We start from the raw sequence: 144,179 nt of genomic DNA on the forward strand, positions 1-144,179 counted from the left end.
GCTAATACAGGGTGTGTTAGCTAATACAGGGTGTGTGATGAAAAAATAGTGAGTCTGCTTGTTGAAGTAGAACATTTGGACTTCTGTTTAACCTGATGCTAGTCTGCTGCCACTTGTTGCACTAAAACTGGAAAATGTTCCTGACAAATTAATTGGTCCTAGACCTGGATCTGATCCATTTGCCAGAAGGTCCTGGACTCCAGGCATGGCATAGCAAATGCCTGATGTATAAAGAAGAAAACTTTAATGTGTAAATATGTAAAGCTTAAGCTAACTTAGACTATGTGTTAAAATTTAAACGGTTGTCCAAAGATTGGCATTGCTGATAGAAACAGTGGCTCTAGCAAGATGAGAAATAAAGCTGTTTTCTTACAAGCAACTGTGAAAGACAATGTTTAACCTCCACTCTGTGCTTTTAGCTGAGACTGTACTCTCCACTAGCTGAACTAGTAGGATAAACAGAAGTGATGGTAGCTCATTCGTGAGTCTCTTGAAGCTTCCCAAGTGACCTTTTTTTTTTGCTTTACTCTTAGCTTCAGGCTTACAGTTGAAATGGCACTCGCCTTTATTCTCATGTATACAGCAAACTTCAGTACATACACAGTGGAACCATAGCCTTAATCTCAAAGAATGTCCCTGTATCCAAACCAGGGTTTCCTTTAGCTTCTCCAAATTCATCTGGAAACTTAATGATTCTTAACATGAAAGCAAAAGTAGTGAATGGTAACCAAATACTGTAAAAATTCCACATCTAAATCTTGCCCTAGAAAAGCCAAGTGCATTTAACTGTGGAAAACACCTAACAGGTATGCACAAAAAGTACTCTTTGAGAACCTGTAGTTGTCCAAAGGACATGTAGTTGCTTCGTCAGTGTGTGCCTGTTTGAAGGCTGGGGCTAGTTGAGCTGACCATAGTTCTTTACCTTTCTCTTCTGTGGCAGGTGTGCTGTAGACTTGGCTTACGCTCTGTCTAACAAGTGTTTAAAAACTGCTAATCTGAACCATCTTCTGTGTGGAAAAAAAGCAATGGGTTTTGCTAACAGACTTTTAGTACTTGACGGAATAATTAATATTTGCAGTAATGGTGGTGTGTTTTTAAGAAAGACAACTTTCTCAAATTGGGTTATGCTGAGCAGATGTTCTGGGCTTTGAGATACTGAGTATATATCCTTCATCTCATAGCTGCCCTGCTCCTTCTTCCACAGAATCTTAGTTGTTCATTTCCACTTTGTTAATTGATTTTAAAATACCCTGAGTGACAGGAATTGGTCATAGGGTAACTGTGGGAATTCCCTATGCTCCCCACTAGGGAAATACGTTTCCTACTGGAAGCTGGAGCAAGCACCATGTAGGACAGCAAAGATGTAACAAAAGTAAGCAATGAGCTCATAGTTTAGTTTGACCTCCCTTTGATGGCCCTTTGGGCTATTAAAGCCTTTGCTCCAGTTGTTCTAACTGCACATCTTAATTATTCTTCCCTGGGGCAAGCTTGTCTGATAAGGAGGAAGGGAGGAGCTGTATGCCAGAAAAATTAAGATCGGCTGCATCTGTCCGATATAATTAGCTTAACAAATATTAAAGTTGGAGCCAAGAATAGCCTTTCAGTTCACTCCATGCTAACCTTGCTCTGTATGCTGCTGTCTGTCTCACTCTGGGCTTTGCTGGCCCATTTGCAGGGACTGTGGAGTTCCTGCTCCTGCTGAGGCTGGAACTCACTGCATTTCCTGGCACCGTTGATGATGGTGTTGGTTTTCTTGGGATCACTCATAAAAAGAGAGTAATAACTAAGGCAAATACCAAGACATTTGCCTGAGGTGGCTTCTCATCACCACATTCGTCTTTTCTGAGCAGTGAAGCAACTTGAGCTCTAAAACAGATCTAGCTGAGACCTTATGTGAGTCCCCATGTGGCTATACATGGCCTGTACTGGAGTTCAGCTGACATTCTTTGGTGCAAAGGTAGTTTCATACACCAAAAAAGTTGAGAAACACTGATCCTCTGAAATTACACCAGATGGAAAATCAAAGGTGGGAATGTTTTAAGGAGAGGTTGAATAATACTGAAACAGACTGAGAGAAAGTAAGGGCTGAGGGGAGAAGTTGCTGATGGCAGTGTACTGTGGGGCAGGTTTTCCTTGTCTTGTTGAATAAGCATTTCATTCACATTTTAATTTTTAAGCTGCTAACTTGTAGGCTACAACACAGGCCTTGCAGAAAAAGTGTCAGTGAAGGATTCCCCTTGGAAGAGTCAAGTCTGCCTCACTTTCACCAGCAGAGAAACAAAGAGCTGTGAGCAGTGCTGAGCCAAGACCCCACAGTTCCACCTTCAGGAGCAGGAGCTTCAGGAACGAGCCTGGGGCTGGAGAGAGCTCTTCTTCCATAGACCTTATCCTCAGAAAGTACTATCATTTAAATAGCTAAACACAGCACCAAGTTGCACTAAGATTGAAGTGGACAGCTTGCTTTCCAGAGCAAAACTAACCCTCTTCCACAAAAAAATAAAAAAATCATTATCCACAAGTATTGCAAGAGGAGCTTAGATGAATCGTTATTTAATTGATGAATTTAAATGTTATTTAATTGACAAAAAGTAAAGGATCATCAATCATTGGAATAATTGTTTTTCATTTTCTGTTGGAAGAAGCACTGATCAGTACCAGAAGAAATGAGAGTAACTTGCTTTGGAGAAGTGTCCCTGATTTTGACATGCGTCACCTGGTTTTCTTTACAGTTTGAAGGCAGTTTCAGTACCCATGTCACAAATGCCTCTACTTCAAATTTGTCTTTAGTAGTTAAAACACTGTATTTGACTACCCTGAAAGTACATTGAGAACAGGGAGCATATACAGGACTGGGACTTACATTTTGGCAAGCTTTGCTGTTGCTATTGAGCTGGTTTGTAGTCCTCAGTACAGAAGTTGTTAAGAGCAGTTAAACCACAGCGGTGCCACTTTTGGAAGGGTGATGAGGAGCATCCAGAGAGGCATGACCACCAAGATGTTGCCCTTTGCAGTGTGAGTCCAAGGGCTAATGTGAAGCTGAGCGTGTTGTTCACGAACAACACTGGCCCCTGAGTCCCTTCCATTTCAGTAAGGAGAAGCCATGAGTATTACAGGCAAAGGCTTGAGCACTGGCAAAGGATGGGAGCTCCCTCAGGGGAGCACACTGCAGTCTTGTATGTGTCCATGTAGTCTTGCAAATATCCCTACAGTCCAATAAATATTAGACCCTTATTTGCATGTGTTTCTTGATGCTTATACTGCAGCAACAATTTGCCTCCATCTGTTAGTCTGTGCCTAAAGACAAAAGTATTAGCATGCTGAATTCAACCCTTCCTTTTCTTCTCACTTTAGAGAGCTGGTCCCAGTCTCACCCACAGTACTCCCACAAAAAAGAAATGCCTTCCAGTTATAGTCTCTTCAATTCATGCTCTCAGAGTGCTTTGCAAAGGACTAATTGGTTCACCCTGCGTTTGTGGTACTGAGCCAACTGCCATGTTCCAGTTCAAAAAGCAGCCAAAGACAGGCTGTGCAGCAATTCAAGGAAGGAAGGAAAGGCAGAGACACTTTCAGACCAGTGCTTCCAGCTGGGTGTCTACCAACACCTTATCATTGCTAGGGAAATGGAGAGTCAGAATATGTAGCTTGAGAACTCAGCAAGCACTGCATACGAGCTGAGGAAGGGTAACTCCCAAAGTACTTTGCAATCACAAGTATTATTTCATCTGTCTTTAAATGGCTGTTCCCTACCTTGTGAGAAGAACAGGATCTGGACATTCAGTGAGCTTAAGCATCACCCTTTTATATTTGGCTACTAAGCTCACTAGCTGCGGAGGAAAAGATACTGACAATCTTGCAAAGAAGAGGATTGCAGTGCTTGAACGGGATAACGTGGATGCAGTTTTCAGTAAGAGAACAGAGGTGCTGCTGCCCTCAGTGTGAGGATAAGAATAAAATAATCTATTATGTTCATAAATTAAAGAAAAAAAAAATCCTGTTTAAGAACTCCAGTCGCTGCTAACTACAGTTCATCAGAAGCAACAGCATTTTACCATAATAGTTCAATAAATGTTTCTCAGCAACGATTTTCCCACTTTCCTGCAGTCAAAACTCGCATTAAACCATTAAAGCATCTTACTGAAGTGAAAAGCAAAAGAAAATCCAACTTACCAGAGACTACTGATTCGGGGGAGGGAGATTCCTCCTGTACCCTGCCAGGATGGCTCCCAAACTCTCCAGGAAGCAAGTGCTATGCAGAAGCACTCATCTGCTTCTGCCATTTGGGTTTCACCCTCCAGTGGGGAATTTGAACACCCTGGTCTAGTGGAAGGTGTCCCTGCCCAGGGTAGGGGGGCTGGAAATAGTTTTAAGGTCCGTTCCTACCCAAACCATTTTATATTCTGTAATTGATTCTATGGTTATCCTAGACTGCAAGCAAAGTGGGTGAGGTTTCTCTGACCCAGGCCAAAGGATAAGGACATGGTGACTCATTAGCCACGCGAATGCCCACAAGATGGAGCTCAGCTCAAAAAAAAAGCATCAAAGAAACCCTGTCTCAGAGCGAGGGAGGGTGGAAGAAAGGAGCAAAATGGAAAGCTTTCAAATGAATCCCACACTCCCAATGTTAGACCGCAGTATGAGTGAGATGTTATTAGAGAGAACAAATGCAAATAAGAAAGTACAAGGAAAAAGTATGTACAAAGTAATAAACTACTGCACAGCTCAAAAAAACCCCAACCAAACAAAGCTCTCATCCCATCCATTCACAGAGATGGAAAACAGAGGATTTGAGGTTTTTAATACACAGAAAACTTCAAAAAGAGTTAGGGTTTTTTAAATTATTTATTAAGGCTGTTACCTCAAATGTCCTGTCAGCTTCCAACTTCCTGCTTGGAGCCCAGTCTGAGTCTTGGCTCTTTCAGTAGCTATTTCTGTGATGTTTTTTATTCTCCTCTCTTGCTCCTGGGGTTAATTTAGGTTTGCTGTTGTCAGGGTTTTTTTCTTGGAGTAAGTGCATGGAACCAATTTATGCCATCTTCTGTAGAGCAGCTTTGCAGGACTGCCAATGTCAAGTGCCAGTGGGCACAAGCTGGAACCAGGGTGTCGGACAGGGTGCAAGGAGAAACTTGCCTCATGGGGACAGCCAGGACTGGTGGGGTTGGCCAGGCTCCATCTCTGGAGGCTTTTGAAACCTGATGGGTCAAAGTCTTGAGCAGTCATGGGCTGATCTTGCATCTCATCCTGCTTGGAGCAGGAGCTTGGCCTAGAGATCTCCTGAAGTCACTTCCAATCCCAGTGCTCTTGTCCTCATCCTGCTCCCCAGTGGATCTGGCAGTGCCACTGGTGGGGCTGAGCCCTGCAGCAGTCCCCTCAATCCAGCAATGGGTTTTGCCAATACTTACCAGCTCCTTGGCTGCCTTCCCTCCTGTGGGGCTCTGCTTGGTGAGGGGCCTGTTCGCCAGTGCTAAAATGGATCTAAACTGGGCAGCAGCCTCTGAGGAGCTGCTGAGGGGAGAGGACCTGCTCCTGCCTCAAAAAAGTGAAAAAGTAGGGGGGAAGAACTGGTGATGGATGCTAAACCAAAGCCACAGCGAGGCTGTTGGAGCACAGGAAAGAGCCTCATCCTTCTCCATGGGGTGAAGAAGGTTCCTCACCCGGGAGCCCTGACCCTTTTAAGGTGGCCTCTCATGTTCTTAAAGCAGTTTTCGTGTGTCCCCAGCTGAATGTGCTGATCGCTGTTTGCTTCTCCTCCTGGGTCAGTCGAGAGCTACAGATGTTGCAGGGAGCAAATGGCATCAAAAGCAGAGACCCACTCCCAGCCTCAGGTTTAGGACACTGGGCAGGGTGGTGGGAGAGCTGCTGAATCCAATATCCATGCCAGCATCAGGGCATGAAAGGCGTCTTCCCCTAGGAGAGGTGATTCTTACTCAGAAACCAAGCAAGCTGGATAGACACCCATGGGGAGCAGGGGAGAGCAACCAGCATGTCCTGCTCTCATGTGACCTCAGAGCTGCTGCATGCCCTGGCCCTGTAGCAGCTGTGGCAGCAGTCTCGGAAAGGGTAGGTTAAACAAAGAGACCTTAAAAGATACCTTCTCCTTGGTGGATCAGAAGAAGAAAGATGCAGAGGAGTAGAAACTTGCACAGAAAATAGCCGAAGAAGGTTGCCTGGGTGAGGGCTGAGCAGCGCAGGGCATGGCTAGATGGCAGCAGCACCCCACGCTCGGGCCTTGTTTCTCCCGCACCCTCCTGCATCCCCAAACTGGGAGTCATGTCTGCAGCCACCTGCTCCTCAGCAGTCTAAGGCCTTCAGCTCCAGAGCCTTCCCAAGGCTGTGGTTACTGCCCGCACTCTTCATTTTTGGAAGGAGAGAGGAAATTTCTGTATTATCAGCAAATAAATTGACCGTCACTGGGGCAAGCTGAGAAGGAAACAGGGCTTGCAGGGAAAACATAATTCCTTAAATCTTGGGCTTTTGAGCTGGGGGAGAAGATAGTAGGAAGGGAAGAGGTCAGAGCAGAAAGGCCAAGCATACCCTGCCCAGGATGCCTTCCTCCAGGTTGGTTGCCAGCAGCTCCTGACGTCCTTCTGCCCATTGCCAGCAAGTCCAGGGGTTTGTGGGACACAGCAGAGAGATTCCCTGGAGTGTCTACAGCTGATGAGAGATGAGGACAGGCTGGTAGAGTGAGGGTTCCCTAAAAACCTCTGCAGGAGATGAGCTCAGCTGTGCCCAGCTCCCTGCACTCCTACCCATGCCCACCTTCCAAGACCATGCAAGCACCTCATGGCTCAAGGAGGGCTGGAGAAAAAAGTCTTACAGTGCCTTGCATTGCATGTGGTAAGTGGAGGTCACCCCATACCCAGGGCTGGATAGCTTAGTCTGGGTGTAAATTGAGGCTTGGAGGCACCCCAAGACATGCTCTAGGAGAGGCCCTGAGTTTCTCCTGCTGATGTCTCCTGAGAAAACCACTCTGCTTTGGCAGAGGATACCAGTGGGGAAGCAGCAAGGCAGAGCACATCTCTGCTGGCCTGGCTTCCCACTACTGTCCCCAGTAATGCCCAAGGACACTTTGCAACCATCCTCTGCCATTCTGCCAATCCCTCTGTGCTTTCTGAGAGCCTGCACAGGAAGAAAGGGGAAGAGGAAAGACAAAGTGGAAAGGGACAAAAAGCTGCCCCGATCAAGCTCGTATTACTATGAGTGTTAAGTGCTGAATTGCTGGTGCCTAATGAGAGGTTTTTTCTGTCCTGAGCAATATCATGCAATAAAGTATAATTTATCTTTGGGAGAGATGGATGCAGCTGAACTGGTACCAGACTCAGGACAAAAGAGTATTGACGTCACTCTCAGGAGTCCAGTGGCAGATGTTCAGCATCATCTCCAGCCTCAGGGCAAAGGTACAATCCTGGTACACAAATTACCAAGGCAGATTCGCTGGCCTGCATTACCCGCGGGGTCAAGAGTAGCTGATCATAATGTTCCCTGCCCGCATTAGGCAGATGTGAAGCCATTTGCCATTGGTCTACACGGGTATGGCTGACACTGTACATGATTTAGCCGGGTACCAGCTGCCATGTAAAGAGCTTCAAAGTTTAAATTGTCTAGCAAGGGGCTAAGGGCACACGCAGTCACACAGACTGCACAGAGAGGACACACTGTGCCAGAGCAGAGATGGAGGTTTTGGAGTCTATTGTAACCACACATGATGTGTGCGGTGCTTGGGGAACCATTTACCCAGTCAGTAACATCCTTAACCATAAGACTGTCCAAAAGCTTATTTGTCTCGTAAGGTGAGAACTGAGCTGATATTTTTAGACCTCTGCCCAAAGTAATCCCAATACCATATTAATTTGGACCTCAAAGTATATGAGTAGTTAAAACTACTGTTTTTTAGACTCCTTTTTTTTCTTGTAGTTAGTATTAGGTAACTTAGCTTTAGATAATGGGTAGCTTTATTACCTCATTCATTATCAATAGGGAGAAAAACTTCTGCAATACTTAGCATAATCTCTAATGATCCTAAACAATCCTGTATCACCAGCAAACTTCATCTCACTCTATCTATCTATTTGTCTATCTATCCATCCCTTTTCAGACCATTTAAGAATGTGTCACCTCTTCATTCCTGCAGAGACCACAGATTTATCAGGCACAACTTCCACTTGTAAAAGCTTATTTTATCTCTTTCCTTTATTTGTCACACTTATCCTAGCATCTGCAATATCTTATAGCTTTGCTATAGCTTATACCAATTTTTTTTTTTTTCTTGTTCAGACATCAGGCTTCCTGGTTTGGAGTTCCTCAAACTACGCCCTGGAGTCATTAAAAAAAATACTAATAATAATTTGGTGTCGTGTTTGCCGGAGGCTGATTTAAATGTTATGCTCTCATCCTTCTGCTCTTCGGGTGCACTCAGGTGGGTATCACCTGATCCAAGCACTTTATTTCTGTTCATCTTAGCAGGGTGTTGGAAAACCTTCCCTGTAGCATTTCAGGTGGTGGCAGCTCCTTAGCCTGGGTCACTGTCACAAACAAAAAAAAATTTACTTAGTTGCCATAATGTCTACAGTCAAGATGAAAACAGAGGAAAAAAGGCAAAAAAAAGGAAGTGAGGCAGCGGAATTTACAATTTTAAAAGCAATGTTGAGACTGTAACTGTAGGGGACTGAGGTTGCAACTTCGGATTAAGGAAATGAAATGTTGAAGCTTGGCTTCTCACTGCCATGCTGGTGGCATAAATAGTGAAACATTACTACTCTGGGACAAAAAAAAAAAAAAGCTTGCTATTCTAAGATACATGGATAAAGGTGAAAACCTGCCTGGGTCAAATACATTGACTTCAGCTCTTGTCATCTGTATGAGACCCCAGCATGCCCAGGTCCTCACTGTACAATTCCATCCTCTCTTCCAGGACGTGACAAGGTATGCCTGTGGGCTCCAACTCATTGTAAATCACTACTTAGTCATTCAAGATGTTTGTCCAGCCTGGTAAGGCTGTGGTCAGTTTGCTGAAGTACAAAAATCCTCTCAATCCCCTGGGCAGAGCAAGTGAACTTTGAGCTTTGCTTCCAGAAATGGGCAAGCCCACCATTCCAGCCTCTGCAGCTAGGTTAACACCTCCCAGCATTGCTCTTTTTTACATTAATTTCCCCATATTTTTAAGGCAAGAGTGAAGGCAAGGTGGAGGGTAAATCTCACCAATGTTCAATGATGTGGTTGGCTACACACCAGCAGTATACCTCACCCTTTGGGGCTTGTTTCCAACTACCTTTTGATTAAGCACTGAAATCTCAGAGTTTCAGAGGATGCTGGGCAATCCAGAAAAACCTACCCACTGTGGCTGTGAGCTTCTGGTGCAGGTGAAGGCAGGATGCAGGCAGGGATGACTTCAACACCCTGGTAGCCCCCCAGCTACCTCCTCCAGCACTCAGAAACTGCTTTTCTATATGAATGTCATGCACAACACAGGGATGTGCCATTTTTTCTCTTTGTGCCCTTTTCCTTCACACATCCGCAGCAGAGGAACCGACTGATTGAAGCTTGGCAGCTGCTTCTCAAAAACCCATTAGAAATTAAATCCATTTCCTAGAAGGACCTTTCTCTCATTTAAGGTGCTAATTTGTCTTTATTGCCACAAGGTGTGGAAATGACTAGTGATTGAAGGGTTATTTAAATCACATTACTGAGGAGGGAATCGACTAGAAGTCTTGCTTCAGAACAGGTCTTTACGACAGAGCTGTGGTGCTGATGGAGGTGAAGATTTTGAAGTGATTCATGCTTTAGGACAGAGATAGGAATTGCTCATCCCAGGGAAGAACAAGGAAAACTCAGAGGCAGGATATTTAGCTTTATCATTAGGAAAGTGCTTGTGAGTATAAAGCAATGCAGAAAGGAACCACACTGCCAATGCCATCAGCTCCATGCTCTGCTGGTGGCATCAGCTGAGGGGTGGACATTTTCAAGAAAGTCCCCTTGCTTAATGGTGTTAAATCCTCTACGGGTGATCTGCCAGCATGTCCACACAGTCCACCACAGGCTCAGCTCCCAGTGCCAGTCCCATCCTCTTTCTCATGCCTACTCACCCCTCCCTTGTTACTAAATCCTGCTGCTGAACTTCACGCTTGCGCAAAAAGTTCTGGTTGCAAAATGTTCTTTAGGAAACCCAGGAGCAGGAGATCTTTCTGGCAAAACATGTGGCTGCCGCCAGTTCCTGTTGCCTGCCCACAGGTTCAGCTGTGAGGAGACTTGCTGAGATTTGTGGGACACCCAAACCAAGCAAGCATGGGCTGCCGGAGGAGTCACCGTCAATTGGTGCTGGCTCAAGCATGAAAAGGAAGTTTAAAAGCACATACCACATAAAAGCACTGAAACTTGCAGCTGGGTGGAAGAAGTTTAACAAAGGCAGCTGGCACAGAAGAAACTAAAACTAGAAGAAGGATGGTGAAAATGCAAGAAACAGCACACACCTTGCTGGCTGATGGAAGAATAATAGTCTGTGAGCCTTGAGAATGAGCTACCAGAATATGTAAATCCATTATAATTGTCCTTCACAGTCCCTTTTGTCCCTTTCCCTGTATTCTGGGTCAAACTCCACCAAAAAATGCAGGGCAGTACAAAGCACAAGTGCCTTGAGAAAAACTTATTGCTAGAACAGAGCAGAGGAAAAAGAGGACTTTGGCCCCTTCCATTGCCTCCTCACTGGGCCATCCCATGTATGGTTTCACTCATGCTGCTGGGCAGGGATATTTTGTCCCATTCAAGCATCCATCATGCATGCTGTGAACTCTGCAGAGAAGGTGAACACGGGGGGGGTGCAAAGTCACCCAAAATAGAAAGTGAAGTTTTTCTTCAAGCAAGTTGCTTTGCTTTGAAAGAAAAAAAATGAAACTCCTGGCTCCTTTCTGTGTGTTGTCACAGCAACTGAGGTGGCCCTGACCTCTGCTATCTGGAAAGCATCACCTGAGTACCATGAGGTGGGCACAGGAAGGGCCACATGGAGGTGCAGTCAGGGTGGCCAGCATCTCCCTTCACAGGCATCACAGCAAAGCATCACACTGAAGGAAAAAAAGGAAAAAACACTTTTTTTTTCCCTATTCTTTTTTTTTTTAACATAGTTTCCAGCAGCAGTGGTGGCAGTTATTAAAGGTCTGGGCAGACTTGGAGTTGGCAAGCTGTCCTGCAGGTTTCACCAATGTGGCCTTTGATGTCTTGGTCCCAAAGGACTTTGAGATCCTCACAGGAGAGCTTGAGCCTCACAGGGGCCTGCCTGGGGAGCCATGCTATTCAATGCAGCTGTCAGCAGGTCCCACAGAGGACTAGTGGTGGCGTGCCTGAAGGGTGGCTGATAGCACCAGCAGCTCAGTGAGAATTGGATGTGGAATCCCTTGCCAAGTGTCTCAGAAGGGTTCAACAGCTGCTTTTAAGCTGACTTAAGCCACTCCTGCTTAAAAATGAAGTTCTTTTCTTACGCATGATTATCTTTAGCTCCCCAGGTGGGGCACAGGGGGCTACCAAAGCCAGTTTCCCCAAAGACCACATTTCCCCAGTGTGGCCAGGGTGTCTGGCAGCAGCAGCTCACTTGGGCGTCACCGCACGTGATGCTGGCAAGATGGAGGATGGCACAGTGTGGGGGGACTCTGGCACCTGCAACCTATTTCTAGGCCATCAGCACTATCCACAATGTGCAGGCAGCCTTGCTCCTCGGTGTCACCAGACTCACACAGTGGTGACACCCATCTCCTCCAGCAGGCATCAAGCCTGCTTATCGTGGGCCTTGCAAGTATTAATAATTCATCAGGAAAGCAGCAAAGGAATAACAATGGCTGTGCAACACTAACATCTAAATTAGCTGACTTTATTTGATTTTCACCAAGGAAAGTGTGTGCAATGTTCATGTTTTGTTCCTCATCATTAATGGCATATTAAGGCACAGTCGTTGCACTCACCTCTTCCCTGAGGAACCAGCTGCCAGCATTGCACCTGCTGCCCGTGGCATCTGCTCAGCAGTGAAATTTGCCCTGAAAAAGGTCCAGAAAAATATTGAAAAAAAGAATAAAGAGGAAAAATATATGTGTTCAGTCATTGCTGCAGCCCCAGGAGCAAGGTGTTTACGCACACCAGCTGGGTCTGGTGGGAGGAGAAAGAGCCTCTTCTCCCACCACCGCTTTGCCACTGCACTTTTGCACTAGAGGGGAGAGCAATGGTCCCCACAGCAACCCTGGGGGAACTGAAGATGGGAAGCCTGCTGCTCCTGCCGGCTGCAGCAAATGAGGGCTCACAGTGTCCCTGAGAGGATGACACTCCCCAGCTCCATGCTGTGATGCTCAGAACACGGCATTTTCCCTCGCTGCTCCCAAAACACTTTAAAAAACCCTCAAAAAGACATCTTGTTCATGAAGAAACAGCCCAAATGGAAGACAAATTCCAACTTCGGGCAGAGGATTGCCTGTACCATTTCTGTTTCTCCATAAGAGGGGATGGGCCAATATCCTAATGATATGGGTTAGCTGACACCCTCCTCTGAGCCTGGGCACCTCAGCGTTTCTACAAACAAGCTCAATTTCTCTTGTTGGATGCTTGCCCGTTATTCAAATGTTTGGTTTAAGACCTGGGTGAGGAACGTCCCAGCCCTGCTCCACAGATCCACAGCACCGGATCTCATGGTCACATGCAGAGGTGGCTGTCCCTGCAGGCATTGCCAAGGCAAAGATGCAGTAGAAAAGTTCTCAGAAGCAATGAGGGTCCTGCAGACATGACAAGGAGAGACTGCTTGCCAGATACCTCTTCTGGAGTTCTCGACCACGGGTGCAGGCTCAGCACAGTACTGGCTACAACCCAAACCCTACATGGGAGGAAGAAGGTGTTTCTTCTTGCATGAACCCAAAATGAAGATACCAGAGAGACATGGCAGTTTGCATCTTCTTCGGCAAACAAGTCAAGGAAGGCATTAGAGGTGCTTTAGTACCTAGAAAAAATACATGGCTGCTCTTGTCAGTGAGGACAGGCTAGAGCAGAACCATGCAAGGCCACAGGGCTGGGATTTCAGACTCACAGAATCATGCAATCATCAGGTTAGAAAAGACTTCTAGGATCATAGAGTCCAACACATTAACCCAACACTGCCAAGGCCACCATTAACCCATGGCCACATCTACACACCTTCTAAATATGTTACACCTCATTACCTGCAGAACGGCCTGGGTGACAGGAGCAGGAATGCAGAGGCAAAAAAACCCAGGATGTAATTTGTCATATTTGCTATAATATATCTGCGATCAACTGTGTCAAGTTGTGACTTGTCTTCTGCACCAAGTTCCATTTCAGGCAAAAGAAAAAAAGTTAAGGCAAAAGAAGCTGCCAAGGTCCCAGGCAAAACAGTTGCACTGGTTGGAAAGGTAAAAACGTGATGGGGTGGGAGCCCCAGGAGCACAGCTGTGAGCTGACAGTGCCCAAAGATTTAGTGATGCAGCTCCCAGTGCCAGGTACAAGGTAGAGAAGACACCAAAGATGAGTTCAGAGCTACAGTTTTACAGGTAGGGAGGGTTTGAAGGAGCTGAGGATGATCCATGGTGTCAGTCTTGACCCACCCAAGCCCCAGCAGCAACAAACACCAAGGTGTGGGAAAGCGTGTGGAGAGGAGCAAGGAGGGGACCTTGCTTCTCACCTTCAGGTGAGGGACAATTCCCTCTAGTGACAGCCCAACCAGCAAAGATTTTGTTTGGGATAAATTGTTCCTCCATCAGGAAGAGCCAGCCTGCTGTTTACCTCTTAACCTGCCCAACTGGTGGTTGTGGCCTTGCCCCTCCATCCCTGAAGACACCAGGCAGCTGCTGGGACAGCTCCTTGCCTCCTTTGGGCCAGTGGTTTCTGACTCGGAATTAACACGACCCTCCGGTGACACAGTGGTTGCCCTTTAACCACAGTGACCACGGAAGAGTGTTCAGAAGTGTGTCTGCATCCAAACCATCACACTTGATACAGGTGGGCAACAGGTAAGGTCTGCTTGCAAGGGACACTGCTCCCAGCGATGCTGGCGTCTCCAAAGCTTCTACACAGAGAGACACTCTGCTCTCCTTCTCCCACTCTATTCCTACTTTTCAATAAAGCATCTCTCCTCCCAAAAGAGATAACAGCAATTATCGAGTTCATCAGCAATGTATCTGCCACGGTGCAACCCAGGGAGCTCAAAATGCCAGTCTGCCCACTGGACCATTAAAGTCGATGGCTGTTCTTAACCTTTGAATATGAATAAAAGGTGCCCTGCATAATGGATCGGGGACTATCCATGGAGACCATCTGCCCTGTGGCTGCAGAAATGCTCACATTGTTCTTCACAGAAAGAACAGGAGTTTATTACTCAGAGGCTTATGCTAAAAATACATTGCAAAGGGCCTTATTTAAAAACAAAGGGCCAATGAAAATTTGGCAAGGGAGAAACACAAGACAGAACCAAAGTACCTCCATCACCCAGAGTTAGGGTGCAACCAGACAGGATTTAACTTAATTTGAAAGGCAATGACATAATTCTGAATTAGCTTAACAAGACCTGCAATTCATACAGAAAAGCCTGAATTTATGTAGTAATTAGCCAGGGCTTTCAGAGTGCTAGATATCTCCATGGTGAGAAAATAATTACATAGCTTAATAAAGCAAGGTAAAAATGGACCCATTGGTGACAGTTTTTTGTGCCAAACTCTACTTATGCTAAGTTGCCTCTATTTCTGATTAATCATACAATTTGCCAAAACACCAGAGTGTCTTAACAAGTTGAAGTTTTCTATTAATCACTTGGACTTCATTTCCCAAGTGATTAACCCCTCTACACACCAATCCCTCCATGAAAGACACCCCTGGGAGCTCAAGGAGCAGTAAAGCTCTCTTAGCTTTTCATTGATGTCTCTATCGGTTTTGAATTCTGCCTGTATCAACACTCAAACGACATCCTGGAGAAGGAGCCTGGAAATTGCTTTCCCCTCTGAGTCCTTGTTACCAGACAGGAAAGCAGAGACATCCTCCGAGGAGCTGTTCAAGCACAGTCAAGATGATCAAAGTTACCCAGTGACTGTGGATGCACAACTTCAGCCTCTGAAGCAGGTCTGAATTTAAGAGAGCTGCTTGGCAGCAGCAGATAAACCCCTTTCCAGAACTTGGCTAGCCTACAATTAAAAAGTTCCCCATATCAGAAGCCACCTTTGAACAGCTCAGCCTGGTTAGGCTTCAGAGCATCTCCCAGTCCCCCCAGGATGCCATGCATGACCACCTTTCCTGAGCATCTTCCTTCACTTGCTTCCTGAAAGGCCAGCTGGGAGCACCTTACATGCTTTCTCTGTGCCAGCCCTGGTCTGAAATGGGGTTGACCCATTGCACCCTGAAAAGAAAAAACTCCTTAAAAGCTGTAAAAGCAGTGAGGGACAATGAAAAAAAAAACAAACCTAGGACTGGAAAGTTTAAAGAGGCAAAGAGAAAGGCAGAAGAAATTGGGTCAGGTGAAGCAGGACAAAATCCCAGTGTCTGCATGCAACTGCACAGGGGCTTGTCAGACCACAGCCTGCAGAAAACTCCATTGTGGATACCTTGGCCTGTTTCAGAGCAAAAATTGTAACATCAAAGAAATGGGAAATTTTTGACCTCTAAAATTCAGACTCATTCACTTTCTCTCTGCAAAAACAAGGTCAAAATGAGCTACTGCAAGGAGAAATTTTTTTTCAAATAAGAAGAGTTTGGGCTTTGTTAAACAGCTGCTTAAACTTGCTATTCACTACAGATAGCAGTGGAAACCAGAAGAGGTGAGATATCAGGAAAATGTGGAAAAGGCAACAAAAGTCCCACTGCAAAACAGTTTTTACATCTTTGGTACCCAAGAAAAGGATATTGTGCAATGCTTGACTGAAAATATACCTGACTCATTTTAAGATGGCACAAACAAGATTCAAATGCTGCAGTCCCTCTCAGAGGCACCACTGTGGGACAAGGGCAGAGATGTTTTTCCACTCTCTCCTGAATGCAGAGACGATAAAGCCCATGGTGGCAAACTCACATCTAAACAATTGCTACCCAGCCCATGCAAGAACAGCCATTAGGGTAAGAACATCTGCAGCATCTCTAACACCCCAGCGCCTTCTGGCAAACAGCCAGCATGAACACAAAAAGGCTAGAGACAGACTATCAGCAACCATGGAATTACATTTTTTTCAATAGTTTCCTTTTTTTCTGTTGGGCTCACCCAGGGAAAGCAGGCAGGCTTCTGATTAATCTCCTTTTCAGGGTTGCCTCATCAGCAGACTGTTGTGGCTGAAAGCACTGTCAGTTTAACAGCTCAAATTTGAATTTCCAGGGAAGAAAATGAACACACTCTTCTGCTTGGCAGCACTGACACAAGTCTTTGTTCTAGACCAAGTCCGATCTAACAATGTATTTCCATTTGAATATTGCAACCATTTTTCTCTCTCTCTTTTAATATTAAAGTATTATCATCTAACTACTACTAGAACATTATACTCAGTAAAAATCCCTTAATTGCATACTCAACATTAACCTCAGGCCAAATAATTTGTTGATCTTTTACTCTGCAGAGAGGACATGCTTATGCAGCTAACTGCAGACCTGATGAACATGGGGAAAACTGTTTTCCATGCTACCAGTGTCAAAAATTATTCCAACAGCACATACCTGGTATCTGAACAGAGTTTTATTTTGTAAAACCATGGTCACAGTAGCCCAGCCAGCAGGGTCAGCAGCTTTTCCTTCACTGACATAAGCAGCTATGCATCCAGCAGAAATTGAGCTGTCACCTTCCTGCAGTCTTCACGTGGATTCAGCTGGGATGGAGCAGGATCCCACAGGCAGCACCTGCAGGCACTAACACCACTGCATTAACCCAGCCACAACAGCTGGCTCCCCAAACCCCTACGTACTTACAAAGCAACGTGTCCCAGATGGACGTGCCAGGCAGGGAACCAGCCTTGTCCTTCCCCAAATACCTGACTCTAGGAACTTGTTGCATGGGTTAGACCAAGACAGGCAGTGACAAGAAAAGTAGTCTTTTATTTCAATTAATATTTCTTGGCATTAGGCAGATATTAAATAACACTGGAATGCACAAGACTATTAACATATCAACAGCAAAAGGGAGGAGGTGTAGCCAAGTCGAGAACAGCAGTGCCAGTCACATCACCTCGGGGCACTCAAAAGCCATTTAACGCAGCAACCACCAGAAAGTAGGACTCCACTGAGAAATACAAAATGAGGATGAACTCCTTTCAGATCTTTTGTTAATACAGTAACATTGGAATGACTGACAGTAAAAATGAACAAATAATTGCATTCAGGAATTAAACAGAGTGAAATATCCACAAACTGCTAGTCATGCATTTCTTTTGGAACAGCAATTTGCTAATGCATAAATATCACAAAAAAACAATCTCCAAGATTTGAATAAATCACAGACAACTAGAAGAAACAAAGCTCGAATTCTATTTTATGCCTTAAATAGATGACCTAAATATTTAAAATTTTACTTCACCATATATATATAATTTATATATATATTAAAAGAAAGTAAAGACCATTAGATAAGTGCAAGCAATTTTCCTCAAAAAGAAAATTGGAACCATGCCCAGGAAAGCTGCTTTTTTTTTCCTTTTTTCTTTTTCTTTTTTTTTTTTTAACTTTCTACTCCATTTCAGTCCACTGTCTTTTTTTTTTTTTAAACATAGTAATTTCTGAAGCAAAATAAATTATCTACCACCTGCTATGTTGGGTAAAAGTCCTACCTAGCATCTTCTTGGGAACTACTAGAACATCACCTTTCTTACAGACTAAGTGAAATGGTATCTCACCAGTGATTGAACTCTCTCGTAGCTGCATGTAAACATACCTTTCAATTAATGTTTAAAATGTGTAGAGTGAATTGTAACATTACAGGGAAGCAGAAACGGAGCTGCCGAAGGAGAACTGCACTGGTGTTATTGGGGGGAGCGAGGGCTGGTTCGCTCGGACACACACACACGATCTGGCAACGGGATCTTATCCGCGAAGTGTGGAGGAATGGTTGAGAAGGCATCCGTTTGCGAGCAAAGCTTGAAGGACACAAGCCGAGATTCTCTGAGCACACTGTCCGCTCTAATCAGAATTGACTCGCGCTACTGGGGTCACACTGTAACAACCGCACGATGGAGGGATCGCTCTTGGCACCTTTGATGAACTCTTCCAGGGACAGTTTACCTGAAAGGGAGAAAAATCCAAATGGAAGTAGTTCTTAAAACTTCAGTTGTTGCCACCACCATTGCTGCAGCTTAAAAGAATCCCTCCACACCAAAGCAACATACGTCTATCTAATCTATCACAAAGGCATCTCAGGGAATTTAGCGCAATGCAGAGCAGCTTTTCAAGCCTTTAAGTCCAAATACATTTTTCTTCTGCAAAACAATTCACAATAATAATTGTTATTTTTTTATTTAAAACGACAGTTCCAAATAAAAAAACAACTGTTCTAATATCATTTCGCAGCTTTTTGCTCAGAACCAGACCATACAAATAACATGACACATGAACCCAAGGTATGGTACCTGAACACATATACACTTTGAAATGATGCTTGTGTTACTACAACATTTTAAACCTAAATGTTCCAAATATTCACACTTTGCCCCCTTGTTTGCTGTGACATGTAGGGCTGAGCAGCGATGGCATCTCCAGAACCTACAAGGTCAGGTAGGGCAGGGCTCTGAGCAACTTGATCTAGCTGAAGATGTCCCTGCTCATTGGAGGGGGGTTGGGCCAGGTGACCTTTAAAGGTTCCTTTCAACTCAAACTATTCTATGATTCTGCAAGCCACTTGCTGTCCCCTGCTGGGTGTACAGGAACAGGATGGGTTTCATGGGGCAGCAAGAAAAGCCATCCTTGGGGAGCCACCTACTGCTATGTGTTGCTCCTATATAAACTTCTGCTTTATACATCTTCAGTTTAGGCCAGAGGCACCAGACTGGATGAACCCTGTAACAGTCTGAGGGTCTGAAAAGGTGATCTCTGGAGGAGCAACCATGAGAAGCAACTACAAAAAACAACCACCTTGACATTCCCTGGCTCCAACAATCCCATGCTATGGCACAGCACAGCATGGCACACCAAGGAGTAAAGATCCTGTCTGGTTTTTCAGACCTCATCCTGGGGTTTTTCCTGATCTCAGGACTACTCCCCTGCACAGATACCATAAGGAGCCTCTGCCTTGCTCATTATCACCAATACTCTCCTGCTTCAGCACTCTGAAAAGTGGCAGCAATAAGATGTAGCAATATTAATGAGAAATGAAAGTAGGTTCCCTATGAACTGGAGGAGACAAGCATTTGTTGCATTCCTAACACCATGTCCAGCGATCTCTCATTCACCTCATGCACTCAGCACAATCTACCCCTACCCTCACACAACACCCCAGGGACATCCTTACTTAACCCAAACTGCTAAGCTCAAGACAGGACCCACGCACAAATATCTTGTACTTGGCAGTTGCCTGCTGTCACTTTTGGCCAAATGCACCCAAAGGGAGGGGTGCACCAGCTCATTGTGCCAGTTTTCACCAGCCCCAGGATGCTGCCAGCCTGCCATGGGGATGGAAGAGGAATGACCTTGGTGGCCAGCACTCGAATCAGGTTGAACAGAGAGGAACTCTTCTCCCAAGTAACAAGCAATAGGACAAGAGGAAATGGCCTCAAGTTGCACCAGGGAAGGTTTCAATTGGATATTAGGAAAAGTTTCTTCACCAAAAGGGTTGTCAACAATTGGAACAAACTGCGCAGGGACGTGGTAGAGTTACCATCCCTGAAGGCATTTAAAAGACGTAGATGTGGCACTTAGGGACATGGTTCAGTGGTGGGCTTCGTCATTTTGGATTAATGATTGGACTTGATGATTTTAGAGGTCTTTTCCAGCCTAAATGATCTTACGATTCCATTAATGAGCAAGCCTTCCTCTTGCAAAAATTACAGAAGTTCAAAAACTTGTGGCACACTTCTGTCCTAATTTCTGGCCAATGTTCCCAAACCAAGTGTTTTTATCAGCCTGAAAAAGAGTACTCCTAACTATTAAGACATTTATTAGTTTTCTCCTCTCCTTGTATTTCTTAAGTGAAGCACAAATCAAAACCTATTTGCAATGTCCAACAGTCAGATGGGGAAGAAGAAACATTTCCAGCCACCAGAGCACACATGTGCAGATATTATTGCTTGGCACTGCATGGCTTGTAGGGCTGGTATTTTACTGAGAATAGTATGATTTTATTTCAGCAACAACGTGCAACAGATGGAGGATGTTTATATATAGCAGGTTTTGTGACCACTACTCTGTTGCACATCTGCATGCACTGTTACTTTCCACAGAATGAAAAGACTTTAATCATGTTATTTTAGGGCCCCCTGAATATCAAGTCAGGGGATGAAGTGCTAGTTTTGATGAAGTCAAAGGTAAAATACTTGAGGACTTCAGCAAGGACAGAAATTTGCCTTGGGGCTGCAGCAGCAGACACCAAAATGCAGCCATAAAATTCTCTTAAATAAAAACCTCTCTATAAATAGGATGGTATTTTTTCATGTGTATACAGATGTATAGGTGCCATGAATATGCACAGAAAATAAATGCTATAGACCCAGGGAATTTTTGATTTGAGGACATGCATTACGGATGACAAGCCCTGGAGTGCAAACCTATCAAGGGCAATGGGAACAAACCCTCATGCCTAGTTTGTGCCACACCCAGAGAAAATAATCCAAAGACAGTGGACTCAGGAATTTCAGAGGAGCCTTTACAGAAGGGGATTCAACCATGAAATGTCAGGGAAGGACTGCTCCCTTCTCAGCCCCCCAACAGGAAAAGTCTCTCACCTGCTGCTCACTGCCCACTTATTCGTCCTATTTGTCATGGACAGATATGCTCACTGAGGCCAGACAGGGACCAAAGGCACCAGCGACAACATCCCTGCCCTCTACCCCCTCTCCCCAAATACCATAATCTACCAAGGCTGGGCTAGAAAACCTGTATTTCTAGAGCCAAGGAAGGGGTGCCAGTGGTGATCCTACCATCATTGTTTGTGTCCATTTGTCTGAAGATCTTGTCTGTTCGCTTCTCAGGAGTGGATTCATCCTCTGGCATTTTCATTACTGATGAAACCATTTTGTAAATTGCCTGAGTATTTAAAAGAAAAACAAAGATATAGGAAAAACTCGACCCAAATGATAAAGCACCAGGATAGAGAAAAAGAATTTAAGCCTGTAGCAATAAAAAAAGGCAGCTGACCCTGGCTGGCAGGCAGCTGCAGGACTTTACTTTATAAACCAAAACAAATGGGAATATCTGACTGCAGCTTTTTTATTTTTCTTTCCTGTATTCATTCGCACTTCAAAAGAAACGCCAGATCAGTTTAACTGAAAGTCAGGGTCTAGATTAATGCGTGAGCAGAACTGAGCTAAAGTACAGGAGGCAATGGTGTATAATTCTCTCTTCTGCAACTGGGCTAAGCCATCACCTCTTTGGCTGGCCCTCATCACACACTCAGTTACATGTATGCATGAGGGGTGCTGTATGGATTATGGTGAATATGTATCTATGGGAATAGGGGTTGTTTTTCTTTGTGGATGGGTAAGGAAATGCATTTTCAGACTTACAAGGATGTGAATAAAGATGAGACCCCTTTAGGGTGTCTGCAGTCCTAGCCTTCCACCTAAATTATCCCACCTCAGCCATGAGGACCAAATGTCACAGCACTTCCAGACACACTACCTCCTTGCAGTACACAAGAAACACATCTCAGCTGCAGAGCAGATGCCAAGCAGCCCACTGCTGAGGCTGAGCCCTGGCGGGCAAGTGGGGTAGGGCCACAGGATGTTCTGCCTTGCACACCCCCCGCTAGAGCCTGTGGTCTATGTGTCCTCTGCCTTCTGGAGACAAAGACATGCTACAGCCTTTCATCCAGAGTTCACATTGACTCAGATTTGAAGTTTCAAAGTATTAATTTTGAGATTTATCAGGTCAGTAGAATTTGAATTTAGGTTTTTTTGATCCCATTAACACTCCACTAAGAAATCCCCAGGGAGAGCTGCAGGATTTTGGTTGTGGGCCAGCTTCACAAGTGCCCTGTTCATGTCTCAAGCCCCTTCCTCATCTGCATGTCATAGGTCCCACCATGGACACCAGTGTCCCTTTGGGGACCACAGGCTCAGGAACCTCCTTGAGGCAGGACTGACCCAGCTCAGCAAGTTCCTCGTCTCCAGGTCCAGATGTCTCGGGGTGAAGAGGTTACAGCAACACAAATAAGACACACAATAGCGATCATGCCTCACCTGCACTATTTCTAGCATTTCCCCACGGCTGATGTACCCGTTGCCATCCAGGTCGTACATACTAAACGCCCACTTCAGCTTCTGTTCCAGCTTGCCCCGAGAGGTGACGCTCAGGGCAATGATGAATTCCCTAAAGTCAATCGTCCCGTCGCCATTGGTGTCAAAGGTGCGGAACACGTGTTCCGCAAACTTCGACGCGTCGCCATAGGGAAAAAAATTTGCATATATTTTTTTGAACTCTTCTACAGTCAAATGGCCCGTTGGGCAATCTTTTAGGAAACCCTTGTACCACTCCTGCAGCTCATGGTCCGTGAACTCGGTGTTCTCACGCAGGTCCTGGAGCACCTCGGGGCGCAGCTTGCTGTTCTGCTTCCCCATCCTCTTCTGGGTCTGGGTTCAGCAGCTGCAAAGCAAGAGAAAATCTACCTGAGGTCCAGCCCCACCAGGCAGAGAGGGGCCAGGGGCTGGTAGAACCCTGTGAGAAACAGACCCTGCCTGGGGCAAGAGGGAAAGAGGAGAAAAAGGATACTATAAATCACCAGGAAAAGATCTCATTTCATTTAGCCTCCTTTCTTCTCTAGGCTCTCCCAGTTATTAATATGCTGTGGAAAAGAAGGTAGTTTGGGAGCAAATATTTGGGAAATATTAGTCCTTATTATTACTCCTAATTATTTGGGAAATAATAATCCTCATTTTTTATTTCTCTGCTTCAATCCCACTCCTCCATCATATAGTTTGTGATGCCCAGCTCCAGATTCCTACACTTGACTCACTCCAACAGGCTGATCTGCTGTGATGACCGAGCAGGAGTGTACAGGGACAGCAGCAGTGATGAAAAGTAAAATCTGTCTATTCAAAAGTGAAAGTAAGTGGGGCTGAACAAGGAGAGGAAGGGCAGGTGGCTCTGTGCCAGTCACATTTGCATTGTCCAGATGCTCTTTGAAAGCTCTTGGCTTACAGAGCCTCTCCTCCCTCCCTGCATCACTCACCCCACAGCAGCCCCCCAGTGCAGTGGTGCTTGGTTGGTGCTCCTTGTGGCACCCCGGGGGTCAGAGGAGAGTGCAGCAAGGACAACCTCAGCACAGCCTATGCTCAACAGCAACACACGAGAAGCCTCCTCCCTCTTTCTCTCAACCGTGGAGGCAGCACGAGCAGATGGGTCGCTGTGACAGCATCACTGCCACAAAGGACTTCATCCTTTCCAACCCTACCAGACAATCAGAGAAAAGGCCTTTTTAAAGCCTAATGTTTGGCAAAGCAACTCTTTTCAGGTTTACTAGGGTTTATACTTTTACATAAGCTTATTCATTAAGTTCAATATTCCCCAACAGGGGCCAAAGCGCATTTAAATTCAGGATTTCATCAGGATGTCAGGAAAGGGCTGGGTCTGTCCTCTCCCTTGACAATGCCCATGTTTTGCCACACAGGTGAGACTGCTCAGCAACAGGAAAGCTCCTTCGACAAAATGAAAGATGGTCAATCTGCACTTAGGCAACAACAGGAAAAAAGCAAAACCTTGTTAATTTTTTTGCTTTTATCCCTTGCAGCTTTTCATGGCTTCCCAGCAATATCAAACTGTATTGCCAGGCTACAGACTGAGCAGCATCTCCTTCCCCACACTCAAAAAGTTTATTCACAAGTTTGCACAAAGTCACATCCAAATCCTTGTGACTGGTCCCACATAAATGACAATTCTCTGCACAGCCTGTTATGCCCGTTAGGCTTGCTCACAGCCAATGCAGAAGACAGGTTAGTAACAGGCCAACACCGCATGACTACTTGGAAACCACAAGAGCTGAGCAGCAAAGCATACAGAGACCAGGAAAAACAGGGGCTAAGCACTTCCCAGAGAATAAAAATCCCAGGCATACATAAGAACCCTAAAAAACCTAAAATATTAAAGGTCAGTAAAAAATAAGTTGCTCTACAGTAGAGAGATTTTCAACAGGTGAATTTAAGCTTGTATTATCTGTATTCCACTCAGTCTCTGCATTGCCTCAGATATGTAAAAAATCCACATCCCGCTCTGTGGCTTAAAGCTCAGAGACAAAACCCAGCCAGCCACTCATTAGTTCAATGCATCGGGCTTAACCGAAAATGTGTTATCATTAGCACTTCTGTTTTCTAGAAAATCTGCCAATATTTCAATGCCAAAGCTTTATTTTTGTCCATTATATTGCAGTTTTCTCAACATACCTGACATACCTCTGCTTTTCTCATATGCAGGGATGCTACAGCTCCCAGTCCCTGCCAGCACTACCCCTAGGAAAGCACTATGCTGCCCTCCAGTTAAACTACTAGCTCTCAGCTGCTGCCAATGCCTTTCCATCTTTGAATCTCCAATGCTCCAGATATTCATCCCTGTAGTGCCGAAAGCAGAAAACACAATATTCTACTCTGCTGCAGTCAATTTGCAGAAAACAGCGGCTTGGAGCAAATAATGGATCAGACATGGTCCTTTTTCTTTAGAAGCAGAAATTGTAACATTATGTTCCTGTCCTTGGGTGAGGAGGACAGTTTCCACCCTTCAGTTTCCACCCTTCAGCGAACCGCTTCACTTCATGATTCCCAGGTACTTTGTAAGAACTAGTGTCCAGGTCAAAAAGCAGTACCTGCCTCACCAGCCACTGCCTTGGAATTCCCTGGGAGAGGGGCAGAAGGAACAGTAGAGTTCACTTAATGCAGGAGCTGGGCTTTAAGAAGAAATAACCTCAGCTTTAATGACGCACAGGGTTAAGGACTGTAAAACTTCCAACTGGTAGCTACAAGAGGTTTGAAAAGGTTAAATGCCATTTCTCCCCGTTCCTATGCCTTCATTATTCCTGTTCCCTTAAAAATAAAGACCCCTAGACAAAAGAGAGGTAAGATGATAATTCCATTTATTACATTTCACTATTTCTACTAGTGGTAAGATATATTCCATTATTTGAAGGGATGATAATTTAATATCAGCTTCAAAAGCTTTATATGCAAGCCATCTTTGCATTCAAAAGATTATAGGCTATTTCAACCCTTCCTTGTCTTTTATATCAGAAAATGTGCAACGCTCTGAACACAACCCTTTTTGCATATGAGCTTTCTGAAAGGCTTCGTAATGTGTTCATCCCAAATACAACCCTGTAGTTGTAATGAATTTGTTGTGAATAATCAAATAACCAACATTAACATTAATTTATTAAAGCCTATCCGAAAAAAACAGCTTTGATGTAAATTGTGTTGCAGGTAGCTCCTTCAAAATGAAATGCCTAAATATCTCATTAATCATGACAGCAAAACCTGCTGCTGGCATCCAACTGACATTTCATTCGATTGCTATAAAATGCTTTCATTAAATCACTTTCCAGAGGCTCAGCAGCTGATTTAGCCACGAGACCACTTAGAGGATGGCTGCTAATGGAAATCACAGGGAGCAAGACTGGGATGCTCAGGTCAGTCCTGTGATTAGGGCTGTGGGGGTTTTTTTTGTTTGTTTTGTTTTGCTGGTTTTTTGGTTTGGTTTGGGTTTTTTTTTGTTTTGGTTTTTTTTTTTTTTTTAATAAGCCTTACCAGTAAAATCACTTTCTGCAGTGGGTGTATAAGGTAAGACGGGAGAGATATCCTTGCACTCAATGTTGTCCTGGGCAGTCAGCAGAGATCTAACTCCAGCACAGCCTGCCCTTCCCTTATTTCCCATCACACCAGGGTGAAATCCAGGAAAACAATGCCACATATACTGCAGCAAAGTCTGTTTCTGCTTACCTTGATTAGCAAAAGCCCTCAGAGCATCTGGCACTATCATGGCAGTAAGAAAAACAATCACAAGAATGCCCTTGACATGATCAGACAAGGAAAAGCTTGGTACTATAAATACAGACCATAGGACTTCACAAGTCTATCACTAATCATGAAAGCAATGCTCAGCCATGTAAGGCTCAAACAGGAGGAAATGCAGATGCACTTTTGCTCCAGTTTCGCGTCAAAAGTTTTGTTAAAAATATGTGGTGCTGCTGCCTGCCTGCAATTCTAGCCAGGCTCAAAACCAAGCTGCCAGAGAACTCCTACCTGAAGAACGTAATCTCTGTCCTTCTAGGGTCAGCCATAATCAAGTAATAATCTCATTGCAAAAGCCTAGCAATGAGTAAAGAGGTCTTTTACTGAGGTCGAGACATAATTGGTGTTGTGGTTTCAGCTGGGACAGTAGCTGGCACAGTGGATTTAATGAGAATAATGTTGATAACAACACTGAGTTTTAGTTGTTGCTAGGTAGTGTTTACCCCAAGTCAAGGACTCTTCATTTTCCGATGATCTGCCAGTGAGGAGGAGCACAAGAAGCTGGGAGAGAGCACAGCCAGAAGAGGTGACCCAAACTGATCAAAGTGATATTCCATGCCACGGAACATCATCATGCTCAGTATATAAACCTGGAGGAGTTGGGTGGGGAGGGGGGCTGATCACTGCTGGGTATGGGCTGGGCATTGGTCATTGGGTAGTGAGCAGTTGTACTGTGCATCACTTGTTTCTCTTGGGTGTTATTGCGCTCTCTCTTTTTATCATCTCCCTTTCCATTACAATTATTGTCATCATTATTATAACAATATTTTATTTTATTTCAGTTATTAAACTGTTCTTATCTCAACCCACGGGTTTTACCTTTTTTTCCCAATTCTCTTCCCCATCCCACTGGGGGCACACAGTGAGTGAGCAGCTGTGAGGTACTCAGCTGTTGGCTGGGGTTAAACCATGACACCCAGTTATCCTGCACTACGGTAACTGTAGCAAACTCTGAAACAGCTAAAGTAGCAATTCTGGGTTTTTACCACAGATGGACTGGTTGTCAGCATCCAGGCACTGAAGTATTCGAAATACTCGTATTGGAAAGCTCAGTGTATCTCACTTTCACACAAACTCTCTGTCAACCACCAGTTACCACAGGTAGAATTGTGTTTAGAAAATGTAACCAGAAAACTGGAGACCAACACAGCTTTTTACGGCAAACCTTCTGAAGACAAAACCCCCTTGAACTGAGCCCCTGATGGGTTCCTCTTAGTGAATCAGTTACGGCTGCAAAAGCAGGAATGACTCCTTAGAGATGTATTTGCTTGTGCAAACCCCCTTGGATACTAATTTAGTGTTAATAAAAAGAGGAAAAATGATGAAATGCCTGTCTGTAGGACAGAGGTGCTCTCCAGCTGAGAAAGAGAGTGCACAGAGAAGCAGAACAAGTACTCTTTATATTATCTGAGCTATCTGCTTTGTGGGGAAAAGTGTGGCACCATTTCTCTTGCAGTGCTCACTTATAAAGCAGAACAAGCATGTCAGATCTGTTGCAGTCAAGAGGCTGTAGCACAGTGCCTCCAGGAGTGTAGGAGCACAAAGAAAATGAACAGCATAAGCTGGGCAGCAAACACTGCTCTGGGCTGGTCTGAAATGCTAGAACCATTTCAACAGGGCTGGAAGATTTTTTAATTAAAAGACCTAAAGAACTGGATCCATCACTGATGCCTTCTTCATTAGGGTGCAGAAGAAAAGACAAAAGGATTTAGGCCACAGGGACCCTCTGACCATCATGTTAAGAAAGACTTTCCTTGGAAGAACTATTTTACAGCAATGGTGGTCAAACACTGGCGTAGATTGCCCAGAGAAACTGTAAGTCCCCAACCTTGGAGACACTGAAAACCCAGCTGGACATGGTCCTGGGCAACCTGGGCCTGCTTGAGCAGGGAGGGGTGGACTGGATGATTTCAAGAGGTCCCTGCCAACCTCAATCATGCTCTGAAATAGCCCCAATATCCTTTTTCCATGGCCAGGTGAAGATGAGAGCCATAAGGAGGTCCTGCAATTCAGAAACCATGGTGCCTTGTTCTGAGGCTCTATTTTTAAAAGCTTGATCCTTGTATTAAGAAATCCCCACAAAATAAAACAAAAAAAAAACCCCATCCCACAACACTCCACCCTCCCCCCCCCCCCCAAAAAAAAAGGCCCCAAAAAGCCAAAAAAACCTCCGCAGGTAATCCAAATGAAAGCCTCATTCACTAAAGATCTGTGCTGCCACACTTCAGGAACACACCCTCTGGGAAAATGTTTCATGCTCTGGTAGCATCAGAGCTCAACAACTCAGCCAATGCACAGATGTGTTTAAGAAGCCTCCAGCTCCTGTGGTCCAAGCTGCAAGAGGGAGATGGGTTCTTGGGCACCTCAGCTAGTGAAAATGTTTAGTGGTAAAAAAAGATCATGTAGCAACAGGACGCAAAACAGGATTATAATGACATCCTCTGGACCGTGCTTTGCCCAGGGCTAGTCAGTGGTTCCGATCTGAACTGGGAGGGGAAATGCGCAGTTACATGGGCTGGGACAGATAATGAACTCCGGAGTAAAGAGCAGATTTTGTTACATGTTTTAATGTCAGTATCCTAAGCAACGAGCATTGCAACAGAGAAGACACAGGATATACAAATACGTTGCTATAGATATCTGGTCCTGCCTGGTAAACCCACGTGAACTTCTTTCCTGCCCTGCAGCAAATGCTGACACCCACATACCAGCCACTGCAGCACCTGTTTCGTCTTCCCAGGCTGCAGATGTGGGGCCAAAAGTAACACCTTTCGATAAAGTTGAAGTGTGAAAAGGAGGATCTTTGCCCCTTGAAAAGCTAAATAATAGAAGCAGCAAGATGAAAGAGAAACCTCAATCAATAATGCCGCAAAAAAATTAAACCCTGCAGAAACTCTGCAGGTTTGAGATGTGAAAGGCTAGTGTCAAGAGGGGCTGAAGCTGCTTTTGCTGCTGCCTTCGGGGAAGCAGAAAGAGAAACAAAACCTGTCAAGCAAAGAAGAAACCATACTAAATAAATAAATGGGCTTTTAAAATTTTTCACTTTCAATGACTTATCATGCTTTTATTTAAATAAAGAACATTGCTTATTTGCAAATTATTTTCAAGTTCAATCCTTTTCAGAAGTACAGTAAAAAGAGTGGCTGAAGAGGAAGGACCACACTGTGTATCACCCACATTTCAGTTCCAGAAAACTCAGTAACAGTTCAGGTATGTACACTGAATGTCCTTCCAAAAGGTGGAGTGAATTGGTAAGAGACCTCAAGCCACCTTACAGGGTTATCCATAAACACATACCCAGGAACTGTGTGGTCTTGAAAACCTGATTCCATGTCTGGGATGAAAACCCATTATAAATAACCACCTACTACCCCCAGCTTGCCAAAGAAAGACATAATTACAAAGACTCCAATCCTCAAAATAGCTATGTGAGAGAACTATTTCCAGGCTGGCATGTTCATTTCATGGAGTCAGCTGCAAGGGCTGAGATACTCACTCACAAGTCTCTGGATTGCTCCCATCTACTGAAGTCACTTTATTCAGGATTATATTCCCGATTTACAGGGGAAAATCAATTAGTCACTGACATCGAGCATCAGTGCATTAACCTGAGAACCATTTTACATTCGAATCATCAGGGTGTGGTGAAGAGGCAGTTGCAGATCATAGTGGCAGGAGCTTCCCAGTTGCTGGAGTCACAGCAAGGTGCTGGGGCACACTGAAACCTGCACCTGCTGATACTGACCCCCATCACCAGGAGATGAGAGTTTGCCATGGAGGGCATGGTTACAAACTCACTGAAAAAAAACAAAATAAACACAAACCACCCGCAAACATTAATGAATTGCTGCTAATGGGGAAAAAAAGAGACCTGTACTGGGACCAGAAAAGTGGCAGTTCCTCAGGGAGCTCTCCATAAAGTTCTCCAGCTCAGGGAGGAGAGTTTATTACTATAAAGGGCAAATATTCCCAATGCAGTAAGAAAAGCACAGAAATATTTTGAGTAAATTAGGAAATTGGGTTAATTTGGGTGGGAGCAGATTGGGCAGCAATGCAGCTTGTGATTGCGGACAGGAAAAGAAAATCATGAGTGGATTTTCCTTGTCTCCTCCCTTTGTCCTTTTTTTTTTAAACAAAACCAAGGGAGAAGCAGCCAGCCCTATTTTTTCAGACACTGTGCAAAGCTGGCAAGGCTCAAAAGAAAATTAGTTTGTTTACACAATATTGCAGAGCAAGGTAATAAACATGTCAGCTCAATGTCTTTCTTAGTGCACAAGGTCTTTTTCTGAGAAGGCTGGGTTGCATGAGGAAAAACCCACGTCATGTGCACTGAATATACTATTGTGATACATAATTTTAAATAAAGCTCTGTGAATACTGGCCTGCAGGATAGGGGAAGGTGCCTGATGGAAACTGGGAAATAAGAGAGAACATTTTTAGAAAAAGGGAAGAAAAGCAACAAAAATTAGCACAGAGCACTATATTTTTAATATAATTAAAACCACAGAAGTAGCATGGTTGGGCTGTTTTTTCAATAGATTTTAAATTCATACAGTGAATTTATTTAATTGATGAAGGTAAATCACAGAAAAATTTTCTACAGAATAATCACAGCCCTGGGAGAAAAGAACCTGGATTAAATTTCAGAAGAATTAGCCAAACTCTGGCAAGTAACAAGAGCCAGCCAATGGCATCTGAGCAAATCCTGCAGCATCAGAGCTATTAATGTGGAAAAGATGGACAGTTTGGGACAATGACACTACCTAACGAGACAGTGACAGATGATAACCAGCCCTCAGAGGACAGGTCTGTGAGACCATCCTCACTGATAATAATGCCCAAATGAAAAACAAGAGATCTGACAGCCTTCCCTTCCCCAGCTGCAGATACTGTGCTGAGATACAGGTCTTGGAGGAATCAAGGGCATTTCAGGGTAGCTAATCTGAAACAGAGCAGGTAAGAGGGTTGGGTTTGCTTTCAAAGAGTAAAAAGAAACCTTTTTTTTCTTTTAATTAAAAAAAGCATTATTTAGCAGGGGTGTGCTTAGTGAAAAGATGCTCCAAAATGTGGCTTTGGAGATACGCCAACTAGCTACCACCTTTAACGAAAATTCAACCAACACTCATTAACTGAAAGTACTGAAACACTGAGCAGAAAAAATATCAACCAAAAGAGAAAGACTCTTTGTCACTAACATTTCAACCATCAAATGCACAGCTATTGCTAACAATTTCTACTACTACCTGGGGCTTTTTGTTCCAAAAATCTTAAATCTAAGACAAATGCATAAATTTATTTTATTAATCTAGCTTGCTAAAGTACCTTTTTTTTTAACATCAGTTATCACTTTAAAATAGTACAAAAGCCACTGGTTGAACTCCTTGTAAAAATGCACTCCACTAAACCAAAATTCTTCTCAAAACAGTGTTCTCTTTCCCCTTCAGTAGTAACCACTAATAACAGTAATCAAATTGTTTCACACCATTATTTTCCTGTTTGCTGAATAAAAAAAAATCACTGATGTTTAAAATCCAATAGCAAATCTAGAGTTTAACTTTTTTGGTTTGTTTTTTTTTCCTTGCAGAGATAAACAGCCTGTGAAATAGAATCTCTGTAAAATAACTACATAAGAACAGTTTCCCACCTGTAAGGAAGGAACCTGTTTCTCCTGGCTGCAGCAATTCAAGCAGAAGATGACCAAATCTTCTGGTCCAAGCTCTACATTAGCTAAGGATATTACTCAAGTTGGTGCAGGTAACTGTACCAACCTCCCAGGGATTTTTTAAAATTCATTTTTAAAATCAAGGAGCCAAAAGTGCAGCAACTACTATCCTGAGCAGGAAAGCCATGTACCCAGTACACATCCTGGACCAGAGCACCACATCAGGAACATGATGCAAGGTTTGTGTGTAGGTTAGTCTCAGGGGAACCATAAGCCTTTGTGCCTTGAGAATACAATGTTAATCACCTTGCACTGAACTCCAGAAACATTTATGCTGGGATGTGGACACTCATCTGGGCAACGTCCTGCTGTCCTCCCCGGGTGGCAAGGTCTGCCCATGCCAAGGCACATCCAGGCTGGTGGCTCCCCACAGGCAACGTGTGCGAGGGCACACGTAGGTGTTTGCCCAAGGCAGTGCCTTGATGGTACGAACTCCAGCCCAGATGTTCACAGGGATGAGCAGTGTTGGTGTTCCTGCTAGGTGGCCCTGAACACAATGTGCCCTTCTGACCAGCAGTGATATGACAGACCACCTCTCTGGCCCTGCATGATGCTCAGTGATACCTTCTCTCACCTCTTCAGTTTCCATCCTTAAAAATGGGAGAGTAGCTCTAGAAAACAGTAAAACATATAATTTTGTGACTAGTTCTTAAAAAATCCATAAAAAATGGGCACCACCCCTTCACTGAGCTGTCAGAGACTGTGCTGACTGGACTCTCCCAGCAGTCAAGACCAAGGCAAGAGGAAGCTGGTGCAGCAGCACAGCAGGACACCTCCAGTCCCAGCCCACACATTAAGTAGTTGCAACTTCCATTAATCCTGAACACTCAACAGTATGATTTCCTCTTAAGTGCGTTCACTATAAATTATGCAGAAGAGCAATATAACTGTCTTCAAGAAAGGGAGTGCTCCATTTCAGAGGAGACAGAGTAGACTGGTATTTTTAGGGGCACCAAGAGCAGCCCTATGAAAATACTTTCTCTCTTCTGGCATTTCTGTGTAGCATTTAACACTCCAATACAAATCATCTTGGAAGCAAACCATGCAATCTGCACTCAAGACATCACTTTTCTCATTAACCTCCACCACAGGGCTCCATCCCCAGCAATATCCACACCAAATGTGCTTTTCCGAGCGCTGCGGGTGAGGGCTGCCTGGAGCTAAGCCTCTGTTACCAGGCTGGGTAAGACAGCAAATGGAAAATCAAATCATGTTGAATTTCATATTTATATCTAAGTGATGCCAGTAGTGGCCAAATGGGTGTATTTTCTTCCCTAACCGGGTACAGTAACAGGAAGGAGATCTGATGGTTTTGAAGCAGGAAGCATCCCAATAGGCGTGGGATGAGAAGAGCTGACCTCCACCTGAGACCACATATGGGGCACATCCTGTCCCACCGCCTTGGTGCTGCATCGGTGAAGGTCCTGACTGAAAAAACAGGAAATGTGCCTTCTCTCAATAGTAATGTCGAAGATGGACATTCACGTTCATGTGAGGAGAAGGGGATGAGGGAGAAAACCTATTCCTGATACCCCCTTAAGGTCTCTCTCTCAGATGGCACAATCTTCATGAACTTCATTTTAGCAAAGACAAAAAAAAAAGCACCTAATCCGTAAGGTTTTAACATATCAGGCCACGGACAGATAAGCTCTCCTGGGTATGGTCACACCAGGATACTGACCTCAGCCACTTTGTGACCTTTTAATTTATAACTCTGTCTCCGAAAAGACGCTAAGCTACAACTGTTATCAACTACTAGTCTGCTCGATTTCTAACAGTGCTAAAGAAAATCCTACTAAACCAAACACCTTGACCAAATTCTGCATCTTTTGCTAACCAAGATCCACACTAGATTCAAAACATACTGGTTTGTGGGGGGTTTTTTGTCTTTTTTTTTTTTAAATTTCCCTTCCCCAAGGATGACATTATCTATTTTCCTGGAAATTTTCAGCAACTTTTCTGCAGGAGCAGAAGGTATCCTGTGTGAAAAACCACGTCAACAAGACCTTTCCGTAAATGCAACATTTGTGTAAGATCAACACAATAATTTATCATTTATTTTTTCCTCTTGAAAGGAACAGGAAAAAAGTGTTTAAAGGCCACGGCAGTGGTTAAAAGGAGGGCTCCGATGGTGGAGGATGGTGCACTAACTGAAAGTTTCTGAAGTGATGCCTTCTCCTGGGGCGTGCACACATCACATTGCAGCACACAACAGCGAGGCCACTTCCCTTTGCCTTGAAGCCTGCTAACAGCTTTGTGTTGGCAGTACGTATGTTGAAAAGGGAAGGCCTGCAAAGGTACCACCTTTAGGGTCAAAGGAGTCAATTCCACAACCGATACAGATGTTTGGAGTCACATGGACATTGGAGAAGAGGTTCCTGCCAGAAGGTGAAGCTTTGTCTGCTCAGCTGAAGGCAGTCTGGACCATGGAAGTGCTAGGTAGATCCTCCAGCTGACACTGAGTGTCATTGAGTCTCTTCTTTCTCCCCTCTGCAAACACAGGCATGATCCTATTGCTGGACTTTCCTAAACCCAGCACAGCAGAAATAATCCCACATTTCCCCTACTCTGAAGAGAGTAGGCAGTACCTTAAAAGCATTAAAAGCATTAAAGCAGTACCTTAAAAGCATTTCAGACCCTTGCATTCTTGTGGTTAACACTATTTTTTTAGCTTCTTGACCCTCTATTGCAGAGATGACTTATCAGACCTACTGTGAGACTTCCTTCAAGTTTCACAACTAAAACTCAGCAGCAAGCATTAAATAGACTCCCAAAGAAAGGTTGACCCCTGTATTTTCTCTGCAACACTAACATTTCCAACTGCAGGAGGGATGGTGGGGCAGGGTAGACAGACAGGCATTTATACATCCCATAGCCCAGGGCAGAGCTCTTCAGCGTTTTGGTGCCAAAACTTTCCATTTTGGGAAAGAAGAGGAGCTGCAGTTAAGGATGACCCTGTTGAACAATACTGCATAGCCCTGGCGTGCTGGGTTTTGGAGTGACTCCAAGCAGGGTGGGACTGTAAAAAAGTGGACAAAAGCTTTGGATAGTGATCTATGGGGAGGAAGCGCTTCCTACTTCCTATACTCCACAGAAAGGACCAGGGCTTTAAATAAACCTCCACCCAAGCTCTGCTGAAGACCAAAAGGATTGCTGCTGGAACAAAGTCCTATCTGGCTGAGACCTGGCTGAAGGCTGATGGAGCTCTCCCAGGGAATGTGGCCACCCTGCTGCAGTTCCCAACATGGGAAGGGGAAGGCTGGGCTGCCAACAGTCCCATTTTGACTGGCACTATCTACACAAAAAAAGCCTGTAAAAGCCCAGGACAGGGCCCTCAGCTCTGCCACCAAAGGTACAGAGCCAGACTTTACTGAAAAAGGAAAATCAAAATGTACATGTAGACTTTGCAACATCACACTATTTCTCAGACCTTTTAGCCTTTTTTTGTATGGCCTATAGGGCTGCCTTTATTTTGATGGACTGAGACATTCCACCTGATCTACCCATCCCTCCCATCTCCTTTCCTCCCTCCCCACCTCTGTAGCCACACTGGACCTTCCCCTCTTGCCTCCCTCCAGCCTCTTCCACAGTCCCACATGTAGACCATGAACACTGCAGCCAGGGTAACCCATAGGCTGGGCAACTGATAAGCAAGTAACTGGCACTGACAAAAAAACCCACCTCACTCCTAATGAATACCAATGGAATATTTACTTTGCTTGGTTGTAACAGAATCAGACCCTAAACACAGTAATACATATTTGCAAAACACACAGATCTTACCTCTGTACATTACCATATCAATTACCTTATCTGTCCATTTTAGTGTACATATTCAGTTATAACAACGTTCACCTGGTCTGTTACCCACCCTGAGCGTCAGCCCACAGCAGGAAGCCTGTTTGTCATTTTTCAACACATCCTTAGTCTGCTAGAGCACCCATTGCCTATTAACCCAAGAGAAGACAACTTGTTCTGTGTCAAAATTTCTTTAATCTACATCTCAGATATTTTCCATGGGCTGGAAGATGTAGTAAGAGAAAATAAGAGAGAGAAGGCAAGTAACCACAGGTTTGGGAAATATAAGGCTAGACAGATTAAGAAGCAATGTGGAAAAAATATATTCCAAATTATATTCGCAAAACAAAGACAGAGCTATAGGCAAGTCAGAAAGAAATGAGTTATGCACATATTTCTGCTACAGCAAGAAATGGCACTGCTCCGAAATGGGATTGAATAAGCAAACTTCACATTCATGGGGGAAAAATTATTTCATGATTGGCTTTGCACAAAGCAATTACCCACCAGTTTGGAACAGACATCTGTGATTTTGACCTGCTGAGACAGCTATCAAAACTGCACTTGGTCCAAATTTGGGAGAGAAAGTTATCAACTCCTGCCCCATTTTACAAAGGACTGAAAGAGTCAAAACTATTTCTTATAGAAATTATCTGCCACATCACTGGACCTTTAGATTAGTTCCACTGGCTAAAGCATGGTGCTAATAAAGCCAAGGCTGGGGGCTCAATCCCCAGATGGGTCATTCATTTAAGAGTTGGACTCAATGATCCTTGTGGGTCCCTTCCAACTCAGAATATTCTGTGAACTCTTGTGACAGCAAACTGCCTTCAGTAAATGTACAGTTCTTATAAAACTCCTGGATTTTCTCTAGTAATTCACACCACGGCAATACACTGAGCACTCAGCTGAGGAGGTGACTCTGTTGGACTGAAATAAGGCAAAGCGCAGTAAGAAACAGCCCATGACAACACCAAACTCATGGTCAAGAGTGAGGGGGCAGACCTGCTTGAGTGCCAGCCCTGGAGAGGTGGCATATCCACCGCAGGCATGCACTGAAGCAAAGATGCTGAGTGCCACTGTGCCTGCAAATTCAACTTAGCTATTACAGTTTATTTCCCTGTTTCTTGTTTCCAAGCTGTCTTAATGTCCTATAAGCTTCCGTTACTCAGCTTTGTCTTAATGGCTTTAGTGCAGAAGTGAATATGTCTCAATACACTTGTACTTTAATGCAGTCAATACTCATTATTTTCAATATTACCAAAGATGAGCTGCTCCTCTTGGAAATATCATGTTCAGGCCTTGATATGGCAGACGTACCATCACTCATATTCCTGAGCTTTATCCCAAAAGCTGGACAGGCTTTGCTCCCACCACCCCAGTCATGGCCTCACTCCTACCGGCTCAAAATCATCTTCTAACTTCCAGCCCAAATGTATTCAGTGCTGGTGACTGCATTTGCTCTGGTCCTAACATCAACTTACCTAGAATTTCCCCTCTGCTACACACACCAATAGAGAGCCATCACTCCCACATCAGTCTTGGCTTTCCTGGTTTAACTGACCAGGCTCTTCTTACCTCCTCTCAGACACTCATTTTCCTTTCCCCTGTCACAGAAATCCTCCCCTGCACTTGGTGCAGTGACAGCCTCCTGACTCATGGCCACTGGCAGCACACGCACCATCTTGAACAAGGTCTCACCTCGACATCAAGTTTCCTTATGTGCACTGGGAACTCATCCAAGAAGGGGATTTGCCTTTTGACCTTAGTGTCTTGGGTCAATCTGTGTTCAGCTCTGCCTGGGCTCTTCTCTGTGCTTCCAGATGAGCAGCTTCTCCCCTGTTCAGAGATGGACTTCCCCTGCATTTCATGCCTTTTCTGTGCCTGCCATCCTCAGGGGTACCCTGCTCTCTCAGAATGATGTCCTGATCTTCTTTCATGTTGATGGCAAATGGCAGTGTCATGGCACCAGATACCTGATCTGTGCACCCCCAAATGTGGAGCTTCAAAACCCATCTGCTGAGAAGGTCTAATGGAAGACACATAAAGCTCAGTGGAAAAATAATGTCAAGAAATAAGTGATTCGACATGTTTCTGGAACATCTCCACATGTAAAACCCAGTGATGCAAGTCACACAAGGATATTCCAGTTTCTCCTCTAGCTCTAAATGTCTGGTGACCAAGAAGGACTGCTTCTACCACTCATCCAGTGCATGAACAGAGAATAACTGTGTAAACAGTGTATTTGTTTTATAAACAAAACAGCAGGGTTGTACAAAACCAACAAACCAACCAACCAATTCTAACTACACCCTCAACTAGGGGAGACCACAATAACTCTCCATTTGCTATTCAATAGGATCTGTGTACTAGAAAACATTTTCAGCAAGTGAAGCTTTTCACACACATATTTCTATTTATTCAAAATAAAGTTGGGTTTTATTCCTCCTAAAGGGTAAGATTCAGATCTGGCACATCAGAGGAACAGCTGTAACAAACAGAAAGGCCATCAAGCAGTTTGCTTTGAAAATACAATTAAAAAATCCCCCTTTACTAGAGCAGAGAAAAAGGTGACTGAAAATACCCCTGAATGCTATGAGCAGGTTGTAGCCCCCTTGGAGTATGAGGAGCCTCAGGATCCACCGTAGGGGCAGGGGAAGCAGTTCAGCTTCATGCACACTTACAGACACATTGCGCTTGTCGTCAATGAGAGATTTGCCACTGAGAAAAGCACTTTTTCCCCACTTTTAAAAAAATTTTACATCAAGAGAAGTGTGTCCTTTGCTGCTCCAACCCAGCAGTGCGACCACGGGGGTCTGACACAACTTCTCCCCTAGCTCCAAGCAGCACTCGCACCAGAGCAACACAACATGACCTTCTGCAAACCAGAAAGGCTCTCTGGATTGGGTCGCTGTGCAAGCAAACAGATGGGGAGAAACTGTGCAAAAATACCACAAGTCTTCCAAAACTTTGGGCTGTGCCATAGTGGCATTTGGATGTACACTGGGACATGCAGGTAGTTTTGGTCAGGCACAAGTCTGCTCAGCCAGGTGCTCGCTTCAATGGCCCATCACTGCTGACATGCGAGTCATGAAAAAGTCTTGGCACGCCACTGAATAAAATTTGTGTATGCACAAAACTCCCAAATCGACTTTTCCTAAGTAAAGTGACTGCTTCTCCACAGAAACTGCTCTTTCCGGCAGGGAGGGGAGCTGTGGCAGCAGGTTCCTCCAGGCTGCACCACGAAGCCGCAGAGGCTGCTGGGAGCACCTCAGGCAGAGCTTACAGAGCTCCTCAAAACCAGAGCACCACTCTCTATCCACAAATAACTCCACTAAAACACATTCAATTTCTTGATGCTGCTGCTGCTGGCAGCATTTCCAAGCCTGCTGCTTTCCTGGAGAAATCCATGGCATGCACACACTCCAGCCCATGCTACGTTTGACACAAGTAGCCTGGTTTCAAGCAGTTGGAGTTCCTGTTTCTTTGCTAAGACCACATCTTAGGCTGGTACAGGTTAAAGTTAACCAGTGGCAAAGCCTGCTGCTCTGGCTCTGCAAGGGGGATCACACCCGCTGGTGGCTGCCCCAACACAAAAGCAGGATGCTGGAACGCTCCTGCTGCGATGCAGAGAAGTGGCAGCCGAGATCTGGCTTCTGCTGTGCCAGGTACCATGCACCAGGCCAAAAAGAGCCTGTTGTTGTGCCAAAAAGAGGATAATTTAAGCTATAAGGCAGCTGATGGAACTTCCCTGCTTTGCCAGGCAGCTGTCTGCAGAAACACATCTTGCAGCAGCAAACATCACCCTGCACTGATGAGGTGGAAAGTCCTTTCAAATCAGTTCTGAGCAGGTCCAAGGACAGGGGCTAGGGATAAAGAGAAGCTGCCTGATAAATGGCAACACTTGACAAGCCTAAAAAAAAAATACATGCTTCCTTTCCTTCAAAAGGTTACAGTCCTTTTTCCTACTGTTGCCTCTCAGCCCATAAAATATCATTAAATTTACCCTGACTGAAAATATTAGAGGTCTCATGCCTTAAGCTTGAAGAACATTTTTTCCACTCAGATAGAGGAATTTTGCTTACCTTCACCAAGCAGTAGTGCCAACAGCTGTTAAAGTACAGTATAAATATTAATCTTTGCCAGTAAACAAATGCAGATTTTGGTACCAGATCTCATTGGAATAATCACATAATCACAGAATGGTTGGAGCCAGAAGAGACCCTTTAAAGATCATCCAGTTCAACCCCCCTTCCATGGGCAGGGACACCTTACACCAGACCAGGTTGCTCAAAGGTCCATCCAACCTGGCCTTGAACATTTCCAGGAACGGGGTATCCACAACTTCTTTGGGCAACCTATTCCTGGTTCTCATCACCCTCACAGTAAATTTCTTCCTTATGTCCAATCTAAACTTACCCTCTTTCAGTCTAAAACTGTTGCCCGTTGTCCTGTCACTTCCAGACCCTGAAAAAAGCCTTTCTCCACCTTTTTTATAAGCCCCTTGAAAGGCTGCAATGAGGTCTCCTTGGAGCCTTCTCCAGGCTGACAAATCCATATCTCTCAGCCTGTCTTTACAGGAGAGGTGCTCCATCCCTCTGATCATCTTCCTGGCCTGCTCTGGACTCGCTTCAACAGGTCCATGTCCTTCCTGCGCTGAGGACCCCAGAGCTGGATGCCATACTCCCAGTGGGGCCTCACAAGAGCAGAGGGACAGGATCACTTCCTTCATACATGACAACACCTTGCAAGGAAAAGCCCACCTGGGGAATACCAGCATGGATTGAGCAATCCTGCATGTGGGACTGAAGAATGTACACACAGATATGCTGGACCACAGTAGCTAGAAACTCCACTTCCATGGTTTATTTATTTGTATTTAACAAACTAAAACCTTAAGTGCCAAACTGAAGGCTCAATGACAACTCATACTAAACAAATTAGCTACTCAGATCATCAAAACACTTGAGAGTTGCTTTGTTTCCTTCTGTTTATGCTCTACTAATCTCTACACTTCTCTCAGTCTGATAAAGCAATTAAAAAAATTCATTCCACTTTCAGTTTCTGACCAGAGAAAGCACCATGGGTTCACGAGCTATCAGAATTTTATTAAATCAGAAATATTATTCTCCATATACTTTCAGTAAATAATCCCAGTGAGTTTAGGTATGTAACAGATCTGCAAAATTAAACAGGCAAGAATGTAAACTTGGTGCCTCTGCTTCAAAATACTTCCAGCCTCACCCAAGGAGTGACTTGGCTGGAAAGTTATTTATTGAAACAAAGAGGCCAAGTGATGCAGGAGTGCTCAAGGCAGGCAAGGAGAGCAGGGAGGATAATGCCTAAGTCAGTTATGTAAGTGGGGAAGCACAGGGTGAAAGGACGGGAGGACTCTGTGGGATGCATGGCAGCCAGCCGCGGAAAGCTCATAAAGAGCTTTGGCAGGAACCGGCTGCCCTGCCGGTGACAGTGAGTCCAGGTGACAGTGAATCCAGGCTCCGGCACTATCGGCTGCAGGACCCCATGCCCGGCACCCTGAGCTGCAGCACAAAGCTCACGGTGGTTTGCTGCTGAGCTTTGTGCTCAGGGGCACAAGCATGGAGCCTGCAGGATGCCGAGGAAAACAACAAAAGGGCTTTGGTGCTTTCTCTGCCATCTATTTGGGGGGTTAATACTGGTTTGGGGTTTTTTTTCCCTGGGTTTGCTGCTGAAGTGCCTAAAGACAATGAGACTATTGAGAATTTACTACAGCGTGAGATTAGTTTGGGTTTCAGTTTCTGCTGAACCAGCTCATTTCCTTCCACATTCTTGCAGGAACAGATGCTAAAATATAAATGGGCAGTCAGCATCATAAAGGCAGAAAAAGGAAAATCCTTCATACAACAGCATGAAGTTAAAAATACTTCTTCACAGCTTTAGCCAGAGCCATTCAATAGCTTGCTCCCCTGTCTAATTACATTACATTAAAGAGGCAAGGAGCTATTACTTTTTCTTTTCCTTAATAACAAAAAAGCCCCAAACACATACACACCTCAAAATATCAAAACCCCAACCAACCAACCAAACTGGTTAAACTAGACAGATTAAATGAAGTCTTCAAAGGAGTTAAACAGAAAAATTACTTTAGTCCCCTCCCATCATGCATGATTGCAGTGTTGTCTTCAGACACCAAATTCAACTGCTGCAAGTAATTAGTCACAAAATTCAAGGTGAGTTGAAACTGCCAGATACACCAAAGGGAATCCCCGTGCTATAACCAGTTCTTACCCCACAGAGGCAAACCAAGTAGATGAATAATCTGCAGCTAATAAAAAGCATCCCTTAGATATCCCTGGGCTGCAACAGCAGCAAGAACAAGATGATGGCAGCCCTCGTTAAACAAACACCCAGCCCTCGTGCCACCACTCCAGTCAGTGCAGGAGCATCTCTTCCCTGGATGCTTTGGTACTGAGTGGCCTCAGCTCAGAGCATCCCCACAGGGCCATGCAGCAGAGACAAAGCCTCCAAGGCTGGGACTTTCTTTAGGGAAAAAATAGGTGGAAAGAAACCCAGATTGCCCTGTTCTACCACACCAGTCATGCTTCTCCTTCCACCCATGGTCACTCCCTTCACCATTACTCACACAAAACTAACTACAGTCTTCCAAAAACTAAATTGTATCCGCCAAGTTTATCCTTGCTCAGAAAAGTCCCAAGTATGGCAAGATGCTTCACCATCCAGCTCTGCCATTTAGATGCCTTGCCAGCTGGATGTGCATCCTGAAACCCCTCCGGGCACTTTTTAAAGTACTTTTTACGTACAGGTATAATATCCATCATCCTCTAATGCTTTTAAAATGTCCGATGCTTCTCACCAGCCACCCCAGATGTGCAACCCACTGCTTGGCAAGCCTGTACCTCCATGGTGCCATTCCAGCAGCCCACTGCTGAACCTGCAAGAACCATCTCCTTCTGGCTGGGGAAAAAATACATTAATACAGGCCAGAAAGCTGAGATCACAAAGGACCAAAGCCACTGAGTCCTCCATCAGGCTGCTTCAGTGCTCAGTGCAAATTTTTCCAGGAGGTTTCTAAACCTCTGAGAACTACCAAGCTATGAAGTATAAATATGCAATGTAAATACACAGATGATACATATGTCTGTGGGACTAATGACACAAAATCACTGATAAAATTTAGGAGAATATTCAGACAAGTCTTTCCGAATCATCAGCTTCTGGATTTAAGACAAAGGAGGTGGGTTCATGGAGGTTCAAATAAAGTTCGAATTTAGCTCACATGGAGAACATAAAGGTCCCTGCTGGCAGTTCGGGCCAGAACCAGCTCTGCAATGACTTACTGACACAAGCTGGAGGAGTTTCAATCCTGCCTGTAAAGAGCAGAGAAAACGATGCAACTTCCTATTGCTTTTGTCAGCTTATTCATCAACCTTTAGTATTATGAACATTTTGATCACCTGCACATTGCCTACACAGTATCATTAGACGTTCTTAAAAAACAAACAAACAAAAAATGTTGTAGCGTCCTTCATGAAAAAATAAATTCCCAGGGCAACTCTTGGTGAACACAGCTGCCCTGTCATTTCAGCATTTCTCGCTTCCCATCTGCAGCTCTCCCAGCACCAGTTCAGCAAACCACTCCAGCATCCACTGCTCCTCCTGACCTGGAGAGCAAATCCCTCTGTGAGCCAGCACGGCTGCTGTCGGATGGTGTCCTGGTGGCTCTCATGCCAAGTTTTGGTGCCAGTTACACCACCCTAACACCACACTGCTGCATCAGAACGAGAGGCTGCAATTAGATTAAAGGTTTTTGATGGCTTCACCGTTGCTCTGCTTCCTCACTCAATTTCACCTAGAGCTCTAAGCTACTCAAACTACTCTCTGGGATTTATGGTTTAAAGACAACCCTTTCCCTCACTGCCAAAACATATACTTGGGACTGATGGAGGAGCTAAACGTTTACCCACAACAAGTATTTATGGGCATAGAGCGACTTCACGCAGCCACCCCACGCGGGACAGACACCCACAGGGTGCCTCCATACCAACTGACGCCAGTGTCTCCCCCGTGCCACCAGCCCCACTCCCCACTGGCTGCCTAAGAGGGTGCTGGCTGCCCCTGCTTTCCCTCTCACCTTGTCCCTCCAGACGCCCTGGGCTCAGACAGGAGGGTCTCTGGGCTGGGCTGGCCACCACATCCCTTCGGCTACTCCTCTGCAGCCCTGTGTGAACCAGGAAGTGGAGGCAAGCCAGCAGTTTATTTTTAGCTTTTTTCCCCCCCTTAAATAAAAAGCAAAACCACATGCATAAACCACGCGTTCACCCTCACTCCACCCAGTGACGGGTTTTACATTTTACATCCTTCTAACAGTCAAACATTCCTGGACAATGATGGAGAGCAGATGTCACTGCATCACCCCACACATTTCCATTATGCCCCTCAGTATCCCCGTTCCTACACTGGCAAAATAAGAGTCTCTGAAACACTGAATTGAGTCTCTCCACGAAGCAAGCAAAGCCTGAAGAGAAAGTGGCTCTGTTCTCAGCTTGTCTCCCCCTTTCCCTCCTCCCCAAAAACCATCCAGGAGCACTGGAAAAAGTTGCAGCTCACACCTCCAAAGCTTTGTTGCAGACATTTCAGAGAAAGAAGAGCTAGTGTGGGATTATGTATCCCTCCCCATAAATTCAACCACAGGTTTGAATCTCTACTAACCAGGAGCTGGCTGTTGCTTTTCTTCTACACCTCCTCAGATATCATTACTTGCAATATCTTTCAGTGTTCACATAAGTTACAGGATCTCAAGAGACACCCCAAATTTTAGTTTCAGAGGTGCAGGCAGGTAGAAAGAGTTGAAGGGTTTCCGAGCAGCTGATAGTTTTGCAGTCTACAGCTCCTCAGGTTGAATTTTTGGAGTTAGGAGGAGACCACCCGGCTGGTTGCCCATTCACCATGGGAACTTTTGGTACAGAACTCAGATTCCTCAAAGGTGAAAGTTGAAAAATCCTGCTTTTTCCAAAATGTGTCTATTGAAACTTCACAGAAGTTCTTTAAAAAGAAGGGGAGCACTAGGTCAGCATATACACATATCTATGCCTTGAGCAGCAAGACTTCTGCATCAAAGAGACAAAAACTTTCAAGGAGCAAATACATTAACCAAGACCCAGTTTGTGCCCACAGCCTGATGTGGTTACACATTCACTCTTTAACGGCAAAATTACCTGTTTTCAACTTCTGTTCAAAGAGAAACCTCATGCCAGCAGAGTGCCACTTAGACATGAACATTGTTAATATAGAAATGACTGCTTCAGAGCTCTGAAAACACTAATTAATCACAGCACTGGTTTTATAAGTGATCATTTGCAAACACCACACCAGCTCCACACCACCCTGACAATGCTGGCAATGCCTCATCCCAGGCAGAAAAATGCCTCACTACTTGCTGGATACTATACTGCTTGGACAGCAAGTGTAAGCCATCGTTTTGATGGAAGCAAACTTGAGAGATAAAACTTGAAATCATAAGAGGGCATCTGCCTCAACTTTAGTATCTCACCACTGACTTTTACCTCCAAGACAAGAAAAATTTGGTGGGTATACCATTGCACAACAGCTCAAAGATGGACTGGACAGCTTCAAGCATTACAAGACTTGAAAACATAAGCTTTGCTCCACAACCTCAACAATAATAAGATGTTTGTGAATATGAAAAAGTGGAAGCTAAGAGAGCTGGGTCACTCCAACCACTAAGTGTTCTTCTACGCTAGGATAAAAACTAGATTCAATGCAGCCTTGCAGATAATTAATTCAAAAATCTTTTGGAAAAGCTGGCAAATATTTTTGTGCATTTTAGGAAGCAGAGCTGAAGTGGAACATCTTTTCCCAGTCCGACCCAACAAACACACGGTAAGCTGCTGGCTTTAGGACAGTATTTTCACCAAAATACTGCAGAGCAAGGTTTCAGGTGTCATTAGCCACCTTGTCCCTGCTTTATCCAATTGTGTACAGCGCCCATCCAACACCCTCCAGCAATGTCACGAGGTGCCTGGTGCCAAGTTTAAGTATCCCTTTGCTTAAGAACTGCGAGTTATTTTATGAAGAGCGATGGAGAGGTGTATTTGAGGTGTATTTGCTGGGTGAAGAGAAAGTCTTATACTGTGTCCCAAATCCTGAAGGAGACTTGAATTTAAGCCTACTTAACTAACGAAGACCATGCTCTGCAAGGAGAAGTGTGCTTAGTGCAAGGAAGCATTGCAGAAGCACCAGTCAGCTAAAATTTCCTATTTCCTTGCTCTGCAGAAGCAGCACCTTCCCTCTCCCACTGCCTGAGGCTTTGTCTCACCCCTTTGCCAACAGGGTGGATTTGAAACTGGAGTGACACCAGCCTCCTGCTCCCTTCCCACACAAGACCACCCATAACAAGAGGGGCTTGTTATGTTCCCTCTTGTCTCACCACAGGGGTGGACAAAGACACCCCACAGAGCAGCACACTGGGCTGAAACAGGCTGCCAGCCCCTCAAGGGACACTGGCACAGAACCCCTGTGGCAAACACCACCAAGTTCCCAAAGGAAAGGCATTTATGTGTCAAGACCTCTCCTTCCCAATCTCCAAAGAAACCTACAGACTTCTCCAGCAGCTCGACTGTGTTTATTGGTGCACCATTCACTTTACAGGCCAACATATACCAGAAAGCCAGTAACTCTCAGTTAATCAGATTTCCGTGCAGACTGACAAATGGCTCCCAATAAGAATACAAAACCCCAGTAAAATCAACAGTCTCTATAATCAACTTGCTTGATGCACTGCAGTAAGAACGCAGAAATCTCATATGCTTTGTTAACACATTTGATCACACTTTGTGGCAGGATCTGGGGGGGCTGTCACAGGTGGGGGGACCCCAGCCTGGACCAGCTGCTGGAAGGACCATGTCTTTGCTCTTTGTGTTCCACTAATGCTATGTTATTTTGAAACTAAATTCGTGGCAATTCCTTGACATACCATTAGTGTGCTTGCCAAAAGCCAAAGCTTAAAATCAGATCATGAACAGACACACAAAGGAGGTCCTCGCTCTGCCACCGGATTATCCCAGGCTGGAGACTTCTTATAGGCAAGTCCTTCCCATCTTCTCAGCCAGTCCTGAAAAAAACATTAACTGACATTGCCGATGGGGTGTGTAAATCTTTCCCACGAACACCAAGCACCTCGCCTTGTTACCCTGACCCTGCAGCTCTGCCACACTCTGTCCCTCCAAACTCCAGATCCTACACACTTTACCCCAAAAAGCTCACTCATCACTAAGAAGAGCTTCAGAAGTTTAATGACATCTCTGACATATACATGGTGTCCCTCCTCCTTCCCACTGCAAGGGTCATGGTGACAGCAGGGCACTGCATGCCCCAGGAGCCAAACAGCTGAACCCAGTGAGTCAGGAGAGGAGGAAATGATGTGCAGAGATGGAGGTGGAAAATCATGACTTCCTCCTCCACAATGGCCCTCAGATGGTTTTAGAAGATGACCAGGATTTCCAACTAAAACACTGGTGCTCTCAGAGGTCTGGCACCTGAGCTGCTGAGCAGGTAAAGGGGATGGCGAATCTGTCAAGGTCCCTGATTAGGTGTGAAAGAAAAGTCCTGTGCACACAATACTCTTACTGCAGCTATAAATAGCCACCACTGCACCAAAGTTGTGCACACTGTATTGACACCCCTGACTTAATAGGATTTCCTAGGTAGCCCAAACCAGCTCGGGCTGCTGCAGGGCAGCCTTGCTGAGCTGTTCTCACAACACACGCATACCAGATGGTGCTGTGGCTGGGGGAAGCACAGGTATAATCCCATGTTTTCAGTGCCCTGGTCAACCTAAGGCAGGAGGAGACTGTGAGAAACTCCTAAAGGGTCGCAACGAGTTTGCATGCACAGCATAACAGAGAGAAAACTTCCAGGTTGGCCTTTTCAACACAGCAAGCTTATCTCTTATTTCAGAAGCTTCTGTTCTTATCACAAATGCAGTTTCTTTCTCCTTCATATTCATCCTATTTCATAGTGGTAGAGTAAGATAAAAAACAATACTCTAATAAAAAATATATTATAATACCATTTTTATGTCAAATAATGTAAAATATTATTTTCCTACTCACGTTTACCATGTCATTTCACTTCCTGTAAGTTAATAAACTCTCGCAGTAATAACTTTTTTTTGTATTCAAACACATACGAAAGATAAGAATTTACACATCTCTTATATTACTATATTCCTCCTAAAGAAATCCCACCCTGTTTGGGTTATTGTCTGCTAACCTGAGATGCTGACCTGAGAACTGTTAACCAAATAATCTTTTACTGTATCATTTCCATCACATCACCTTTGCCTTTGTGGTGCTTCACAGCCTGCCAGTGGTGCTAGGAATGTGCAAGTTTTGCCTTGACCCTTTGAGCATGTATCCCCTGCCCTCTCTCCTGAGGATGGCCTGCACTGTTGAGCCTGTGCCTGCCTTCCCAGACGCAACCACAGTATCACTTCACCTGGCCCTGCCACATCACTTTCACCACCTGATAAAATACTCCAAAGCCTGTTCACCCATCTGCTGTGGATAAAACCAATATTGACACTTTCATGCCCAAATGTACAAGTAGTAAGGGCTGTTTACACCAGAAGGGAGCAGCCAGTCTTCTGACTACTACCCCACTAGCCAACTGCCCCACTTGGCCCCAGTGTTGCAAGGGTTGAGCACCACCTGGCTGAAAGCATCACCCCAGCACCTTGGGGCCAGAGCCCCAGATGAGGAGGCAGCAAGACTTTACATTGTACAGATGAAGAACAAAAAGATGTCTTCTCGTACCTTATCATGTCATTCCCATCATCGCTGCCTCACAGACACAATCCTGAGCAAGGAATGATGCAGGACAGTTTCCTATTGCACATTCCCTACCAACCCCAGCTTCTTCAACTGCTACATCACCACAAGCAACACAGGAACCACGCAAGGCACTTGTACACTGCCACCCATGGGCTCCGTATTTCTGGTGGCCAACCTGACTCGCCCAAGATGAGCTCTCAATCGTGCCTGTCACTCTGGGCATGCTGTGTCTCCAGGGCTTAGGGATGCAAACTCCCTGCGCAGCACTTCTGTGTTTTTCTGGAATGACGTCTGGCTATTTGGAGCACTGGGAACTCGTAACACAAGAAGCAGAAATAATAAAGTTGACCTCAAGCTGGTTCAATACACTCATTCTGAATCTAAAGTAGCTAAAACACAGTGCATCATTTTTTCCTACCACAGTCTTAGCTGTTATGTAAACTGCAGCAATGAAGAACAGAGCTGGCTCACGAGCTAACCTTACCTATCTGCACCTCATCTGCTTCTTAAGTATGCACTGTACACCACAGCACGGATATACACAGTGTTTGCATGGCTATCTAAGAACCCCAGGCAGAAGTGATTGCAGAGAGATACGTAGTTTAAAATTTCATTAAAGAAATGGCTATAACACAATCACAAGCCACTCAATGCACTGGAGGCTGAATGTTGCCAAGGAAAATTATGAACCTCCTCCTGCAAATATCCTTATCTACCCACAACAGAGAAAGAGTCAACAGTTTAACAACATCTATATTCAGCACATGCACTAGAATAAGGTGATCATTAAATAGTTTAAAACAAAGAAGCTAGTAAAATGTAATGAGCCTCAACAAACCAAGTGAAACAGGGCTAAGAGGCTCTACCAGCTATGCCTTGAATTTAGTAATCTCTTAGGAAACGTTCTGTAGGAGATGGAAGGACAATCAGCTCCCCAAGAGCTTCCACACAAGATAGATGATGGACAGGTGGCTCCTTTTGCAAAACCCATTTTCTTTATTCTGCACAGTGGATAATTCAGCTCAAGGGTAAAGAAAAAAAAGAGCAGAAGGAGAGGTAAGGAAAATGCTTGAATGTCAGAATAGGCAAACTACTGAGCTAGAAAATCTAGATTAAATTAAGCATTCCTGCAAATTTGTAATAAAGAAATGAACGGTTCCCATCTGGAAGCTCAGTAAATTAACTTGGATCCTGGTTAAGATGACAGCACCAGAGCCTGTTTCCAGAAATGTAAATATCCAGTGTGCATTTGCAATCCAATCACAGGCTAAAAATATAAGACAACTTGGAGTGGAAATCTGATTTTGTGTCTACTCTCTTAATGGGGAATAAAACAATAATTCTGTAGACACAGCAATTTGGACTGATTCTTCCTGCTTGGAGATATGCTGCAAGATGTCTTTGTACCAGGAAAGTCTTTCAACTGCTTCTGATTGCAAGGCCACAGCTCACATGTTTGAGGCCTGACTCTTTTCCATCGTACTCTGCTTCCCTATCTCCTTCTCCATCCTGTGTCCCCAGCTGCTCCACTGTACTATCCTCAGCTCCCTGTTTATTTACACCACTTTATTTGATTCTTATTACTAGAGTATTCTAATTCCTTTTTCCCCCAGAGGTTTATCTGTGGCCTTTCAGTAAGAGATGAAGTGCTCTTGCTCTCAGTGTGCAGATGGAGAACTCAACCACAGGCTCAGGACTAAATTTAGCCCAGAAGAGGACAGTCTCTCTGCTGGTAGACTAGGAAGGCAATTTGGAGCAGGAAACTATTTTAGATGCTCCCTGGTGGTGCCTACCTCCCTCTAGGCTACAGAGAGAACCTGGGGAGACCAGGCTTAGACTCAGAGCATCATCCCTGAGGACTTTCTTTCAATGCTACAAAAGGAAGGAAAAGCTATTACAAGTTAATGTCATCCATATGGCTTAAGAGCTGACACTGAAAGGAAAGTTTTAGCATGCTCCACCACCAGAAGGCATTCATGGAAAAAGGATGCTTCTCTGTGGATGAGAGATGTCCTTCTGTGATCACAGCAGGCACGAGTTTTAAACTAGAGAAAAAAAACTACCTCTAGAGGCAGGATAATCAGGAAGATAAGTTAATTCCCATATCTGGTTTTAATAAACAGATGGGGGAATTGGTAAGCATGGACAAAAAAGCACAGAATATCCAAACTTAGGAGAACAAAGACCATATTAACATCAACAGCAGCAGTCAGATAGGATGGCAGGTAATCAATCAGAAATTCACAGATGATGAGTAAGAAACAAGATCAAGGATTATCATACTGATACTGGGAGTAAGAGCGATGCAACAGAAAAGTCAGGTAGCAGAAAAAGAAATTCCAAAGGACTGCAGAGGTATGAGGTCAACACCGTCTGGAAGAAGGAGGGACAACAGCACAGATTATCCTACACCCTACAGTTTGCATGGCAGTGCAGTGTAGTTAGCAAAGTCCACAGCAAGATAAAAGTGCTAACAGGGCTTATCTTACTCTGGGACTGTAACTTCCCAAAATACTCAACTGAAGAACCCACTATTAACGTAACGAGCTGACCACATATATTCCTGGAAGCAGCAGACAGCAATTGTAATCCTCCAGATGCTGAACTGGAAAATTTAGTTCTAATTTAGACACTGTAAGTAGCTGTAAGTGCTCAATGAAAGTAACTCTGGAGGCAACCATAATCATGGAGAGGTGATTTAGGTAGAAGAATACTATAAAGGGAAGCACAAAAATTAATCTTTTCAATTTCCCATAAGCTTTGAGGAATCAAAGGAACTCAGAATGGAAGTCAACTGGACAATAGTATTCAAGAACACACTTGTAAAAAGCTTAGAATATCTGTATGGTAGAAATGAAAAAAAAAAAAAAAAAGGTGGTACTGATCAACCCCAAACAAAGTGGGGTTGAGAATCATCTAGGGAATGATTCTCAATCAACTTGAGAAAAAAAAAAATATCAAGAGTAAATGTGAGGAATGGAAAGGAAGGGTTGCTCAGCAAAGACAGCTGTGTCAGAGGTCAGAAAGCAAAAGGGTAAAGAGAAATTGCCAAAGTCACGTTGAATTAGATCATGCAAATAAAAATAAAAAGCAAAGACCAAAATGTTCTTCAGTGATACAAATTAAAAACAAAAAAAAAAAGAGTAAGGAAAGGGGCAGACTAGCAGCACTTGGCTTTGTATCTTAAAACAAAACATGGAGGGAGAGGAGCTTTTGCTGTAACCGCATCAGGATGGTGAACAGAAGATGGAAAAAAATAAACCCACAGCACTGACAAAAAAACCATTCAAACTGTTAAACAGCCCATTAGCAAGTTAAAACCGAAAATGGGGCAGTTTCTAGTCAGGGAGAGAGGTGAACAGCCTGTCCACAGGGCAAGCACCCGAGAGGGGACCAATTTATTCAGGTTGGAAGCCTACTCTCTGCTTGCTACAACAACCCAAGACTGGGCTTTGCAATCAACACGGCCTCGTGAAATCTGCTGTTTTGAAATATGCTGACCACAACCAGCTCACAGAGTAACCTCAAAAACAGGATGATGAGAGAGTCTCTCGATGTGCGTAGGAAAATATCTTAAAAATAAGATTAAATGGGATTAATTGCCACCTGTATCCTCATCTCACAGCACCCAGAGACAAGGGTGCTCTTGGTGCTCTCCTCCAGCATCTTCACATCCCTTTTCTGACGTCAGCAAAGGTCTTCCACACTTGGAGGTTTACAGGAGGGGAAGGTAGTTATTTATAAGCACTGGTCATTTGAGTCTTTTTTGAAGAGGAACCAAAGATACATCACCAAAACAATAACAATCTGTTGCTGGATGAGAGCAGTCTGTCTCATGTTTACCTATTAAAATTTGGTAGCAAATACATTGAGACAAAAACCAAGCTTTGCTCTGAATAACCTTAACATAACAGAGGTATCCCTGGAGTTTACTCCCAAACTTCAGCATCCTGAACAAATGCGAATTACATCATTCATAAGCACTGCAGGACTGTTTCTTCCACCACATGTAATTAAGAAAAGCTGAGAAAGCTGGGACTATAAAAGTGGGCAGTATGAGCCAGTGTTTAAGTTTTCTCATTCTCCAATAAAGCACTGCTGTCAGAGCACATGGTTGCCTTTAAGGGATGAGAAAATATTTCCAAGTGCAGAGAAAATAAGCTGTAGCTCCATCGAGTCATATTCAATCATGCACGCAGTAGCTGGCTTTGTTCCTGCTGTTTATTGAGAGTTAAACTCAAAACCTCTGCAACAACAGAATTGCCATTACACAAGACAGGGAAGCAAACCTATTATTGTCCAGAATTATTATTATGTTCTATTGTTAACCAAGACAACTTAAGGAAAAGGTAAGAAGCTATGAGTAACTCCATGATTTATGCCCAGCTCCAGGGCTGCTCATTATCTCCAAGCCAACTCAACTGGGTGTACAACCAAACATATCATTGCTATTCAGAGTAATGAGGAACAGCTTAGCCTCCAACCTCAGGTCAGATTTGAAGACATCACTTTAAACAGAAAGACAATTAAAATCAGAACTAGCACATAGGCAGGTCCATGGCGTAAACAGGTGTTGGAGGATTCCGAGTCAGTTGCCTTGATGCAACGTGGTACACAGTGTTATAACTTGTAGCGGTAAAAGTATAAAAATGTACAAGTTTACAGAATGCATGAGGAACCAAAGTGGAATCTTCTCTCCAGTCTTCCCTTTTCTCTCACAAATCATTGCATTTCACAGTGTTTAGTCACCTCCCCAAATTCAGCTGCAGGCTCAGCTCCTTAACTAAGCACTGGGAAGTTCTCTCTCTGCATAACATAGCAAAGGCAGAGATCTTCTGAGAAGAAAACCAGGATATAAGTAGGTATTCCCATACAAGGACTGCTCCAGACAATGAGATGATCAATGAATATTTTCTCATGCTCTGCATCTGATGCCACTAACACAAAGAAAAATACTTGTAATCTCCCATCATCGAAATCTTTCAAGCATTGTTATACACCCAGATTAAGAATGCATCTAAGCGCATGAACAAATTCAGCGAGCCTCATGATAATTTAAGCATATGGCTTAAATGAAATACAAGACTGAATGTTCTGAATGAGGGCAGACTTTAAACCCTTTCATTATACACTTTTCAGTGTGAGACAGAAGCGCAACGCTCAAGCAGAGGAGACTGAAAGAGAACCAGGCCACATATCACAATTTATTTTATGGTCAGTGTCTTATCTTTCAATCAGGCTTGCAGGGAAAGAACAGCAGGGAAGAGGCTTAAAAATTCTTTCAAAGGCACTACTGCACCGGCTGTCTGCTAGTAGATTAATCATTTAGTGTCAATCTAGCAATAACTGTAATTGTTTTGGAAGACATCCATATTGCAAAATTGTAATAGCATATAGTAACAGTGAATTAAGTAGAATCCAACCTTTCTTCATTTAATATTTGCTTTAGATGTATTTTCTCCAACACAGAAAGAACGAACTTCGAGGAAAAAACCCATCATGTAGATTAAAATTTATTGATTACCCAGACACTAATTCCAGGCCAGCTTTTTCAGATCTCTCCAAGGGGAAAGGAAGAGATAGTTTTTACAGAAACTGCTTCTAACGAGAAAACCTTAAGGAAAGAAGGTGAACCAGAGAGCAATGAGTACCAATTTTATAGAACATAAACAACTGTTTGCTCTTTTGCTCTTGTAATTGCATTTCCCTTTCTAACTACAGTCCCTATGCTTCCTTCAGAAACATCCACTGCCAGGCAAGGGTGATCAAAGCTCAGTTACATCACTGTAACTACGGGCAAAGCATGTTACGCCTTGTTTAAGCTACTTTTTCTCAGAGACAGCCTTAAATTTATCAGTTTAAGAAAAACATGACAACAACCAGTGTCATGGAGGGACTGTTCCTTTTCCCCCAGTGATTTGAACAGCATAGTTTTGCACAGAGTTCCATGATGAAGAACTACTTCATTTCTAAAACAAATTCCAATATCCCAAGCAGAAAAGTTCACTTTAGAGAGGGCACCAAGCCCAAGTTACTTTTCTTAAACAAAAAAACCCCCCAAAAAACCCCAAACCAAACCAGAAAAAGAAAGAAAGAAAGAAAAAAAGCTACTTTTTCCAAGTCAATTTTGTTGAAGGTAATGATGAAGAAGTCTCCCTTGTTGGCTAAGGACTTGGGGAATCAACATGGGTCTCTGCTCCTTCATGGAGCTTCACACGGTTTTCTGCAGGCAGAAGACACTCACTGCTGCAAAGCTAATCCTCGATACGCTCTCTGTGTTACAGCTACAGGATGCCAAGGGTGCTGAAGCTCCAACAATCGGGGTAAGCAAGGAAACCTGACCACATGGCTGTTGCTGCTCCTAACAGCCCTTGGCTCTGCAGGTACTGGATTTACCTTCATCAGATATGAAGTAATTGCAGTTTCCCCATCATCAGAGAAAGGGAGTCAAAAAAAGCAAACAAGAGCAGAAAGCAACTATGGTTTAAAGAATGCTCTGAACTGAGCTACAGCTGAGCTTGCATGCAAAGAGATTTGGGTTTCACAGACAAGCAGCAATGACAGGAGAGGAATTAAGTCAACAGCCATTTGCCAAATATAACTTTCAAAAACATTTTGTCAGAAAACCGCAGCCTTGGTGGAGTGAAGCAATAGGATGGAATGGACATTCTCACAGCATCACATTTTTATTTAGAGAAGACAACCAAGAAAAAAATTAAATACAACTTGCAGATGGCCTGTCTCCGAGTGGCCTCCATAGAACCCTCTGTGCCCTGACTCCAGGCCAGCAATATTCCATCTTCTGCATAGCCTGCAGAAGCATTAGCAGTAATTAAGAAAAGCCAACTGTAGTGGTAAGCCAGATCTCTATAAAAGACATACATGCAATGCTGACATAGATTTTTTTTTCTTTTACTTTTTGGTGGACTAACATGGCACACTCCTTATAAAGACATTTTTCAAGCACTTCACAGTTGTTCCTCCACCTCTGACCCATTGAATCCCAGATGGGACCCTTGGCATCACTCATCCCACTGGGTCTCCAGGACAGCAGTAAGACTTCATGTGTGGTCACCATTGCTCTTTCAAATCATAATGCAAGTGTGCGAAGCACAGTTCCTGAGAATTTGCTGTGATCTCATTAAAAGCATTGAGAACCACTGACCTAGTCCAATACCTCTTAGTTCAAATAATTTCTCCAAGAATTTTGGCATCCAACCACCATCCATTTGGCCTATATCACCTGTTTTCAAGTGATGCACCTCTGATCTAAAAGCCTCCAAGAGGATGAGAACCCATCATAGCCAGTAAAAATTTACTTCAAACAGTGATGTTCTTCCACCATTAAGCAGGCAAACAGTGCACAGCTTTTTGTTGTGGTAGATGTAGGAAAAGGGAAATTGATCACTTTTTGCCGTCTCTCTCTTCGTACCACATATAGCTCAGTGCTCACTTGTGCGGCTCACTGAAAGATTAGTTGGCTCGTTCAGACAGGCAAGGGTAGACTCTTAAGACGTTTAAGTGATTTGGGGCAGGATGATCATCTGTCTCCTCCCTGCCCATGATTAACTGTTCCATGGCCCTCGTCTGTGCAAAGACTGAGCATGCTGGGGAAGCAACTGAAGCAGAGGAGCTGAGTTCCTTCCAGCATGACCAGCAGCATCCCTTCTTCCCCAGCTTTCAGTGGTTGAAAGGAAGTTGGCACAAAGGGAGCCGATCCCATCGATACTCCAGGATCCCACTTATTCCATCTAAAGCTCAGTGTTTCAAACAGCAGGGAAATTAAACAGAGCTTTGCAGTAAGCTAATAAATTGTGTTGTGTATCTATGCTCAGATGGTTGTAAGGAGCATGACAAACTTGAAACAGCCTGCAAATTTCTAAAATTAAACAGTTCTTGGTGTTACAGAGGTCAGCCATCTGTTCAAGTTCATGTTATAGTTAATTTAAACCTTCTTCTTCCACTCTTCTCTCCTGACTCAAGCATACTCCCCAGGAAGAAGAGAATATGGCTGAAGTCACCACAACTAGACAGCCTTCCTCTTCCACAAAGAACTGCCCACAAAAAACACGTTTATGGTTAGGACAGACTATGGAAGCAAATAAGAAAAGTGGTGGAAAGGTATGTTATCCAGGTCTCGCAGGATAGCCAAAGCCTACAGAGAGCCAGGACTGCAGGTGACATTCAGAAGAGAATTCATCAGGTTCTGAAAGCTGCACTCAACACCTCCGACTAGGCAGGAGACCTCTGGACCTCCGTCCCATCATTCCAAACCTCTGCTCAGTCTTGCAGGGCTCCTAAAAACACTATATAGTATTGCAACATCCAGCTTTAAACTGTCAGGCCATGACATGGAGAAAGTGAAATATGGCTGCTCTCAACAGATTTCACATATATTTCTAATGGAACTGCTTGTTTTATAAAAAAGTCAGTTATCTGGAGTTATTCAGCAAGCAAGGCCAGCCCCAGGCTGAAACTGAGTTTATAGAGAGAGACGTGGGCTTTAAGTTGTGTATGGTATGAAGAGAGATGATGCAAAAACACCGAATTCTGCTGTGTGGCATCCTTTCACAGTCCGGGTTGCTCTGTCCTCTCCTCTATTCCTGGCAATAAGAGACAGAACAAAATCCCTGATGAGTTCTGATAAAGATGAAGAATGAGGGGGACAGGGAGACAGAAACAAAACAAGCTATTTTCAGAAGAAATCAAGCCTGGGCAGGGGAAACGTAAAAGTTAAAAAGATGTGAAAGTGGTTGACTGAGAATGGGTTGGTCTTTTGCAATCATCAACCCTCTTAAAACATGCCTTCAAGGAAACCAACCAACGCCTTTGAAATCATTGTCCACCAGGACCTCTGGCACAAGGGAAAAGGCAAAACATGCACCTTTACATCTTCAGCTTTAGGCTGGCAATAATGATTTCAAAGGAAACAAGGAAATACGTTGCTTCATTGTGTATCATTTTAAACCAGTAGGAGTTGGAACAGGTTTTGATGAAGAACTTTGGATAAAATTATGTATAACAGAGACATTGTGCAGAACTACCTACTCAGTTAAACACAGCTGAGTTTACATGGAGAAAAGTGTCCCCATACTAACTTGGAAACCCATCTTGGAACACGTGTGAATCCTTGGTATTGCACGTGGGTTATTTCAGGGGAATAACAGTGCATGAATTACTGGAAACATTGCCATTCATTATTTTATAACACCTCCGGCTTAAAGCCTAGCAAACGCTTAGCAGCCTGACCTTTGGGAAGAATGTAAAGCAGTGCTACTGCACCAAAACAAAATATTTTCCTGGTTTTTTAAAGTCAATAGGACCTGTATTATTTGAAGAATGGTAGCCTAAGGGAATCTGTTTCACTGCAAAACCATTTAGGCAGCTGTCATTAGTTTAAAAGCCCATTTTTGTTTAATGACTGCAGTTTCACATACTCCCAAAGCCATGCATCATAACTGTCATCCCTAAACCTCAGATTTATGAAAGCATACAGCAGCAGCATTGTACTCAGGGGTCTGCTGATATTCCCATTATTAAACCACTTCTTACAAATTTTGACTTGAATTTAGGCGCAACAAATCCTGTATTCTGCATGGGTGCTGTCATGGGAGGTGGATGCTGCTCCATTCCCCCAGGATGCCAGGATGTCCAGGCAGAGACATCATCACTCTCAACCAGAGCATCCTGCAGAGCTGGAGGGATAAAGATGCTTGAGATGCAATGAGAAATAAAAAATAAAATTTACATTTGTTTAGGTAGACAACTCCCTTACCAACATGGGAAGGATTTGGGAGGGATGGAAAGCATGGCAGGGCCCACTCTCCTACTAAGTCACACTTTATCCAGGGTGCAGAGAAAACATACAGCTGGAGGTGAATACTACCACAGAGTTGTTAAACATCTGGAAACAACCAAACAACCAGATCACCTGCAAAACCAAACCTCTTTCCTTAGAGTCCCAGCCTACGATCTTTAAAAGGTCACTAATTCAAGAGGACAACCTGAAGTAATTTCCCAGGTACTCCAAAAAATACATCATTTAGTACCTGACTGCTCTGAAATGCCTTTTGCACGTGCTATCTTCTATCAGTCCTCCATTCAGCTGCCACTTTGCTGGTAAATTCATCTTTCACTATCTTTATAGTGATGAACAGGGATCATTCAATCCTCTTACCTCACTCTGTAACTGAGGAGCAGTCTGTCAAATATACTTGGTCAAACTCAAAACAAAAAAACAACTAAAACCCAAGTAAAACAAAAGAAAAAAAGCTCTTCAGATTCAAAACACTTAGAAGACACAGGAAAACTCAAGGAAGGTACTCCTAGTATATTCTGAAACCAATCAGCACAAGGTTTTACATCCCAAAGTTTCTATTTTGAGACACTTAAATTAACATATCTATTGTGTTCCTTGTTACAGTGTTAAAATATTTAATTATAATTCAGAGAGCAGGTATTTTAACCTAGAAAAAAAACCAAACAAAAAAATACTTAAAAACAACCTGCCTTAGTGATTTCAATACAAATGATCAGAACTAGATAACTAACCATCCTAACATACAGGTAGTAACAGTACATAACAAACAATGAGACACGATATATACCCATAAGGACACATACCTTAATAATGACAGGCCAAAAAATAATTTTTTGATGGTAAATCCCTAAAATGAAGTTTCCTCCCCAAATTACAAAAGACTAATATTTTTCCTAAATTATTTTTCTACTGGCATTTCATTGAATAAAATGTCAATTTTTTAAAGTCAATGAAGACCAAACATCATATTTTGTGGAATGAAAAATTCTGTAGCTGAATCCATTTCATTTTTACTGTAGCAGATTTACTACATTTTGTGACCACACTCCATTTGCTGATGAAATCAATATGAAGACAATTAATTCTTAGGCTTTAGGGGGTAAGACAGCCAGCCAGCAAGCATCTAACAGATCTCTCCCACCCCTCCTGCACCAAAGCAGTACCACAGGTACAGCCGAGATCTACAGCCCAGTCCTCTTCCAGCTCTCCAGTCCTGCCTGCACTTGACTAGAACAGAGTAGTTCAGTTGGAAAGGACCTACAGTGATCATCTAGTTCAACTGCAGATCCTGATGCTTCATTCCAGACAACAGCAAAATCTAGATAAGGGACTGACAAACATGTCTGCTTTGCCCAGGAATGCATGTCAGCTCTCTGGAAGGGAGCAACTGGGATTTTGACTGCTAAGTGACCAGATTTGCTGGTAGCTCAAGGGTGATATTTATAAATACCAAATACATAAGGAGAAGGAAATAAAACTGCCTGGCTTAGCTGAGACTCTCTTTGTTCGCACAAAAATCAGTGTGCACTCCACCAACACTCCACCGGAACTTCACCAGGTCACTGTGCAGGAGGAGGGCAATGTCTGGATATAACAGCAGATGTACATGCAACACTTAGTGGTGTTGGGGGAAACTGCCCCCTCACAAAAAAAAGCCCCAAACCAATCCCCCTGAACAAAAGCATTAACAAAGCCATGGAGCCCAAGCCCCGGGCCGTAGCAGGGATGCAGCAAGACAGCTGCAGCGAAATGCTCAGACCTGTAAGTCTGCAAGGGGTTAGCCAGTTAAATGGTTAACTTTGCTATTGAAACACTTAAATATAGTTTAAAATAGATGTTAAGTATAAAAAGGACAAAGAACCAAACATATTAGATAGGTCAAACCCTCAAAATAGAATGTGTTTTTCAGCCTTCACTTCAAAACACCTTTTAATTAACATAAAGAAATTTTTCTCTGCCTTCCAGCCTGGCTATGCTCAAACCCAATGTGCATCCCAAGTCAAAAATTATCCATGCATTTTATTACAGCAAAATTGACAGTTTATGTTCCTCTGCCCTAAATGGCATAATGGAGATCAGACATCACCAGCTGATTTCCACACCTAATGCAACAGCTCATGGTCAACAAGACTATGCAAGAAGCTGGCTGTGGAGCTGCACTGGTAAACCTACAGCATCTTCTCACCCCTTCAGTGGACATGCTGTGCTGCCCATATTGAACTGTGGAGCATCCTGCCACTGGCACTGGCTTTTTTTCTGTGAAAGGTAGTAGTCAAGTAGTTATTGAAAGTTTTTCTGAGTTCCTGGTAATTAAGGAGAAGGCTGTAAAAATTCCCATCATTAAATGTCTATTTAATTTCAAAGGAAGGTTTGATGGGCACTGAAATGCTCGTTCTGTCTCTCTGAATGTTCACAGTCACACAACTGCAGACCACACTCAAAACAACTGTGGCTGGTCGTGGCCACGTTCCCATCAGGATCCTGGCACCTTTGGGTGCCACAAACCAATTACAGCAATTAAGCTGCTAGCCAGCCAGGCTGTCCTGGGATCCAGAGCCCAGGAGAATGTCCACATTCAGCCTCTCTCTCCATCACCACTCCTCCTGTCAATCATCACCTCTCATTCCAAATGCCGACGAAGGCTAGAAAGATGCCCAGAAACTCTCCCTCAGGAGACAGCCTCCCATCCTAGTGAATCTTGCAGGTGGGAAGTTTAGGGCTGGCAATGTCTTTCCTGCTGAGCTCCCCAGGAAGAGAGTTGCATCCCAGCCACTTATAGGAAACACTCCCTGGGCTACTGTAACTCTGCTAGGTGATTCCTAAAGCACCAAAGCAATGTCGTGAAGTCATTTTTGCACCCACCATCTCTGCAAACCATGCTGAGTATTAGTGGTAACTCCTCTCAGACCCATTGGAATCTCATTTTGACCAACTTCATATTTGTCCCAATTGAGGAAAATCACACCTCTTCTCATTGCATTCCCTTTTGAAGAAAGGCCATGATTATTTTTTTTCCTGTCCCTCTGGAAACACAATGGTTGGCAGCCTGTCCAAACTGCAGGGATCCAGACAGTCAGACATGCTGTCTGTAGATATTTTTGACTGCATCCCTCAGCCAACCTCACATTTAGGATGTATGTTTATTTTTGCATTACCAGGGTACCAAGCTGCTACAGGGTAATGAGGAAGAGCAGAGCAAGATATGGATCCACTCCAAATTACCACCATTTTTTGACTAAGAGGGGTGGGGCCTGATGTAAAACCCAGCGAGGTGGAGGGACAGGAGTGCTGCTATGATGTCCAGGGAAGGTCTCATCTGCGTGAACTAGATGGCTCCACAAGGGCTCAGGTGGATGAAACCCACTGCACTCTCTTGGTGGCTGCTCAGATAACTCCATTGAGCATTCCCAAACCTGCCTCCCTCTTACACCAAAGCTCCCTGCTTATATCAAAGCTGTTCCAAGCAAGTACCAAGTCCCTGACACCATAAGCCAAGGCACCCTCATTTTATTCCAAGCCTGGCCAACATGATGGAGGTCACACGAAAATTAAAAGTGTAACAACTCACCATAGAGAAAAGGGGGGAAAAAAAGTGATGAGTTCATGACTAATCTTTGCAGCTCTAGCCATGGACAGGATTTGAACAGGCATGTTGATTTTTTATAAAAATAGTAAATCGTATTACACCATGCTGCAAGACCAAAGATTCGCAATGATACCTTAATACAGCTTAAATAAAAATAGCACTACCTGAGTCAATCTGAGCATGATAATGCTTTGTAATCCCACACTCTTAGGGGATGAACAGTTGTATAGCAGTGAATCAACACGAGATACTTGCATTAAGAGACACTCCTTTTTCCATGTTATATAGCAGCATCTCTACAAAATGTAGAAGGCAGGTGGTGTTTGTGGGAGGCACAGTACACAGTGGGGAAAACAGGGCAAACACAGAACCCCACTATCTTCCAGATTGTAAGTGTTGGCTAATAATTTACTTTTTTAAAAGGAAAGACAGCTTTTAAATTATCCCCATCCCAGTAAAGAATTAATGAAAAAGTCTGAATTTTAGAATTTTTTGAGAAGTGAGCAAGCCTGTGTGCACTTATGCAGAATATTCATTCATAAAAACAAACACAGATGAACAGCAGTGCTGCATATTCATTCTGGGTTTTTTTCTTAATATCCTTGAATGACCAAACAGTGTATATGGAAAGCAAATGTGCAATACAACATAAAAAGCCTCAACAGTGAAAATAATAGCAAACCTATTTATAATTAAAATGTAAAAGACAAAGACTCAAACAGCAATTTTTAAAGGTGGTTAAGAAGAAAAATGCAGGCTTTGATTAATGACACATTAAATCATAATACATTCTTCTCAATTACTTTGTTACATAAGCCACTCACACAAGGTACTTTGTTTGCTATTGTGCTCCCCATTTGTTCTTTTTTAAGACACATTTTCCAATTATTTGCACTTCCCCCTTCCACCCTGCTCCCGCAGTATAGTTTTATGTATGGCAGACATCTGGCCCTTGCAGATCACTCCAGACAGATGGAAAGGTAATAGGAAAAGTTAACAACACTGAAAGGTCTTCCTTTCCCCAACAGGACTTGAATTTGAATCCTGAGACAAGGGAGCTTTCCAAGGCTGTAGCACAGATGATGCTGAAGGGAAGGAGAAAACAGCCTCCAATTCCCATTTGTCTTGCCTGCTCTGCCCTGGTGCTCAGCCCAGCACTGCTGCTGCTTTTTTCTTCCTGCAGAGCCTGAACGCTCACAGGAAGGCTGATCCCATGGGACCCTGGATATGAGGACACGGGTGGGCTATAGAGAAGGCAGGGAGATGCTGGCAGGGGTAGCAGAGGAGGAGACATGCTAGAAGCCATCGGGACTCAGGGATGAGGACATCCTGGTGAGGGGAGATGTTCTAGTAACGGAGAAGGTTCCAGAGCCAAGTCATGGGGAGATGCTCTGCTCTATGCACAGAACGTAGAGCATATCTCCAAAAAACATCCCAGCACCAATGGCAAGAACATTCCTTGATTTCCATGCCTTGGCACAGGTGGTACTGAGGTATCTCCAGAAGCTCAACCCACCAGTACTGCATGCAACCTCCCATTCAAGGGGCCCCTCCTTTCCTCAAAAACAAACACCGCAGAGGTTTCAACTCAGCTTTCAGTTTAAAAACAGAATGTTTCTCACAGCCAGTTTGGTATGGCAGATCTGTCAGTCTTTGGCTGCAAAATGTTTCACTTTCATGTTCCATCAATGCACACCATCTCTGGACCAGAGAAGTGAGGAGCCCTGTTTCCATGTCCACGCAAGCAACAGGCAGTTTCTGCTGTGGATCACACCATTTCACGCCCCACCCTCTGCCTTCCCTGGCCATGGGTCACAGCCACTCGTGCTCCTCCAAAACAGCACAGAGGCCAGAGCAATGTCACCATTGTGGCCCCACTGCATCGCACCTGGGATGGAGACAGCCCTCATGCCCACATCACATCTCCAAACCTGCAGCACAGTCACCCCAGAAGCACCCTGAAACAAGACCTCCCAACACAGCTGTTGATTTGGCCATCCTGCCCTGACATGGGTGCAACTCTCATCGTGTGTCTGGTTCCCTGGTCTTCCCTGCTCAGAGCTGCTTATGCGCTTACAGGTAAAAATGCAGGTAAGCAGCTTGTTCACTCAGAGTCTGTGGTATCCCAACAGGAGAGCACCCGCGTGCCTATTCCACCCTTCCCTGGCCAGCATCCTCACCTCCAGATGTGCTCAGCTGGGGCAAAATTCAAGCTACTTTCAGGCACTTCCATACACATTTTGTTTCCATGATGCTATACGTTGCTGTGAAGCCATACATGTGCCACTGGCCACACATTACATTTTGGAAAATGCCCACCTGGCTCAGCACTGGTCTGTCTTCAAGGCTGTCTTTTACTACGTGTTAAATATGAACTGACACAGCCAGACCACTGTAAGGGTCCAGACAAGAATTGTTACACTCTATAGATGTACCTTCATAATGCTATGGATCACGTAAATTCCGAGACTGAAATCATGGACATACCTGAATTTGAAATGGCAAGGAGGAATATAGACCATCAAAGCAGCAAAAAATGTGATGTATAAACACTCAACACCTCTAAACTGTTTGCAAAAGTGCATCAGGAGCCCAAGCTGCCCCAAAAGACCACAGAGCTTCATGCTTTTGAAAGCCCTATCCAAAGGGTCTGCCCAGGAGAAAGAAACATGAACTATGGCAAGCACATTCTGGTGTATCAACAAGTGGGTTTTTATTTATTCCCTATTTGGGTGTTACCTGAAACAAGAAGAAAAGAAAATCCAATTTTAAGTACAATTTAAACAGACAGTTTAAAACTGCCTGGGCTTTACACACGTGGTTTTACAGTCACCAATCTCATACTCTCTGCTGTCCTTAGAAGAAGAGAGTTTATTTCATTTTTCAACATCTCAAAAAAGATCCACTGAATATTCAGGTCCCAATTCAGCAGTTAGCAGTACAAACCATGCAGGTTTACAATACAGATCCCATCGTAGTTGTGGGGACAGGGAAGAGGAGGGGTTCATAAGCTATTGTTCACAAGAGTATTTTGACAAAAGGCACATGGAATTCATGATTTGGCCTTGTAAGACATAAGCCTCAGTCAGAAAAACCATCTAAGGGTTAAATTAGCCTTCCCTTACACAGAAAATAAGGATAATACAGCTTACTAAGTAAGGGATGCTTTCACTGATGAAAGATATAATGTATAACAAATAAATTTATGGGGCATTAAGTAAGCCCCTTATAAAGAAAAACAACAATTTTCTGGCCAAAATAAACATGTATTTAGGGTGGACAGAAGCATCGCACAACACACCAAACTCCATCATCCTCCCCTGCCCTGAGAAGTAACCAGTGCACACAGCTACATTTCAGCTGGACAAACAATTCAAATCAAACTGGGACCATACATATCAAAAGGCATCTGATCTATGGGAAATACAGAGATTTGGAAGATGGAGAAGTCGATTAGAGGTTTGGGGCATTCCGACGTAGTTCATTAGTCAGTCTGAACACAAAAGCTCTAATAGCTTGTATCCTGTGCACTAGGGAAATGCAATGCAAGGATGAACTTCCTGAGGAATTAATGGGTAATGATATAATTTAGTTAATCTCATTGGAAAGAAATCTAGAAGTGAAAGAGGAAACAGAGTATGTATTTCTCTAGAAAAAACAAAAATAAATTACCCAGCAGAGTACTGGCTAGCACCTGTCAGAGAGATCAGCTCCACCAGAGGAAAAGAAATTGCACTGATTAAAATCAATGTAAGAGGTGACTTTGCACCTGCAATGCCACCACATTGGCAGTTTTCAGCAATCTCATTCTCCTGTAGCTCTTGACTAATTTAATGTTTCACTTACGTACAAATAAGAACCTAATGAAGTGCATACAGATGAAATACATGGAAGTCTTTGGTGCAGGCAGGACAAAATCAGTCACATGTGGCAGAGATTAGCATGGGTTATGCAGATCATTTAACCTTCTGGAAGTTGCATTCCTTTAGATTAACACAGACAGAACAGAAGGGGAAAAAAAACCCTAAGGTTGCTTTCTGACATAGAAAACACTGTCCCACTGGAATGTGTAGGCTTTTAGTAAAAAATACAGTGTAATTTGTACAGGTTTTCCCTAAATTCAAATATTTTTGAAAATGTAATGTTTTAGTTCGCTTTTCAAGTCTCAAGAAATTCTTTTTGGTGCAAAGGTGAAGCTTAACATTTTGATGCCAAACTCCTGCTCAAAGATTAGCCCTGAGAGCTTTAAAATTAAAGCATGCCATTAACTCAGCAAATGCAAACTTCTGCATCCAATGCAGAACAAAAACAATGTTTGTGTTTTCTATTCCTCATTTATGTTTTCAATTACTAAATTAAAGAGTGCCTTGAAAGGAGCAGGATCTGAAAAGTACTCACCACCTATCTTGGAATCTCTTCAGAGAAAGTCCACAGAGCTCAAGTACCTGGAAGAGAAGACACAAACCAAACATGCTTTACATTACAGCTTTCTTATAAGTGACAATCTTCACACTCTCAGCCTCCCCCTAAAAGCCACCTTTTCCAGTTGGAAAAGAAATCAGAATAGTCTAAACATGCAAAAACCCTGCTCCAGTTCTTACCCTACACTGAGAAACAACTTTGTTGTGAATTTGCACTTTATTATTTGTCCTGAAATAGAAAACATTTCCATGTTGAAAAATGCACAAATTTGTCTTGAATTCAGCAAATTCTGAAAACAGCAAATTCTTCTGACATTCAATAATCTGTTGAAAACACTCTTCTTGCTTTGAATCTTTTTCTGTAAAACTCATCTTCCGAAATAAGCAAGTATCAAGTTCAGAGTCAGGTTTGCTTGACTCACACCACACAATATTGCTATACCAAGACCTAAAAACTAGAGAAAAATAAAAGAAAAATATGAAAGAGCCAGTTTCAAGTTTTCTTGAAGCCACTAAGCACTGCCCTGAAAGGTGAGAAATCACCTTCTTTCAGTTGAGCATGTTTCTCAAGGAAGCAGAGTATAATAATTTGCATTCCTTCAGCATCTGTCATCTGTGAATGCTGAGGGTTCATCAGCCCTTAAGGAGTCACAGATAAGAGCACCAGGACCAAGCTCACCTGCTCCTGCAATTCCTAATCTCTCAAAATCCGTGGATTAGAAAATTGAAAACAAGTTATTTGCTCTGATTTCCACTCTCTCACAGAGCTGACCATGATTTTCCTCCACCACCTATGCCAGGCACAGCTGGGAAGCACTCATCTCCTCCAGCCCAACACACCAACTTCTTTCCTGCCAGATCCCTGCCTGACCCAGTAATCCTCTAACTTCTGCAAACGAAATCCCACTGGGTTTAGCTCCCAAGTGCCTCCAGCCCCTCCCAACACACACATTTGGTCTGCCCAGCGCCAAACCCCAGCCACAGACATTCCAGATATTACCAAAGCCTCCCAACAATCTTCTTCAACACTTCACCATCCCTACAACCAGGAGTTCCTTCCTTTTGTGATACCCCTCACACTCACTTCCACTGGCCCTAACCCCTCCAGACATGGGACTGAGGTTTCCTATTTCTTCCCTCAGAGCAGGCTGCCTGACACTGCAAACTCCTTGTGCCAATCCTTCACCTTCTCTCCAGATCAAACACCCTATTCCTTCCCATCTTTCCTCTTGAGTCCTGTTCTTCAGCTGACCTTCCTCATTTTCTCTACATCTTCGCTCAGGTGCAGTAGTGCAGTGCCCCATGCAGGCTCCAGTACTCCAGCAATGCCAAAGCACCAGGACATGCAACACAGGACAAAAAGTCCATCCTCCTGTTCATGGAAGGAAGTGTCTATTGCTTTGGGGCAGGATGATCCTGGCAAAGCAGTGTATGACCCACCACAATCCCAAGACATTTTTCAGTGGAGCCCCTTCAACTACCCCTGAGTAGTCTGTACAGTCAACCCATTCACCAGGGAGAACTGGAAGCCCACATTAAAGCCTTTGGGTGCAAATGATGGACCCTCCAAAATCATTATCTGATTCTGTCCAAAGCTATTTGAAAATCCAATGACTTTCCCAAGTGCTTGCAACATCCCCTAGTTTGGTGCTACCTATTGAGTCTGAACCAGCATTTTCTCAAATGCATCAATTACAATGACCCAAGCCACAGGGTCCACCTTTGGAAATCCTCACCCAATACTTCTGAGCTTGATGATACACGGAAGCTAGGTCTGGATCGTGGTCAGCACACTCACCTTGTACCATCCATAACACAAAAGTTTCACCAAAATTTCTTTTCCTTAGTTTTCTTCTATGAATATCAAAACAGTGCCAAAAACCTAACTAGGATTGAAGTACATCCTATCATCTGCTCTTTTTTTATCCACCTGTTACTCTGCTCCAGAAGATGCCTAAGTGGGAAATAATTTATTAACTTCCAGAAAAACACTGTAATAAGTCAGAGTGACTGTACTGCAATTTCGTCTCCTTTTAAAAAATTTAGCACTATATCTTTTGCTTTTTGATTGTTATGGTAACATCACAAATTCTCCACCGCTAGCTTTTCTGAAGTAAACACCACAAAGAAATTGAAAAGAAGTCAAGCAGCCAGCTGAAATGCAGCTCCCTCTACAAATCACAAGAACAAGACAAGTGTCACAGAAGTGAGGTCAGGGTATCCTGCCCTGAAGTGGAGTCCCCAGTCACCCCCTGAAGGTGCCCTCTCCCCTGATCACTGGTGATGCTCGTTGAACAGCTTTTACTGAAGACCAACCTTCCCATACGCAGCTTCCCAGCATCTGAGGGTTTTTTTTTAAACAAACCCTTTCCTAAGGCCCAGAGAACCTGGAAGAAAAAATAAAGAAAAAGAGAAAACCCTTAAAGTGTGTGCCCTCTAAATGACTGCGTTTTTATTTTATCCTGGTATCTTCCCTCATCAGTGCAGATTTCAACTACATCAGTCTTCTGCTCACAGAAAGGAAGTTCCAAGACTCCATGAAATTTTCTATTACTCTTGAGATGCCTGGACAGGCACTCACAGATGTGGCAACCTGGCAGCAACACAACCATTTAAGCAAATCATTTTAGATTCAATACTTTTTTATGAAGTAAACTTAGGATCCTCATCTCATACAGGGATGGATATTATCTCTCCAAGCTGCAAACCAAATAAAACCCAATGGAAAGGCAAGGTAAGGACTGAACTTGGTCACTGGCAAAACAGGAAATACAACCCACAAACTCTTTTGTCTCCTGTGTCACTGCTACAAAATCGTTGTGCCTTCCCCGTCCAACAAACCTTACAGAATAGTGTAAGATTTTTTGACCATATTTATATGTTCACAATACATGTAATTTCACAGTCCAGATGCTAGATTTTGGCATCTCAAAAGACTTTCAGCAAGAAAAATGGCTACGTAAATTCTTATAATCATACAAAACCTTTGTTCCAACCTGAAGGAGTAGAGGGTAACTGGACAGCATAGGTTAATTTCTATGTTTACAGTCCGTGCAGTATTCAAATTCACTGCCAATTAAAAGGTCAGTATAATTGAATTAGCAGAAGCAACTTATGAGAGAAATTCAATTACAAAGCAGAATTAAAGGAAGAGATGTCAGAAACTTTTGGAGGCTGGGCAGGAAGAGGTGCATCAATCTACTATTTTCAGAGCAGCTAGCAAAAAGCTTAAGGAGGAGACTGCTCCAAATAATAATTTGTAAATATCCTCCTTATAAAAAAAGCTTCATTGACAGACCAGAGAAACCAAAGTGACAGATTTTTCTTTCGACCATGCTTTGACCTATCTGGTAGGGGTAAAACTCCATCTCAATGGTCAGACATCACCCACCTCTGCCTTCCCTGAAGGCACTGCAGCTCTGCCATGTCCTGCACAGTCCTCAGACCTGCCTTGGCTTGCACCAAAACCATTGCAGACACCTTTATTTTTCTTTTGTTTTTCAAGGTGTTTTTAACCCCATTCATTTTCTTTGAGTCATAGACATTCTATTTTAAGTAGATTTCTTTCTACTTGATGAAGAAGCCTCAAGTGTTTTGGGCACTTTTCTTCCTTTAATGGTCACTATTTTATCCTGGCCTGTTCTAGCCTCCATTTGCCCCCCTTTGGCTGATGCTATCCTTGATCAATCTCGATGCTAATTACCAATAGGGCCCTCCCACACCTCCGAGGTTCATCTTTAATAACTGCATTAAGACAAATCAATACTGTTACTAACCTGGCCACATGTGTGGATGGCGTGACTTGCCTGCAAATGCCACATGCAGCAGGGGAGATACTCCCAGCACTATATGAAGTCTCTGCACTCCCTTATTTGCAATTTCTTTTTCAACTAGACTCTGCTATTTTATAAAAATGGGGTGGGTTTTTTTCCTCTTTTTCTTGCAAATGCAAACTGATGAAGGCTTGTTGGACATAAAATTTAGCAGTCCTCTTCACATGTGGGTAGCAACAGTCCATGGACAGCCACGAAACTAATTGTCCTGTCACTTGGTTTGCAGTTGGGCTCAATGTTCATTGTAGGACCCTTCCAACTGAACTATTCTATTCTACTCTACTCCAGTCACCCCTAGCCAGCCCACTCATCACCAACTACAGTACCTGAACTTTGGCTGTTCACTTCTACATGCACTGTGGATGCATCCAGACAGCACGTGTAGCCATGCCAGCACTCCAACTGGCTGTCCAGCTGCTCTGGAGTGTGTCCACCCAACCCCTTCCTCTAATGCACAATCTCTTCCCACTCACATCTCACCCCCTTCTCATCTTTCCCACCAGGCCCGTAAGCCACCATGCTCTGAGCCCACCTGGACACAGAATTCAACCCAAAATGCAAGGAAAGTCCTAGAGGGCTCTAGGCCCCTACTTTCCAGAAAGGGCATCAGTCAGTTCACCCTGGCAGTCAAAGGACAATCACTACTCAAGCACACTGCCAACCTCACCAGGGATAATTTACCCTACTCAGCGTGACTCAAGAGAACCTAGAGGCCACTGTAGCCCAGCACAGGCTCCTGGGCAGGTTTTCCACTCCATACTGATCTCCATGGTGCTATAACTAGAGAATTAGACACTGGCTAATGTAAATGCTAATTCAAGTCTTCTTCTCCATGTCCTGCTGTGGCTGCAGTGCCAATACATCTCAGACTGTGTGTCCACTGAGAGGCTGCTACCACTGAGAGAGATTTTTGTTGTGTCCTCAGCATAAACTGCTGCCCCTCCTTTCTTTGCCTCCGATGCCTCTAGTGGCACCTCTTCCATTATCATTCTGCCTAAGCAATATGCTTGCAACACCCCCAGTAATTATAATAATAGTAATAATGCCAGAGCATGAAGGTAACACCGAGCACTGACAGTAGCAGGAAATGACAATAGGGAGGAGTTCAAAACATTGCTCAGAGGCTGTGTATGCTTATTTGGAGCACCTCCTGCACCTATTGACTGAACAGACTGAACAGGCTCCCAGGCTACTTTAATTTCACATGCTGTAAAGCAGCCTGCATTTTCAGAAGCTATCCAACTCCTGCCAGTTCTCTGCCTTCAGGGTTTCCCTTCTGCAGTTTATTTAGACAACATTCCAATATAAATTTTTGCAACCTAAAGCCTGTTGCAGTAACACTGGTACTTACATTTGCTCACAAATCCACCCTGACACTGCTTGGTGAATTTAACCTGTAATAGTGAGGTGCTAAATGCAAAGCCAGGTCCAGCTCTCAGCAGAGAAGAAGGAAAAAAGAATGGTGGATATAGAATCATGTAGTTTGTCATATAGATCATATAGATATGAGTATGAGTATGGCCAGTCTTCGCGAACGAAGATTTGGGGAAAGGTCTTTTACCTTTCCAGCCTGCGCAATGGATTTTTTAGGTGAGACACAGCCTGCGCTGAACTGAGCCCACCCTTTAATCCTAAGGTTCATCTGCCGGGGCCAAGCAAGCTTGGACAATGGCAGTGAGGTCCTCAGGACGTAGGTTTGTTTAGAGTGACCTTCTCATAGAGGGATGGCCTTACAGGGATCATATGGATATAGTTTGGGTTGGAAGGGACTTTTAAAGGTGCTATAGTCCAAGACCTCTGCAATGAGCAGGGATATCTTCAAATAGATCAGGTTGCTCAGAGCCTGGTCCAATCTGACCTTGAATGTTTCCAGGGATGGGGCATCTACCACCTCTCTGGGCAACCTCTGCCAGTGTTTCACCACTCTCACTGTAAAAAACTTCTTCCTTATATCTAATCTAAATTAACTCTCCTTCAGTTTAAAACAATTACTCTATATTGTACCATTAAAAACAAAACAAAAAACCAAAATTTACAAAAAAACAGGCAAAACCCGAGAAGAGTGGGGCTGCTGGGTGTTGCAGAGATGGTGATATAATCCCTGCCCTGTTTTCTTTCAGTTTCCCTTGGCACTCAGGTCTATCAGGTAAGTCAACAAGTCCTGAGAGCACAAGATATTCACCTGGGTGCTTAAAAGTAAACTCTCCAAGTGAGTAACAGAACCAGTGTTTCTGTCTATAAGGCTGTGACTTATGGTCCTACCCAAGCAGGAACACCCCGCCTTAGCTGTGGGACGTCAGAGTTGGGCTCACAGAAACCACAGAAATCCTACCAAATGAACACATCTATCCCCTTGATTTTTCCTGTGGGATTTTAGAGAATGCTTCATGCTGCCCTGTACATATTCACTGCACATCTGCCATGTTGGAGCTCTCCTTACAGCACAGAAACACTTGGAGTACAATCCAAAAAGGTAGGATCTACTTTAGTAGGTTAGGTCTACAGTAACTGTTCTACACCTCCAAAAACCCCATTCTGAGTATTCCCAAAGGTTCATTTACTGAACACAGATGCAATTTAGTGGTTAAACCATTGCAAAAGAACAGCCTGAAGTCTTCAGAACAAAAATCTTATCTCTGACTGATGCTATTGTAACAAGCAGTCATCCCTGCCAGATTCAGGGAAACAAGAGGGAAATCAACAGAAGCCAAAAGAAGCAATGCAAAGGAGAAACCTGCATGCCAACAAGGCCTCTCATGAAATACATCATGGGCTACACTGCCACAGATTCATGGTGAAGGCAGAAGCAATTCCCCTGGCTTTGGAGGAGTTTTGCTCACTTCAAAGTTCAAGATTGCATTTCTGCATTATATGTCAGTTTTGGCTTCCATTCCCTCCTGACTTCCCTTACTGAATTGCAGCGTTGTTTAGATGCTGGGTTTTTTTCCAAAAAAGACTATTGACAAATGCCACATACTGCCTGGTCTGACTTCCACACAAGCAATCAGCCTACAGTTAAACAGTTGGGGATAGAACAGTGCCAGTTACTCACTCTATTTCCTCTTAAAACTTTTTTCCAATACAATTAACTAAATTGTGGCATTACACATTCATTGTCCAGGAAGTTTCTCTCTTTCCCTTTTTAGCCTCCTTTTCAGTTGCATTTCCCTGCTTCACAGGATGCTCTAAACTAAACATTACATTCAAGTTACACAATAAAGATTTGGGAGGGATGGAGTGAACGAGGAAGGTCACAGGAAGGGAGGTATCTGCTAAAATAAAATTTGCTAAGCAGCTACGTCGGACCTAGTGTCAACTGCCTTTTATTAAAGGAGACTGTTGTTTGTATTAGCTAATCTACCAGGTGGAGGGACATAACAGAGCAATAGTTGAAATAGTTCAAAAGCTTTCCAGGGACTGAATGAAGCCTGAATTAATTCAAAAATCAAATTACAGTGACAAATGCTGCTATGGCACAGCCAAGGTGCCTCCTATAACCTTAACCCTCTCTATATATTGAGGCTTTTATGCTACATAAAACCACACTCCAGCTACAGAATATGCAGATGCATTTAAACTAAGTTTATCACAAACTAGTGCTCCTGGGCAGATTGCTTATTCATTTAAAAAAATCTACACATTGTCATCTTTATAATTATAAGGGGAAAATCACCTTGAAAGCAAAGCAAAAAACAGATGCACCGGTGTCTTCTTAACCTCCAGAGAGCAGGAAAAGCAATGTTAAGTGCAAAACTTCCTGCACACATCAATCACAGCTTCAAAGGCTGTAAAATATAAAGCTCAGGTGACAGAGATTTTTCCAAGCTGATAGGTCTTTCCTGCTCCGCCACGACAGGATGCTGCTTCCTCACAGGCAGCCCTCCTGCAGCCCACAGCTTACCTTGGCACAGGCTGTCCCAGCAAAACCAGGGGACGTGCAGATGGGTTCAGCCAGCAGCAGGGCTGTCTGGAACACAGCTGGGCAAACCCCTCCTCAGGAGACACAAGGACACTTGGGTGACAACGCTGGAAGGCACCTACTCTTTGTAGTTGGTGGGAGCCACAACCCTTGTGAAGCCAAGCACCTGGAGAAGACTGATGGGTGACCGCCACCAAGTCTACGCCTTGTCACTGTTACTGCTCCAGTTAGGGATTGTTCCCTCTCCTTCCACCCACTTCTGACTAACAATTAAGAAATGGGTTTAAATGGAGGTTGATATTGGGAAGCAAGAGCCTGGCATTTCCACGGCTTGATGTGGACAAGAGGGTGAGCTGAGGGAGGAGAGGAGACAACCAGTGGCAAATTGGCATCCTGCAAACCGCACGTCACATCAGCCACAGGCTGCAGCCAGAGAGGCAGAACCTGGCATGAGGATGTCACACAGTCACAGACAGAGATGCCAGTGGTGGCTGGCCTCAAGTAGCTTAGCCTGCAGCACTGCTCTGCCTCAGTACCTGCACACCTTCCTCAGGTCATACTGCATTCAAACACTGGGCATGGACAATGAGTGTGCTCACATGGAAAGCAGAAGGCACAACATTATACCCCTCATGATACTTAAAAGCCAATGACAGTTCATCTTTCCGTCTAAGGACTGCTCCACCAGAAGGCATCCTTTCTACAAGCCCCCGGGCAGCCATGCAATAGTCAGCCCGGCCTTTTGCACGCATACAGCTCAAGAATATCAAAACTTTACCCCAAAATGTTTTTGCAATGTTTTCCTGAAACTGAGCAAGCAATGCAGAACATTTTTGTTAGAAACATGCCTCCCTACAAAGTGTAAAAAGCCATCAAACCCACTAATGATGCAGACAAGACCCCAGCACCAGCAACAGGCATCAAGCATCTGAAAACAAAGGTTGGCACCCAGATGCAACTAATTCAAAATGTCTCAACACAAATGGGACTAGCCAACACCTGGCTGTCAAAGCCCTGGTGCTCAGAAGACAATGGCTCAGCCAACTTCTGAGGAAAATCATCCTTGAATGTGTCCTGTAACAAGTCAGAGCTCTGGACCTTCACTTCCGAACTCTGCCTTCTGAATTGCACCCATAAAAATGAGCACTCAGTAAATTCAGCTGTTTCTGGTGCTATCAGTTCAGAACAGCTTGCCTCACTTAAGGGACAGGACTTCTGGAAAGCTGCAGCACACACCTCATGAACAGCCTGCCAACAGCCCTCACCAGGGGTGACGAAAGACAGGGGGTTTCCCATGGGGACATGCCCGGCTGGGCAAGTCAGCCTGCAGATTAATGGAATTCTTAAGGAGATGGGAGAGGAGGCTAGAGGATGAATTAAAAATGGTGATCTTCTCTCACTTTGTCTATCTCCTGAGAAAAACACAGCCCTCTGTAACAGCGCTTTAGGGCCAGATTTAGGAATGAATGCCATTTTAAGTAGCGTGACACGAGCAGAACAGAAAGTTGTGGCTGCAGTCTACAGAGCTGAATCTCATTTGCTTTCAGACCATTACCACAGCTTCAATTACCCTCAGCTGGAATGAAATCTAATTTCCATTAAAAAAATTTATCTTTTGATACATCTTCTGACAACCCTGGAAGAAACCCTAACTGGTCCTGGTAGAGTGGCTGCTCCTCGGATAAGCCTGGCACAGAGGGGCGCAGCACCCCCAGAATCACGCTGTGCTCCCCAGGGAGGGCAGGCACATGTGACCAAACCCTTGTCCCGACAGAGAAGGGGCCTCAGCCATCACTGAGGATGCAGCACCCAGCGAACCACCACCAGCTGATGTGGAAGGGAACCAACTGAATTGAAAAGGTCTCCCACAACTGATTTCAGTCAGTTTGCTCCACATCAAACCTAAGCCAAAGGAAAACACTTGCCATAGGCTTTGGGGGAATCAGGCTGCTTACACCAGGGACAGGCTTGGTTTGCCACCGTCCACCGGACGCAACCATCCAGGTTTCACTGCACAAAGCCACAAGAGAGGCTGGACACAGGCACATGCTCATTCCCACTTAAATGGTTCTGGCTTTCAGGGACACACATTATTCCATGACTGTCAAATATCTGCATTTCCAACCCCTGTTTTATTTTATTACAGTGCCTCCTTTAATAAACTCTTACACACAGGAGTACCTACTTTCTGGAAAGCCCCCCAGAATCTCTCTGAAGCAAAGCTGACATGCTTGAGCTCAAGAGCAATAAACTCAGCCCAGCAAAAATCATGGTGTCTAACTACAGAGGGCCTTTTATGCTGAGCCTGCTTTTTTCTCCCCCCTCCTCTTTACAGCAACTCCAGCTCTCTCGGTACAAGAGCTTTAGGAGGATGGACACCAGGGAGAGGAGATGAGAGAGGTGACTTAAGACACAGGTGTACTGATGGTTGAAGAAGAAACTTGAATTGGAAACTGGAAGGAACAGCAGAAACACTGGCTTGTTCCAGGACGGTGCTTTGATCACTCTGCAGAGGATGACAAAAGGCAGCTGCCTGCAATACCCACCTGCCAGGCAGCTCCTGTCAGCCCCATGGTCCCAAGCCTAATTTCAAGCTGCTGCCTTCCCTTCAGCTCTGGCGAAGGGGATACAGGGTTTTCAAGTGCCTTCTACTGAACAGATGTTGTTCTCAGACCCTTTCCTAAGTACTACAAAGTACACTTACCTTTTTTTTGAACACACATTTCATAATTGAAGTTGGTGGTAAAGGTTATGCATCCACAATGTCCTCCCTTGTAACTCCCACTCTCCTCTCACGCATAAGCAGCTCTCCTCAACAAGCCCCAAATTACTCTCCAAAGGAAAATCTGTTTCTCCCCAGGTAAGTTCTAAGAAAGAGAAAGTGATGTGTTTGGAGAAACAAAATTTACCTACTAAAAAAAAAGCTTCATTAAAGAGAAAATGGAAAGGATGCCCTGCAAATGCTAACTGGCTTTGACGGTGGCTATCTGCATCGTGACCAAAATCGGCGAGCTTTCTCCCTTTACACGGTGGGCAAGCTGCCAAGAAGAGAGCATCCTGCGCACAATGCCCTTTAGAAAGAAAAAAAGAAACATGAAAAAAATTCCTGCTACCTCCAAACAAGGAAAAGCTTCCTTCTGCAGAGACAGGCTAGCCTGTGCAGAGCAGAGGTGAATGAGAAGCACAGCACGGAAGGCTGGTGAGGAAGACTTGCAGCACGCCCACACGCTGGCTCCCAGCCCCCTGAAGGCATTTCTTTTCCTCCCTCCTCCCACCACCACCCCTGACTATTCTAAAATGAGCCACGTGCCAATTTCCTAGCACCAGCACCATGTATTTCCTTACCCTGTGCCCAAGCTATAGAATCCATCACGTTGGTATTTTCAAGAGATTACAAGAAACTGGGGCTTGCACACTAAAGGACACACAAGCATACATGGTCCCATTCCCTCAGTGTGAAATGCTCTTGCACTTCCATTGCCCGGAAGTTCCCAATCCTGGTGTGCTGCATGGTTGGGAAATCAAAAACAAACCCCTTTGCCACTCTGACTAGTCCACCGGTTAATTCATTACGATAAACCCATTGTCCAAAACAAAAACATAATTTAATCGCTAAACCAGCTGCCCAAGTTTAGCTGTTGCTCTTGGCAAACCTGTCAGGATCTCAGTACGCCTGGTTTTCAGCAAACATCTCTGTAGGTGCAAGCCATGCCTTCTGCCTTTCAAGTCTCCAAGTGTCCCTGTCACCCAAATCCAGTGTTTTCCAACCCAAGCGGATATTTAAAGGGATATCATCACCTCAAACACCTCCCTGAATACATTAAGATAACAGTAACTGAAATACTAGCGAGCATCCTTTTCCCCAGCTGTCAAATGTGCATTTATCCAGCATTTATCCTTTCCCATTTAGGCAGCCTGATTTCCTTTGAAAACAGAGGACAGAAAAAGAAAATAAGGTTAAACACATTTGAAGAAGTCACCAAAAACATTGGCAGAAAGTCTCAAAGGCTGATGCATGAACTGTATGTAACTACAGCTATGTCTAAGTTTTCTTGCTGTTTCTTCTCCCCAGCCAGATTTCAAGTACATTGTGCCACTTGAGACAGGCAGCTCGATCACTGGGGAATATGTTGCATGCAAGAGAAGAAAGAAGTTGGCCAGGTTGTAGCTGGCATCTTTTGAACAGAATGCTGCTGGCATGAGTTTCCAAATATCTTGACTAACATAGATCATCGGGGAGAATTCCTTAAACTACTTGCTGCTCTCGTTTCTTGCTACAGAACAAGAAACGCTGAAATAGCAAAAGCACCATTGCCATGTCTTTCACACTGGTTACTGACAGGTATCTACAAACCTACTGTGCAAATGATAAGCACCATTTTTTAATAATAATAAAGGCATATTTGAAGCAGTGCAATCTAGAAGAACCACAGTGTTTCTTACATTACAAAACTGATCTGCTCCCCACCCCCCCCAGCTCCTGCCTACTAATTCCAGCACAATCAGAGCAGGAGAATGCATAATTCGTCCTGCAATCGACCCTGCAGGTCTTAGTCATTAAGCAACATAACACCAAACTTCCAGAAAGGTCACATTTCCAGAAGGTTCTCTCCTATCCACTGAAAGACTGAGAGGTTAAGTAAGAAGCTCCTCATGGAGAATTTGTCTGCATTGTTCATGGATTCAAATTTACTTTGCTATCAGAGCATGACAATAGACAGAGGATATTTATCTGGGGAAGTCAAGAAATGCAGAAATCAATGGGTTAATTTGGAGATTAGCAAAACACAACTGACTTGTGAAAGCTTTTATACAGCAAAAGGCTGATGAAGAGAAGATAATTGTTTGCATTCTTTATACTCTCAGGATGGTAGAGGATTATTGGAACAATGGAAATTTCAGGCATTGATTCAAAACGTTTTCTGATACTAAAGTCCAAAAATTTTGCAAGAGCAAATCCTTCTACTATCCACGGGTAGGATCCCACACAACACAATAATACAGTTCACACAACACAATAATACAGTTAACATAAACTAAGACAAACCCCTTGCCAAAAAAAAATTTAACTTCAGTCTGAGTTAAGCTCAATGAACATGCAGAATTTGGACATAAACAATTTTCTAAAACAGTCAATGAGGAAAGAAACTGATCCAACATATAGACGTTACGGAAAGCATCCTAGGAACATGAAGAAAAACACATCAAAAAAAAAAGGTCTGTTTTTCTTCCATTAACTGGAAAACATATTGCATTTGTTCCTGAATCTGACCTAAGAGTCACGCTTGAAGGAAATACCAGTAGTTCTTTGGAAAAGTGTGAGATCCTCTTCCCATGAGTATCAGTGCATCTTGCACAAGCATACAGTGCAACCTTATTGCTCACAGTTTCACACCACTAAAAGCAAGAGAAAAACCCAATGATAAAGAATTTTAATTCACATTGCCCCCTTAGTCTACCAGTATTCTTGTCTCACCCATGTCAAAGTGATCAACACTCAAAAGAATGTTGTCTTGCTTGTAAAAAAAAATAAAATCATGTTGCATGAGTATTTTTAATTGCAACAATTTCTAAACCCAGATCACATGCTTTTTTTTTTCTCTTTTCTTTTTTTTTTTGTGGAGTCATAATCCAACTTTAATGTTGCTTAGGCTATAGATTAATCTCTATCCCCAGCTCCCAACAACTGGCCCATGTTACTGCCATGCCCATGAGCTCGGGTGGTAGAATGGGGGCACCACAGTGCCAGCTGCAACACACAGCAAGCAAAGCACCGCCTGCACCAACACAGTGACGGACTCATCTGAGAACTCAAAAGGTTTGTCTGCACAAGTTCCTGCCGGTGCAAGCAGCCAGCAGCAAGAGCAAACCCCACTCCAGCAGCTGGCAGAACTCTTCTCACCGTTGCAATTCCCTGAACGGACTAAGCTATGCCAACAAAAGCACTTTTTCTGCTAGCAGAGCTGACTCCTCAGCAGAGCTGCTGCCAGCGTTGAGACAGCCACTCTATAGCGGCACACGCTTTTTTCCCTCCCAGTTTCCTATACTTCCAACTCTACACAGAGGAACCCTAAATATAAAGCAAGAAACAAAGAAAAGCAGAAAATAGGTGTCAGGACAAGGTTATGCCTGTCCTGCTGGCTGTCCGGCATCTCCACACCTAAACTAAGGGAAATGTGAGGAGATAATGTGCGTTCTTATCTGAGCCCCACCAAACTAGATGAAATCAAACACACATAGTTGCAAGATCCTGTTGCCTGAATCAAAGGGTTCCCAATCCAAGCACCTGAAAAGAGCTGAAGAATTAGCAGACGCGAGGTAGATATTCGGCCCTAGAACAGGCACTGCCCTGCACAGGCTCCTCCTGGCTCTGCTTTCTAGCCAGAAGTACTCAATGATGCTGGTGGACCCCATGCAGGACAGCGTATCATGCCAGTGATATCAGCGGCTGCTGCAATAGCCTCCCAGTCTTTGGTCAAATTTCATCTCAGGCAAGAAGAGCTTTTGAATCTGAACCGTGACAAATGGCTCCCACTGGGAAAAACGTGGAATATTTTGGAGAGGGAGCAATTGTTTCCTCCTTTCTTCCTCCCACAGAGAAAATCTGATCTTCCAAGTAGATTTTCACTTGTGAATGGAATTACAGGACAACACTCAGCTCCAGTGCCTGCCTACAAGTATTCCTGTGAAAAAGCTCAGAATTTTGTCACAAAGGTATAAATCACCCATCCGTGAACAGGAGACACAAACCTACTGAACACCCAGCTGTTTTTCTCAGCAAACCTTTCATTCCCGATGATGCATTACATGACCTTTTTCCAAACTAAGCAGAAACTTATTTGCATGGAAACTTACTTGTAAACACACTTGCCTTGTTTTATTCCCTATTTCTTGCAATTCCCTGTACTCCAGCAGCTACTGCGTGCTGGAGCCCTGTGCTCCAGCAGGTCCCCCAGCAGCCTGATGCAAACCCCGGCTGGCAGATGCCTTTGCTGCCACAGCCTCCCAGGAGCAGGGTGTCCCCCCTTGCCCCGGGTTCAGGGGACAGGGGTGACCTTGGCGGCAGCCATCCTGCCTCCAGCACAGCCTCATATATCTCCCGGGGACGCAGACAAGCAAAAAATCCAACTGACCAGAGGCAAACGCCAGCATTTTTTAGAGGCAGTTTAGGAAGGTGGCAATAGGAAGTCTGGGTCTGTAGGAGTTGACTCAAAGGTCCCTGCAACATTCATGCGGCGGGAACTTCTTCGGGTAAATCATTAACCACCATAAAGCAGAGCTGCGAAACGCCCCTCGCCATAAGGGAGGTTCACACACACCCGAACACACACGCGGGCTGCATGTGTATATGCACACACATATGCAGAGATATCCATACGTGCACAAACATATACAGGAAGACACACAGATACACACATATGTTTGGGGTATTTTGAGGGCAAGGGGAACGCCGGCAGTCCCCTCTGCTCGGGGCGAGGCGAGCGCTGACACCACAGCCCCGCGGCGGCAGAGCGAGGGGATCTGCTCCGCATCTCCCGGACGCGAAGAGGGCACTCGGGTCCGCTCCGCATCCCCTGGCGGCGAAGGGGGCACCCGCCCCGCTCCGCGCCCCGCGGGGCTGAAAGAGATGCGCGAAGCGCCCCGCGCCCGCAATCCAGACGGGATATTTCCAACCCTCGCTCCCCAAAAATACCCCCCAAAAAGCGAGGAAGGTCCCCCCTCCCTCCAGCTCCGGTCTCCGACAGTCCCCGCGGCAGGAGGGGGTGCGCGGATCTCCCGCACCCCTGCCGAAGTTTCCGCGCGGCTCCGCGGGCGGCGCCGGGACAGTCCCGGCTCCTTACCCGGCTGTGGGAGCGGGGTCCCGCGACGGCCTGGGATCGGCGGCGGCGGCTGCGCGAGGGCGCGGCGGCTTCCTGGGAGCTACAACTCCGCGGCGGCGCCCGGGCGAGCCGCGCGCCTGCGGAGCGGCGGCGAGCGGGGAGGAAAAGAGGAAATGAGCGGGAGGCGCATTGGAGGGGAGGGAGGGGGAGGAAGGAGCCGTCGCCGAGGGACCGGGGAAAGCGAGGGACGGAGCGCAACTTCCCCGGCGGGGCAGCGGGCGCGCCGGGGGGGCGGAGCGCTCCGCGCTGCCGCTCCGCGGCCGCCCAGCGGCGTTCGCAGCGCCGAGACCCGCGCAGGGGCCGCCGCCGCCGCCGCTCCCGCCGCGCCCGGACACTTGGTATCGCCCTGCCCGGCCCCCCCCGGGCCGCCGCCGCCGCCGCCGCGGGCAGGAAGTGCAGGGCTGGCGGGGGCAGCGCGGAGAGGCGGCTCCGCGGGGCTGCGCGCCCGCGGGGGGCTGCGCCCGCCCCGCCCGGCACGGTGGGCATGGGCAAAGGGGCGGAAAAGTTCTGATTTTTGATCTTGGGGTGGGTTTTTTTCCTTTTGTTTTTTTACCCCAAAACAAAGAAGGAAACGCCGGGGCAGGACACCCTTCCGCGGCATCAGTTCGCTCTGGGCTCTGCGCCAGCCCCAGCGCGGCTGGAGGTGCCCAGTGCCGGGTGCGCGGGCTGGAAGGGGGGACGGCGGCAGCGGGAATCGCTTGGAGCGGCCGCTGGAACAGAGCGCAGCCGCCTCCCGGCACCGCGCTTCCCTCTCAGCAGGGCGATGGGACCCGACCCCTGCCACCCATAGTGCCCCCATCCTGCGCCGAAAGTCGCGGTACAGGTGCCGTCGGCTGAGTCTGTGGACGGGTGCCGTCCCACTGGCTGGAGACAGGTTCTCACCGTTCGCTCACCGTTCTGTGCAAGACGTGAACTTGCAGAGCCTCTCCGCATACCCCACCACAAAATGGAGGGTATTTAGGGATTGATGTTAATCTGCTTCCTGAAGCAGTTGTAAGCATTGCTCAGAAATATGGCCTGCAGCACAAAGAAGTGAATCTTCCTCTTAGGATATTCCTCCCCATCCCCCAGCTCCTGCCCAGAACATTTTCAAGTCAAAAATATATGGAGAATTCAATGTAGTTGCCACTGTGCCTTATCGGTAGGTTTCACTCTGCCTCCCCTTACAGGAGACTCCGTGAGCACATTCAGTGCTGTCGTGAGATAAGAACTGAATAGAGCTGAAATCAAGGACATACCAGGAAAAAGATACTAAAAGATTTTAGCGACAAAACTTGGGAAGCAAGGGAGTGTGGCGGTAGGGGTGAACAAACAGAAAAATTCCACCACCACCACCAAAGCAGCAGTTTTTCAAAGCTTATCTCTGCACTAAGTCGAACAGATTTTCATATGGGCAGGGGAAAAAAAACACACAAAACCCCCCAAACAAACAACAAACAAACAAACCCAAAACAACAAACAAAAACCCAAAACTAAATAAAAAAACCCAAACACCCAAACCTTGAATACATGTACTCCAAAGCTTGAATACATTGAAACTGGATACATTGATGCAAAGAGAAGAAAATATTACAGAGATTAAAATGTTTCTCAACAATAGCCACTTTCTCCAAGACCTTTCAAAAAGAGGTGAACAGTTTTGCCACCTTAAAAAGAAAATAATAGAAACATTAGCCCAAGGCAAAGAACAAGCTTGGAAAATAAAGAACCTGAACAGTTAAAACTAGAAGCAACTTGACCAGAAACATATAATGGGAAACTCTATACAACCACCATTGCTGCCAACTTCACCTGCTTGAAGCTGAGTTTTCCTTGCAGGACATGATTACATGTGAGTAATCGCCTTGATTTCCGGGCAAACCCTTCCCTGTGCAAGCATTTTGCAAACGTAAGCGTGGCTGGATGCAAGATGGGGCTGTGGCTCCTGCCACACCTCTCCTGCTGCTCTGCCTGGGAGGGTAGTGGCATACACCACTCCGCCCAGGAATATGTGGCAACAGAGCAAGTACCTATTTGAGGCCTCCTCCAGGCTTTACAACCCTCAGGGCTGAAGTCTGATGAGAGAAAACAGTTTATGGCACTCAACCCCACTTTCATTTTTGACACGGTTGTCATTCCATAGCCCTAACAGCAGCAGGTTTTCCTCTGCTTGGCACTGCCCCACGTCCTGTGATGGGCAGGCTGTGAGATGAGACCTGCAGCCATTTCTGAGGCTGCAATGGCTCCTCTCCAGGATGCCCTGGTTTGATAGGGATTGGCAGCTGTGAGTGCCCTGCTTGGTTTGGGGTGATCCTCTGGTGAGTGTCTTTGTGCTGCTCTGCACCCTGCTCAGCATAGCACTCAAACATGTCTGTCAGGAGCTGCCTATTTTGGGAGAGTCAGGGACATTTTATGTCAGTGGGTACTTCCCTGAGAAGTGCCCATGGCTGCTGCTTTCTTTGATCCCTCTAGTATTCTGTGTATTGTCCCATAAGAAATTGAATAAATACTAAAAATAATTCTGGATTCAACAATTATTGGGAACACACAACAAGAACCAAATGAAGTGTTGCTGTCATTTATACCTGACTTCTTCTGTCATGAATTGCACCCTTCCAGCTGCAACTACATACAGGATGGTGCAATCCAGGTAGCCAACCAGAGAAATGCCACCAAGATTTCAGATGATTTAGAGTCCTAATGCTTGATAACAAGCAATTCTTGAGTTACAGAAATCCCTTGGGAAACGAGGAAGAATGGCTTTAGAAAGTTGTCAACTGCTCACAAACAATCTGAGATGAAAAGAAACTGCAGATTCATTCCTACAATGAGTTTGTGAGGACTGGTGCTCCCCTCCCAGAAGGGCAACGGAGCTGGCAAACGGTCTGGAAAATATGTCTTATGAGGAGCAGTTGAAGGAGGTGATGTTGTTTAGCCTGGAGAAAAGGAGGCTTGCAGGGGACCTTTTTGCTTTCTACAACTACCTGAAAGGAGGTTGTAGTTAGGTGGGGCTCAGTCTCTTCACACAGGTAACAAGCGAGCAAGAGGAAATGGCTTCAAGTTGTGCTAGGGAAGGTTTAGATTGGATATTAGGAAAAATTTCTTCACAAAAAGCTTTGTCAAGCGTTGGAACAGGCTGCCGTGGGAAGTGGTGGAGTCACTGTCCCTGGAGGTATTAAAAGATGTGTAAATGTGGCACTTAGGGACATGAATTAGTGGTGGACTTGGCACTGTTAGGTTAATTGTTTGACTCAGTGATCTTAGAGGTCTTTTCCAACCTAAATGATTCTATGATTCTATGAAGGCATTTGCAAAACTGGTCCCTCTGGGCGTGTCTGGCTTTTTTGAAGTTCTTCTTTTGATGACATGTGTTTGTTACATCCATCTATAATAATCCCATGCTGACCTAGCGTGGACTTTCACAAACTTAAATCCACAGCTGCTCTGGCATCTCACCTTTTGTTTGATTTTTCTTTGTGCCTTTCATTCTGTTTCCACAGTCAGGAGTGAGAAACAAAGATGGATTAAATTAGATTCATCTGCATCATTCCAACTATGCTGAATTTGAAGATAATGTGTGAAATTCCTTTGGCTGTCTGAGGTTTAATCATCAAGGGATTAGACAGAAACTAAAGTGTTTGAGGTATGTGGCATGCTGCTAGTCTTAAAATTTCTTCCATAATAATGTAAGCTTCATAAGGCTATTGCTAATCTTGAATTATTATCTGCCTTCCTATGGTTTGCCATGATTACCTTGAGGAAGAGATTAAAGCAATATTTACCTTTTTTGAGAAGCTTATCAACTTGACCTGGGCAGCCCAGCACCAAAAAGCAAAGGACGATACTGCTGGCAAGGATTAAGGATTCAGCCCAATTTTTCCCTGTTGGTCTTCTGATGTCTGTCATGATTGTTGAGATGGAAATGCTGGTGGTATCCTTGACGGCAGCCAATTGCTCTAGATGTGTTCAGACTGGGCATCTGGCAGAAAGACTGTGTGGGTCAGACAGGTTCCGATCTGCCTCTCCCAGAAGAGCCAGGACTTGCCTACACTGCAAACAATGACAGCAAAAGCATGTCTTCTGTCTTTGAGCTGGGCACATGGTCATCCTGGTCACACTGTCATCCTGGAAGTGGATGGCACACGCTTTCCCAGGGGAAGCTGCTGGTCATCAGTTTAACCTGGGAAAGAGCTCTGGCCTGGCTGGGCCATTTGCAGAACAACCTTGAAGGAGGGGTTGGAGGAACACCCCTGTCACTCCCTCCACCATTGAGCTTCCTCACAATGTACATTTGACAGAAGAAAGCAATTTTTTGAAAGACAATGTAATTATACTTTTTAAATCCTCTTTTAATCTTGCTTTTGGAAATCCTTCAAGTGTCAGGAATCACTTTAGAGAAATTCGAATGAGAACAGTAATGGAGAAATGAGCCAGTGTTATTTACCTGTGATAAAACTGGTTGTCAGGTGCTTGGGGAAATAAGAGGGAAAATTGTTTCTATTTTCTTTGATAAATTTTGAATTCCAGTAATAAACCTCTAGATGCTCATCTGTAAAGCCTCCTATTTTTTGCTACCGGTTGCTGGGCCTTGAATCTTTGCCTGCATCAGTTTAACCCCTCCTTGTGCTCCTTTGCATTTCCAAGTTGCACTTAACAGGCAAACATAACTTGGGAAATGCCAGCTACACACATGGCTCTTGCCCGCAGTGTGGGCAAGCAGCATGGCCTGAACAGACAGACCTAGTATTTAATGTAGTACCAAAACAAATGTGCCAAGTAGTTTTGCCAGTCATTTGGATCACAGAGACCGGAAGTGGAAAAGAGCAGGTAGGTTTTTACAATGCATTTTCCTGCCAAAGCAGGATTGTTCCCTGCAGTGTTTTCTAGTGTACTTCCCTGGCCTGTTTTAAATGACCTTGTAGGATGGGGAGAGATGGGAGGGGGGAATCTGCTAGTTACCTCCAAAGTATCTTTGTCTAGTTTGAATAATATAATGTGGAGCAAGGGCAAATGAGTGCTAAGAGAATTTAGCTACAACACAATAATAATGTAATTTTTTGCATGCTTTTTCATCTCTGACCTACTTGCTATGCCTGCTACTGTGCCAGTAACATCAGATAGATTAAAAAAAAAGTAACAAAAATTGTGTCAATAATCCATCTTTGCATGATTGCTCTTCTTTCTCTTAGCAGGAGATTGTCTTGGGTGCTTTCTTCCCCTGAGAGGAAAAATAAATGGTAAGAGCTGTGATGATTGGCAGCAAGCCTGAGAACAGCAGATGTGAGCCTGCACAGCTGGACAAATAAAAAAATGCACTTTCTACCTACATTTTTATTAAGGTTGCCCCAGGGATACCCCAGTGCCTAGGGGGCCTTAGCATATGAACAATCAAAGCCATCAGGCATATTTACATATATGAGAACACTTGGTGTTCTTTTCAAAGTCAAAGAGAGCAATAATTAGAGTAACATAAAGGAAAATTGGCTGCGTGGTTTTTCTCTCCTGTAATAGAAAGACTGAGGGTGGAAATATTTAAAAAAATTAGGTTTGACAGAGGTGAAGAATTTATGAATTAAACTGGCACATTTTCATTTCATTTACTGTTGAGTACCAGTTTATTACATGGAAATTTAAAAAGGACCTCCCAGGCTGCAGTTGCTGTATCAGATGCTAAAGTTAGATGGTTTAGATAAGATTTTTATATGAAAGTTTCTTACACAAAAGGGAAAAATCTTGCCAAATAGGGAAAATTTAAAAGCCTCATTTCTCTCTATGGTGCTTTACTGCAGTTTTTCACTCTGGGATTTGCCACAGTATTTGCTGGGATTTATTATCAAACAAAGTTTGGTGCCAGGGGCATTATAGCTGTATCTAGTAACAAAAAAAAATGGAATTTCCTACACTCCATAGCCTGCACATGCTTATTTCCAGTTGCATCTACCAACAATCCTGTTCTCCCACAGGGTCTCCACACAAGGATACCCACCTTCAGGGCAGAGCAGCAGGGCCTTGAGTGTCTGCCAGTGATCCTGTGACATTCTCACCTGGGCTTGGCATTCCCACCCAGGCTATTTCCTCATGCTGGCAGCAGCAGCAATTTCAAAACAGAAAATGACATGTTTAATTTGTCTGAGGAGAAAATAATGGGGAGCCCTTGAAATGGATGAGGTCCCACAGAGTAAAGTAGCCATTGAAAAACTGTCATGTCTATGAGATCTAACAGAGTGAACTCTGTTTTTGTGGTCCAACATGGCAAATTTATGCCGAGAGAGCTGAAATAGAGTAAGAAAACTCAAGTGCTTCTATGGAGCAGAAAATATCAATGCTGTTACTTGTTGCTATTCTGAACCACGACAGGAGAATGCAAAAGTCAGAAATTAAGTATGAAAAACATACTGGTGTGTCTAAATGAAAATCAGTGTTTGAGCTTGGTATTACAAAAGCTTTAAAAGGCAAAACAAAACAAAGTATTTTTGTTCAATCAGGGCAATGAAAAATAATACACTAAACCTGGTCTTTCCCCACAGCAACTTTGTTTTGCTGAGACTGCTTTTTTTCATATGGCTGAACAAAAGAGGAAAAGAAAGAAACTTGACAATGCTTTCTGGGATGTTGGAGCCAACAAGATGCTAACGTAGTGCTCTTCTAGCCTGCATGCTCTGAAATGCCTTCCAGAGCCCTGCAAAAGCCAGGGGATTCCACACACTGGCACCAGGATGCCACTGCCCCAGCACACTGGGGTTAATGGTCCTTGCATCATATTTGCACTTCTCATCCAGGGCTCAAACCTTCCTGCTGGGACATCCATGTCTTCATGCTGCTCCCATCTGCCTAAATCCATCCTGAAATACTTAACACTGAAATTCATTTCCATACTTAAAGTGAACTTATAGAAAGATGGGGACAGACTTTTTAGCAGAGCCTGTTGTGATAGGGGTAATGATTTTAAACTAAAAGAGGGCATATCCAAACTAGATATAAGGAAGAAATGAAGAAATGTTTTATAGTGAGGGTGGTGAAACACTGGAACAGGTTTCTCAGAGAGGTGGTGGATGCCCCATCCCTGGAAACTTTCAAGATCAGGTTGAATGGGGCTCTGAGCAACTTGATCTAGTTGAAGATGTCCCTGCTCATTGCAGGGGGTTTGACTACATGACTTTTAAAGGTCCCTTCAAATCCAAACCATTCTGTGCTTCTGTGAAAACAGAGAGCCTCATAAAGCAGCATTTCCCGTGGGATCAAGGTCTCCCTCTCAGTACCTGAAGGCACAGCCATGTGGATCATTCAGTGCAATTTGGAGAAAGTCAGTTTAATTTTGGCACTGGTGGTGGAGCACTCTTGTATTGCTCCTGTTGGTAATTAAGAGAAAGCAAATCTCGGGGGAGGACACTGAATGTATTAATTAACAACACTTTCAATGAGAAAAAAGTTAGTAATTTTGAAAAGGTTGGTTTATGCCTGAAGAAAATACTTAAATAGGGTAGTCACATTGTTGAGCATTTGACAGATGTACACTAATGAGTAAATGGGGATATTGATTACACATTTAGATAATCACCAGATCATCCATGCTGTTGCAGGAATGTCCCAATTCTCCTGCCTCAAGCTTTGATTTCAAGTAGTGAAAACCACACTTAATTCCAAGCGTTCAGACAACTACATTTCACTCACTGGCCTGAAAAATCCATGTGTGTTTCTCATCAGCTGAAATGGCACAACTTATTCCGTGGGCAGGCTACTTTCTAGCTTTGCTAAGCATCCTGCACTATCTTTGCCACAGCACTATGAAAACATGCATTTTTCAAATAAAATCAATGGAGAGAGGGGCAGCAACTCTGCAACTAAAAAGACTCACAGTTTTCATGGATGTTGGATCACCTTTTATCACAACACAAACCATGAGGCATTTTGGTTCAAGCAGAGGGTATTTTTCCCTCCAAACAGACAGTAATCCAATAAAAGAGCCCACTAGCAGGATCCTGGACAACATGTGACACTGTGTTCTCATCAGCATCCCACGGGTGTTCTGGCAAGGTACCTGGTGCTGGAAGCACCCGCCGGTGTGGCTGCGCTCAGCTGATCTGCCTGACAGCATCCAAAGGCACAGCTTAGTGAAGCCACAGTAGCTCCTCTGAGCTCAGATTGCTATGCAAATACCACCAGATTCTTCATATTATCATGATACCAAGTATCCTGTTCTATACAAAATTATATCCAGGCGAGTAAGAGAAACTGAGTTATTTACTTCAAGCTGAGGGTATCTGAACAACATTTATTGTGCCTGACAGAGGCTTTAGAGACATCCCTTCACACTGACAGAGACTGAGAAATAATAAAGGGCACGCAATGATTTCCTAAACCAGATGAATTCCTAAAAACCACTGGATTGGGTCACCTTTTATGTAAGAGTTTTCAGCACTTAATTATTAATGTACAGATTGGCTTCAACCATGCGAAGAGCATGTTTCTGCCCTTGCACACATGAAGTCCCCAGAATGACACAACTGCTGCTTTGCTTTGGGCTTCTGTCAGGAGCAACCACCCTTTACTGGCATATAGAATTTAATTTTTGTTAACAAAAAGGTAGGTAAACAAGTTACAGTAGCAGGGGTAGAAAGCAAAAGTAGGGACTCTGGAGCATTTGGGATCTTCCAATGTTTTTATCTCCTGGCTCCTCCTCATTATGTTTTTCTTTCACACCAGCAATGCATTTTTCCATTGGAAAAAAGGCTGTTTCTTTTGAGTCATCTCTGCAGGGAATCTCCTGTAGTGGGGCTCTATCTGCCAGGCAGCAGTGGCCACTGGCAGTCACTCCTTCCCCAATGCAGGTCCTGTCTCCTGGTGGTGGCATTGAAATAAAAACACAGACATCCTATTAATAGCCAAACTGTAGACAATTCCAGATGTGGAATTTGGTTTCTAAAATAACAGACTCACCCAAACCAGACCTGAAACAGTAAAATTCAGTTGTGTTTCCTCTGACTCATAACTAGTTTTTCAGAGAGGTTTTTAGCAAAAATTTTTCAGCAGTTCCTCTGTTGTTGCCTGACTCATACTGAAACACCAAAATCATTATTAAAGTGGAATCATAGCAAAGGGGGTGTGAATGCATGTTATTTATCAGTTCAAAATGCTTTAAAAACCATATTTTGCTATGAAGTGTGCTTTGTCCAATAATTAAATACAGTATTATTTACAAAAGCAAACCAAAAATCTGTCATATAGGGCATAGAGGAAGTTAAGCACTTAAGAAATAGCAAATTTTAAATATAAGGTTAATTTATTCTTCAATAAACCTTCATTTATCCTTCTGACACATGTAATATTTGTGTTCAGCATCCCACCCACTTTCAGTCTGAAGACCCTGTCCATGCCAGCAGGAATGAGGATGCTCATTGTGAAGTATGAGTTGTTCAGATGTCCCAGGATGGGCAGTGGTACAAAGTACATGGCTGTGAGCTTTGATTCTGGATCATGGGAGCAGAAATATATGCAGGGGTGGGGGCAGAGGTGCCCCCACAGTCCCCCAACAGTGCAACATGATGGGAGAGAGGCTGGCTAGCAGGTCACTGAAGCCTCTCTCTTGAGGAAAGATTCCAAACCTGTTATAGTTTCTATTGTGGGTGATCCGCTGCAGGAGGGTCATGCAGGCATCAGTCCACCACTCTCTCCGTGGGTTTTCAGCTAGGAAGCAATAACCCTTTGCCTGATGAAATGCCATGCTTGGGAAGGACCTGGGCCCCAGCTGTAATGGGAGCTCAGCTAACCCACCCTGGGCTTTGCAGTGTCATAAAGCTCAGAGGCCTGTGAAAGTGGACCTCGAAGGTGGGTTTTATGAAAAAAAAATCTGCAACAATGATTTCTTTGCTTTTCAAATTAAATCTCAAACTGTTGCTGCAGAAGAAGAGACTGAAAAAAACCCCTGAAGTCTGGGAGCTCATATTTACCTTCTCACCAGCTCTGCAGATACTTAATTTGAATGTTGCTTCATCTCCTGTCTCCCTCATGTATCATCACTAATTAAAGTACACACTCTGCACTTACCCAAAGGAGGATGTGGGAGGCAGAAGAGGCTCAATCTCATTTTCTGCTGCTGTATTGCCTCTGCAGAGCCAAACACAGGGGAACGGGGGTCCTGCTCAGAGCGTGGTGGCTGCAGCACAGACCTTTTCCTCCTCTGTGGTGAAGGAAAATCCCCAGTATGTAAACAGCAGCTTCCATGGGAAAGGGTTCAGAGAAAGAAGGGGCTGTGGCTCCCTGGGAAGATGGGCTGAGCGTGATGAGGGCAGGAGTGATACCCCAATGTGAATGCTTCTCCCCACACACCTGATCTGGAGACTGCTCAGGCTCCAGCTGAGGAAGCCAGAAGAGCTGTGCCAGCAGCAGCCTCACAGGTCTGTGTTTTGGTGCCTCCGTGCCCTCCACATATGCCTCCTAACTTCCAACTCAAGTGAAATTCAAACAAAGCCTTATGGCTTTATTTGAACACATCTTCCCCAGCCTGCACCCCAGAGAGACACCCCTCTCACATGTCCCACAGAGCCCGGCCATTCCCAAATGCACATCCACTAGCTCCCAGCAGCAAAATGAGATTGCTGACTTCTCCCCAGCTTCTGATTCCAGGCTGGAAGTCTGTCCTTTTCAGTCTCCCCACTGCACATTTGCTGCACTTCACCCCCACTCCATCCAAAATGTGGGGGTAATTTTGGCAGTGGTCAGCTCTGCAGCCACACTGGTCCCTGTGCTCACAGCAGCCCCAGCTGCTCCACAATGTTGCAGGTGGCATCAACCTGTAAAGGGAGACTTTAAAGCCTATGAATGCCAGGGAGGGAATAGAGACACTATTAGTCTCAGAAATTGTCTATGTCTCAAAAGATTCAAGATGGTGTCAGAGGAGGACACGCTGAACTCAGCGTGTTTAACATTTAGACAAAGTCTTTCCTTTGTCCCCGTCTGGAGTTCTAGTGCACACTCTGCCCTACATGAGTGAAATGCATCCGTGTCCATAAAAGCTGTGGAAAAGCACTGCCGAGAACTTCCACAGCTCTGAATAATTAATTCACAGAACTATAAAAAGCTACAAGGGAATGAAATTTAGAAAAATCTAGTTTTAGGATAATTATAGGTCAAATCAGGAGAACACTTGGACCCAAGACAGATGCATTAGTAGGACAGTCGAGCATAGTGGATCAAATTCAGACTTGACAGAACTGCATAGTCTTCTAAAGAGCTCCTCTCAGGGTGGATTCAGCCCAGGGAGAGAAAGCAGCCCATGCAGATAATTTGATGAAGTGAGTAGAAATCTAAAATAGCACCTCTTAGTAGAGAAAGCATAAAGGAAAGAAGTAAAATTGTTTCAGGTTAGCATTCATGCCCCAGGTGTAAAGAGAGAGTGATATTTTCTGAAATGTTTTGTTATAATGCTAGTTTAACGTGCTTTCCTCTCACCCTGCCTCCACTGTCATGTCTACTGTGTTACCACCGGCTCTATAAAATTCCAGTTTGTTTGCAGACCTTATCACATTCAGGCTTTTTTTCAAAGCTCCAGATGCTGGAATTCATGTGTTGGTTGCAGACAGAGACCTTCATTTTCCTAATCAGTTATATTTCTAGTCCATATTTTTCACAGCAGGTTTGAAAACATTTACCCTGAGCCCTGAGTCACCAGCAAGCAAACACAGAAGTTTTATTCCATTTTCCCAAGTTGTAAGCCAGTCATTACTGTGTCCAGTAAGATGTTGAATCCTTGGGACTGCCCATTTAACTTGCCACTCTCAGATAGGGAGGTGTGAGATTTTTATAGTTTACCTATTAACACGTGTAGTCAGGCTGTATACTGGGCATGTTTTATTTGAGTACTAGAGGAGCCAATGTTGTGTGACTGTTTTATGAAAACATCAGGCAACCCTAGTTCCCTTGGCATCTCAGTGGGCTCCACAACACTCAGCACAGGACTCCCCCACACAAACTCTGCCTTTACTTGGGGCTTTCTGGTGAAAGAACATACCCATGGAGAGGCAGAAGTTCATTACCTTTTTTTAGTAACAATAACAGATCACCTGAGAATTCAGTTTTATGCAAGTCACAAGTAGCAGGTTACTCATAGACCAATAGGGAGATTATCACTACTTCAGAGGAGCTGTTTTAATGTCCAATGTCCCGTTTCAGTGTGACTCTACATGGCACAGGACCAGGCACTTCCAGACATTTCTGCTTCCCAAAAACACATGTGAAATGGCAGAGGGATCTGTCCTGTATCAGCTTGTGTTTGCACAAGCTCCCTATTATGGAATCATTCATTACCAATATGAAGTTACTGGGTACAGCCATAGCATGCTATCAAACAAGTGCTCTTTTATAATGGTGAGCTATGATTTTCTACAGACTTCATTTATTAAGAGCATTGGCATCCTTCAAAGCAAAAGGCTCTCCTGTATGCCATTGCCATTCCTTGAACTTAAAATGTGTGTGAAAGGAAGTATGTATTATAAGCAGATATCCTCTCCTTCATTTGCAAGTCCAGGAGCTGTTTGACATGAAAGGAAACAATTGGAGAGAGGAAGCAATCATTACTGTATCAGTTGAAAATGCATCCAGCCTGCTGGGAGGGTTTTTGCTGCAAGGGGAACAAAAGGCCATTTCTCCAAGACTCAGTTCTTCAGAGCTCTTAAGTGGGTGGCAAGTAAAGGATCACATATTTCTCTTGTGTCCAGAAATATTAGGGTCAATTGAGGAGAAGAATCTGGTGAGGGTGCAGGTGATGGAGAAATAGAGTGTATGCCTATTAGCTTACAGACAAGGCAAAGCAAGTGGGAGCTGCAGGCTGGACGAGGGCAGGATGACAATTTAAAGCAATGATGACAAGCTGGGGAAAAGGCCTGGGAAAAGGATGTGGTTCAGTAGAGACACGTGTGAGGTAGGCAGTAACAATCAGCTGTGCAAACAGACTGGGTTCAGCTGCAGCGGCTCTGCCAAAAAAAGAGCTGATAGGGTGGTTGTGGATTGCAGAGTGAACATGAATCTACAATGTCGTGTTGTTGTGGAGAAGATAGATGTTTTTAGTCTGGATATAGGAGGAGCAGAGCCCATACAATGGGAAATTACCCTTCCACACTAGCCAGAGTAATGTGCTGTGGCTCAAGGAGTGGAGCTTGCAGGGAGCCTAGCTGCCAAGCAGGGGTGGAAAACATCCTGAGAGCAGAGGCTGACTGAATTGGGGTTTAGCCTAAATATGTACAGCCTGAAGAGAATTATAATCCTCCATCTATGTAAAATGTCATGAATGGGTGGGGATGTCTACAGTAAACAGGAGCAATGAGCTTAAATTAAAGCAAGTGAAAGTCAGAGTATGCATGGGGGGAAAAAATCCTGCAGGTAAGGGTAGCAATTGGGGGGATTGAAATTTCTGTCAAAACAGGTCAGATGGGTTAGAGATGATAAAGTGGTACAACCTGCCTTGAGGCTGGAGAAAAAATTAAATGAGCCCTTTTGAATCTTTCTGACCCTGGTTTTCTGTGATTTATCAGAGGATTCACAGCTGCAGTTTCCCACATTTTCAGTGTTTAAAAATGTAGCTCTACTGGCTAACACCGCAGAGGAGATGATGGGAGAAAGTGGAAGCCCTCTTGTCTAAGCCCAGTGACACCTCACCAATTTTGGAGCAAAGCACCTCTGAAGTCTCCAGCAAGCTGTGCTCTGGTCTCCTCTGGAGCTGAGAAAGCAATGCTCATAGCTTTCCTCTCTGTTTTTGTGGAGCTAAAACATCAGCAACAAATTACAGATGGGTCAAAATAACAGCAGTGTTTCAGTCCAGCTTCCAGGTTGTTTAACCCTTTTCTCTCCCATCATCCCTTGTCAATGTAATGCCAAGCTGTTGACTTTTCTCAATTCCTTCTGCTTTTGTAGCAGAAATTATTCACAAATTGAAATTCACATGGCCTTTCAGGCACCCAGAAGCTACTATGAAAGTATTGGCTCAGTTCTGGTCTCTTCATTTGCTGTTTTTGAGGGAATCAGTAATGCTGCCCGCTGACTAATAGAATGGTGAGTTACAGAGAGGACAAAGCCTGACTCTTCACTGATAGACACCAGAAAAGAACAAGGGACAGTGTTCGGAGATGCAGCAAGGGAATTATGGAAGACATTTCCATCGTGAGGGTAGATAGTCAAGCACAGGAAAAGGTGCCCAAGGAAGCGGTGGTTTCTCCATCCTGGAGTTTCAAAACTCAATGGAATGAGGCCACGGACAATCTCATCTAATTTTGAAGTTGACCATACTGTGATCAGAAGTGGGACTAAGATCCCAGAGGGCTGTCCCATGATGCCCACAGAGGTAAACCAGAAAATTTCCTAAGTGACAGCAGAATTTCCCATACTTCTTCATACCTAGAACACACTTTTCGCCTATATTTAAGTTGTCAGTGATGAAGGTGTGTCTCCACGCTGCCCCAGTCATGCCTGGTGCCACCAGCCAGCTGACTCAGGACTTGCTGCTGAGTCTGTTCCACACCACATCTCACCTCTCATCTCTCCTTGGAACATTTCTCCTGCTGGACTCTGTCTGGGGACTGGTTGATAAGGACAAACACTTCATTTGCTTGCTTTGTTTCATTATAACAGAATAGGTAAATACACCAATATAGTCTTAAAATAAAATAGAAAAATGAACATCCTTTCTTTCATTGCTGTGCCACAGCAACATCAGAAACAACAATTTATGCTAACTCTTCTCCCTTTCTCATGGCATTTGTTGGGTTTTTAGGGCCTTAGTAAATCCACTAAATGTCAGCCAGAGAAGACACACCATAGCAGTAATGGCTATAATCAGCACAATCTCAAGATGCACTTTACAAATACTGCAAAGCATTCTCTCTATCTGGAGAAGAAAAAAAAAGTGAAAATCAGCAAGACTAATGTGTTACTCAGATCACAATGAATATCTTAAAGATGTGAAGGTAACTGCTCTTCCCAAGTCTCACACATATTTTTACATAGGCTTTGCTCACAACTGCACCAAACAGTATTTGTCTTCTCTGTATCTGCTGGATGTCTACCTGTGATTACAGGTCACCAGGAAGGACAGAAGCTGTTTTGACTTTCAGAGCCAGGGTGATTTGGCAAAACAGGACTATTGGGAGATGACTGTCTTGTAACCAAGCCAAATTTAGCACAGCTCTGGAAACTCTATGCTGATGCAACCATAACAGTATACGTAAGGAAACTATGCTGTATTCTTGCAACAATTCTCCACTTATTAGCTAGAAAATAAATTTTCAGGAATGTTCTATTTAGATATCTAAAGCCAAGACAATGTTTAAAATCAGCACAGAAACGTCTTGGTTAAAATATTAAAAATCTGAACGTACCTTTACATCCACCATTATAAAGGGATATGCAAGGCTGACAGGGCTTCCATCCCTTCCATGGTGTGACTCTCCTGATAAGAGGGGTACTTTGTTGTAGGTGGTGCTAAAAGAGCCTTTCCGGGTGCTTGCATAAGGAAAGGATAGACGAGACAATCGATCTGCTTGGATTTAAAAAGACAGATTTATGAAGAATAATTGCCTTCCTACTTGGCAAAGAGTGTGTATTGCCTCTAAGGGACTCACAGCTGTGTTCTATTCTCATGGAGTTAACAGGGCTTAGGAAAAACATTTGATCTATTCTTCCCTCCTTAATTCAACATAGCTGAGAATCTCCCAGGATATTTCTATTTGAATTGTAGCTGGCTTTCCATTTCAACGTGTTGGCAGTGAATATCTGTCACTCTAATGGCATTTTCTACATGGAAAGTATCACCAACACTTACAGTAGAAAGCAACATATACATCACCCAAATGGCTGACTGTGTTGCAGGAAAAGCAAGGTGGGCTACCTTTTTCTTTGACTGTATATGCAGGTTGCCTTGAGCAACATGAGCTTTGCAGCCAGATTCCCAGATTTTGTACCATTTCTGAGCTAGATTGACAGCTCTGGCATTTAGCTTCATTTAAAGCTAAGCCACAATTAAGTATAAAACAAATAGATCAGGCAGCAGCACCACTCATGTTCGTAACAAGCTTTCAAGCTTCATCCATAATTTCCTGCAACTCTGTGCAGAGATGTTGGGCTCTTACCTTTTAAAAAGACAAGATTTTTCATTTTTAAAGATCATATTTGCTCAGTGCTTGAACACAGCTGGAAAATCCCTGTATAACCTTCTTCCCAGAGAAGAAGAGGAGGCAAAATCCCCTACAGAAGCTCCTGAAAAACCATCACAGAATTAAATGAGTAGTACAAAAACCATGAGCCTGAAAGAAGAGAGAAAAGTAAATTTCAACTCCAAACTGAGGTGGTTTTTTTTCTTCTTTTTTTTTTTCCTTCTGGAGACACAATGCTGCTTCAATAGGCCTATGTTGATGCTATCAGCAGTGAAACCAACATTTATAGAAACATGATGCAGCCACCAGCAGAACCAGTTTGCAAACCCTCTCAAGTGTTACCTATCTGCCCTGACTCAGACTCTGAAGCTCATAATTTATGTTCTTTCACTTATATGAAGAACCTGAGCTGAGTTATAGAATCATATTTTCAAGGTAGATCATTAATACTTGCGGAAAAGTCTGTCCCATGGAAACTGTGTCTTCAGGAAAGGCATGAATTCTAAGTTCTCTGGCTATGTTAAGCACTGAAATTATGTTTCAAAGCTAATTTCTCTTGTGCAGACCTTTGCAAGACAAGAAAAAGCCTGCTGTGCTACACACAATATAGGCTCTGTTGGATGTAGAGGGACCAAGACATTGCCCAAGTCCATGTTAGGACCCGAGTACAAGCCAACTCCTCCATTTACTCTGCAGGAAGGAAACCCTGAGCTTGATCCTAGCCTGGGCACTGAGGCTGCAGGGAACAGGGCCAAAGACATGTGCCTCATTTTAGAATCAGTCCAAGTGCAGGTGAAGCAGCACTCAATATGAAATTTACGATTATATATTGTTAACATTAGATTGTTATATTATATGTTTCTGCTAAACCCAGTATTTGAGAGTTTTGAAACCTACCCAGTTTTAAAAGTAAGACCCTAACACATTTCTTTGTGTTGATGTTGTGATCAAAAAGGGCATCTTAGGCCATCTCTGCCAGAGAACCGTTGCCCTAGAGCAACACTTTTCAGTCTTGTTTGAAATATCCCTGCATTTCCCTGAGAGGCCACCCAAAGGTCTGCTTCATGACCTGCATATTGAATTTTTCCTGGCACTTACAGGATATACATATGCTAAAGGGATGCAGATCTCAAACAACGCTTCAGGAAAAATTTCCAAATGAGTAAATTCAGTTAATTGAGTTTGCTCTTGCAAATTCATTAATTTTTTTCTAGCAGCTCTAGAAACAAGCATTCAGTGACCATGGGACGGTTCATATTGGATCCCATCAAGGTGGTCAAACTTGGGATGTAATGGGGAGCACAGGGGAAGGTCCCTTCTCTGTGCTAATGTCATGACTGCACTCAAGAGATCTCTGGGAGCCAGGAGCCCCCTGCTCAGGGGGCCTGCTGAGACTGCTGAGTGGTCTCCTGGCCCCTGTGCCCCAACAAGGGTGCACCTGATCTCCCTGAAAGACAAATCATCTTTCACAAAAGCCTCCTCAGTTGGATTCAAGAGCACTGATCTCGTATTGGAAATGTATTCCTCTTGCAAACATTACCTCCAGGAAATATTTTGTGGAAATTCAAGGCTGCTTGTTCAAACCAAGCCTGCATCAGTCATTCACAACTGAAACACTGCTGCTCACATCTCCCTGGCACTGAATGGAAGCTCAAGGCACCACACATACACACACACACGCACACACATCAGAGCTTCCTTCCTTCATGACTTGGCTGCATCCCTCACTTTTCAACAGCCTTTCCCTTTTTTTGCTCCCAGCCAAGGTATCACACAATCTGTGCTCCAGCTGCAGGACTGTCACTTTGCTGTGATCAATGCCCTTGGCTACCTGCTAAGTTTGTTACCTGCTTTGTCCTTTCATTGCATCTCTACATTGACCCTGCTCAAATGCTGTCAACCCTTTGCAGTCCTTTCCTTGAGGAGATTAGCAGACCCTTAACCCAGATGTCAATAAATGCAAGGGTTCACCATACAAAGGTGAATGGATCACTTCAGGTTTGGTGTAGAAACACATATTTTCTATTTTCTGCTGTTGATGTTAATACAAAACATATTAAGCTCAGTATCTCCTCTCTCTTGTACTTCTGTCCCTTGAAGTGTCATGCATCCTGCGGTATGATGTGCTCTGCCAATCTGTCCCAGTTTTCTTGATGAAGCTTGGCAAAGCAATTCAATCCTTGGCTGATATTATATAAGATATTAAAGTGTTCTGAAACATGTCTGCTAGCATTTTGAGAGTATTGTTCAAATCATTATCAGTAGAGACTTGTCTGCTTAATGTTGCAGCAGCGTTCCTCATGGGTGGCTTGTCCCACACAGTGGTTGAGGAGGCTTTCCACTGAAATGCCTCAGCACTTTTCTGCTTCCCTCTGATGCACTGGCCCGTTGTCTCGTGTGTATGAGGCAACTCAGTTGCCTCTATGCTCCACCCCAAAACAGTCCTTACCCCAACTGGGCTACTTTGATCTATTAATCCCTTCAAAATCAGCTAGTGGAGCAGAGAGCAAACCCTTACCTTCTGTGTAGGAAGACTTTTACATTTTACTTGACATTATTTATAGCCCATTTGCTAGGAAAGATGCTAAAGAAACTCACCCATCCTGAATTTGATCTTAGAAGATCATATGTTCTGTTCATTACAGACCCACCTTCCTCCCCACCATCTTCTCTTGCTTCATATCCCAGCTCTTCACTGTGCTTTTTACCCTGCTCCTATTCCTACTATCCAGATAACCCTGTCTATCTTTACCTCTATTGCTCACTCACTAGTCTGCAGCATCTTCATCTACTTTTCACAGCTTTGCCGTATGCATCCATATGCTTAAACTGCAACTGTAGCATTTCTTCATCCTTGGCTCCAATGCCCAATTACAAAGCAAGAGCTCCTGAGACTATGCTGGGCTGCAGCCTTAGGTCTGGAGATGAAGTCACCATATGTCTAAAGAGTGTGTGAAATAGTGGTCTTTTTTTTTTCAGAGGTTTATGTCTTGGCCAGATTTAGGTGAGAGGGAAAACTGAAAACTGACCCAGTGGCAAATCAAACCCTCCAACTGAGCTTCATTTCCTGCTCCAAACTGAGGCACTGCAGTTCAGGTTAAAGAGCTCCAAGAATCCTGACACAAGGAAGTTAAACTGCTTTGTGTCAGACTTTTTCCAAATTTGCCAGATCAGATTTGCTGAAGCTTGCAAAGACACCAGCCCTGGGAAAGGCAGTATAATATGTAATCCACTTGTATCCAAACTTATTTGACAAGGCAGAATCAACTGAGAACAGGACCTGAGAATGGAAATTGTTTAGTAATTCTAAGTCTGCAATGCTGTGCAACTTTAAATGTTCTTCTCCTCCTAGAGTCTGGAAACACAGAGAAAAGGTAACAAAATCCAAGTTACCAATAATAATCTTCATATTTAGTAGCATAAAAAATTAGAGACAAAACAAGGTTTATCTCATTAAGTACCAGAAAAAAGTGAAGTTTTGTTGCCAGCAGTCATTTTGAGCCCCTCCTAAACACCCAGTTTAAGCTTCTGAAAGACAAAAAATACAAGATTGAATTAGAAGCTGATGGAAGACCTTTCATGGTCATGTATCCTCCAAAATCCTGTGCTCAGTTACCCCAAAAAAGTAGTTCTCTGTGTTATCTTGCGCCATGCTTCAAAACATGACATTTCTAAGTAATTTGGGCCTGTCATGTCTTTAGTTTACCCTCAGTTAGAAGGGGGATCTCACTTCAAATCAAAGCCAAATTTTGTTCTCATTTGTTGATGGCAATTACATGTTTACCCAGCACTCAACGCAGCAGATACCCAAAATTTGCTCTCTGAGTGTTACAACAATATGAATCAACAATATTACTGCTCTATTACCAGCACAGCTTTTACCCAGCTCTTTCTTTCAATCTCCACGGTTCACAGAAGCAGGTGCCATTAGTCTCACTTCAGTAGCAGCAATAGTTGCAGTCTCTGGCTCCATTCCCATCCCAACCCCAATGCCACAGGCTGCCCTTCCACACCAGTCCTCTTTCTGTTTGAACAGAGGTACTGGTCTGTGGACAAGAGTGGGAGCTCTGTCTTCCACTTAGTGAGTACCTGCAGCTCCTTTTCAGAGGGTCCTGGGACACTTGTTTTTCTGTATTTGGGAATCTACCCACCCATCTATGGTAAAATGAGAAAAAAACAATGCTTCTGGGTTGGGGATCTATTAGACTTTGTTTCAGCTTTTCATGCAAACCTTTCTCCTTGCAGATCACAAGTTATATCCCTAAATGCATGTGCCTAAGCTAGCTCTGAACCTTTCTGCACAACACAGCCCCTAGGCAAGGCGACTTTATCCCACCCCCCACATCTTGAGCCACATACACTTTCTCCAGATACTGTCACAGCCTTAGGAGAGGACTCCAGCACTGCAGAGACCCCTCTGCCACTCCACCTCCAAGACTTCATCTTTACCGACCTCACTGTGGCAAGTCAGGGTGTTACTCTCTCTGAGAATAAACCCCTGCAAACACCCATCTTCAGATAGCCAAGCAGGCTCAGCTACAGATTGCCTTTTGCAGACCCTCATAGAGTTATAAAACTCACACAGCGTGACTGTAATAACTATATGGCAGATTAGACAGACCTTCCACTGCACAAAATTTTAACACAGTGAGCCAAAAAACATCTTCAGTCATTTACCACAAAGAATGATACAAACTTCAAAAAGAAAATACAACTGCTAGTCTCAGTAACTCAGAAGATATGCCCTTTCAAGACTCAAAAATATATCTTCTCGCATTATGTAAAATTAATTTCCGTATCAGACAAAGGCAAAGAATTATTAGGATGAAAGGTCACTTAAAATGATCTGTGTTACTGATTTTATCAGTCAGTACTTACAGCTTTAAAAAAGTCAATGCCATCTAATAGTGTCCATATTTCATCTATTGAGAAATCTAATACTGTCAGAAAGGAAGCAATATCAGACTGCATGGTCAGTCTTACTTGGAAGAGAAAATACAATTCTGAGAAATTTAATCTTGAACAATAAAAAAAGAAGATGGTAGAGTCTTGGTGATATGTTGCATATACACACAGAAGGAGAGAAGAAGTAGAATTATTGTGATGAATAGGCAGAACATCTTACAAATAATGCAGATACCAGCATAAGAAATTCTTTATTTCTGGAGCTGGTATTGAAAGAGACGAAGACTGCTGCAATGTCACTCCAATACTATGAGTGCATTGTCAGTTCAGTCAACAATCCCAATTAAAGAGTGGTTTGTGTATGCAGAAGGTATCAGTTTCTGAAATTCAGGAGTGCAATGGTAAATGTCTCATAATCATGTGAGCATCACTTTTTCCCAAATTTCATGTAGTGCACCTCAACTCATAAGCTGCTGTTGACCCTACAATAGCATCCAGATGCCCTGACTTGGGGTCTTATTGTGTGGGAAGCTGCAGTTTCAGGTGGCAAAGGCTGTGGCTGCTCCCGCTGTGGGTGAAGGGCAGGGAGAGGCACCCAGTCCCCAGGCAGCAAGCGAATCCTGAAAAAGGAGCATGTCTTTTCTTCATTCAAACATACTCATAAATGCAGGCACAAGGAAGCCTAATCAGATTTGTCTAGTGGCAACGAAAATCTGTCTCCGAGGGATAGTCTTACCTCTCAATATGCAGCAGTTGTGTCAGAGCTTGCTTACTCCTTTGCCTAATCCAAGGCAAGACCACGCACACTTCCATGAACTGTGTCGAGTGGCAATAAAAGCATAGTAAAACAGGAGCTACTGTCTTCTTTCAAAATGAGTGCAATTATGGCACATCAGGGCATCGTACATGGAAAGACAGAGCATGTTTTTGCACTAAGACAGGTGAGCTCAGTACTGGGCACCAAGTTGCCTTAGTTACTGGCTCCCAGCTGCTGTGGCAGATTGTCTTCTTTGGTGTGGACAGGGACACCTGAGGGCTTTATCCACCCTTGCAAAGCACTTCACCTTGTCATCACCAAGGGCCAAGTGCAATCTGGCCAGCCCAGCCCCTGTGCTGGCAGTCATCCCCTTCCTACCACCAACTGCCAGGACTGGGGGAGCTGGGCGTGGGAGGTGTTTCCAGCAGTCCCCCCACTGCAGCTGGGATTCCACCCATCCTCACCTGCATTTACGCACCCTCGTGTATCTGCAATTATCCCCTCCTAGTCTCTGGTGGGCATTGTTTCCCAGAGAAGGGTATGGTCCTTTCTGAATGGTTCCAAGTCACTCCAGGCTGGCAGAACCTAGGCAGGAGTCTAGTCCTTTCCTCTTATTTTACCCCATGCCATTACTTGTTCCTGCTCTAAATTAAGAGATTTTTTTTTTCTTCTCCTCATTTTGAGTTTTAAAGAATCAGCTTTCTCAGTGTTCTAGCTGCCTGAGCTATCCCAGGAGCCCTACATTAGCTCAGGGGGCAAAGTTACCAATATGAGCCTTGTTTTGAAGCTGGTAACCCCATTACAGGTATTTTGCTTAGGCAAGTTTAGTACATGAGATTTCAGCATTTAATGCCCTCCCTTCCCATTATAGTTCTATTCATATTTTCTTTGCTAAAAAGTGTTTTTTTCCTCTTTATATATTTTTAATCTGCTTTTTAAGAGAAGCTGCATTCCCTTATCTGGTCCATCCACAAAAATACCACAGTCAAAAGAAATCTGCCTGATTATACTAGATTACTAATTTGGAGTGAGAGTATCCATGCTCCATTTCTGGCTCAAATCAGAGATACTGCCTCAAAACTGAGATACTATCTCCCCAATCAGGCGGACTGTTACAATTTGCTTTCAAAAGCTACATGTGATAAAAACAAGTCAGCTGACTTCCCGAAACTTTTAAATGTCATTATCTATATGTCCGTCCTATGATCAAATCTAAAACATCTTATTCAAAGATAAGTGCCTTTCTGTGCCATAGTGCCTGGTTATCCTAACAAATCTAGTTAGGAATGTTATTCACAATTGTTATTTTAATAGGAACCCACTTCTGAATTACCAGTGTGATCAGGAGTCCTGTTCAGTGCATGAATTTCATGGTCTTGCAGAATTAGGCCTTACATTATCACGATTATGTGCAGAAATTACATGACCTTGTTTTGTATTTCCCTGACAAGAAATTGTGTGTTTCTATTAGTTCCAGATTTTTATCTGATAGCACAGTGATAATTTCTTCCTGAATACCAAGTATAATGTACTTGGCAATTACAGCCTCAGAAAAGAAGCAATTTATTTTGCTTACAATGCTTTATGAATTAAGTTCACAAAGGTCGAGACAGAGGTGTCAGCTATTCTCCATACAATCTGATATTTGCATGTTAATTGAAACCTCCTCCGAGAAGGCCACCCTGTTTAGCTCATCAGAGAAGAAGCAAGAGAGCTGATTCATACCTCAGAGTGGGTAGATGAAGAAGGGCAGCCATTACCAAACAATTACCATGTTTCTTTTATATTAGATGTAATACACACACATATGCATATACCAGGCTCAGTCCACGGTTTCTGTCAATGGGCCTCCTTTTCAGTCAATGGGGCTACATGGATTCGTGCTGGTTGGGACTCAGGTCAGTGCCGAAAGAATCTGGGAGCAGCCTATGGAAATTAGGGAAGCTCTTGGTGCCAATTCTCACCCAGAGGAAGCTTCAGCATTCTATGGCCACTCATGTGTCACTACCAAGGTCTCTGAAAATAAAAACTCACCCAAGTTCAGGGTGTCAGAGGCATTACCAAGAAGGGAATACCTGGTTTGTTCCAAGTCAGGAGGCCTCTGTTATCAATGCTAAGGTTTAGCTGAAATACCACTAAATTGCATTAAGATCAAGTCAGAATATGTTACTCAGGTCATCCAGACATTCACCTTTATTTTAACCTATTGCCATACATCAATATCATGTGTGACTCTCTAGCTCTAGTGGTATCTTGCTTACAGACTTGGAAGCAAGACTACAAGGTTGTTTTGGTGCCATTGTTCGCTGAAGTGATCAGAGGATGCTGAAGGACACATAGAGTAGCAGCTCTCACCTAAAGAGTGGACTCTGACCACTTGCAATTTTCACCAGTTTCAACAAGTTCTGCCAACTGCAGATAGAAGCAAATCAATTTTATTCATACCTTGTATACTTTAACTAAAAAAAATCATTCTTATTTCCTGGCATCCACAAGGATGCAACATTTTAAAACTTAATAAAAGATCGAGAGACGAGGTACTGTATGAGGATGGGGGGATAAACTGTATCTGTACATCTGGCTCATAAGTTTTTGTTGTAGCTCATAATTTCCTATTTTAAAATAAATGTTAAAGATTTGTTATTTGTGTGTGACTTTTTTCACTAAATAATTGGTGTCAAGATTTGTTTTTCTAAAAATACAGGTACAAAGCACAATAGCAACTTTAAAAAAACGCAAACAATTACTTTGGTTGTATAGTTTTTAAATTCTTAACAAAATGTGGTTGCTATTGAAAAAGTTTCTTATTTATTAACACACATTTTCTATGGCAAATGAATTGAACTGGCCACTAGTAACTACAAGGTCCTTCAAGACATTGAAAACATTAGAACTGGTCTCCTCACATCCCACTTCTTCTTCTATGATAGTGCAGAAAAATCACACTTGACTTTTCCTATTTTGAAACAGTTTTTCAGCGTTCAATTAACTTGTGTCTAAGCTGAACTAGATAAACATGCTGAAACAAAAACCCCACTGAATTCCTGCTGAGATGAAATAGCTGTAAAACTGTCTTATTATTTTGACAAAAAAACCTTGTTTAAGATGCTTGTGTGGTGACTTTTATGAGCTTTATGCTCTTACTTTTTCTAGCTTTAGAAATAAGCAATGTCATTCTTAAATAGTCTATTTCATTTATATCGGCTTAGATTCTCAGATATTATGGAATACACTTGTCATAATTTCATGTCTAAAACCAGATCATCTGTTTCATTATTTGCTTCTTACTGAAATCTGGTTTAAATAAATATCTTCTGGTTTTTAAAGCAACATAATTTTCTATAATGGCAAATTAAATTCACTATGGATAAATAAACAAGAGAAAAACAGTTCTTGCTTTACTTCCGTTATAGTGGTTTCTGAACAATCCATTATCACTCAGGAAAAGGATGCTGAAGTTATAATAGATGTAATGAGCTGTAAAGAGCTTGAATAATGATACCAAAAAATGTTGCTGATGATAGAGAGTTATTTAGAACAAAAAAATCCCAAAGAATTTCAGAAGGACCTCACTGGGCAACACTTGGGCAGCAAGCTGGTAGGTAATTTATGGATAAATACCAAGTGACACACATGGTGAAAAATTCTAATCCTGCCAAAGATGAATTTTGAATTCATTTTTTCCATATGGTTAATGGATAGGATAGCTTTTGAAAAATTCAACACAGACACTGTTAGAAGCAGGGAGCATAAAAAAGGAGAGAAACAAAGAACAGAAAAGAAATTGTCTTAGTGAGACTGGGACCATGCAGGAAACATCTCCATCTAGCACATGGTGTGTGGGTTGGGTGCCCTCTGCCTCCAGCAGCATTGACTGGAGCTGGGAGAGACACAGGGAAGGGCAATGAAGGCTCAACACACCAGGTGTCTTCAGGTCAGTAGAGACGATAGATCAGAGGCACCACAGAGAGCTCCAAAGTCCAAGTGAGGGCAAGCAGGACACTAATTACTCAACCTGGCTCCTATCAGGTTTTTTTAATACTTTCCAACTGGATGAAATTGAGACCACGCAGAAAATACCTGATTATGAAACATTTCTAGAGTTACAAAAGGCTTGTGGGTGCAAAATGAAGTTACACAAATCTGAAGAGTATCAATCCAGAGAAATACCACCTGTGTCTCTCAATGGATGGGAGATACAGGTGGAAAGAAGGTGTGAACATGTTGCCACATGCTCACTCTGTTCCTTCATTCTTCTGCAACTTAGAAAATCACCATGTGTGATGGTTTCAGTCTAGGCCTTCCTGGAGACCAGCTTGTAACCAGGAAGGAACTAGGAAAGTGACAAAGGAAGTATTCCATGCTATTCCTTTACATAACCTGGGGTATAAATAGGGCATAGATAAGAGACCTCGCTCTCTTCCTTTCTGGCGAGGTTCGAGAACGGTGGGTCCCTGTCTTGGTCTGGCTTATCCGGAGCTGAGGCCTACAGTGACTGCTGTTGTCTGCCACGTGTGAGGGGAGAGTGCTGGGCCGCGTCCAGCCGTGCTGCTTCTCTCAAGGGAAGTGGTGAGATTTTGCCAGTTCTTTAGTTTGCTGGTTACCGAGATTTTTAGATTGTGTATACCTGTTTTGTTTCAGTTCCTTTTCATCCAATTTTGTCCTTTTTTCCCTTCTCCCTTCCCCTCTTCCCTTTGGGAAGCTATTTAGGGTTTCTATAGGGGTTATATATATATATATATAATATTCTCACTGTATATATCTGTTGCATATGTAAAATATATATTTTTGCTATAGCTTTGGCTGCTTGGTTTTTTTTCTTCCCTCTCTGGGAAGCAGACCCTGTTGTCAAGTTTTGGAGACTTGGCAGGAAGCCAGCTCGAAACTTGCACACCATATTTCTGGGAAGGACTGGATCACCATCACCATCTAGGCAGGATTATGCACTTGAGCAATTCCTTGTGCCTAAAACCATACCTAAAATGTGCTGATAGTTGTCATGTTTTACCAGGTAAATCCATTCTCTAAGTATGATACCATGCAAATACTATTAACATCTCAGAAATTAAATAGGAAATACTTCCAATGGAGAAGGAAACAATGTTTACTTTCATTTCTATTTAATACATTTAATTCTGGTATTGCAGGTAACAAAACTTATGAAGGTGCTTGAGCATTCAGAATTGCTGAATGATATCAGAAAGCAATCAGAAAACTCAATCTATTAGGCTGATTGCTGCAACAGGAAAAAAGGATTCAGTTATCAAATAAGTCATAAAAGATTCAAGTGTCCTTGACCACTACCTGCTTCCATTGCACAAAACACATTTTAACATCTCTAGAAATCAGAATACAATTGTGACACTCAGCATCCAAATGAGACCTCTACAGCTTGACTGGAACTCACATATGTTATTTAAGTTTCCAAATTGACAGCAACTTAGAAGGAACATAAAACAGCAGAAACCCAACACTGCCTTTCACCTACCCAGGCATTCATAGAAACTGAATGGGCAGCGGTGCATAAGAAGAGCGTTCAGACATAGGAGTATAACCCAGCAAGGTTATCACTGGTTTGCATCTTCAAATTAGTGAGCTACTTCTACACCTTACCACAGCAAGCACTGGGACACTGCTGCTTAAGGATTTGTAGGGATATAAGTGCAGCTGGAGACGTAATAAGATCTTTGCAAAATCCCATTATTCTCAAAGATTGTTATAACCTCGTCCTTGATTGATGAAAGTGCCTTCACTCAGCCTCTTGGGATACTGTGGCCGGCAGCAGAACTTGCTGTCTCCAGCTGTGGTGGCCAGATCGTGGAGGAGGGTTGGGAAACCTGCTAAAGCCTGCAGCTGATTGCTGCCTGTGAGATGAGGGCATGATGAGCAGAGGCAAGATAAAGATGGCAAATAGAGAGGATAAGGGGCAAAAAGCAATGCCTTGGTCTCTCCATTTTTCTGGCTTAGCATCTCATTCATAACTTTAACATCACCAAGCTCATATTTAGCCCTTCATTTCAGCAATTCTCAAGCACTTGGTGAAGAGAGGCAGAGCCACCTCTCCTCCAGCCCATTTTTTGCCAGTGTACTGCACCACCCAGCACCACCCAAGCATCTGGAAGCCCAACTTCACATCTCACTTTCTTCAAGAGTCATGCTAATTACATCTGCCAGGAACAAAACCACAGTTTATCCATCAGGTTTCCAGAGCCAAAATGTTCCTGATTTAAATCTGCCCTCCCCACAAAATTAGTGTTTTGCTGTCATGGAAATACCTTGGTCTGAAAATTAAGAAGTACTTGCCTGAAACCAATTTGGATTAACTAGACTGTCCACCACTAGACACAGTTCAGCTGTTAGCAATGTGGCAGTTGATAGACAGGAGACATAACAAAATAAAGCATTTCCTCCCCCTGCTTTGCCACGACCTTGCTTTCCTGGTGGTTTGGGAATTCCTAGATACCATAAACCTATTTTTCTGATTTTTTTCTCCTGTAGCTTTAAGCTTCTCATTTCCTATCCTATCTACCAAAGGCACAAATAACTTATTTCTCCTTTCCTCTCTGTCTCGCCCAGTAGCCCCATGCAGGGGTCACCATGAGCTTGCCAGTTCTGTCATCCCTCCCACAGAGAGGGTCTGCCACCCACCCTCATCTTCTCTATCTTTCCCCAACATGTCAGCACCTTGTGTTTGCTATCACTGGCTCACCTCCTACATTTCTTTAAGGTTATTTTGAGTTCTCACTCTGCCCACCAGTGCACTTGCAGATACTCCTGGTTGCATGTTGTCTGCAGATTAACATGCCTAGACTGCCTTGGTCCATCATCCAGGTAATCCTTGACAAACACAGAGCAAAAGTGCATCCAGGACAGATGCAACAATGCCCAAGTGTAACCAAATTTTGTTTGAAATTAACCATTACCACATTTCATACACAGTTATCAACTAACCACCCACATATGCTGCAGTAGGTTCAGTCAGACTATGTTTCCCTTTCTGGTCAGATGGGCCATTCACATGTAACATCCAAAGTCTGAGGACACAATTTCTGATACTTGTTCCTTTCTTGAGCACGTTGGCTTTTATCTAACTTGAAAGAGAAAATAAATGGGAATTTAAGAGACTGGTTTGTATTTGCTGATACCTGTCTTACTTGGTTGTTCCACGTGCTTTCCAACAGCCCATTTTTTCACCTGCTTTCATGTAGGAAGGTGGTACCTTCAGCTGACTCATTTGTGTGTCTTTTCTCTCGCTTTCTCTCCAGTACACCTGCATGCTCCTGGACCTCCAAATACCTCATCCATTCATCATGGTCCTCACATTGCTTTAACTTAAAAGTGAAAGTAAGCATAAGCTCTTAACTGTGGAGCTACCTTTTAACCTGTACTTTTCCTCTTCTGGGTTGAAATTTTCAGTTGTTGATAGGAATTGTGTTTGCGATGAAGCACGGGCTGAAAGGGGGCCCGGAACAGTTGGGATGTGAGTGAGCTGGAGTATATGGCCCCCCAAGGAAGGCAGGGAAGGGATGTTCATGGCATGCCCAGTCCCAGAGCAGAAGTCAAGCAGCTGAAGGATACCTCTGAAAGTTGTAGAGTAGCCAAAATGAGGGCGGATTTCCCACATAGCCCAGGAAAGAGTCATTTAGAGAAATATTTGCATGAAACCAGATGGCCCCAGAGAGTCCCCATCCATGGGACCATGCCAGGAGAGCTGATCTAAACACACAGAGATAACCCCAGCCCAGGGAAATTGCTTCCTGGCTCCAGACCAAGACAATACCTCCTATAATTTCTTAGTTAAATGAAAGCTAAGTTGGACGGAAGAATACATCAAACCAAACCCCTAACCAGATAAAGGTCACTTATCTCCCAAGGGTGCTGTGCACATACTAATAGTGAAAACAGATGCTGTTTACATAATTATTAAAAACTATCAACAAGCCTAATGAGCAAAAAACCTCAAGCAACTGAAGTATTACAGGTAGAGGCAGATCTTCTTCTGCAGATCTTTATGATGAAAACGCTGATGCTGTAGTAACAACACCCTGGTCCATGAACCTTCAGCATCTTTACTGTTGCCAGTGAAACATTCCCACCTTTGAAAGAATTTCAAGCAGCCAAGATCAACCCTATCACCAGCCGTGGATGAGAATGGATGTTTAGTGACCCATCTTCAAACCCGGCTGAAAAGCAGTGTGGGGTGTGGCAGAGCCAGTGGATTTGACTGTTCATCATCTTGCAGAATCGGAATCCCGCTGACAACATATTTGATAGATTGACAACAGAAGTGGAGTCAGCCCAGAAAATGATGTTCTCTGCATCTCATTTGAATTCCAAAAGGCCTGCTTCTTCCTGGTAATGAGAGTCAGCAATAGCAGGGTAGCTCTGAAGTATTGAATGATTACAAATAACATTCACAAAATATCTTTCATCCAAAAGGACCATTATAATTAAAATTACCATGAAGTGACAGTCTAGCCTATAGCACTGCAGTCTTGTTTTGCTCCCCACTTTAAAGCTCCAATGAAGTTGTTGAAGCAGATAGTGATTCTTAACTCTCATTTACTACTTCTGTGCCAAAATTTCACTAGCAATTAATAGTATTACTGTAGCAGCATCCTATTATACAAACTATTTCACATTCACGGAGGAACAGACTTACCAGCTTTGGCAAATGAGAAGCAAAGGATCCACATCTCTTAAATAGAGAAAATCTAGATCCAACTGCTTAAGTCACACTGAAGTTAACCAAAAATAAATAACATTCCAAGTGGAGTCAGTCTTAGAAAGTTATCTTCAGTGACCTGACTAAGAAAAAAAGAAGCCTATGGCAAAGGTCCAAACTGACTCCTCTGATTTAAGTCCAAGGTTGTAAGGACCTGGCAGTGCAAATCCACAGTGCAAGAGGCACTCAATTCTTATTTGATCAGACAAGTTCACCCTTTTGTTTCTGGAGTAGAAGCCTCAGTGTTAGTCCCTGATGGTCCCACCTGCTGCTAGAGCAGCCAAACCCAGGAGCTGTAACCACGTCATAGAAGAAGATGGGATGTCCAGGAGCCAGCCCAGGTTGGCCATTCACTCCAAAGGCAGTGCTAAGGATCAAGCCAACATAGCCTGACTTTCTAAATAACACAAGGAAGCTGTTCCTTAGCCAGAGAATAAAGATATGGGAAAAAGTCTGATTTACTTGCACTGAGATTATTCTTGTATGCCAGGTCCAACCTAAAGAGAAACCCTGTCACTTTGAAGGGATGGAGAATAAATAGCAACAGAGAGAGTAACAGAAAGGTATGCAAGCATGGGGTAGGAAGTAAAAACACCTCCAGGGAGGCACAAGGGCTGGAGAACTTTGAGAAGGCCAGTGAGAGTTTTAGTGGGGAGCATCACAGGACCACCATTGAAGGACTCCTACAGGGCACGGGAAAAGCCATTGAAGTTGCTACGATGACCGACAGTGCTTTAGTGGAAGTGCTGCACATATCAATAACAGTGTATATATGAATAGATATGCCCAGGATTTAGCTGTATTGGGAAGAACTGAGGTCAAATCTGGATAATTTTCATTAATTTAAGGATCTTCTACCTCTTGTTATACAAATGCACATGGTAGTAAACCATTAATTCTGAATAAAACTTATTAATTCAAATGAAAAATAAAAAATAAAATCTTGAAAACCTTTCCTAGTTTGCTATATGGGAACTTGCTTATTTTATGATCCAGGCTTTATTTTGGCAAGTGCTGAATTCAACAGTTATGCTGATGTAGAAACCATAACCAGCTTCATCTTCCTGTCAGTCTGGGGATCCTTGATAGAGCATGTCTGTGTTAAAAAGACTCTTATTATATTTTGCCTCTCAACTTAATTAAAGTCTCTTTTATGAGATGCTGTATTTGTAACTACTTTCCCCTTCCTGAAATGAGCCATCCTGTCTGGTACTGTAATCACAACAACATCATTGAATCTGTATTCTCAGCCTGTTTTTAAAATAGTTCCTACTTCTGAGTAAATGTTGTTGGATAGAAATGCTAATAAGATGGGTCTCTGACTACATTCAGCCAGAAATGCATGGATGGCACAGCACACCCCATAACAGGAAAATGACTGTAAGCCACCAAAAGATGACACCCCCAAACTTTTGCATTAGAATGACGCTGCCTTCAGCCCTGCCAAGGTGCCACCATCCCCAGAAGCACAACAGGATATAACAAACCACTTTCTTCCAGCTTAAAGTTATAGTTAAAATCCATCAATTCAAGCTGGAAGCAGGACTGATCTGCATTGGTGAGACTCTCCAGAGGCGAACACTCATCCCAGCCCTGCAATTGACTGATAGCACAACCACAAGTGACTCACTTCATCTCCTTGTGCAAGAGTTTCCTCTCCAATATTTGCCTCACATTTCATTACATGAGGAAAATAAAGACATTTTTTTGTGGAAGAGAGTGAGCTACTTTTCCAAAAACTGTGAGCTACACCCACAAACAACTGTTGACATTAAGACAGCATTATGCATTTAAAATGTCATTCTGAAAGTCTGAAGATTTCCATTCTAAATTGTTTTAGACAATTTAACAAAGGGAAAAGGAGCTAAAAAAAAGGAGCAGCATGTTCTAGGCCGAAACTTTTGACCCGATTCTTCTCTAAGAAAATTTAAATTTGTTGTCTTCATCAGTTCTTCAAGTTTAGGCTGGTTACAGAAAACCTCGGAATATCGAAGAGACCAATAGAACACGTTACAAGAACTTTGGTGTAAAGAAGCAAGAAATTGCCTTACACAAATAAATCTGCAGTTATCAGATTCAACTGACATGGATGGAAAAAAATGACCAATGCTTTAAAGAGTTGTTTTAAAAATAATTTAAAATTCCCCGACAACTCCAAATAGTTGAGGAAGAAAATTTATTCATTTTCTGCAAAAACTGTTTTCAGCCTGCAGTTACTGAATCAGAACCTAAGTATCCTGAATTATCTTTAATTGGCTTAGCATTATCAGACCTTTAGTGGAACATTAACTGCTCACCCCGCAGTCACAGCTATATATACATATTCAGAAGACTTTTCATCATCTTTGATGTAATATTGCATATAGGGAGAGTAGAAATGGCTGGCATTTCAACCCTGCCAGCTTGGATCATCACCAGACTGTAACATCATACCAATGTGGAAGAAAAAAACGAACATTTATAACAGAATCGCACTGTCAAAATCGGAACAGGAGTCACCTCAAGTCATGAACTGGGTTAGTATGATTTCCAATTATCATTTTAATTATTCTTCTATATCTCTTTTCCATATTTCCAAGGCTTCAGTTGCTCTGTTCTTTAAGAACAATGTTTTCAAAAGGAGCCCATATGACCACAGTAACCATTCATACGCAGGATTGTCAGCTCAGATTTGTACAGGAATGCCAACTGATATTAAGTGCAGTACGCTTAAGGGCTGAAATCCTGCTGAAGATGTCGAAAAGAGGAGGTTTATTGAGCAGGATGTGGTCCCAGAAGGTTTTAGAAACTGCATGGAAATGGATATTCAGCAAAAGCAGTGGAGAAAGCCTAAAATGTGGTGTTCCATTGGGAGATTTTTCCTGTGTTTTGTTTCCCTCTTTCCTCATTATTAAATAGCTCAGGGAAGACCCTCCACAGTTTTTTCAGAAAATACCTTTCATGCAGACCCAGGTAGAGTCTTGTCCACTGAACTGACAACCTGCACCTTCAGCCAATAATCACTGTCGCTCTGCTTAGTGACCCAGAACATGCATCTGGTCAGGAGTCCAAAGGACAGCCTTAGTGTGAAGGAGAAGTTGAGATGCTTGAGAGTGTATTGCGCTTGGCATGGAGAAATAATGTGGGAGGATCTGGGGGGAAAAGTTTCTCCATAATGCCACTGCATGCTGCCTCGTACAACATGATAACTTGGACACTGCAGTATAATTTTCTGCAAAAACACATTGAAGAAATATGCAAGTTTGGTACAAAATTTTAGAAACCTTATTCATCCCGGCCAACTTCTACCTGGTGTCACTCAATAAACTGGGAAAAAAGTCCCCAGATTCCCAGTGACAGGGCATAATGACTACAGGACACTCATGCAAAATACGTATACTAGGAACAGAGAATCTTTGTCACCCAGGCACAGCGAATCCATTCCCTCTCTCAGCTCAAAGCCACTGTGGTAATCCAGTATCTTCCTTGCCATCCATGACCTTGCAGGGCAGATGATTAGAGGGATGGAGCACCTCTCCTATAAGGAAAGGCTGAAAGAGATTGTTCAGCCTGAAGAAGGGAAGGTCCTGACATGACCTTATTGTGGCCTTCCAGTCCTTGAAGAGAGCCTAAAAGGAAGATGGAGAGGGATTTTTTACAAGACCATGTAGTGATAGGACAAGGAAGAATGACTTCAAACTGAAAGAGAGTAGGTTTAGGTTGGATATTGGGAAGAAATTCTTCACTAGGAGGGTGGTGAGGCACAAGCACATGTTGCACAGAGAAGTTGTGGATGCCCTATCCCTGGGAGTGTTCAAGGCCAAGTTGGCTGGGGCTTTGAGCAACCTGGTCTAGTGGAAGGTGTCCCTGCCCGTGGCAGGGAGTTGGAACTAGGTAGTCTTTAAAGTCTCTTCCTAACCCAAGTCATGATTCTATCCCAGCCTCTGAGCTAAATTTTAGGGTTTAGGTGAGGCTCCTAATTTGCAGCAAGTCTTGTTGCAGTCCCTCTGAGCTCTAAGGAAAAGTCTTTCTTCTCTGAATCCAGCTGGAAGCATGCTTATCTCAGTAGCTTCATGGCCTCTTTGCCCACTGTCTGACTTCCTGGGAGGCTGTGCTGAAAACACACCTTCCTTCCCTGGGTGCAGGCATGCAGTCCCTTTTTCAAAATAGGGTCTCCACCTCACCCAGGATCAGCAGTCAGAAGAAGACGACCAGGGGGAGTCTTCCTGGTACCTGGCTGACAGCACACAGAAATGAGCATATGAAGATGAAAATCAGACAGCAACTGCATGTCCCCCTGTCCCCGGCTGAGCTCTCAGGAACAGTGAGCTGGCTCTCCCTTCTTGCCATCTGACAATGAATACACTTTTTAGACAGGTTTCTATGGGAACAAGGCTTAAGGCTTCCACACTTTCCTCTTGTCTCCTCCTGATAACTTCTGAACCCTTTGGCACATCCCAGCCGGAAGTTGACAGAAGAAGAGAAAAAATTCAAAGGCTATCTATTTCCTCAAGTATCATGAGCACAAGGGCTGAGCAAGTAGTGAAGAGAGAAAACACTCTCTAAGTGCCTCGACAAATGGAAAAGCTGTCATCCAAGCCCACGCCTCAATGCCAGCTACGTGAGCCTTTTTATGAGGTCCCTCTGTTCCGTAGGAGTAAAACATCCACTGGGCCAGCACTCAGCCTACAAACAGCTCCACTGGAAAGTAGGCTTCATCAGTACCTGTGCACACAAAATTGCCTGCTCTTTCTTATCATCCACTAGGTAGAAATATAAGTAGTACTTGATTCTGGAAATCCTGAGGGATGAAAGATCAGGCTGATTGTCATGTTTGCTGCTGCTGGATGGAGTTTCTTCTCTTTGAACCCCTTCTCCTAAAGATTTTTATTTGAATTTTTTAATTCTATTTTCTATATCAGTATAAATATTTGCAAGTAAACTTGCATACGCACACCCTTTCTTTTGCTCTAGTGATATGATCAGACAGTTAGAACTGGGAATGTCTGGATGAAAACCTATATGTTGCTCCTGTTCTCATGCTGCAACCCTAGCTCCAGCTGCTCCCCAGGGAAGGGGTCACAGCACCAAGCCGGAGAGAATTCAAGAAGCATTTAGACAATGCTCTCAGGCACATGTGACTCTTGGGGATGGCCCTGTACAGGGCTAAAAGTTGGACTTGATGATCCTTGTGGGCCCCTTCCAACTCAGCATATTATGTGATTCTGTGATTTGAGAGTTTTAATGTAGCCTGTAATGGGCTCAGAATTGCCCATTCTACTGCATAAGGTTCAGCAGTATTCACAGTTACCACTTCAGAAATTGCAAATTTCTGAATCCCAAATGAAATAAGTATAGTTACAAACTGCTATAGAAATAAGTTGGACTTCAATAAAAACAAAGGTTTCTAATTTTACCAACAGACAAATCTTATTTTCAGGTGAGTGAGCCATGTCATAAAGAAGATAGAAGGTCATACTGAGGGCTTTTTTAAACTGTATTGTTCACCTGGGGATGCTATGAAGGAATAAGGATAGGGCATAAGTAGTGTTTTCCCCTATGGCAAGTTCTCAGCTGACAGAACAACTGGAGCATAACTGAACAAAGGCATAGAAGCTGCTCTAGGACCACTGGATATTCTGCCTGTCAGTTATCATGTCTAGGCTTCACGAACGAAGATTTAGGAAGGCTCTATGCACATTTGTTACAAGCACGCTGGTGGCTTATGAGGCCGATACAAGATAGACATATCTGATTGCAAAAAAGTGCAAGAGATCCAGGAATTGTTGAGGAAGAAGAGAACCACCCACCAAGCACACCTTGCACTGCCATCCTGTCATGCAAGAAAAACAGCCTTTCGTCTTGCATGCAGCAAGCTCCAACAGAAACTCCGTGACATCCAGAACAAGTGGTGGACCGATCTAGCTGAAAAAACTCAATTATGCGCAGATTCGGGAGATCACAAAGGATTCTATGAGGCCCTGAAAACAGCATACAGGCCTACATACCAGGTCCAAAGCCCTCTACTCAGCGCTGATGGGCAAACGCTTCTAACAGATAAAACCTCCATTCTGAATCGATGGTCTGAACACTTTCAGACCCTTTTCAGTACCAACCGTGTAGTCCAAGACTCAGCAATTCAGTCCATCACACAACAACCGGTGAAGTACGAATTGGATACTGCCCCCACTTTAGGAGAAACCCTCTGCCTGTCAGTAATTTAGCATGTTTAAAATGGAGGATCCTTTCTATATCAAGAAAAAAGACTTGCAATATCTGAGGCTCAACTGTACTGTGAACTCCTCTTGGGATGGCTGAATGAGAGGAGATATGCTCAGAGCCATGGAAACTGCAGCAGGGACTGACTGCAGCCCCCTCCATTAGCAGCCTCAGGCAAAAGGCTTGTCTTTGGCTAGCAAAAGCCAAAGCTGATGGCTTGCATTTTGCAGTGCTTCGCTATCTGATTTTTGACTGCTATTTGCACCATGTGAGCTTCTATATCCAGACACTGCTGCCGAAGCCGCAGGTACAGTGCTCAGAGCAGCCTTAGCCCACATGCCACAATTCATGTTCCTCATTTCTCTTGTACCATGATTCACTCCTGTCCTTCACCCTCCCAAGAAACTGTGTTAACTCCTGTTGTGTATCTTGCTTAACTGTGGCATTCCAGTCAGGTCAGGTTTTATTTTTGCACATTGACTGCAACAATAAGTTTAGCAGGGATACATGCTGCGCGCAAGGAAAGCAAAGACTCCAAAAGGTTTTCCTACATCTAATCATGGAAAACAAAACCCATTCTTTCTCATAAATTTTGCTATAACATTGTTATACTGTATCACAGCTGTTAGTCTCCTCCTGGCATCCTCTCTTCCCAGACTTCAGATACGAATGATTCACTGAGGTCTTAAGAAATCAGCACAACATGAAACAGTATACATGAAACATGACTTTTTTTCCCTTGGATTTACTCATTTCTGCAATATTATCAGAGGAATGTCTCACAATAGTCCCAGATCTGTTTTTCCTTACTAGCTCATTTAAATGGTCTCTTGGGTACCCTAACCTACTTTTTGAGACTATACAACTGCCTTTCCTTGTAGCATGCTTGCTTTGCAAGTTTCCCCTCTATAATAAGCTTGAGTATTTTGCTCTCAGCTAGTTTGGCTTTTGTTATCCCCTTAAATAGTACTACAGTCATTGAAATACACAAACTGTATCCTGCCTTATGTCACAACCTAAATAAGAGAAGCAGTAGGCTGGGATAGAAACAGAGGTGTATTACAGTGCAAAGCTGTCATTAGAGGGAGAGAAACTCAGTTCTCCTGCAGTAATAAGGAAATGTTTTCTACTTCATAACCTTCCACAATATCTCCACTGAAGGAAAAATAAAACAGTACATTTTAACTTGAGAGCATGAAAGAGTTTTTACATTATTCTTACTTGGGAGATGGATGCAAGCATTTAAATAGCTCTGATTCAGAAACAACCATCCTGTAACAGTGTTTTGCTGGGCTGATCTTCTTCCCTAGACTTTCGTGACCTACTGCTCAAGCTTTTGTTCTGTTTACCCTCTAAGAATGCCTCTTCATTAGGCTAAAGTTGTCTTTCCCCTCAACTGTCTTTTGCATAGATCTTTCACCCTTGGCCACTTTCTACTTTGCTTCCTCTGGAAAACAAAATCGAGTGTTACATAGCTATTAACAAAGATAATAACAGGTAGAGAAATTTTCCTCTCCTGCAAGTCTCATTCCCTATGAGCTAGACAATCAGTAAATTTTTAATTCTGTGGCATATGAAGTAACTAGAAAGAATCTTTTGTTGAAGTTTAGTTATTAGTTGCTTTACTCAACCAAGTCACTACACTACAGGAATGAGACAGTGTTGAGTAGCCAATGTCATGCAAAATGACATAGCCTTTTTAGCGACTATACTTCAGTAGCTTGTGCATTACGGATACAACCACCAGTAGAGTTTATAGAGGTTTTTTTGCATTCTACACACACTGAAAGCATTCTCTAACAGTGAACAAACCAAGGTCAAGATTTGCCTTACCCAAATTAAACTAGGTAACTAAAACTAGGTTATTGAGAGGGAGCTAAAATTTACTGTTTAGGACTGTTGGGAAAGCCAATTGAGCATCTCAGTGATATGGCACAAATGCATATCCCAGCTACCCCTGCAGCTGCAGAAAAGAAAAAAAAATAATAACTGGAGTGAGGATCAAGCAGAAAAGGGCAAGGAGGAGAAAGGAGACGTCACCCAGGACCCTACTAAGAGGTGAGTAGTGTGATGGGCTGCGAGGCAATCAGCATTCAGATAGCAAGGATGAGCCCTCTCATGTTGCAGGGGCACCTGACACGTGAAGGATTTCAGGATTTACAAAGCAAAACTTAATGGGAGAATTTTGTTGTCCAGAATTTAGTGAAAATGAACCAGGGACCCTGGGGCTTAGAACACCAGTTTTTAAGTAAGCATGGATGCAGAAGGCCACAACTCTTACTGCGAGAGGATCTGAGAACAGGGCTGTAATGGGGAAAAGTTAATTTTTAAACTGTGCCAACTCTTTCAGACCTTGCCTGAAGCACTCCCTGGCTGAAGTACTACATATGGTTTTCAGTTGCCTGTTTCACAGTGAAGTTGTGTATTTTTGCACAGATATGACATATCTGTACCTGCTGACAATTTCCTACTGCAATGCACCCTTGCAGGGCTTTTCCATGTCTGAGGAGGCTTCAGCATTGGGACTGGGGTAGTGTCCGACCTGTATTTCTGTGGATGCCTAATCCAAACCCTACAGGACCTACTCTGAGGAACTGGGAACGAACTTACTTCAACTGTATGGTTGGAACTAGAACTTCTGCAAGAAAGCCCACTTCCCCCTCATAATTTTATCTCCAGTAAATGACAATATGATTTCTCTGCTCAGGGACTGGACAGCTCATTGATTTTCAGCGCCTCGGAGGAGCCCATTCTCCCTCTGTAGCCTCTCAAATCCCTTGAGATTTTATCTGACCTTTTCATTTAGCAGCTACCCAAGCAATAGACTTCTTTTCCCCGTACTGTCATCTGTAAGGAAATCTCACTTCAAATCTACCAGCCAGAGGATCCAGGAAGCAGGACATAGAAACGAGCACCAAAGGAAGGGAAGCCAATAGCATCTTTGAGAACAGTTCAAAAAGATGGACGAGTGTGCATGCACTAAAGGAAAGGCACCTCAAGGAGGAGGCATCAGGATCCCAAAATCTTCAGAACCTACTGCCAGAAAGAGGGCTGACTAGTCAGCAGAGCAATGCAAGCCATGCCTTGGTAGGACATGGATAGCCTGCTCCAGGGGGAGCATTCACAAGTCTCTCTCAAACACCTTTACAAGTCTGATGAGGCATGGTTCATTCTCCAGACTCATGACAAACACAGGCAGGTGTGAGGACTAAGAGCTAACATATGGAGCTGATACAGTAGATGCCGCATCCCTGGAGGTGTTCAAGGCCAGGCTGGATGGTGCTCTGAGCAACCTGGTCTAGTGGAATGTGTCCCTGCTCGTAACAGAGGGGTTGGAACTATTTGATCTTTAAGGTCCCTCACACCCCAAACTATTCTATTATTCTATGATATCATGCACCCACAAGGCTTGCAGCCCCAGCTTCTGGTTTGTCTCCATCTGTAGCTTGTAGTAGTACATTGCTTTGGGGTTTTTTTGCGGGGTGCCTCAACCAGCAGACAGAGATGGAGGCTCCTTCTCTCACAGCAAAAGGGTCTCTCCTAGTTGGTGACCAACTAAATTCTTTCTCTCCAACTTTAAGTACCAGTTTAATCTCTAATACTGACTGGAAACCTACTCCAATACTTCAACCAATTTAAAAATCACATCAAAAAATCCAGGCCTTCATTATCATGAAGTGGAGAGTTAATCAAAGGATGTTTTACATTTTCCAGGGAAGGAAACTCTGAAGCACTTCCACTTAACTTGCTGGAATTTAAGGAGCAAGCTAATTAATTGTGGCTTGTGGAAGAACTCAAGGGCTTACTGTAAATTCTTAAAGACCTTTTAAAATGATTTAAATGTTGCAAAAAGTACTGAGGCACCACCTTTGGAGACTGAAAATACTTTCTTTTCTGCAGAGGGGCTCAAGCTTACCCATGTTTCTTAGCCTCACTAAACCAGGTAATCTGGGGTGGGAAGTCAAGTGTTCACCCTACACTGGTTTGTGACTGAACAGACACTTAAATGGACCCTTTCTCACACACATATATTTGTCTCGGGGCTCGTCAAACTTCATTGGAAGACAAACTTTGCACTAAATTGCTATGTTGAATTAGGTCCTTGTACTTGGCTTCTCTGTGGAGAAGAGTAAACCTTAGTGGTTACAGCTGTGATTCTCTGCCTGGTTAATTGGAATGAGATTGGAATTAAAGCAGAATGTCATTTGCAAGAGATGGTGGAAAGGAAATAAAAACTTTGTCCCTCACCTGCAGAAGAGATGTAACTACTCAATTTTTTGAGGAGCAGCTGAGGTCACTTGGTCTGTTCAGCCTGGAGGAGAGTGACAGGAGACCTCATGGCAGTCTACAACTTCCTCGTGAGGGGAAGAGGAGGGGCAGGCATTCTTGTGACCCACTGGTCACAGGACCCAAGGGAATGGCCTGAAGGTGTGTCAGGGGAAGTTTAGGTTGGATATTAGGAAAAGGTTCTTCAGTCAGAGAGTGGTTGGGCACTGGAAGAGGCTCCCCAGGGAAATGGTCACAGCACCAAGCCTGACAGAGTTCAAGAAGTGTTTGGACAATACACTCAGGCACTTGGTGTGATTCTTGGGGCTGGCCTGTGCAGTGTTAAGAGTTGGACTCAATGATCCTTGTGGGTTCCTTGTCACTCAGAATATAGTCTCAGAATATTCTGTTATTCTCTGAACTACCACTGAGCAGTAGTTGTTATGAAAGCTGTAAGTCTGAGAATTGGGAATTCAGTGATAACACAATTGCTTAACTGTGTTTGAGTACACTGCCTCATATCTCGTTTTCCTCCTCACGTGACCTGCTGTCTCCCTCACCAGCCATCAAGCATTAAATATTCAGGTCCCTGGTCTTGGAGGGATTCATCACAGCCTGAAAATGGCTGGCTCTTCTGATCAAGTTGAAGGATGTCTCTTTGCTCTTTAGCAAGAGTAAGCGAAGGTAAGTGACTGTAATACCAAAAACTGAAGCAATTCCTACTGTGTCTGTGCTTTAACTTTGGGATTCTATTTCATCCCTCACATCCTGCAGAATTTCTAAACCAGTTTCCTTGGAATCCTCATGGGAGAACCCTAGTTTTGTCTCTACCACAAGCTCTAATTAGGGACTGGTAAATGTTCAGTCCTTGCCAGCCATCTGTGCACCATTCCTGATATTGTCTCTTCTAGACATCTGGCTATACTATAGGAGATCTATTTCCCTACCTTGAATTTCCTTCAAACCTGGACTCCAGGAATGTGATGTCCACTCACCACGGGTGTCCCCATCTATACTGTGAGCAGCAGACTTAATTTTTTTCTGCTCCCAAAGCAAAGTCCCTGCTTCCAAATCTTGGGAAAGAAGCAAAGACAGCTTTAGGAAGAATGAACGCGTCTCTTTCAGGGTCCTTCCCCCTGTCTGGAGTGGGCAAATGGGAATTAAATACACAGTTCCAAAGACCATCTCCAAGAGTCAAGAACCTAAATGGTCCTTAAAGTGCTCAGTAGGCACTTCAGTGCACGCAATGCACTACTTCCAGCCTTGCATGCAGTGTTTTATTGCCAATCAGTGCACGTTACATGCAACATTGAATACAGGGAGGAACAACAAGGTGCTTTTATGAGAGAAAGGCTGGCAGCAGAACTTCTAACTGCTACTACACTTCAGAGCTCTGAGCTTACTCACTTGCATGAGCAAATCTGAACCACACTAAATAATTTATTTTTTCCCCTTTATTTCACTCCAGTATTGACTCAGAGGGCCATCTAACATACCATGAACTTGGTATTATTACAACATATGTATGTGAAGGAGTCAGAAGAATATTATTTGTCCTGATAATACAGTTTCCATAAGAAAATTCCAGTGGGGTGTCAAAAGGAAAGGAACTACTCCGAGACAGCACTCCATTAAATCTTTGTATTTAGTTAAGGAACAATGTTGTAGTGGATAGATAGAAAAACAGACATCAGCTGGAGATGAGGGTTAGAAATGGGAGAATCTATTTTAGTAAAAAAGAAGTGAAAACTAGAAAATGTTTAACCCCCCAGAAAAGAGGTGTATTTTTGTGAAGATTTCCATATAGTCTAAACCCATGCCCTCTACTCCATGTTGACATGACATTCTATATCAGCACATTGGTTCAGACCAGAGCATCACTGCCAGACCAGTTTGCCAGAGCAGCCAGTGGCCTAATATCCCAGCAGCTCTGTACAAGACAGAAAAGCCAGTAGCTATACTCCAGCAGCAGAAACCTATTGCAGCCCTTTTTCTCCTGACTCACCAAGGCAGCTGACAAGTCAGGGGAACATTTGACATTTGTTACCACTTGGGAAAGACCCACACAAGAACTTTAAAGAGCACAAAGATCTCAGTATCAAAGAGGAACCATAGTACACATGCACGTCATGATCTTAAAGAGGAACAGCTCTTCAGAGAGACGGTGACAGTAAGAGGACTTAGCCCCATCAGCTTGAATAAATGTCCTTCACACAGCATTCATGCTTATGCCTTGCACTGTGCTTTATTACAGAGCTACCAAGAAGATAATTCAGACTCCTCCTGTCCTTGGCTATGCCTACACTTTCCTCCTGCAATATCACTCGCTAGGAATCATCAGGTCTCTTGTGCAGAGCACAGGAGGAGTATTAGGGTCTGTCCTGCACAGCTGGTGTAGGGCCAGCCAGAGCCAGGACCTGCTGAGACCTGCTTGCTGATGCAATCCCCATCACACTAGCGCTACACCATCTGTGCCAGCTGGGGAAATCCTGACCCTTGGGCAGTTCTAGTCAGTTTTACCTGCTGATGCAGACAAGTGCCAGCACATGCAAACAGTGTGCTCTGCTTTCAAGTGTGCCACACATACCCTTGCAACGGAGAGCAAAGCCTAACTGCCCCCCCAAAAGGTGCCAGCTATGCTCTCCAGCTCAGCTCTGCCATAAGGTGCATCCCAGAGATTCTGGGGTGCTGGAGCAGCAAGCTCCAGCGACTCACATCCGGGACTGACTGGGTATACACCAGCCCAGCTACCCAAGGTATTTTTACACAGCTGTTCATCAAAATGTAGATTTTTACATCAAAAATTGAAATTGTGGGAGATACGGAAGTGTTCCTTATTGTTTCATAGAAAGGACCCTGTCTTTCAAAGGAGTCCAACTCTCTACAGCAGTGAGGATTTAATGGATAAGGGCCAGGGCAGAGGCGGGGAGGGCTGAGTAAGGATTTGAGATTCCTAACCCTCTCCAGACCAAAATGTTACATAGATCAATAATCTGTAACATCTTTAAATCTCTAGAGTGGAAATGAGGAACACCTCTTAAAATTAAAAGCTGAACCAGTGCTCTTAACAGAGTGCGCATTTTTATAGCCATACGTGCTTTTCTACCACCATAACATATGAAGGACTGTTAATATAAATAATTGTACAAAGCTTCCATTTATTATTTAAATGATATTTAGTATATTTAATCAGTGCCTAAGCTCTTTAAAGGGATAATTCAAATTAATTTGACACTCTTCACTTGCAAAATCAATATTTAGCAGATTTGTAGAGTCTGTCCAAGACTGTTAACATACACACACAGACATCTCTCATTGTTGAATAGCAAGCAGAAATTAAAGCAACAGTTTCCATTAGTTCTAAGAAGTGGGGACAGCCAGGAGCTGAAGATAAAAATACCAAATTACTTCTAACTCAAAGATTCCTTAAACATATGAACACTGTTGAAAAGAAAATGTGAAGTCAGAACTGGAGAGCTAATATATGCCTCGTTAAATGAATATTTGTCTATTTTTTTTAAATTCAGCATTATTTTCATGTCAAATTTAAACACATACTTTCAGGTTTTTTTCTAAATTTAACACAATAACAGGAAAGCACTCAGGATATTGTGAAAAAGCTAATAGTACTCAGTAATACAGTACCTGTCCATCATCTGTATTGTTTTGTATGTGCTAGGGAAGGAAGAAAATCTTTGAAGAATTTATTATTGTGGTAAGCTTCACCTAAAACCATGCCTGATAGAAAACATTTAACAGCCTTTCAGCTGGACATGCCTTAACATTTCCACAAGTTCACGTACTGAGAAAAGGAATTTCCTTCTGTAATTCCAAGAGTTTTGTCCTTGGACAAAAAGTTGTGTGACTTGACCTGTGGTGAATATAGGAAGACCGATTTTAAATTTACTGCCACAATGAAGTGATACATATATAAAAAAGCAGAAAAATCTGTAGCATCCTTTCATTTTTTCTGCAAGTTATTATCTTGTGTATCATTGTATCATTTACATCTTTTGTATCATTGCTTGGCAGAAAGATTCAAGAGTTTAGGTCCTAGATGATAACAGAATTATCATCTGTCTGCTTGGCATACTCTTACACTTGACAGTCCATAATGAGCAAACTAGTAGGTAAAATTTGCATAAATTATATTATTCCTGTTTTTAGAGGTCTGTACAAGATTTCTCAACTCCCTGAAAAGTGTAAATCTCATCCCCTTTCAGGAGGTGTATCTTCAAATGCTGAGACAACTACCAGTGTCACAGTCATCATTTAGGTGGAGCTTCAAACCTAGATTATGACTGCTCTCTCAGTTCAGCACCTTCATCATTCTAGGCCAGAAGTTTCTGAAGACTGTCCCTGTAGAGCCAATATCTAGGATGTGGTACTGGGGTATGAAACAATAACACCTTCAGCTAACAAATGGTAATATTGTCATGGGCATCCTGCTGTAGCCTTACAGGTGGTTGACTCAGCCTGTAAAAACATTTTAGGTGTATCTCTTTCCCTTTTGGTGGCTGTTAAAATAATTTCTGCTTAAAGCTGATTTCAAATGTACTGCATAAATGCAAACTGTTGTTTAAGGAAACAGAGCAGCCATGGGCAACAATACTACAGACTGAGTCATTCAGAAATTAGTATTTTCTCTCCCAGGGGGTGTATCAATCATCTCAGATCTTTACCTCAGCCTCATCACATTCCTCATCCTTCTAGCAGCAGCCTTGGTGGGCATTTGCCAGAAGCTCTTCCCTAGTGTGTATTGGTTTTCACTAAATGCCAGAGACTTTTACCTCCCTTCTCCTCTAGTTCTTGCCCCAGGCTCATGGGGAACTGTGTCACCCTCCTTTTACAATCCCCTTTGCTGTGATGGAGGCACTGGTGGCTCAGCCATCTCCATGCCCGTGGGCTGCTCAGCTGGAATGAAAGTTTATTGCAGCTTTATTAGTGCCTTCAGCAAAAGGCCTGGCCCTGCCAGGAGGACCTGGCTGCCTGCCATTACTCAAAGTCCTGTCCAGTGCAGCCACCACTAAATATTTGCAATGAAAACACAAGCATCTTCTGGTAGCAAGCTTTTGCTGTTGGCACAGCCACTAATGGACTTTTTTAGGTCTTTCCTTCTGATGCAGGTAAAAAAGCCATATGCATATACCAGAAAAGAGTCCCCCCCCAGTCATATTTCCCACCTGAAACTATACCCTGAAATTTTTGTGGATGTGCAGTGAGGGACAATCTGAGATAAGGTCAAAATGAGAATACATTTTTATACCCTCTTTTTCAAGCTCTCCTGTCCTTTATTAAAGGCCTGGTTTTGCTCAGGATGACATTGGAGTGTGAATCAAGTTTCATCAAGTTGCGTAGCTTAGTCATAGGTTGCAGAAGGTAGTTTGATTGATCCTGCACTCCTGAGAATGGCTTAAAATATGGACCTTACTGGTAAATATTAGCAAGCAAGAATACTCTCCCAAGAAGGAATATTTTAAAGATAGGAAAAGTGAGAGACCTAAGTAACTCATTAGTGAAAGTAATGTTGAAATGCATGAATGGGTAAACATGGCAAAAGCAGTGGTTTATATCACAGAGTCTTCCCTCTCCTTGAGGATAATCAGATGCTTCCTGTCCACTGTAGGTACAATGAAGCCACTTGCTGGTGATACCGGAGTGACAAATCTTGGTCCAGACCAGGGGCTGTGTGTGGAAATGGGCTATTCTGCCTGCTCAGAGCCCCACAGGAATCCGTGGAGACCAGCCAGACACAGATCACATAGCAAGGACATAGTGTTCCATTTCCTCAGAGCAAAAGAGCTACTAATGGGACCATGAGAAAAAACGATTGTACAACATACTGGGCAGCACACACAACTTGGTAGCTGCCACTGAGGCAGTCTGAGACTCCTGTTTAAAGTTTCCAGTTACCTTAAATACTCTGTTTGTGTAGTTAAACCTCTGTAATAGCTCTAGGCTCTGCTATTTTCCATTATTATTTCCATAGCTCATACATCATGATCATGACCTTTTTAGGAGTCCTGTTTCATCCATTCACCTTATTTATTCTGAAGATCTGTCCTTCAGTGGTGTCCCATTTTTATTTATTGGTGACACCAAAAACCAGTTCATTAGCACACTGCATTTTATGAGAAGGCCATTATTGAGAACATTGCAGAGAGATTTCCCACAGGGACAAATCTAGGGAAACTCCTTTAGCAAATTCCTGCTGCCAAAGCTTTCATCCTCACTGTATCTCCCTACCTGTAAGACAGTTCCTTGCAGACAGTGCAGTCCCTGAAGCAGTAGTAGTCTTCTCTGTTTGCCTGACATTCCTCCCTGCAGTACCACTTCATGTATGCACAGTGCAGTGGCACTTTTCCTCGTTTACCAGGGATAGGTTGGATTAATCTAGCATAATCCACTCTTACTTTATACCTTATCCTATTAATTTAATTCTCCTTTTCTTCAAAACTTGTCTTCAAGTCTTTTGTGTTATTGAAGTTAGATTAATGAAACCTGTTCCACTTGCACTCACCAACCTCAACAAATTGTCTAATGAATGCTTAGGAAGCCATCAGACATTTCCAGCAAGGATGAGGAAGCTGTATTAACAGAAAATTAGGCTAATCTACAACTGTGTGCTTTGTTCTGCCTACTGCACACATGAGAGAGGGGTTAAAAACTGGGCAGTTGTGGAGGAAGGTTAACTAGTAAAAGCAGGAGATTACAACTTGTCACAAAGAGTGAAAAAGGATGGCTTGTTTTGCTCACCCTGTGCTGAGAAGGAATATGATTGAACATTCTAGATAAATACATCACAGGACATGTCATAAACAAAAGGATAGTATTTCACAACCTAAGGCTGGCACAAAAGCAAATGATTACCAGCCCTTGAGACAAGGTAGTGTAGCTAAGGAGTATCCATCTCTGTTTAAAGACATCAATGTATTTAGCAATGAGACATGATTGCCTGCTATTGAAGGAAAACAAACTCAGTGCTACTGAAGTTGCAAACAAGCTTTCAGAAAGTGTAAACCCAAACTTATAAAATGGAATTGCTGCTTGCCCACCTCCCAAGGAGCAGTCTGACTACCTTCCTCTGAACTCTCCAAGTCCCTCCATTGGAGTATGGAATACTGGGAAGTCAGGAAACAGCAGCATTACATTCTGTGTCCAGTGCTGCCTACTCATGCCCAGCTCTGCTGCAAGCACCAGCAGCCTTGGTGTTTCCACTTAGTCAGTAAAGCAAGTTCAGCCCGCAGACCACTGCAATGGGCACACACACAGAGAAATCATCCTGTTCCTGGGCTGTCCAGCTCCCTCCATTCACCTCCCTTGGCTGTCCTTTCTAATCAATACCTCCTCTCTTCCCTCCCTCTGACAGCCCTGCCTTTTTCCCTCACTGCTCTTCTTCCCACAGCCTCTGCAGTTTACCTCTGTCTACCCCCCTGTGATGTGCTGATTTGGGGGCACAAGACACCCCCTCTTCCCTGAGCCACCCCAGGTTTCTGCTCCCTCACTACACTGTGCCTTCTTGCAGCTCCAGTCTACCAGCAAAAGCAGAGAAGTTCCCCTGCAAAGAGAGTCTCTGCTGCAAATACACCCTCACAGACCAGAAACTAAGGCTGCATGAGCTCACTGTTAAAGCCTGTGCTGTGGTTTGCCTGGGAAAATCATTCAAACATCACAAACAACAAAGAGACCTCCTGGATACAGTGCCATTTTTGTAGTCACCTTTTGAGTGCAGCTGCACACAGAGCCCATTATTCCTTGTTCTGTCCTCACTCATTAATGGCGATACTCTATCCCTGACCTCTTCACTGTTTCCTGTTGTGTACCTGTAGCCATCACATCTCTGCTCAGACAATCTTATATAAGCTCAGGCTGTTGTGATCAATCCTGGATTCTTGGCCCTTCTACGCAGGTTTAATTTTCAGACAATTTTGTGGGCTTGCTGCATGCTGAATTCCCTCCAACTTTGTTGGAGACAACAGTATTGTTTATCCAGGTGGACAGGAGTACTGTGCTTTTATGCATGATAAACTCCCACCTCCCCTTAAAACAAACAATTTGGCAGTGTGTGTGGCATAGGTTTACTATGAACCATCCTTCTCTCCCAGTCTCTTGGGCTCTGATACCTCCCTGACTTCCCAGTCTCTGTCTTAATTTCTCCTTATTAGTAGTCCTCATGCATCAGATTTCTTCAAAATAGTTATTCACACAAGTTGTCTGAAGGCTCGTTTTGATGGCCTGTCAGATGTATCAAGGTTCAGATGACCTCTAATGAGGTCAAAAGTGTGAAAAAGCAGAAATTACAATTGCAATGGAGTGTGAGGGTTAGTGCTCCCGCTAGCTCAGCAACAAAGCCTAACAGCCAAGGTCCACCTGAGATGTGGATACCCCCCTCTTGCACTGCACTCCGGGAGCAGTACTTCCCTGGCTAAAGAAAATGCACCAGACACAGTGGCTTAGCTGGGGCAAAGAAAGATGAGTTCTACAAGTAAAGAAGGCAGGGTTCCCTAAACATTTTCAAGTCATCCTCTGCATCACAGGGTCCACTTTCCACATCCCCCCAACCCCACTGTTGCACAAGCAACATCTGGCCTGCGAACAGTCCTGTGAGGCTGCTGAACGCAGCAGTGCCCCAGATCAGAGCAGCAGGTGAGAACCCACAAAGAAAGCACCAGCAAGTGCTGTTTCTGTAGCCTTCATCTTTCTTTCAGACTGATTAAACTTTGTCCTGTCACCTGTAAAACCATAATGAAGACTGTAACAAAGGTATACCAAGGAGACTTCAAAACGTCTCCACATGCATACAGCAACTTACCTTCCCTAAAAGACAGAGTAACTACCAAAAGAGTACTTCAATGAGCTGATATCTTTCATACAAAATTTCACAGTATGCATTTGCACTACATCTCAGCAGCTGCATCACAAAGAACATTCAAAGGAATGTAGTCCTGATGCAATAAATTATCTGCCTCTGTAAACCCAAAGGTATCAAACTGTCACACAAGGGATGTCAATCCATAATTCTAATATAACCTCTGTAGGTTCTCTCAACAGCTTTAGTTTTCACAGATGAAAGGTTTGACCTGGTAATTTGTAACAGGAAGAGGCTTCCCTCTGCTTTCATTGATTACTGCAGGAGACAATAACAATAAAGTTTTGCAGCCCAGCGAGATTTCCCCCTTCCCTCCCTGCTTTTATATTTGTGCATTCAGACATGAGCTCTTCAACTGTTAAGGTCTATACAGTGCATATTCCAAAAGAAAAAAGTTTTCATGGACATGGGAAAGGAGACTCACAGATAGATTTCTCTTTAGAGATACTGAAATGCGCCATCCCTTTCAATATGTTGAGGCATCTGCAAGGTACGTGCAGCCCCTGGAGCCAGTGGGAAATTTCAGACTCGCAAAATTGATAAGACTGGAAGGGTCCTCAACCCCTTACAACAGGGTTTCCTCTGGAGGCCATTTCATTCAACCTCACCTTTTCAGAGCAGGTTGCCCAGGACCATATCCAGTCAGGTTTTGAGCTTCCACCAATGGAGACTCCACAGCCCCTGCGGGCAACCTTTGCCACAGTTTGACCATCCTCACAAAAAAAAAAAAAGTGTTTTCAGATGGAATTCCATGTGGTTTAACTTGTGTCCAATGTCTCTTGCACTGTCAGTGGACACTTTGCAGAAATGTCTGGCTCCCTCTTTCTTATTCCCCTCTGCCTTCCTTCCCACCAGGTATTTATACACATGAAAGTCCAACAGAAACACCAGCAATTTTATTCCCCAAATTAAAGATTAGGCAACTGTTTTCTCCACTGAGAGTGCTTGAGGGCATGAAAGGCTCACGGAGGATTTCATGGTGAGTGACAATGTCACGAACCCTTTGGTCTGGAAGCCTGGAGAAGATTCGCTTCTGAGTTTCTGGAGGCATATAACTTGGCAATAGTGGTGGTGTGTAATATCAGTCTCAAACATTTCTTTGGGAACACCTGAAAAGGACATATCTGAAAATGAATTTAACTCTGGCTTCTAACCTGTGCTTATTTTTAGCAAAGAGTAGGTGTGACAATAATAAAGATAGCAGTGTCTCGAAAGAAATTATGAAGCATGACATTTATTTTCACCCTTCTTCAAAATCCTTTTTTATTGATCTGACTTGTACAACTTATAACCATGGCTCCATAAAGATAAGAAAAAGGACTAGGCATGCTTAGAAGAACTGAACTGTGAAAATTCTTTAAATGCTGCAGAACTGAAAGGTAGCTTTAACCACTGAAGTGATCTAAGAAGGTGATATATTATCTGCTGAACAATTTCCAGCTAATCTCATACTAATAATATTTGTTGATCAGCTGTGAGCCAGAGATACAGTTCAGGACAGAAGTCTTCAAGCAAGAAAATTAGAAACTTCTATATTATGTTATTCACTGCAGTAGATTCACAATAATGCAGACAAAATCAGTATAACAAGATACAAGTGCTTTACTGCAGTCAAATGTGGGTTAAATAGTTTGAATATTTGACTGAAAGGAAAAACATTGTCTCATTCAGACTGCGAACGAGGTGGGCTCTAAGACACACAGATTGTTTCCAATGTGAAGTTTACCTTATTTTACATTTGCTTTGTGATGATGGAACCTGTGTCTGCACAGAAAGGAAGCAACAATCCTACAGTTTGGAACCAACTTTAAATTTGCAATGTTCAACAAAGATTCAGTGGTAAGAAATGCCTTTACCTAGAATAGTTATAGTTCTAGCATGAAGCCATATTATGACCATGCTTATTGTCAAGCCAAACTACTTGTTACCACCTACACGACTTTCCTTTTCTACCCAAGAAAAATTCAGGTTAGATTAGGCTTGTTCTAACTATACTACTAATATCTTGTCTCTCTCCCCAGTACAGCGCTTCATAATATTTTTCGTTGGTGCAAGGCAAGTTCTTCACAAACACCTTTCCTTGTCTATTTTCGTGAAAATGTTGTCAATTTATTCATGACACTATCATCCCAGACATTCCATGGCGTAACAGTTTATATGGGTATATGCAACAGCATAGGAAAGCTGCAAGATCATAAAGAGTTGAGACAACCCAAAAAAAGAGGAATGACACTGAAGGATCACAACAAATCTCATTCTGATGCTCTCAGTACCTCAGTAGATAAACTGGACAGATTTATTCTGGTGGTTTATAGTAGTCAGGCCAAGGAAGGCTTTCAACAGTGTCTACAGCACAGTTCATTTTTGCAGTAGCCACAACTGAGACAGAATTTCATTCTGCAATATTTTCTGGATGGAAAACAAATCAAACAAACAAACAAACACCAAATCCTAATCACTCATGCTGCAGGTACTTCAGAGCATCTGAGCAGCCTCCTGTAAGGCTCTGGGCTGCAGACCACTATTAGCCTTCTTCCTTCAACTCAGAGATCTTTCAGCCAGGGCAGCTTCATTGGAGACAGCCTCATCTCTTGGAGAAAAGGAAATTTCTGGGACTAGTTTAGGACAAAATGAAGCCTTTATCAAACCATGAACTCCACAGCCTGCACTGCCTGTGAAAGGCTTTCCAACAGCCTCATGCTATGTATGCAACACACATATGCAAAATCTCCTCCTCTCCAAGTATGTTGCTGTAGAAAAGAACAGAAGAACCACTGATGTGTGATCTGTATAAGTCACATCACTTAACAGAATCCAAATAGCACAGTTATTATAAGAAGCTTCAGCATATGAACATGTCTAGAGCAGAATGAAAATGTGTGCAATGGCTAGTGATATATACAGCATAAATGTTTTTAGAAAGGACCATCTGGGTGGCACATTGGCACCACCATCACATTTCTTTTGAAAATTTGGGGGTCTTGACAGCATTTGTACAAGTCAGATCAGCAGAATTTTCAGAAAACTTAATCATAATAAAAATAATTTTCATGCAATGGGTTGCTGCATTTTTCTAATCGTTACTGATGTTCACTGTGGCTGCTTTCAGTACAGAAAAATAACTCAAATAAAACCAAACCAACAAACAAAACCCCACAGCTTGTTTCTTCCTACCTTTACACATTTACAGCCAAATTTTCACAAGCTTGGAAAACTCTGACCCCATGCTTGCACTGCATTTTCCTGGTGTCCTCATCAAATTTCTTAAACGCTTTCTTCCCTTTCCCCTCTTCTCTGTCTCTCTATTGATTAGGTCATGTTTAATTAAGAAACTTATTTTTTCCTCTTTGAAATTTCCTGGAAAGAAAAACAAAGAAGTTTTAGCACTTCACAAGGAAGAAGATTTTCAGAAAATTATTTGTTTGAAGGGGAACTTCTTCATTCCTGACATCACCTGGACTACTCCATTTTCAGCTTTCCCTTCATATTCCAAATGACAAGGGTGTACTTTTTCAGAGTTCATGGTCCTTGCTTATTGATTGTTCAGATTTCTGAGAATATAACAAGAAAATTTGCAGTTAATGGGGTCATGCTAACAGTAATGTCTTAAAACAAACAGCAGGGTTAATTAATGTTTGCGGAGCAATCAAGTTTACTGAAGCACAAATATTTCTTTACTTCTGCTTTCTGACATTTGTTGCAGCCTCTCGGAGTGAAACACAAGAGGCACCGAACAGTGCACCAAAGAGACATCAAAGAGTGCAACAACCTATGCTGCAGAGGTGGTAAAAAATTCTAGTCAATATATGAAGCAGAACTGAGCAGACAAGAATCTAGACAAAGTTTGTATAATACCTCTGGGGAAAAAAATTGTAAAATACCTGCTGCATTTTAATCTAATTAATATGAAGAGAAATCAATAATCCTACATTTTAAATACACTTCATAGAAAAAAACCTAAAAGGGGCAGCAGGAGAGGTTTTAATTAGCCTCGTATCTTTTGTCTACCTAGGCACAGTTTTGTTTGGAGAGCACTTCATCAGGTGCCAGAGCTCACAAAACAAGCAGTGCACCACAGCTGCTGTTTTTTGAGTCATAGGTCAAAGAGCTAAAGGGAATGGTAGGGCAATTTTTCAACAAGAAGGAAATATTGGCCCAAAATAAAGTCACAATGAGTTACAGCTGGTGGGAGGGATTTGGAGACAAACCAGATTGATTTTTGTCCCTCTTTGTTAATTTACTGTTAGCTTTAGCTCTTGGAAAACAAGATGAATTGTGACAGAAACAAATAATCTTCAGTAGCGGCACCCACGCAGCCCCAGCGCGCGCTCGCCCATATCGTACCTCACTGATCCGTGAGCAGGCACTAGAAACAGCAGAAGGCAAGCGTTTGGATGTGTAGGTCAAAGCAAATTTTATTACTTAATACAGTTTGATCTCCCAGCACAAACTTCAATTTCACCTCTGTTTACTTGGAAGCTCCTAGGGAATTATTCTTCTCAAAATCTGTCAGTCAAAGAGCACATCCCACCTCTGTGCAACTCCCCTTTGATTGAAACATCTACACCCAGCATACTGCACGTTCAGTTTCTTCTATTGACAACAGCAATACTGGAGTTATTACTCCAGTGGCAACCCAACATTTCCCCTCCTCTGCCTTATTTATCAAGCCTGTCAGCTCTGATGGTCTGCAACATCACACAATTAATTTATACTAGTCCCTCCTTATGCACCAAAGAAAGCCAGTCTGAGATTTTTGTTTTAATTTCTGTATCATTAAAACACATTCCTGATTTTTGATAACTTGCTTTGCACAAGTCCAGTGATCCCAGACAGCAGATATACCTGCTCTGTTTTAATAATCTGGACTCTGTTTTAATAACCAGCACGGCAGCTTGACATTTTAGTACTTTGACTTCAGTCTTAAGTTCCTGAGAACCCCAATGTTATGTAGAGGTAGATGGCGACACTGGGGTAATCTGATACTGTCACAGTTTCAAGAGCTGCGAGGAGAAGATGGTTGTGCTTCATGTCCCTTCAGCTGAAGGCAAACCACATCTTAGCTCTCCCCCTTGTTCAGCTTGCCCTGCACATCTCTCTCTACTTCCCCATGACAATTAACAGGGAAGGGAACACAACCTCGCTTCCTACCAGGATCAGTTTGTCACTACTTTGTGATACAGAAGAGTGTTCTTCTTTTGGCATAGGGTAAGATGTTATTGCTTCCTAAGTATGTCTTTTACCTGCTTGTTCTTATTATTAGTATTATTACTCATTCAGTTTCTCAGGAATTACTTTCCTTTCTCTCTGCAAAGGAAACATCACAAGTTTGCCATTCCCTTGACTTTGCCAGAGGTCACATGAGGGAAACTCCACACTCGGACAGGGATGATCCTCTCTGCATGTCTGTGTTCTGTCTTCAGAGTGGTGGTGGTGGCAGAACAGAGTGCAATCATCCATGGAGGGGTAGGACCCTCTCCCCACGGACATGCCCTGGCGGGACAGCTGTGATTTCAGTGGGCAGAGCAAGTAGCTGATGGGTATATAGGGTCATGAGGAAAACAGAGCACATCATGAGCTGAGTTTTGTACAAGTGTTACAGACTTTGGGAGAAGGGGTGACTAAAGTTCTCAGCATAGGTGGAGACTTGCTGGGGCAACCAACAGGAGAAAGCTGTCACTGCCATCACAACAGTCAGACACAGATTATTTCTATGTACCATCAAAGTCAGGCCTTGCTTAACTGGTTCAGCTACAGCTATATATAAGTTGTAATTTAGGAGACTGAAACTGGGTATCAGACAAAAATTGTCACCTAGGTTCAGGAGCTCAGAATTCACTCCCTTATTGCCAGTATCATGTCACAGAGCTATTTCCAAAAGCTCAGTATTTTCTAAAGTTGACTTCAGCTCAACTTGCAGAATCAGCTCTGAGGCCAACACAGAGCCATATCCATGTCCACAAGTATCAGTATTTAGTTGACTCGGTTTACTGTCAACTGTTCCAATTCCTCCTGCCTGGTAATTACAGCACATGTGCTATGATCCTGGGTGTGCTGTAGTGTGCTGATTAGCAGTTAGACTCACTTTGGCCTCATCCACACCAAGCTTACCCTGTTTACAGTGACTAACACACCGAGACTACTCCGTAATTGCAGCTATGGGAGCTGTAGCAACTCTGTTAGAGCTCAGTATGTTGTCTCCATCTTGTACAGTGTCACCACTGACCACATTCAAAGTTAACTCAAGCAATCTCTAAGAAAATCTTCCAGCCAGCTATCTGTGGTCAGAAAAACAAATATAAATATGTCTTGAAAAAAAGTGCACAGCTCCTTATCTGTACATACATAACTCAAAAATGAATGGCAATGAATGCAACCTAGATTGCAACTTCAAGAGAAGTCAGCTAAATAATGTGCACTTTAAAATGATGTGGAAGTAGGGACCCTCACAGAGAAGTTTGGTGCAGCACAAAACCATATGTACATTGACAGAAGGGCTCACTGCTCATCCTTACTAGAAAAGACAAAAATAAACACAAGAAGAGCCAGAAGGGAAAAAAAAGTGGCACAAGTATAAAATTTCTGTGGTACAATCCAAACAAATGAATGAAGACAAGAATGTCTTACAGTTCATGAAATAAAAGCAAACATTAGCTGCTTGTCCTCACGGTTTCTTACCTGAAAGTCAAAATACAATAAGGCATTATGAAAACGGAAAGGAGTGACTGCTGTGAAGTCAGGCAAAGAATACTTTTTAAGGAGAGGCAGGGCAGGCAAGAGAAAGAACAAAGTAAAACCAGGTCTACCTCCTTGGACTGCCTGGACAGCATATGATAAGTTGAGCTAGGATCCAAGATATATCAATATGGCATCAACAAGGATCTATGAGGATATTTTCAGAGGACACTGGCCCACAAAATGAGCATCTGGGAATTCCAGAATAGCAGACTCCCACCAGCCCTAGTGCTGGCACTTGCTGGATTCCACACTTTATTTCACAATGACCTACAGACCATCCTTTCCAAACGGCTCATATATGCTAGCTACACCTGCCTGAATCCAGAACTCCAAGCATCCAACATTATAGGTATAGTCTTAGCAGCAACTTGACTGTCATGTGTCTTTATGTGAAGAAACAGGACTGAAGCCAAATATGAGGAATTTGTCAATATGCTCCCATTCATATCACACACAGAGCTAATCTGAGCTTCCCATCTTTTTGGTAAGTCACACCAACACAAGCAATTATACTTACTAATCACACTGTTCCCCATACCAGTTAGTTCAGAAGACGCAGGGACAATCTTTTAAACTGGACTGGTAAAATCAATTGGTTAAACATGAGCCTGTTTGCAGCTTGTTTTTTAATTCCTGGGAGATGTACTATTTAATACATGGTAAGGTTGACCACACCCTGAAGTGCAGGCTCCTTAACTAGGAGAAGACCAGCAGATTGCTGACAGGGGAACAGAAGAGATCCCCTGCCATAGTCAGGGGTTTTAACACACTACCACCAGACCAAACGAAAATCTAGCTGGATTGCCATGACCATCAGCTTGTTACCATAGGAAAACCTGGAACGTTCCTCGGAGCAGATCTGCTGATATCAAGAGAGATGTTGTATGCTTTCTGGTTTGGCTTATCCTACTATTATAGACTCCCTGCAGCTTTTCTAAAGCTGAACACAATAAATGCAAGGCTCTTGGCAAGATCAGAATCATTAATTTATGCTTCTATGCTTGTCTTGCTTATTTTTATGGGTGGTATTTAGTTTTCATCTTTACCACACCATCTTACCAAGAGTTGCAAAATTTTGCCCGTTCTCTTCATTCTTCCAGCAGAAAGATGGTGCCATTTGTTTTCCTCTTCCCTGCCATTATTTCCTGTCTTTGCATGATCTGCAGATCTTCACAGTGTTTCTGGAGCAGGTCCTTATGGAGATAATTTTGTGGAGTAGAAGTCCTGCAGTTACCAAAAGATGGTAGGCAAGGCTACTTTCCTTTCAAGACAGAGAAAAACTATAGCTTAGTTTTGATTTTTCCTGCTTATCTTCAGTCAAACACGGTTACCTGATGAGAAAACAGCCTCTCTTCCCTCTGGCCAGCTTGATTTGGAGTGACAGTAGATTGGGGAAGCAATCAATCCTTCCCTCAGAGTAATTGCCAATAAGTCCCAGCTGGCCCTGCTCTGGCTAATTCAAAGGGTCTTAGGGAAAGCATAAACTAGGCAACAGTGACAGAAGCAGGATGTTTCATATCAGTCTTTTAAAAAATCTGCAGCAGTAGCTTAACACTCATTCAAGGGAAGAGCAGCAGAAAAAGTGGGTTGGAGCAGGGGGAGGAGGCAGCCCTCTGAAAACCCAGGGAGCTGATACAAACACACCCAACCACAAGCCGCTGCTTTCTATTAAAGGATTGATTTCTTGGATATATCTCTCCCCCATCTTCCTCTGAACCATTTTTATAAGCCTACTTCAAAAAAGAGGCAAGTAGTGTAACATGAAGTGAGATACATGGTCAGCTTCCAGAGAGTTGCTTATCCATGCTGCAGTCTGTCCATTGCACCCGCAGGAGTTTTGACAGAAGTGGATTTCTGTAGCAGGATTTCCCTGCTTAAAGTTGCTTTCATGCGGTTATTCTGAGGACTGGAGACAGGCAGGGCGAGTTGTCATCCTTATCTGACTGATAGATTTTGTTTATTGTTTTGTTTGGTTGGTTTTTATTATTTAACTGTGATGTAGGATGCCTTCAGGAAGAAAATTCTTTATATTTAAAAGAGTATAAATAAAATTAACTTATTCAAACTCAGTTTTGTCCCTTCCAGCTCAGCATATTCTGTGATTCTGTAATTCTTTTCTTACTCTTCTTATTCATTCTTCATTTGCTTTTTTTTTTTCTGCATTTGATTGTGCTATCCATCTCTACTCTTTCCTGTACTCATGGCCTTACTCAGGGTTATTTACCCTGTTTTTAAAAGGCAATCTTTTTCTCATTCTAGCATTCACACCCACACTTTCACTTCCACCCCCTAACTGTCACCCATGTCTCTTCATTGTTTTGTTAGCTCTCTTCCTTTTCTTATTTGAATTGATTTCTATAACTCTACCGGAAAAAAAAAGGGGGCCCAGAAACTGCTGACCAGTTTACCTGGGTAGGGAGGTCTAGCAGCATGCTGACAAGCCAGGATGAGAAGTTATTTTTCTGCTATTAACAACAGTGCTTTCCCTTTTCATTTGTGACCACTGTTATTCTGTGCCTTCCAGTTTCTTCTGAAGGAGAGAATTAGCACTGTAACAGAGCAAAATCTTCTGTTCCTCAGAGATAACAAATGTTGTAACCAGAGAATGGAAGTCAAGTCTAAATGTACACAATGTAATGTTTAGGTACCTAAACTTGGATTGCAGTTGTTGTAGGCTCACAACAGAGACAATGGAGTTACAAGCAATTTCAGAAGGAGACAAGTCTTCTCTTATTCCACTATGTAGGAAAATTTGGAAATCCACTTCTTACTAGACAACACCTACTGATAGACAGACAAATATTGAAACTCAAAGATATGGAAGTCAGAGAAGATCCAATAGAAATTAAAGATCAAATGTCTCTTAAACTCACCCTTCTTCATTAGACTATGTGGCCTCAGATGTTCAGAGGTCTTGTTCTAACACACGTGTGTAGATCTCAGGTGTCCCTGTTGGGGCTGGGCACAATGTTTGATCCTTAGACTTCAACCCAGCTGAATGCAGGCAAAGCCATTGGGATGGAGCTTGTGCTCATGATCACCAAAGAGATCCCACCACAGAGCCTTTCTTCACTGAGACTCAGCAATGGACCAGATGTATGCTGTAAGAAAAATGTTTCTGTGATGCACCTGAGATTCTCTTCATCAATATGCTAAATCCGTGTAACAGATTCATCAGTGGGTTATTTAATTTACATTTTTAAGAGACTACAATACATCTGCAGCTGTAGCAGAGAAAGTGATTAGACACATGGTGATAAATGTACTTAGAAGGGATATTGTTACACATACTAATTGTACATATTTTGCTACTCTGTTTCTCACAACATAGTGGGAATGTAGAGCTCCATTTCCCAATAAAGAGTTCCTCTTAAGAAGAGTAAAGAATTCCTGTTACAGTCCTGGAGCACCTGAAAATCAAGTCAGAGGCAGTGAGGGATTGTTTTCCGCAAAAGCTATGTGGAAGTCTTAAATGGCTTTAATAGGTGTCCACCTATACTGAATATGATCATTTTTAAAGCCATCAAATGCCATCCTCCCTGGCAGAAGTGCTGCTTTTATCATATTTCTGTGAGATTAAGGAAAGAAAGCCAACTCGGTGGCCCCACCAGAGGCAGCTTTGAAGCTGCCTCCTCAGTACAGCCTTTAGCTGAGCATTCAGCAAGTGCATGCTTCTTGCTCAAACCACACATGCAGCTCTGAAACAGCCAGGGTACATACTGCCTGCACCCCTGGCACAGCAGGGGTAGGCTCTGCCCCTGGTCTGACCAGTGGCTGGGGCCAAGGAAGGGAGAAAACATCTCTGTAGGGAGAAATTAGTGTTTCTTTAGCAGTAAGAGGAGGGATAGTGAGGATTTGGGGAGGGGAGGGAGCATTTTGGAAAAAGATAGATGTATAGGCTTCAAATCTATATGGATCTAGGCTTCATTAACTGCACAGCTCTCAGAACGACCCATTTGTCTTTATTCTGGCAGCTTGTGGGGCAGTGATGGTCTCCTAGTAGCTGTATGAAGAGAACATAACACACTGAGGCCCTTAGCAGCTTTGTGAACCTGAAGGCACTATTACAACACAAATAGCCATTTCAGCTGTATGCTCAGGGACAGTTCAGAGCAGCAGTGATAATTACCTTTCAGTCTAAGCAAACCTGCTCAGGCAGCTCTGTCGTACTCCAGCAGCCCACTCCATTGGCCCAGGACTGATACCAGAGCTGCAGCTGGAGGCTGTCCTGACCAGCTTGTGCCATAGGGCAAAGCCTTACTGAGAGGCTTGCTGTTGATAAAATTATCCTGATGGCTCTGGTGGAAATCTTCCCAAGAGCCAGTGAGCATGAGCTAATACTGTGTTTTCATCACCTGCATCCCAGGTGCTTTTAGGTAACAGGGGTGAGATCATCCACTGGTGCAAGAAAAGCTCCAGTATAACAAGCAGAGCTGATTTGGCTGATACCACCTGATCTCCTGTTGCAGAAGTACTTTGTTCATCTACTATTGAAACTCAGACACCTCAGTAGAGAGCTACCAGTATGAAAAAGTCTATATGGTAAATTTTGAGATGGGAGGTAGGAAAACTTATTTTTTTGAAAGCACCAAGGTTGTTGCTTTGTGTTGTAATTTGGCCAAGAAACCGGAGACAGTACAATGTGTTCATGAGGAGAGTGTCTGCTAAGGATGAGCAAAGGTAGCAGCCAGATTTACAGTGGTGTCTGAAAAGGCAGCAATGCCCAGTGTGCTGGAGTGGCCGGGCGACAAGCTCAGCATGGACATGCAGAGCTGTCTACTCAGCTGTGCTGGTTGTTTGCATGCCACACCATAGATCACTCCCTGGGCAGCAGCTGAAAGCCCTACCAGGTCTCCTGATGAAACCTTCACCTGTCAGGTGTCAGGTGAGCCGAGGTCCCACACTTGGAAATGCACACAAGTAATCTGAGCAGAAATAGCCCATTAAACCTGCACTAGTATTGCATTTTTGCAGCTAACTGTTCTCCTTTCCAGTTGTTTGCTACAGACTATTCAATATACATTCACAGAAAAGTACTGGGAGACAAACCTTTCATGAAAAATTTGGTTCAGCCCTCAGACTGCCTGTTTCGCATATGCTGAGCAGATGGGAATGGGCTGTCCTTGCTGTCCAGGATGTTACTGGGGATTCTTCCTCCAGGGCTGTGAGACAGATCATGAGGTCATGAACCTTGTTCTAGAGCAGAATGAAGGTGAGGAGTAGGATCAAAATCCCTAAAACCAATAGATCCCTTAAATCACACAGAGTGCCCACAAAATCCTCTGATGCCTCTTTCAGCCCACCACCCCCAAATTACATCAATATTCTTAATTTTTATTCTAGATACTAAGTTAAATGCTACCACAAATTTCATTCTCACTACTCCATCCATCTCTGAATTCTGCTACCGTGACTGAGGCAGCCTAAGCTCTGTGGGCTGCTTCCACTCCCACCCTGCCAGGCAACAGGAGAGTTGTGATTCCTGTCCAGGCACCGATGACAACTCCAGTAAAGTGGGAAGACACAAGAAAAGATGCTCATCTTTTCCAAATTAAACAATCAGGAAAGACAGAGGGTTTTGGACTGATATATGTGGCATTAACACAGCACCGATTTCAATATTTCTCAGCTACGAAAA

General features: G+C 43.5%; 1 protein-coding gene across 2 annotated transcripts; it reads right to left on the reverse strand.

Annotated features, from left to right (window-relative positions):
- Positions 1-17,020: 17,020 nt before the first annotated feature.
- Positions 17,021-97,395, reverse strand: HPCAL1 (hippocalcin like 1). 2 transcript variants are annotated; one of them, XM_027690159.1, is made up of 5 exons: positions 97,310-97,395; positions 66,311-66,357; positions 22,326-22,728; positions 21,066-21,171; positions 17,021-18,219 (listed from the first exon to the last, which is right to left on the reverse strand). In XM_027690159.1, the coding sequence occupies exons 3-5, from the start codon at positions 22,701-22,703 to the stop codon at positions 18,122-18,124; spliced, it is 582 nt and encodes a 193-aa protein (XP_027545960.1). In that variant the 5' UTR covers positions 22,704-22,728; positions 66,311-66,357; positions 97,310-97,395; the 3' UTR covers positions 17,021-18,121. The 2 variants fall into 2 exon arrangements, with proteins under 2 accessions (XP_027545960.1, XP_027545959.1); XM_027690158.1 differs by lacking the exon at positions 97,310-97,395 and adding an exon at positions 81,927-82,112.
- Positions 97,396-144,179: the final 46,784 nt, after the last annotated feature.

This window comes from Neopelma chrysocephalum, unplaced genomic scaffold (genome assembly GCF_003984885.1).
Source record: "Neopelma chrysocephalum unplaced genomic scaffold, ASM398488v2 Primary Assembly neopelma1_80b, whole genome shotgun sequence".
NCBI classification, from domain to species: domain Eukaryota; kingdom Metazoa; phylum Chordata; class Aves; order Passeriformes; family Pipridae; genus Neopelma; species Neopelma chrysocephalum.

Excerpts from the sequence above, each read along its gene's own strand:
- HPCAL1 (XM_027690159.1), bottom strand. The coding sequence starts at position 22,703 with ATGGGGAAGCAGAACAGCAAGCTGCGCCCCGAGGTGCTCCAGGACCTG. Across the intron at positions 21,172-22,325 it reads AAATGCTAGAAATAGTGCAG|GCAATTTACAAAATGGTTTC; the intron begins GTGAGGCATGAT and ends TTAAATACTCAG. Across the intron at positions 18,220-21,065 it reads AATGGACACAAACAATGATG|GTAAACTGTCCCTGGAAGAG; the intron begins GTAGGATCACCA and ends TCTCCCTTTCAG.